Genomic DNA, 139,009 nt, shown 5'->3' with positions numbered 1-139,009 from the left:
CCGAGTGCCAGGGGAAGGGCGCTGCTTCCTGTCACGTCGGTGGTCTGGTTCTGCTCCGAGTCTCAGCATTTACAGCTGGGGCCACACAGACGCAGGAGCGCACATTTACCCCAGCACACTCAGGCAGACGTGTGGGCACACACGACGCACACGCTCACGTGGACGCGCATTGCCACCGCCGCACACAGACTCCCAGCTCGAGGAGGCAGCCCAGGGTGGGCAGGTGCAGGCAGGTGGGCTTAGGGGAGGGGCAAGGGCAGCCCGAGGGCTGCGGGTGAAGGGGATAGGGCACCCGTGGTGGACCCGGGGAGGGTGGGGACGGCGAGCTCTTGGGAGAGGCTCAGAGTGAAGCGGCCAGGCCGGGGTCTGTGTGGGCTTTCCTTGGCGAGCCCCCTGCTTCCCTGAAGACCCAGGCCCTCTTCCAGGAAAGCTCCCGGCTCCCACTTCCCCTTCCCCGGGCCCAGGGCCACTCACTACCCTTCGGCTCTGCTGTCTCGGGGGCAGGGGCCTCCCCTGCAGCCCGTGAAGCGTGGGGTCCTGTCTCCCCTCCCCACTGATCCACTTTCTGTCACCGGAGATCGGGTCTGCCTTTTCCAGAAGTTTGAACGACGAAACCGCGCGCTATGTGCTGGTGCGCTTGGCGTCTGCCTCCCGACGTGCTGTTCCTGTGACTCCTCGTCGCGCGCCTGTTTCTTCCCATGGCCGAGCAGCATTTCGTTTCCTGGGGTGGACACTGCCTTTCCAGGAGGCCTGGGAGCCGTGGACCCCCAGGGAGGAGGGGGCCAAGGCCCGACCGCAGGCACAGGGACGCGTCTGCCTTTGCTCTCCTGTGGTCCAAACTGTGTTGGCCGGGGATATAAACCCAAGGAAAATTTACTGGCTCCCATGGCCCAGGGGTCCAAAAACAGGGCTGGATCCAGAACCTCAAACTGTGTCATCGGAAATCTGTTTTCTCCATATCTCGGCTCCCTTTCCTCTGGGGCTTCATTCCTCTCTCTCCAGGTGGGGGCACAGGTGACCCCTGACAGCTCCTGGCTCATCTATCCAACCAGGGCAGCAAGCAACACCTGAGGGAGAAAGGGGGGGGCAGAGGGGGAGGGAGGGAGGGGGAACCCGCAGAGGCCCCGGCGGCTACTCGTTGGCCAGGCCCGGGTCGCTTGACAGCTGGTCGGTGGGGCAGGGTAGGAGGCCACCCACCAGAATGGCCCAGGCTCTCCAGAGAAAAACCAGGGAGCTGTTAGCGACAGGGGAAGAAGGATGTGGGGGGGCCAGAGCCAGGCTCCTCGCACGTGGAGCCACCCCACCGTGCTGAGGGCCGCGGGCACGGGAGGGCTGGCCGATGGCCAGGGGTCGCTTCCGCAGCTCAGCCGTCCCGGTGCAGTGGTGGGTGGCTGTCGAGCTGCTTTACTGTGCTTTGGCCTTACTTTATTTCTAAAAATAAGTAAAAGTAGAAACATTAGAATGCGGACGTCAACAAGAAGAAGCACATATTTGGTAAACTTAACATAACTGAGACCAGGATGGACAATATCAGGGCCGTCGAGGGGCTCGTTTTTGTAGATTTTAGTACGCTTTCCAGGCCTGCATTGTGTCCACAGTGAGAGAGACCCACAGAAGGACACAGACTGGCCCCTGGGGGGCGTACCTCCCACGAGGGGGTCAAGCGTCTGAAGACACGGGGCGCTTTCCCGGCGGTGAGTGGCAGTGCGGGGCCCTGACAGGCACCCGGGGTGGGGTGGCTTGTCTCCGGCTTGTGGGTGAGGTCCGTCAGTAAGTTCACTGGGAGACGGTGGGGTCGTGTGCTCCCAGTCAAGATCGGAGTGAAAAGCAAATGACAAACAACAGATCACAAGGCGTTTCCCACCCATACAAACCTGGACCGTATTTCTCAGCTCACCCGCCAGAAATGGGCTTTCTCGGGGGAGCAGGGCCAGACCCTACGGAAACTTCTAGATGGAGGCTTTCTGCGTCTTCCAGCACCAACCGGGGGACACAATGACTGATGGGATCACTTGCACCTGTTAAATGAAAGCCCAGCATCGCTGCAGAGACACCGATGATGACGTGTATGAGTCTGCTCGCCCCTCGCTTTGGCTAAGTGCCCCCGTCTACATGAAAATATCCGATCAATAGCCACACACTTGCTCTTCCCGAATGAGCCGAAGGGCAGCTTCCCCGATCTGCTTCTCGCTGGCTGGGCCGTTTTCTTCTCCTGACCTGCCACCCTGCTGGTGTTGGGGGCTGGCTCGGGCATCTCTCCGGAGGGCCCCAGGGGCTGGGCTGAAGAGGGGGGTGTTCCGTGTCCCCCAGAACTTGGAAAATGCCTGGAGAGCAGGTCTGGGGGGCTCTGAACACTTTCTGAGGGTGTCTGGGGTTGCCCCTGCCTTTGGACCAGGTTTTCCGGAGGTTTTAGAGTATCACCATTGCCAGGGTAATTGTTCCAACCTGGTGTGCCCCCTTCCACTCCCCCTTCCTCTTACGGCTGCAGAGGGGCATGGGGGGCGGGCAGAAGCCCACGTTCCCCCAGCCAGCTGGTTGCTCAGGAGCAAGGGAGCAAGACGGGGGGCCGAAGCTCTGGTTGAAGACCTGCCGAGGGTGGGGCTGGATGCTTCAGCCCATCAGGGAGGGGAGGGGGTCTCTGGCCAGCACAGAGGGGAAGGGGGCCCAGTGGGGACTCCAGGTCCAGCCCTCTCCTTGCTGGGCACACCAAAGACACGAAGGTGGACTGAAGTCGTTGGCAGTTGTGGCAGGGCTGGCGGGCAGGCCAGCTGAGGAAAACCAGGGCCGTGAACATCTGACCTTTGTCACAAAACTGAAGGGCACTAGGTCCCTGGCTCAGGTTTGTCAGAGGAGCTTCTCTGTTCAGGCAGCAGAGGCCAGCATCCCCTCCGAGAGTTAATTCCTGGAACCAGTAATGAGGGAAATTGCCCCAAGGAGCGGGTTCCTCCTGTCCTTGTTACTTTGTCGTGAATCAGACAAATTGGAGCCTGAGAGCTGGGTTGAGCTCGTGTGGGGCAGGGCTGCCACCCACCACCCGCCTTGCCCACCCTGGTAGCTGCAAGCTGGACCCCTGGCCATGTGGCCGCTATCCCGAGGGAGATGAGAGCCAGGGAGGGAGATGGGAGCCAGCAGAGCAGGGGCGGGGCCGAGCCCGCTGGGAGATCAGGAGAGGCCTCTTAGGTGAACCTAAATGCAGAGTTGGCCCTGCACTGGAGGACAGCGCCGGGAGCCCACGGGCCAAAGCCCCGAGGGAGGCCATGTGCTGCCCTGAAGCCTCCTGGGCTTGCGTGCGGAAGCCTCAGCAAATTCCTGGTCTGGGACCTTGGGGAAGGTCCCCAAGCCTGTCCTCATCTGTAAGCCGGGGCTGTCCTGCATTCCTCCTTACGGTGAGGGTGAGGGACCAAAGACACAGTGCCCGGCGTTCACAGCCCACGAGGGGCACACCTCCACCCCCAGCCCTGCTCTGTCTCATGCAGTCTGACAAGCAGGGAATCTGGGGGCACAGAGAATTGGGAAGCCCCCTGGGATGCAGGATGTGCTCCCTTGAACATCCAAATTCCCCTGGACCCTAAGTCTTTCACTAAGGGGAAGGCGCCGTGGTCTCCACGCCAGCCTTGCTCCTGCCCCTCCTTCCAGGTCAGCAGAGTCCCCCCTCCGAGAGGCCCTCCCCCAAACCTTCAGCCATCCTGGTGGGTCTCTCCCCATCCACAGCAGTGACCTCGGCCACTCTCAGTGAACGACATGTCAGCTCTTGATGGCACAGTTTCCAATCAGTTCTGTCATAATATTAACACAATAATAAAAATAGCATCTGCACATCATGTGCCTCATCAACCCCAAACAGAAAGTCCTCCGCCCCCACCAGGAGTTCCCTGCTTGGGAAGAGATGGCTCAGGGGACTGGATGGGGCACGGAGGAAGGCTCGGGGACACGAACTTCCAGGACAGGCCAGTGGTTCATGGAGGGACCCTGGGTAGTAATTTGCCTTCTGAACCTGAGCGACACCTGCCCAAGAAGGCCAGCCGGGTCAGGCCAGAGGATGTGGGCACAGCGCTTCACTAAACAGTAGAAAAATGCCACGTTGTCAGAGCCTTTTCAGGACCTGCCTGCGGACAGCTCCTGCCGCAGTCCTCACCGCCGGCCCCCAGGCGAGCCCTGTGCTGGGCGGGCAGGGGAGCTGCGGACGCCCGTGGGCGCACGTGGGCTTGCAGGAACCCGGCACCCAGTCCCCTCCCCTCCGTGTGTCCCTGAGCCCCAGGCATTGATTCTCTGTCCAGAGGAGGACAGGCCCAGCTCTATCACACGAACCCTCGAGCTGGAAGACGAGCGCCGTTAATCAGACTCTCAGCAAGTTAATTAAAATGCTTGCTTGGTTCTGGGCACAACTTGGAATGAGGGTGCTAACACAGAGACTCACGGTATTTGGGGATGCCCTGGCCTGAAAACAGGCCTGACAGGCTTCTACTACGCCCTCCACAGATGCAGCGCCGATGCGTGAATTATTCAGGCGGGACTGTATTAATTGTATTGATGTATTAATAATTAATAACGACATGCTAATAACTGCGGCCGTGGCCAGTCCGCGTTGCTCGCTCACGCCCTCCCCGTGATGCCCGCCCTGGGAGGAAGAGCGTACAGCCCCAAGGCGCTGGAGCCTGGCTGAAGGGCAGCAGAGAGCAGTGGGTGCGTCCCCTGACAGTGCCCCCCCCTCCCCCGCTGCAGGCAGGTGCCGGAATAGCGGCGCCAAATGGCATGGTGATGCAGGCCCACCTCCAGGTGTTCCCGGGGGGGAGCCCAAGGACACAGCCAGGCGAGTCCCTGAGCTGACCGTTTGCACAGGTGTCCCCGACAGTTGGCTGCGAGCTCCCTGCTGCTGCGTCAGGCCTGTGGGGGTGGGGTGCGTGAGCTCCGGGCCCACGCGACTCCGCTTTGCCATCTGCAGAATGGATACAGCAGTTGGATCACCTTGCGGAGGGTTCAGACCGGGCAGGAGTGCAGCACCTGTCAAAGGCAGGCGCTTGGACTCGCTTTATCATCCCCCTGAGGGCTTTGCCTAATTTCCTTCCTTGGGAAGCCCGGCAGTAAATTCTAGAAACTGCTATGTTCCCTAGCGTCATGCCCCTCCCGGCCCCAAAAGGGGGCGAGAGGGGTGGGGCATAGGCTTGTTTTAAAAACAAGGTCTGGGGGGCTGGTGTTTGGAGAACACTGTGGAGGCCGGTGCCCGAGCCCTCCCGACACTGTGTTCTCAGTCCCTCTTCATGGCGACACGTCCACCCAGACCACTGTTATTAGCCCCATTTTACAGGGCTGGAAGGGAGACTGGCGAGTTCAGTGCCTTGTCCAAGGTCACAGCCACGGACAGGCCAGACTGGGCTTCAAATACAGGCAGAAGTTTCCAGAACCAGAGACCGTAACCACTAGGTGTCCATCGTCCCGTCCGACAGTTGGAGAGGCTGGCACCCTGGGCCCGCCAGATGGCCCCTTCCGCTGCACGGGCCTGCAGCCCCTCCCCCTCTTTCTCTCTGCCTCTCTCTCTCTCTCTCTTTTCTCTCTGCCCCCTGTAATGATGGCTCCAGGATGATTATCTGGAGGGGGCCCCGAGCATATGAAGCATGTCCCCGATGAGGGCCTCCCAAGCACACGTGGGGACCCTTGGCAGCCTCATACCTGCCCGCACAGGCTCGTGTCCTTGGCCTTTGGGGGCTGGCTCCTCTGGGGCGGCGTGACTCAGAGTGGAGCTGTCATAAAGAACAAAGGCTGTGGAACATGCTTTTATGCCCTTTTGGCAACTTACCCCCGAATGAGCCTCTCACTCCTGAGCAAGGCATCCCCTCGGCCTCTCGGCAAAGATCCCGGAGGGGCCCAGCGAGCCTTTGTCCCTTGGTGCTTCCTGGGGGAGGGGCAGGGTCATCAAGGACACCGGGAGGTGGGAGGATGTAGGATGGGGCTCATGTGTGCACGATGAGTTCTCCCTGGAGGCTGGCTCTCATCCCAGCCAGGAAATGGGGGTTTGCTCTGCCAGGCCCACACCGGGGCAGGGCTCGTGTCCAGAGTGGTGCAGGGAAGGGTCGCTGGGCACTGTCGGCCCCCCCAGTGCCGGCTGTGCCCCCGCGTGGCGTCCTTGAGCCTTGAGCCTCGTGGGTGCCTCGGGGACGCAGGCTGGGCTGACGCAGCCCTTCTTGGGTGGCATCTCCCCACGGGGCTCAGCAACCACGCAGGGAACTAGGACTGTGCAGGTGGGGTTTGCGGTGGGACGGGGAGGGGGGCCATTGGGGTCCTGGGTGGGCCATGGGTTTGAGGGCAGGAGGCCTTCCAGGAGAAGCCAAGGTGCAGAGGCGGTGTGACACGTGGGACCTGTTGGGCGACTGTGGCCAAGTGACCATATGTCCCGACATCAGTGTCCCGGGCCAGCCGAGCATCCTCATGGCTGCCCGAGGGTCAGAGGGAAGACCTTGCTCAGCATCTGGTGGGGAGAGCTGGGCAGGTGGGCAGGAGAGCCCAACCCCTTGGTGGCCCCTGGACCCAGAGGGCTGTGGGTGCCACTAGGGTGCAGCCCCCTTCCCAGGCCTGGCCTCCTTCTCTGTGCGAAGATGCTGTTCCTGCCTGAACTGCCCTCGAGGAGGAAAATCCTGTAGCGGGAGGCCCTGCAGGCCTGCATGGCGATGGTGCAGCCGCAATAAGACCTCGGCAGCAGCTGCAAAGATTGCAGGGGGTCTGTGGGCACCGAGCCCCAAAGCCGGGGAACCTGTGGTGCAGAGAGGCTGTGCGGTCCCATCAGGGGATTCACTCTAAAGCAAGTTTGACCAAGGAGCTGCTCCTAAGGCTTTGGAGAAACTGCTGGGCAGACGACTTGGGGGAGGGGCAAGGGGCGGGCGGGAGGGGTGATTGGCACTTTTCTCACAGTCTGGATGTTCAACTAGCTGCAACGGCTGCTTTTATTTAAAAATGAGCCTTGAAAAATTTTAGAACACGAAATTCAGGCGAGGAGGGAGATGCAGACCCCAGGTCCCGAGAAACCAGGTTTGAGCGCCCCCCAGCCCCCAGCATCCTTCCTTTGCGAAGCCCCCGGCGGGGCGGAGGAGTCCCAGAACCTCCACGCTCACCCCAGGAGGACTTCACAAGGGCACTGTAGGTCTCGCACTTAACTTCTATTAGCTCCGCGTGTCAGGGCTGTTTAGAAAGAAAACATTAGTACTTCCCCCAGGGTTTGCAGCCCAGCGCAGGTGTGATATATGAGTGTTCTGTGATTCAGACCTACAGACCCAGGCTGCCCGTAAAATATCTGTCCAGGAATCTGGGCGTGCGCGCAGGTCGGGGGGGCAGACAACCCCCCCTGCTCCAGAGGTGCGTGCCAGTCGCTGCCTCTCTGGGCTGAGAGGAAAGATGGGCAAACAGTAAAACCGCTGAAACCGATGCCGGTAAATGGTAGCCACTCCCCACCCCTCCCCAGTGGGGCCACAGCTGGGCTGGACGCACCCGCTCGCATCTCTGGCTGAAGGGCCGCCTACCCCCCGTGCACCCACAGAAGGAGGGGGCCTTGGAGGGGAGCCATCAGTCTTCGCTCTTGCGGCCTCAGCTGCTTGGACGGCCCACCCACGTCGCAGAGGGTCACCCACTTTCCTTGAAGTCGGCTGGTTTAAGTGTCGATCACATCTGAAAATGCCTTCATGCAACATCTGAACTGGTGTTTGACCAAAGAACTGGGCCCCGAGGCCCAGCCAATCAACGCATAAAATCACCTTTGCCTTCCCCAGGGTGATGGGGGGCGGTCTTCTGAACCCCACTGCCAAGAGGAGCGGAAGTCCAGTGTTCCTGGGAATTAGGTCAGATCTTCCGCCTATTTTCCCAAGGAGTCCAGTGATCCAGTGGCACGAGTCACAGACGGGTTTGTGGCTCTCTGGTCCAAGGGAATCTGCAGGCCTGGGTACTGCCGAGCTCTGCGTTCATCCACACCTTAATGTACCCAGGAAATACCTGAGGAGGTTCTGTGCTAGGCATCGCAGAGTCCAGTGAGGGGCAGGGCACGTGGGGTGTGGGGCTCATGGCAGGTACTCATTACCTGCTTTGGGTGAGTGGTCAGGGAGGACTTCCAGGAGGAAGGGATGTGTAAAATGAGACCCAGATGACGGGTAGGAGTTCTGAGCAGGTGAATTCTCCCCGGTTGTCCCCACACCTGCTGGCTACCTCAGATTTGAGGTGCCCTCTGAGCCCGGGGACAGGTATGTACAACATGTTCTGAGAACCAGCAACACGCCCCTGCAGGTCTTGGCCACACCAACTAGAGGGCTTGCTCTGCAATGACAGTGGACTCGCCCCGCCTTCCCCGGCCTCACGTGGACACTCACAGCAGAGCTGAACACACGATGTGTGGGCGGAACCCCCCTCAGACCCAACTTGCAGTGTGAGGCCCACCTGCGCCACGGGTCAGGTGTGACATGGCCGCACAAACACACACCACACACCCTGAAACACACATGCCGTTCACACATGTCCCCTGTAGGTGATGGGTCGCCACACAGACAAGGTGGTGGCTGGCGTCTAGTGCAGTGCACATGTGACCACGGCCAGCGGGGATCTGGAATGTTGCCAGCCCAAGGTGGCAGCAGGTGGCTCTGCACGGAGCTGTGTCTCCCGCTGGCCACGCTCCTCAGCGCAGCTCAGCTGGACTCTCCGAGGCAGAGTGGGTCGGGAGGCTAGGGCCTGTGTGACCTGGGCAAGCTGCTGCCTCTGTCTGGGCCTCGGTTTCCTCATCTGTAAAGTACGATGACAGAGAACCAGCACATTGGAGGGGGCGGCACTCAGGTCCAGACCCGGGTGGAGAGATGCCCGAGGCTGGAGGTGCCTCAGGTCCCCCCCTACCCTGAGGCTGCCACCCAAGCAGGACCTGGCATTACATGTGGCTCATCTTTGCCACCAACACTTACTGGGTTGCCTGGGGCTCTACCATGTGGCTCTGGAAACACAAACAGGGATGATGCATCACTGCCGCTCCGGGATTTCACAGATGTGTGAACTACGTGTTCCTGAGGCCGAGTGTGGAAATCTAATTTGGTGGCTTCACGCTATTTAAACGCTATTTAAAGCCACTCTGAGAGCATGTCTGATCAGTCCCTCCATGAGCTGCGAGCCACCAGGAAGCATGGGTTCTGGGACAGGGGTTGACAGCCGTCAGCAGAAAGAAGGGTTTCCTGGACGAGTTCATTGGGGGAGCCCCTGGCACCAAGGTCACAGAGCCCCCCCTGCTGGCCTGTGGGCCACCTCTGGGAAGCAGTGTGCTGAGGCTCTGGCCACACAGCTCGTGGAACATCCATGGGACCAAGGGTCCTGGGTACCCACTGTGGGAAGAGCGGCTTCCAGTAGACTTCACCCCGGGACCGTGAGGCTGGGCCCCCGCTGGCACTGTTGAAGCTGAAGGGCAGACGTGGGGACCCTCTGTCAAGAAAAACTCGGTGTGACACATTCCCCAGGGTTGCCACAAGTGGGGAGCGCTGGTGTCTTCGTCTGGGCCCCTGACGCAGGCCCTGGACAAAGGTTTGGGGCACACAGTTTGTATGAAGGTGATGCCAGCAAATGCCGCGAGGAGCCGGGAGGAGAGACCAGGAGGGGAGGAAAGGCAGTGAGGGGGAGCTGGTGAGACGTGACCGCCGAGGACTCTGTGATGCGGTCCCGAGTGGGGGACCCCCGAGTGGGGGATGCTGAGTGTCTACCACCAACTCCCACCCCTTTTGGTTGGGGTCTCTCTCTCCTGGAGGCTCTCCACCTGCCCCGCACGCCATCCACTCAGGCCAGAGATGTTCCAGGGTGGGTGGGAGAGGCCGGAACTGTCCAAGGTGGCCTCGAGAATGTCCATGGCCCCCCACCTCCCGTTGTGAGGCTCGCTTTCAGCACCGAGGAGAGTGGCCTCTGGGCCTGGGCTGGTCCCACCGGGATCCGTGTTCTCCTGGAAGCTGACGCCAGGCAGGCAGCAGGCTCAGCTCACGTCAAAGGCAGGGCTTTATGTCCCCGCCGGCCGAGGCAGGAAGCGCTGCAGCTGCTGAGGGTAACATCTTCTCAAGCAGCGATTCACATGGGGGCGAGATTACTCTTTCATTTGGGGCATGAATAACCAACTTCCTACTAATCTGCCAGCGCTTTTATTATCAATATTATATGAGTTTCAGTTGTATAACACTATAATTCGACATCTGTATACACTACAGAGTGGTCACCACCACAAGTCCAGCTGTAGCCCACCCCCAAACCCCTCCCCTCTGGTAGCTACTAATCTGTTCTCTGTATCTATGAGTTTGTTTTTGTTTCATTTTGTTTGTTGTTTGTTTTGTATTTTTAGTTACCATATGTGAGTGAAATCATATGATATTTGTCTTTCTCTGCCTTATTTCACTTAGCATAATACCTTCAAGGTCCATCCATGTTGTCACAAATGGCAGGATTTCATTCTTTTTTTATGGCTGAGTAGTATTCCATGGTGTATATACCACATCTTCTTTATCCATTCATCCACTGATGGACCCTTAGATTGTTTCCATGTCTTGGGATTTCTTTATCTATCCATCCATCCATCCATCCATCCATCCATCTATATATCTCCTTGCTTATTGGGGGCAGGACAGGGCTGGCACAGGCCTGGAGATTCATGGGGCCCTTCTCAGCAGAGCTGGTGCGAAAGGTTTACAGGGGCCTACATGTTCGGGGGGGGGGTTCTGGATAAACCAGCAGGAAATGGCAGTGATAAGCCCCGAAACCAAATCTGGGGAAGCTAAGGCTGACCAGGCCAGCGGCACGCAGGGCCCGAGCTCCAAATCCTGCTCGGCCAGGTCTTTTGCACGTGTGTGCATGTGTGCAAGTGCCCACACGTGTACACAGGGGAGTCAGAGGGCAATGAAAGCTGCGCTGAGTGCAAAGTGTTGCACATGTGACACATGCAGGAACCTTTTCATACACATGCACACGTGCACACACAGGCACAGCCCACAGCGTGCCCTGTCCATGGCCCTGGGAAGCACTTTTTGAGAAAACAAGGCAAACCATGCGCAGTCCCAGCCTGGGGAGTCTTGGAGCCTGTTTCCATCCCGAGTCCTTGCCTGGCTGGCGGTGGAGGGTGGAGGTCAGCTCGGTCACTGGCTGGAGCCTGTTTGCAGCTCTGGGCCTGGCACAGTGAATGTGGTCCCCGCAGGCAGCAGCGGGAGGGCTTGGGCCAGCGTGGGGCCGGCCTGGCTGCGGCAGCCTGCGCTGCGGGTCCATTAACAGCGTGGGCGGAGGCTCCAAGCTGCAGCCAGAGATGACTTAAGAGAGCGCCAGAGGGAAGGGACGTGGTCCAGGAGAGTGCCCCCGGCCCCCCTCACCGGCCTCGTCCTGCCAGGGCCAGCCCTGTGCCGAGTGAATAATTCAGCAGGCCGGCTGAGACAGGCGGGCAGGGCGGCTCCTGGCAGCCAGTGAAGGGCAGGCAGGACGAGGGTTGGGGGGGCGCATGTGCTCCGTGGGTTCCGTGTCATCCGCACGCCCCTGGAGAGAGCGAGCGGTGACTATTTCAGAGCTGGGGAAGCTGAGGCCTGGAGGGCTCCCTGCCCAGCCCCTGGGCTGGCTCCCCGGCACAGCAGGCCCGCTCCCGCCAAGCTGAGCGAAGCCTCCGCTGCAGAGGTGACCTCAGGGCCCCAGGGCCTCCAGGAGCGGAACATACCTCCCGGGAGGAGCAGCAGGGCTTCCCGGCCGGGAGACCATGGCTGCTTCCCTGTGCCCCGGCCCAGCTCCTCCGGCCGGGAGACCATGGCTGCTTCCTTGTGCCCCGGCCCAGCTCCTCCGGCCGGGAGACCATGGCTGCTTCCCTGTGCCCCGGCCCAGCTCCTCCGGCCGGGAGACCATGGCTGCTTCCTTGTGCCCCGGCCCAGCTGCTCCGGCCGGGAGACCATGGCTGCTTCCTTGTGCCCCGGCCCAGCTCCTCCGGCCGGGAGACCATGGCTGCTTCCTTGTGCCCCGGCCCAGCTCCTCCGGCCGGGAGACCATGGCTGCTTCCCTGTGCCCCGGCCCAGCTGCTCCGGCCGGGAGACCATGGCTGCTTCCCTGTGCCCCGGCCCAGCTGCTCCGGCCGGGAGACCATGGCTGCTTCCCTGTGCCCCGGCCCAGCTCCTCCGGCCGGGAGACCATGGCTGCTTCCCTGTGCCCCGGCCCAGCTCCTCCGGCCGGGAGACCATGGCTGCTTCCTTGTGCCCCGGCCCAGCTCCTCCGGCCGGGAGACCATGGCTGCTTCCCTGTGCCCCGGCCCAGCTCCTCCGGCCGGGAGACCATGGCTGCTTCCTTGTGCCCCGGCCCAGCTGCTCCGGCCGGGAGACCATGGCTGCTTCCTTGTGCCCCGGCCCAGCTGCTCCGGCCGGGAGACCATGGCTGCTTCCCTGTGCCCCGGCCCAGCTCCTCCGGCCGGGAGACCATGGCTGCTTCCCTGTGCCCCGGCCCAGCTGCTCCGGCCGGGAGACCATGGCTGCTTCCTTGTGCCCCGGCCCAGCTGCTCCGGCCGGGAGACCATGGCTGCTTCCTTGTGCCCCGGCCCAGCTGCTCCGGCCGGGAGACCATGGCTGCTTCCCTGTGCCCCGGCCCAGCTCCTCCGGCCGGGAGACCATGGCTGCTTCCTTGTGCCCCGGCCCAGCTGCTCCGGCCGGGAGACCATGGCTGCTTCCCTGTGCCCCGGCCCAGCTGCTCCGGCCGGGAGACCATGGCTGCTTCCCTGTGCCCCGGCCCAGCTCCTCCGGCCGGGAGACCATGGCTGCTTCCTTGTGCCCCGGCCCAGCTGCTCCGGCCGGGAGACCATGGCTGCTTCCTTGTGCCCCGGCCCAGCTGCTCCGGCCGGGAGACCATGGCTGCTTCCCTGTGCCCCGGCCCAGCTCCTCCGGCCGGGAGACCATGGCTGCTTCCCTGTGCCCCGGCCCAGCTGCTCCGGCCGGGAGACCATGGCTGCTTCCTTGTGCCCCGGCCCAGCTGCTCCGGCCGGGAGACCATGGCTGCTTCCCTGTGCCCCGGCCCAGCTCCTCCGGCCGGGAGACCATGGCTGCTTCCCTGTGCCCCGGCCCAGCTGCTCCGGCCGGGAGACCATGGCTGCTTCCCTGTGCCCCGGCCCAGCTCCTCCGGCCGGGAGACCATGGCTGCTTCCCTGTGCCCCGGCCCAGCTCCTCCGGCCGGGAGACCATGGCTGCTTCCTTGTGCCCCGGCCCAGCTCCTCCGGCCGGGAGACCATGGCTGCTTCCCTGTGCCCCGGCCCAGCTCCTCCGGCCGGGAGACCATGGCTGCTTCCTTGTGCCCCGGCCCAGCTGCTCCGGCCGGGAGACCATGGCTGCTTCCCTGTGCCCCGGCCCAGCTCCTCCGGCCGGGAGACCATGGCTGCTTCCCTGTGCCCCGGCCCAGCTGCTCCGGCCGGGAGACCATGGCTGCTTCCTTGTGCCCCGGCCCAGCTGCTCCGGCCGGGAGACCATGGCTGCTTCCTTGTGCCCCGGCCCAGCTGCTCCGGCCGGGAGACCATGGCTGCTTCCCTGTGCCCCGGCCCAGCTCCTCCGGCCGGGAGACCATGGCTGCTTCCTTGTGCCCCGGCCCAGCTGCTCCGGCCGGGAGACCATGGCTGCTTCCCTGTGCCCCGGCCCAGCTGCTCCGGCCGGGAGACCATGGCTGCTTCCCTGTGCCCCGGCCCAGCTCCTCCGGCCGGGAGACCATGGCTGCTTCCTTGTGCCCCGGCCCAGCTGCTCCGGCCGGGAGACCATGGCTGCTTCCTTGTGCCCCGGCCCAGCTGCTCCGGCCGGGAGACCATGGCTGCTTCCCTGTGCCCCGGCCCAGCTCCTCCGGCCGGGAGACCATGGCTGCTTCCCTGTGCCCCGGCCCAGCTGCTCCGGCCGGGAGACCATGGCTGCTTCCTTGTGCCCCGGCCCAGCTGCTCCGGCCGGGAGACCATGGCTGCTTCCTTGTGCCCCGGCCCAGCTGCTCCGGCCGGGAGACCATGGCTGCTTCCCTGTGCCCCGGCCCAGCTCCTCCGGCCGGGAGACCATGGCTGCTTCCTTGTGCCCCGGCCCAGCTGCTCCGGCCGGGAGACCATGGCTGCTTCCCTGTGCCCCGGCCCAGCTGCTCCGGCCGGGAGACCATGGCTGCTTCCCTGTGCCCCGGCCCAGCTGCTCCGGCCGGGAGACCATGGCTGCTTCCTTGTGCCCCGGCCCAGCTGCTCCGGCCGGGAGACCATGGCTGCTTCCTTGTGCCCCGGCCCAGCTGCTCCGGCCGGGAGACCATGGCTGCTTCCCTGTGCCCCGGCCCAGCTCCTCCGGCCGGGAGACCATGGCTGCTTCCTTGTGCCCCGGCCCAGCTGCTCCGGCCGGGAGACCATGGCTGCTTCCTTGTGCCCCGGCCCAGCTGCTCCGGCCGGGAGACCATGGCTGCTTCCCTGTGCCCCGGCCCAGCTCCTCCGGCCGGGAGACCATGGCTGCTTCCTTGTGCCCCGGCCCAGCTCCTCCGGCCGGGAGACCATGGCTGCTTCCCTGTGCCCCGGCCCAGCTGCTCCGGCCGGGAGACCATGGCTGCTTCCTTGTGCCCCGGCCCAGCTCCTCCGGCCGGGAGACCATGGCTGCTTCCTTGTGCCCCGGCCCAGCTCCTCCGGCCGGGAGACCATGGCTGCTTCCTTGTGCCCCGGCCCAGCTGCTCCGGCCGGGAGACCATGGCTGCTTCCTTGTGCCCCGGCCCAGCTCCTCCGGCCGGGAGACCATGGCTGCTTCCTTGTGCCCCGGCCCAGCTCCTCCGGCCGGGAGACCATGGCTGCTTCCTTGTGCCCCGGCCCCAGCTCCTCCGGCCGGGAGACCATGGCTGCTTCCTTGTGCCCCGGCCCAGCTGCTCCGGCCGGGAGACCATGGCTGCTTCCCTGTGCCCCGGCCCAGCTCCTCCGGCCGGGAGACCATGGCTGCTTCCTTGTGCCCCGGCCCAGCTGCTCCGGCCGGGAGACCATGGCTGCTTCCTTGTGCCCCGGCCCAGCTCCTCCGGCCGGGAGACCATGGCTGCTTCCTTGTGCCCCGGCCCAGCTCCTCCGGCCGGGAGACCATGGCTGCTTCCTTGTGCCCCGGCCCAGCTGCTCCGGCCGGGAGACCATGGCTGCTTCCTTGTGCCCCGGCCCAGCTCCTCCGGCCGGGAGACCATGGCTGCTTCCTTGTGCCCCGGCCCAGCTCCTCTGACCGGCCCCTGGCTTAGCCAGGGCGTCCTGAGCCCCCGACATCTGGAGACCACCCAGCCACTCGCCGGGACCAGGCAAGCAGCGATTTCTGCTGTGGCCCCGCAGACGGATCGGCGGGGCTGGGAGGGCTGCCTCCTGGGGTCTGCCCTGGGGTTCCTCAGGCGTCCCAGGTGGGGGCATCGCCTCCCCTGCTCCAGCCCCCTTTCCCGGGGAGGGCCTGCCCAGCCTGGCAGCTGCCTGGAATCTCTCTGGGCTGGGCACGGACCCCACGGCCGCAGCCTCCCTCCAGGACCTGCCTGTGGTGCGGACGGAGCATGGAAGAGCACCCACGTGAGCACGTCCCAAGACAGGACGAGGCCGTGGTCCCCCCGAGGTGGGTTCAAGCCCCACTCCTCTGCTCACTGCTGTGTGTCTCCATTTCTTCATCCACACGATGGGCAGCACTGATCCAGGAAACCTCTGACCCAGACAGAGGAGGTCGCTGCCCCCAGGGGCTCACATTCTAGCGGGAGGTATCGGGGGGCAGTGCCTGGAAAAGAGCAGCTGAGACAGCGTCAGGTTTTTATAGGAGATAGGCAGGTGGGGGCACGGAAGGCCAAGAAGGACCCCTCCTGGAAGAAGTGTCTGATTCACGCCTGAGCCGCCGCGCAGCCTTGTGGGAGAGCATTGCAGGCAGCAGGTGCAATGGCCCTGAGGCAGACGGGCCGGGGGGCGGTCCGCGCCCAGAGGGGAGACCCATGTGGCTGGATCGCAGGCAGAGAGGGCCTGCGGCAGGTCTTCGGGGGCGTTGTGGACCCCAGTAGGGAGCAGGTTTTGTTCTGAATGAGGTGGGGGCAGAGACGGCGGGATCTAATCCGTAGTTTCACAAGGTCTCTTTGGCTGCTGTGGGGAGGGAGATGGAGGGGTGGAGCCTGCGGGCAGAGGGAAACTTGAGCTTATTGTGAAGGAGGAACCACAAAGCACAGAAGGGATGGGACGAGGGGGCTAAACTGGTGGCGGGGCCTTGGGACGGCCTGGACCTGACGGGGCAGCAGGATGGTGCTGCCTGCACGCCGGGCCTGAGGCTCTCGCTGGACTCCACGTGGACAGGCAGGCCTTCGAGGGCTAAGACAGCTCAGGGGAAACGTACGGGACATGGGCGTGAATCTGGGGGCGTCAATGTCCGGGTGACCTTGAAGCCCTGGGACAGGCTGAGGTCATGAGGGGTGTGGACAGCGGGGAGAGGAGGCCTGAGCCCTGCGGCCCGGGGAAGCAGAGAGAAGAGGAGGAGCCTGGATGGGGGGAGTGGGAGGGGAAGTTGGAGGACAGTGTGTGTGGTCAGGGCGGGCACACAGTAAGTGCTCAATAAATGCAAAGTCAGCAAGTTATTGGCACGAAGTTCCCTGGTCAAGAGACAGTGGGACTTAGCTGTCTGAGTCCAGATGGACAGTGTTGGCTGTTGGGGGTGGTGCCGTCGCCGTGGCAGGGCGCCCACGTGGTTCCCACAGAGGGAAACCGAGGCTCAGGGTTACACAAGCTGCGGAGTGTGAGGGCTGCACCAGGACCCACGCGGGCCGTCGCGCACCGCCCGTGTGCTCTCCCGTCGAGGCCAGGGGAAGGGCCTCCCGTGGACCTCCGTCCCGGGCCACGCTCACTGTGACTGCAGGGCAGGTGTTCAAGTCCATCATCCAGGTGAGGTGACTGAGGCTCCCACAGGCAGGAGGGCACCAGCCAGGTGGAGGCCCAACGCATAGTAGGACAAAACCCCCGCCCCACGGGCTCCTAACACCCGAATCGGTGGAGATGAGCCCCCTGGAGTCACCTCCATAGGGCAATGAGAGTGACCCTCCAGCAGCCGGGAGGGGAGACGGCACCAGGCCAGGTGGTCAGCCTGGGACAGAGGCCGGCTGCGTCTGCCCGGGAGCACCGCTCCCCATGAGCCCCCGTGTGGCCTGTGGGGGGAAGGGCTGGCTGTGGGAGTGCTCAGCCCAGGTCAGCTTGGAGCCTCTGGGGCCTCTGGCCATGTCGGTCCGGCTGCAGGTCAGGCCCGGTGCTGGTCAGGCCGGGTGCTGGTCAGGCCCGGGTGCAGGTCAGGCCCATGTGCTGGTCAGGCCTGGGTGCTGGTCAGGCCTGGGGGCAGGTCAGGCCTTGGTGAAGGTCAGGCCTGGGTGCTGCTCAGGCCTTGGTGAAGGTCAGGCCTGGGTGCTGGAGTGTGTGCTGGACCTCACCTGGACAGCCTGAGGGCAGGCTGGGCCACATGAACATCAATACTGCCTTAGCCAGCTAGCCTGCCTCAACAAAATACCACAGCCTGGGTGGTTTGAACACTAGAAACTCATTTTCTCACAGGTCTGGAGGCTGCAAGTCTGAGATCAGTGTGCCGGCACAATCTGGTTTTGGTGAGGGCTCTCCTTTGTGCCAGCAGTCAGCAGCCTTCTTGCTATGTCCTCACGGGGCCTATCCTCGGTGTGCATGCAGATAGAGTGGCTCTGCTCATGGGGCCACTAATCCTACCATGAGGGCCACATCTTCATGACCTAACCTAACCCTAATTACCTCCCAAAGCCCCCTCTCCAAATACCATCACATTGGAGATAAGGCTTCAACACATGGGTTTCAGGGGAATTTTAGGGGCACCCAAAGGCTCAGTCCATAATGTGCAAAAGTCCTCAACAGATCCTAGGAAATGGAATCCAGCAAAAATAACGAGTCTGTCTTAACTAAGTGTAGTCGTCTCTGAATGCACGGCTGGCTCAATACTCGATATTCCAGGTACGACACCTGGGCAGTGCCATTAACTCAGGGAGGTCGTGAGGACTCCATGGGCAGCCACCCCAGCTGTCCTGCATCTGGCAGGGGGGGCTGAGTGTGGCCAGCAGCCGGTCGGGTGGGGTGTGGTGTCAGCACGTTGATGCAACATCTTCTTTTCCTGCGTCAAAGTCGACCAACATCCTTGGACTTGGACAGCAGCTGCCCATCCTCCCGCCTCGGCCGTGGGGAAAGGGGAGCAGGGCTGGACTCCGAGTCTGAGCTGGGAGCTGGGGGCCACCCGGCCACACATGGAGTTAGGAGCAGAGGGGCTGGAGCCCACACTGGCCCCTGCCCACCATTCTCCGAGCCACTCAAGCTGCCTGGGACCCAAAGCCCTTGTCAGACCCAAGTTTCTTGCCCCACACCCCAGCTCTGGGGGTGAATAATTGATGGCAGAGCCGATGAGCTCAGAGCTGGTTGGGGGGGGGCAGTCTGGCTGGACTGCGGTGACTCAGTAAGGAGGAGGAGACGGGAAGAGACGCATCTCACGCACACCGGCCCAGGGGTAACGGGCAGGAAGGGGGACGTGAGACATATGGGCCGTGACAGCTTAATGGCCTTTGGTTAGAGCAGTCCCTGAATGTGCTAGCTTGGGGAGGCTCTGAGCTGAGACCACTCCATTGGCCGGGCTGGGAGGGGGTGGCGGCACCTCCTGCTGCAGGACCTGCTGACCTCGGGGCGGCGGCGGGAGGGTGGGGAAAAGGCTGCATCTTGGGGACCCGCACCACCCGGCCACACCTAGATGGGGACGCATCTGGGCCGGACCCGGGCCCACCCAGCCTGTTCACCGTGATGCCTGCCTCCCCTGGGGGCCCTCCCGGGGCCCTGAACACGGCTCCAACTTCTGCCCCTGGCGGCCAGCAGAGACCAGTGCAGGCTGGGTCACCTTTTATGGCAAGACTCTGGAGTGGAATGGCGTCATTTCCACCATGGTTACAAGGACACCGGATTCCAGAAGAGGGGACAGAGACCCCCACCCCTCCACGGAAGGGTGTCAGAGTAACGCTGGAGAAGAGCCTGGGGCTGGGAGAGACCTGTCTTTGGAAAAGTCCATCCGCCACTTGAATGGCTGCCAGCAAGGCCCAGAGCTACGTGCAGCCACCCACAGGCCCTGCCGCCAGACCCCGCGGACTGTCTTGCTCTGCCAGGCAGCCCTCCTTCCTTGGAGCCCTGGGTACAGCGGGAGTTGCTTCTCTGATTACTGTGACTCCTGGGGGGAGGGGTGCACCCCACACACACCTAAACACTCCCAGGGCTCGCCCAGGACAGGACTCAGGTCAGGGCCTCGCTGCTCAGAACCTGGGGGAGGAAGCACACCCACTCCCGGCCGCCCGCCCAGCCGTGCTCCCAGGTGAGAGGCCCAGCCCCCAGCCTCCTTGCCTGTCTGGAGCCACTGGAACCACACTGGTGGCCTGGCGCCCACCAGCCTGCTGTGCTCAACCCTCTGTGAGCGTGGGGCCCCTCCCCTGCCCTTCACCACCCAGCTGGGCTCCACCGGCCACAGACGTCTCGTCCCAGCCCAGCCCGGTGATCCACTGGCCTCCCTTGGGATGTCTGCTTTTCTGTTGCATCGGTGACGGGGGGTGGGGGGTGTGATGACAGGTGGGGGTCTCAGCCTGGCTGGGGTCTGAGGACGTGGGCCCTACAGCCCCTCCAAGGAGACTGTGCCCACTCCCCTCGAGCTGTGCGGGGCAGCAGGGGAGCGGCCGGGTGGGAGGGGGAGAGGCTGAGCGGGAGGGGCCCTGAGTGGGAAGATGGGGCCACCTGGACCAGCCCTAAGCCCCAGACCTCTGGCAGCTACGGTTGAGCCCCACCTAGGGCCCCTTTGGGGCCCGATGCCACCTTCCCCTGACCCTGCAGCACTCCTGCGGCCCTCAGCAATGGCCGGCCATTCTCTGCCAGGGCCGGCCAACGCGCAGGGACAGTGGGAGGAGGGGTGCCCTGCAAGCCCATCCTCATGGGGCCGAGGGACAGCTCACAGCAGCTTCAGGACCCAGCAGGCCTGCAGGTGGCCCCTCGTTGGTGGCCACTCTTCCAGGTGAATGAGCCACTGGTGGAGACAGTCTGGCTGTTGGGAATCATGTGAACTGTTATTTGTCATTAACTCTTTTTTTTTAATAGATTTTTTTTTTTTTTTGGCTGCATTGGGTCTTCCTTGCTGCGCGCGGGCTTTCCCTAGTTGCGGAGAGCGGGGGCTACTCTTCATTGCGGTGCATGGGCTTCTCATTGCGGTGGCTTCTCTTGTTGCAGAGCGCGGGCTCTAGGCACGCGGGCTTCAGTAGTTGTGGCTCGCAGCCTCAGTAGTTGTGGTGCATGGGCTTAGTTGCTCCACAGCATGTGGGATCTTCCCAGACCAGGGCTCGAACCCGTGTCCCCTGCACTGGCAGGCAGGTTCTTAACCACTGCGCCACCAGGGAAGTCCTGTCATTAACTCTTATCTGATGTCACTCTATGACCTGATGAATAGTTGAGCTGGGCGGCCCCAGAATGTTTAAACTTTTTCGCACTTGGGAATTGCAGGGAAGCACGCATCTCCGGAATGTTCTCCCTCACACCTGTCCGGGCAACTTTATAAAATCCAAATTGCTACTCCCGCCTTTTGGCCACCATCTCATTAATAACGAATAGAGCACTTACGGACGACACCTTCCTCTAAATGCAACGACTAACCTACTTGGCTTTCATGCAAGTGGGTGGCATCATCTGAAATTCCAAAAGGAGAGAAAGACACTGCTGGTCAGAGAGGGGGGAAAGCGGGGAGGGCCAGGGGCTGAGGAAGTCCCTGCCGTCAAGAAAAATCCCTTGCTGGAGAACAAAGGGTAAAAATAGCAGCCCAGCTAAATGGACCACACTCCTGGCGAGCGATGCCGGCTCTTCCGGCCCCCAGCTCTCCGAGGACCCGCAGGTTGACCCTGAGCCGGGAAGTGCTGGGCTGGGGGCCAGTGAAGCACTCAGCGCTGAGAGCGGCCCAGTTTTAACTGGTGTTATTCATTAGCTGTTTTACTCAGCTGGCTGGCAGGGCCCCAGCACGGCCCCAGCTGCCTCCACGGCTGGAGGGATGCGGGACTCCGGGCGAACGTCCCCCGGGGCCAGGCAGGGTGCACCCCCCAACCACAGCACCCTCCTCCCGACGCTCTGGGGGCGTGTCCCGGAAGCCCGTACCCCCAGAGCTCACCACCCGTCCCCAGGCCCTGCCCAAGGAAGCTGGCTGCCAGCTCTCACTTTCTGTGGCTGACTGAGGCCCTGGCCTGGGGAACCCCTCGACTGCATGCCTGTCACGAGCAGATTCTCCGAGCGGTGGCCCAGCCAGAATCCCAGCTCATTTCAGCTCAATACTCACCCGCTGAGGAGTACGAGGGCCCGCTATGCGTCCGCTGTGGGCGCGCTCATTTTAGGTAATTTGGTTTCCTCTCTAAATAGCATTCAAGGGGACTAGCAAACTCACCCCCCAACCAAGTTCCCGACGGATTAAAGGGCCTCGTATGCAGCACGCTCCCAAACGATGCTCGCCCGGACTGCAGCTAAGCCCTTCCTGTGCTCAACACCACTCAGGCCTAAAAAGGAATGCAATAATGCCATTTGCAGCAACGTGGATGTGACTAGAGGCGATCACGCTAAGTGAAGTACGTCAGAAAGAGAAAGACAAATACCATATGATACCACTCATATGTGGAATCTAAAATACGGCACAAATGAACCTATCTATGAAACGGAAACAGAATCATGGACACAGAGAACAGACTGGTGGTTGCCAGGGGGAGCGGGGAGGGGGAGGGATGGAGTGGAAGGTTGGCGCCAGCAGATGTGAGCTTTTATATAGAGAATGGATAAACAACAAGGTCCCACTGTAGAGCACAGGGAACTGTATTCAATATCCTGTGATAAACCATCATGGAAAAGAGTATTTAAAAAAATGAGGGCTTCCCTGGTGGCGCAGTGGTTGAGAATCCGCCTGCCAATGCAGGGGACACGGGTTCGAGCCCTGGTCTGGGAAGATCCCACATGCCGCGGAGCGGCTGGGCCCGTGAGCCACAATTACTGAGCCTGCGCGTCTGGAGCCTGTGCTCCCCAACAAGAGAGGCCGCGATAGTGAGAGGCCCGCGCGCCTCGATGAAGAGTGGCCCCCGCTTGCCACAACTAGAGAAAGCCCTCGCACAGCAACGAAGACCCAACACAGCCAAAAATAAATAAGTAAATAAATAAATAAATAAATTTATTAAAAAAAAAAAAGAGAAGCTATGTATATGTATAATTGAATCATTTTGCTGTACAGCAGTAATTAATACAACACTGTAAATCAACTATACTTCAATTAAAAAAATTATATATATAATATATATAATTATATATATATATATACACACACACACACACACAGGGCCTACCTTCAAACCGAGGCAACAATGCCCACATTTTAAAATCCACTCTGCTTTATTGTCTGTTGCCTGGAAATTATTGCAGGGGTGCAAACACTGCATCTCACACTCTGTGATGATCTATGATGGGCCAATAAAATGTCTCGTAAACCTAAAAACGACGCTCCCCTGACCCCCTGCTCTGTGGCCACTTACAGCAGAGTTCTGCAGCTCCGAGGCCACAAGGAGATGGGGTCGGTTGGGACTTCCTTCCCCGCTGCAGAGGACATTTGCAGGAGGACCCCGTTCTTGAGGTGGGGGGACCTGGTTTCTCCTGGGGGATCCATCCCTGCCCCATCCCAGCCCACGTGTCCCAGATCTGGCTGGCTGGCCATGGTCCAGGGCTGGCCTGTGACCTTGGTGATGTCAAGGAGACTCAGTTCTACGAGGAGTGATGAGGGGAGCAGCCTCTGTCTTTTCTGGGGGCTGCTTCCATTTTGGCAAGATGGGCCTGCAAGGGCAGAGCAGTGTGGGTAGGGTGGATCTCGTGTTCATGAATGTGCAGTGGGGCCCGAGAATCACTGATTTAAGGCCCTGTTGGCCATGATAAAGGTGAAATGTTTGAATCAGGTGCTGTGCAGAGAACAGTCTGGGAGGAAAAGGGTGAAGTCGGGGTCCCCCCACCGTTGGCCAGGCTGGGGCGGCAGGGACAGGGAGAGTGGGAGAAGACACCGAGGGCCGAGGGGCTCCCCGCAGTGGCGGGTGACCCCCACCCCCCAAAGCCATGTCCCGGCTGGTGGCCGCCCTGTCAGGGGACCCAGAGGAGCGCGTGGAGTGGGGAGGAGAGGGAAGAGGTCACTGGAAACGTCCAGGGGGCCCCTGGAACACCGGGGGAAGGGCCCTGCCCCCCACCACCTGGGCCAGGTGACACTGGGAGCCCCCTGCAGGCATGCGGGAGCTGGGCCAGCGTGCACACCCCAGTTGGGCGTGTCCCCGAGCCCCCAACTAAAATTCGCGCATTTTAGTTGCGAATGGCAGGATGGGTGGTGATTAACTGGGAAGGAGGAGCACGGCCCAGTGCAGGGAGTCGGTGTGGTAAGAGGCTGAAGGGAAGCTGGGCCAGGCCACTGGGAGGGGTTTGGTCTGTTTCTAACGCAATAGAGAACCACTAATGGGCTTTTAAACTGGGGCGACGGGGAGGGGGGCGTGATATGATTCAGCAGCTTGTGTCTTTCAAAGATCACTGCTCTTGTGACTGGATTGGAGGGGGCAGGGTGAGGGATGATGGGGTGGCGGGGGGATGTGTTATGTGTCAGGTGACAGAAGATGACGGTTTGTACGGGGCAGGGGGCGGGGGGAGGAGAGACGCCCACAGACACCAAGGACACTCGGGGCGAAGTCAGAGGGATGAGTCCCAGCCATGCTCAGCCAAGGCCCTTCCCACATCGGTCAGCTGTCACCGTGTAACCAGCATCCCTTGGCAGGTGCGCCAGGCATGTCCCCCTCACGCCGGGGTCTGTGGGTTGGTTGGGGGTGGGCTGACCCAGCTGGGTCGCGGCTGTGGAACCACAAGCTCTACCCACTGTGTTTCTTGTTCTTCTGGAAGCAGCAGGCTGCCAGGGCCAGTCCCTCCCACGGAGACACCGAAGCAGAGCACAGCCCACCCGCCGACGCGCAGAGCAAGCCTTTGCTGGTCGTACACAGGGTCCCTACGGGGTGTGGGGTCCCAGGACTGCCCCTGGGAACAAGGGCCTCTGGCCCGGACAGCGCTCCCGTCCCTGGTCATCTCAGAGGACTCAAGGGGCAGTGACCAGCAACCTTCATCGCAGGTCAGAGGAAAAGCTTCACAAAGGGGGAGGTACTGGCATCAAGTCATTTTACGGGGCAATGTTCACTCGGCGCGTAAACTGTTTTAAAAGGCCACTCCCCCGGGGTATGTCCGATGCAAACCTGGGTCAAATGAACAAAGAAATGCGGGGCGGGGGGGCCACCCTCCCAGGCTGTTCACATGGAGGAGCAGGAAGGCTGAGCGGCGTCCAGCCCAGAGGCCTCAGCTCTCCCCCCGAGGGGTCAGCAAAGGACCAGGAGGTTTGGGAGCAGCGCGTCCGCCTTCTGCATCCCCCGTCTGGCCAGGCAGCAGCGGTACAGTCATCGGTCGCGAGGATGCTAAACATAAAAGGATTGCTTTCCGGGAAAACTGCTGACGTGCAGGACTCTGGCAAAGAGAGAGCTTGAGGCAGTCAGGCCTCCCGGATCCGCATGACCCGTAATCAATTTTCAATCCTTGGAACAAAAGTAGTCTTGATTTATGAAGTTCCACAAGTCGGTTCTTTTCTGCATCGTCCGGCGTTAGAAGCAGGGACGCCCTCCCAGGCAGCCCCATCGGGCGCGGGGGTTGGGGGGGGCCTCAGACAGGCACATCCATGACCCTCCCGGGCTCCCTTGCACGCTGACTCCAAACACAGCGGAAGCAACCCAAGCGCTCATGTCTCCCGCGGGAACCCGGCCACACCCATGCTGGCCGTATCTGGAGGACCCTGTTTCTGTGCTTTTGTGGCGTTCATGGGCTCTCCTCTCTGAGACCTTGTGTGTGCTCGCTGGGGTCAGCAGTGGCTCTGAAACTGACCCTGACTTCAGGGGGGTGGTCACTGCCCAGTAGATGGAAGATGACCGATTAAGGGAAAACAATTCTCTCCAAGTCCACTGACCTGGGAAAACTTTGTATTCAGAGGGGTTGATGAAGATCTATAGGCAATATCAGCTTCTACCCATTTAAAAACTATATAATCATATTCCATCTGCAATCTCCGGTCACTAATGCAAGATCCTCAGCTAATTTTTAAGTAAAGCATCTGAAGCATAGTTTAGAAGCTTTACGTCATCACATACCCCAGCCCACCAGACAGATAAAAGAGTGGGCATATAGATGAATCATTTTATTATTCTGAGATGGTGAGGCCCTTCCAAACACCACAACGGAAAAGAGTGATATATTTGACTACAGGAAAATTTAAAATGTCTGTATGGTTAAAGATACCATAAACCAAAATTAAAAGCAAATGGCAAACCAGGAGTAAGCGTTTCAATCCATGTTACAGACAAATGGTTAATAATGTTCTGAAAAAGCAGTACGTTTCTGAAGGACAAGCACATGCACAGAAAATGGGCAAAAGACCTGAACAGGCATCTCACAAACTGCTCTGATCAGCTCATGGCAAATACTTGACTTCGCCTGAATCAAAGAAATGCAATGAAAGCACTGATGATAGTCTATTTGTCTTCTGTCAAACTGGCAAATAATGGTTTAAATTTTAAAGCTGATACTGGCCAAAGAACAGAGGAAGGCCATCCTCATGCCCTGCCAGTAGAAGTATAAACTGGCATGTTGTTTTTGGAGGGTGCAGAGATGGACTAAAATCCCAGTAAAATTCGTGGAACTATGTCCTAAGGAAATAAGTTCCTGCCTGAAGATTCGCAGGCAAGAATAGTCATTACACATAATCCCCAAAGCTGGAAACAATCTACATAAGTTAGATAAATTACGGTAGAACAGGATGTAGCCCCCGAGAAAGCTGTAGAAGAATATTTATGGGCACAGAATGTTATCCATTATATACTGCTAAGTGGAGTAAAGAGGGTTACAAAAAACGGCAGGCATCACGTGTGTGCTATTTTATAAGAAAGGAGTGAGTAAATAAATAGATGGTCAAGGGCATGTGGATACTGGTCATCGCTCTCACGTGACCACGGGACGTTCATAAACTTTCTTGCTACAAATCAGAAGAAATTACAAGACAAGTGGATTAGTTTCCTAGCTACCCTGCTGACTAATCATCTTTCTGTTCCCAATGATTTTGTTCTAGAAATCACTTCCAATTGAGTTATTTGGAATCATAATGCCAAGAGGCACGCACTTGCCCAAGACCGGCAAACACAGACAAGGAAGACGGGCACCCTCAGGTCAGCCGGATCCAGCAAGTCAATTACTGTAATAACAGAGGGGGAAGCAGCAGGCGGCCGGGGCAGGCCTACTGTCATAATATTTTCCTTGCAATTAAAACTGAATTTCTAAAAGGTAACGTGAGTGGTGGAGAGGAAAACGAGCGCCTGCCTTTCAGAGGTGAATAAAGGCCGTGTGAGCTGTGGGGACCGGTGCCGCCGGATCTGCATTCCAGCTCCCCACTCACCCGCAGGGGGATCTGGGCAAGCCACCTCACCTCAGGGTTTATCCTGACCCGAGACGCTGCGGAACGATCGCGTCTGCCCCACAGAGGGGTTGTCACAGGGTTAGAATCCTCTTTGGAAGTATTTGAGAAATACGTGTGGCGACTGTCAACCTTGGTATGTTACTGTATTTAAGCACGACACAACTCCTTTCCAGGGAATTTTGCATGGATAAGGCTTGTGAAAAGCCAGTTAAGGGCTTCCCTCGTGGCTCAGGGGTTGAGAATCCGCCTGCCAATGCAGGGGACACGGGTTCAAGCCCCGGCCCAGGAAGATCCCACGTGCCGCGGAACAGCTGAGCCCGTGCGCCACAACTGCTGAGCCCCCGTGCCACAACTACTGAAGCCCGTGTGCCGCAACTATTGAGCCCACGCACTGCAACTACTGAAGCCCACGTGCTTTAGGGCCCAAGTACTGCAACTACTGAGCCCACATGCTGCAACTACTGAAGCCCGCATGCCTAGAGCCCGTGCTCCCCAACAAGAGAAGCCACCGCAATGAGAAGCCCGCGCACTGCGACGAAAAGTAGCCCCCTCTTGCTGCAACTAGGGAAAGCCCACGCGCAGCAACAAAGACCCAATGCAGCCAAAAATAAATAAATAAAATAAATAAATTTATTTTAAAAAAATCCAGTTAAGGCACATGCATACCCTGGACCCATCAGCTCTGCACAGGTCTCCCCAGGCACTGGCTATGATGTGCAGGCAGCGCCATTCATAACAGCCCCAAACTGGAGACAGCCTAGTGTCCATGAGCCATTTAATGGATAAATTGTTGTGTGTTTGTACAATGGCACACAATAAAGCAGTGCAAAGAAACAGTCTGCCACTGTATGTGACAACCAGGATGAATCTTATGAATATAATGTCACATGAAAGAAGCTATACACACACATGTACTGAACGATTCCACTTAAGGTAAAAGACAGGAAAGCTGGAAAACAGGACGGCAGTTCCTCAAAAAAGTAAGCATAGAATTACTGTCTGATGGGACTTCCCTGGTGGCGCAGTGGTTAGGACTCCGAGCTCCCAGTGCAGGGGGCCCAGGTTCGATCCCTGGTCAGGGAACTAGATCCCACATGCATGCCGCAACTAAGAGTTCACATGCCGCAACTGAGTTCACATTCCACAACTGGGGAGCCGGCGAGCTGCAACTAAGGAGCTGGCGCAACCAACCAACCAAACAAACAAACAAATAAATAAACAAAAAAGAATTACCATCTTATCCAGCAACTCTGCTTCTGGGTATTTACCTGAAGGAATGAAAGCAGGGTCTTGAAAAGATATTTGCACACCCATCTTCGTAACAGCATTATTCACAATCACCAAAAGACAGAAACAACCCGGATGTCCATTGGTGGACGAATGGACAAACAAAATGTGGTCCATGCAATGGAATATTATTCAGCCTTAAAAAGGAAGGGAATTCTGACACCAGCTTCAACATGGATGAACCTTGAGGGCATGATGCTAAGTGAAATAAGCCACTTATAGGAGGTCCCCAGAGGAGTCGAATCCACAGACAGAAAGTACAATGATGGGTGCCAGGGGCTGGGGCAAGGGGGATGGAGGGGTTAGTGTTTAGCGTGTAGTCAGTCTCCGTCCCAGCAACGCAGAGGCCGGGCTGACTGGCTCCACAGCGCCAGAGGGCATTTCTCCTTTTCTCCAGGCCGGAAGGAAGGAAAGGAATCTCTGCTTTGCACCCAGCACCCTGACGTCTGATCCAGCACAGGGATTTGGGAGACCGGCCCCTGCCCTCCCCAAAGAGCAGCCCCCAAGTGCAGAAAGCCAAGCTCCGCCTCCATCTCTGCTGTGTGGCCGGGAGACCAGCGCAGAGGAGAGAACATTCAGGAATCCTTCAGGGAGGGAGGCAGAGAAGTGGGGGGAGGGAGGAACAGTCCTGACAGTCGCATCCTTGGAGGCCCCAGAGGAGAGGAGAAAGAGTGTCGAGCGGAAAAAACATTTAAAGAAATAGTGGCTGAAAACTCCCCCAATTTGGTGAAAGACATAACTTTGCAGATTCAAGAAGTTCAGTGGACCCCAACCAGGATCAATTCAAACAACACCACGCCCAGACACATCATAATCAAACTGCCAAAAACCAAAGGTGACGAAAACTCTGGGAAGCAGCCGTGGAGAGGCGGAGAGGAGGGAGGGAGGGCAGAGCTGAGGGAGGGAGGGCAGAGCTGAAGGAGGGATGGCAGAGCCCCCAGGGATGCCAGGCCCAGGGCTGACACCAAGGCATGCAGCTACCGTGCTGGCTGGGCAGCTCCCTCGGTGGGATGCTTTGTGATGCAGACCCAGACAGCAGGGAAGCCCGCTGGAGGGAAAAGGGAGGCTTCTACCAGGGCTGCCCCTTCTGGGCTGTCTCACCTGGAAGAATCAGAAAATGGGATTGCATGGGTTACAGACAAAGGGGAGACCAGTCTGGGGATGTGAAGGACACCATAGCCGTAGGTCAAGGTTGAGAAGCAGAACCCCAGAGCTGGGCCTAAGGGTTAGAGGGACCTGCAGGACAGACGGAGTTGGAGGTGAGGATAGTCCAGCCCCTGGTCGTGGACCCAAGGCATCCTGAGGATGCCGTCCCCCAGGCTGGAAGGGGCTCAGGACCTGAGCCCTGGAGCCTACAGGGCCTGGTTCAAAGCCAGCTCCCTCTGCCACTAGCTGGTGGTGGGCTCTGGACCAAATTTCTTACCTGGGAGACTCAGTTATCCCATCTATAAAGTGGGGATAAGACAGTCTGTGTTCCATAGGCTTGATGTGAAAGGCCATGCTCAGTGCCTGGCCCGTGGCTCCCACGTATGGCTGTTACTGTTATTTTCCATGGTCCTGCCCAACCCCTAGACAGGCAGGACTCTGGGTGGGGTGGCCTCCCTCCTGGCCAGCTGGTAAAAGTGTGGAGGTTTTGTTTTCCTGAATCTACTCTCTGTGGATTCAAATCTCAGGGAAAATGCCAAGGAGAAGCTGCTCGCAAAAGAAGAGTTGAAAGTGGACTCCATTCAAGCAGAGCCCGCTGGGTTCTCATCACCTGGGCAGACAGAACAAAGAGGCAGAGGCCAAAGGACCGGCAGACACCCTCCCCCCCATTGCCCAGCTGAGGACCAGACACAAGCACTTCCTGCAGGTGAATCCCCACCTGTGCACGGTGCACCCTCCCCTCACCCGTGCACAGGGCCTTCCTCGACAAACCCCACCTCCAGAGAGCCCCCTGCGCATTGCGTCTGATGGCAGCCAGGTGTGAGCACCAGGTGAGGCCTCTGGAAGAGGTGGAGTCCCCTAGGTCCCCCTCACCCACCTTCCTGTCACCCTCCTTCTCCTGTTTGGGGGAATGTCGAGCCCAGGCCTGCCCTGGAGGAGCCGTGGCCTTGATGATTCAAGACGAGGCTCAGATCAGTTCACTCAGTATCTGAGTCCAGAGGACCCGGTCAAGGATGCCCCCTCCTGAGAGGATCCGAGTGGACACCGGAGGCCCTGCAGGTGCCGGGCAGACGTGGGAACGGGAGAACGAAGCCTCCTGGGGGATTTTGTAGCTTCCTTTCCTGCTGCAGCAAAGGCAGGGACTGCTGGGCATGGAAGAGCCATGCCTGCTGGACACACAGCCACGGGCGGGAATCCGGCTCAGGCGCCAGTGCTCCCAAGGTCACCCAGCAAGGTCACCTTCCTAGGTGATGCCGATTCACTCCCCTCCTGGGACAGCAGTCCCAGGTTCTCGCTCAGCAGGACCAGCGGCCGCCCCTCCCCTCCAGCCCACAGACACCAGCAAAGACACCCCCTGTCCTGTGGCTGCCGCAGCCGGGGAGGCCGGGGCGGGACCGGGGGGGCCTGGGCGGTCTTTCTCACCTGGCTCCGAGGCCTGGGGCGGCCGGTGTGCTCTGAGCCGTGAGTGCGGAGAAGCCGGCTGCCATCCCTCACGTTCACCTGTTCCTTCCTCACAGAGCCCCTTCCTCCAAGGGCAGGCTTCCTGCGTGGCTGTACCCCTCTCAGGGCCAGGAAGGAGGGGAGGAGGGGGTGGTGACAAGACATGCCCGGCTGGCCTGCCTGTGTTCTCGGTGGCTCCAGGGTCCCCCGACGGCAGCCGGCTGACTTATCACCTTCCTGCACCATCGGCCTTCTCAGACCCGCGTCCCAGGGAGGCGCTGCCTGAGGGACAAGATCGAAACACGAAGGAAGGACACAGGTAGGAAACACAGGTGCGGGGGGCCAGCTGGGCGGCGTCCAGCTCTCTGCGGCCTCGTAAGCAGCTACCGTCCAGGCCCACTGGGCTTTCATCACGCCTGCCACCCCAGGGAGGCACCAGGAGAAGCGGGTGTCAGAGCGCCTTCCTTCTTATCTGCCTCCTGGCACCGCCACTCACCCTCAGTGGCCGTGGGAAAGGCCGACGGGCACCTCCCGGCTTTTGCAAGGCAGGTGACCTCGAGGGGGACACAGGACAGCGGGCTGAGCATCCCGGGGAAAAAGCCACGGCCACCCCGGCAGACCCAGGCCAGGAGGACGGACGTCCCGCAGTGGGTGTGGCCCCGCCCTCACCACGGCCCAGCTCTAGGGGGGGTCCCGCGGCCCCAGCCCGCTCGCCGCCGAGCTCCTCTGCTTCTTGCCTCAGCCTGGCTTTGCCACCAGCCCTGGCGGGGACACTGAGAAAACAGGGCCTGGGCTACGCAGACTCCCTGCTGGAGCCTGATGGGTCAGGCCACCACTCCCCCCTCCCCATCCGACCCCCACCCCCCTCACGGCCAGGGCTGCCAGACCCTTCCCCCGACCTGGGGTCCAGCCTGGAGCCACCCGGGAGCCCGAGGGGTTGGTGGCCCCCTTCCCGGTCCGGGCGCAGGTCAGCTCCCCACTGACACCTCCCCCAGGCCCGCCCAGAGAACTTGTGGTCCTGCGGGAGACTGGAGAGTTTCCCACAGAAAGAGTTCCGACTTGTCAACGTCTCCACTGCGGCTGCCGATTGCAAGTGACCTCCACTTCCTGAGCATGGGGGTGGGGGTGCAGGGGAGCAGGCGCTGAGCAATTCTGGGACCGCAGAGCCCCAGGAAGTGGCCTTGATGGGAGGGTGACGAGACCGCAGCCCAGGAGCAGCTAGCAACCAGCAAAGCCCAGCCCCTCCCTGGAAACGCCCCATGCGAGGTCTGCCACCTTGCAGGGGAACCACCTGTCACCCAGATTTGCCCTCCTGACAACCCCCCCCAGGGACCTGCCTCCCCTGACACGCAGGGGCTGGGGGCTGGGACGCCCCTCGGGCCCCAGGAGCCTCTGTGTGATCCAGCTGTGTGGCTCTCAGAAGAGGAAGCTTCCAGCCTGGACCACCCTCCCGGGAGTCCAGTGCTGAGCCCTGTTTCTGGATGGAGACCAACCTCTCCCCTGGGCCCCAGCCAGTGAGCTGGGCCACCCTCCGCAAAGGAGGGGTCAGTGGGGCGTCCACTCTGCCCACTGTGCTGGGGACTGTGGCCCAGACTGGCCCTCTGGCGGCAGAAACCACAGGCTTCACATCCCTGTGTGGCCGGCACTGTGCCCTCTGCACTGTGTCTCTGCACCACACAGACACACATAGACACAGACACACACACACAGAGACACAGGCACACACGGAGGCACGCACACACACACAGACACACATTCCCGCCACCCTGCAGAGATGCTCACAGCCCCCAGCTGCCCTTTCAAAGTTGCCACTAGGTGGTGCATTAAACTTTCAGGTTTTGTTTTTTAAACTTTTGTGCATCTAGACCATCACAGTTCAATAAAAATATAATAGAGCCATATATGTAATTTTCCAGGAAACAGGTAAAATTAATTTTAATAATATCTTTTAATTTAACCCTAAATAGCCCCCAAATTATCATTTCAACATATAATCAACATAAGGAATTTTTTTTTTTCCACACACACTGTATTTTATTTTTACAGGAGATAAATAGACTGACACCAAGCATTGTACATGGATGACCACAACAAAAGCAACAATGATTGCAATTACCAAACATGAAACACACTCATACTATGTCATAATATTGACATTCAGTCCAGTAATCCTCCACTGTAACAGCTCCAACATAAGGAATTATTAATGAGATATTTTACTTTCCCTTTTTTCTGGTGAGTCTTCAAAATCCCGTGTATGTTTTATGTTTACAGTACATCTAAATTCAGAACCTAAATCTTTATCAGAAATCGTTGCTTATACTTAAATTTCATAAAATTTATGGTCAGAAAAGGACACTCATTTACTTAAGTTGTTTCAAACATAAAAGTTTTCAGAAACTGCATGGGTATCAGTTTAAATTTTTAAATTTAACTTAAAATCAGAATAAAGTGCTCCGTGGCTGCTGCGTGTGTTTCAGAGACCGTGTCTCCAGCCCCCACCTTCAGGCAGCCCACCTGGGTTAGCAGCCGTGAGATGATGTTATCGGTGTTCTGAGGGACGAACAAGGTGGCACGGTAGCAGACGCATCCCCTGCCAGCACAGCACCGACAGCAGAAAAACCACAGGGACCAGGCACTAGAAGGGTGACCCTGGGGGGCCAGCCCCACCCTGGCAGAAGGGACACCAGCCGAGACCCCAGAGTGAGAAGGACGGCCAGGCTGAGGGCTTGAAAGCCCCTGGGAGCGGGCACAAAGAGGGAGGAAGGACAGCAAGGTGACCAGTGGAGGGAGGGTGCCTCTTGGCCCCAACAGCACCCGCGTCCTAACCCCCGAATCTGCGAATATGTTACCTTACCTGGCAAAGGGGTATGAACCGTGAGATGGAAGATGAGCCTGGTGGTCTGGGTGGCCCACTGGTCTCCAGCGTCCCAAGAGGAGGGAGGCCGGAGGGTCAGAGCCAGAGGAGACGCAGCGATAGAAGCAGAGGTTGGGGTGATGCGAGGAAAGGGCCACGAGCCACGGGCCGTGGCGCCTCTGAGGGCTGGAACGGGAGAGAAAGCCTCCAGGAGCTCCATCCCGTGGACACTGCACCCGGGGGACCCGGGACTCTGGCCCCAGAGCTGCAAGGTGCTGTCTGCGTGCCGCTCCCAGTCCGGCTCGGTGATCTGTCACAGCAGCCGAGACTCACCACCTCCCAGGGAGGAGCTGGGTGCTGGGAGCCGTGGACGCTTTAGGCAGGAAAGGGACAGTCTAATCTGTGCTCTGAAATATGGGCTCGTGATGGGATGGCCACCCCAGGGCCAGCCCGATCGATGCTCACACCGCTCTGCGCAGCTTGAGGCCTTGTCTCCGGAGCTCCTACAGCCCTGCTGGCTCCCCCACTGCACAGACGGACAGACTGAGGCCCACGATGCCTCCTGTGCGCCGGCCTCGTGGGCACAGGATCGCGGAGGAACCCGGAAGGGTTGATGTCGTCATGCAGGCATATCATGTGCCTAGGGTTAGGGTCGGCTGCTCAGGTTTGCCCTTGTTTCCATCCGTCAAGTTTTATGTGGCCCCAGACAGACCCGAACGGAGCTGTGTGTAACTTCCCAGTGGCTTCTCCCCTGGAGCGTTTAGGAACCTTCCCTGGGACTGACGGGGTTTACCTGTGTGTGCTGGTGTGACACCCACACAGGGGGGACAGGTGCCCCAACCAGGGACAGAGGGAGATCAGAGGGGGTCACGTTCCCTCCTCGATCAGAGAGGAGGGAGAGGGGTGACACAAATATTCAGATCAGTGGCATCTACAGACCTGAACGGCATCACCTGTGCAGGTTGGGGAGCTCAGTGGGCTCTAGACCTGCCCCCCACCCCAGGACTTCCAGCCTTAAGTAGGCTGGTTGGCAATTATGTTTTCTGCTCTAATGATTTAGCTGGTACTTAACCCACTTTCCATATTTACCTGACTTCTAGGTGCTTTGAAAAGGAGTTTGCCTAGGGAGGGTGGGGGAGGGCCTGGACTCCTGTGCACATAGGAATCATTTCAGGCAGTCGCTGGGGTTTGCCATGATTTCCAGAAGGAGTCCATGTGTCTGAACTCACAACTTAGGGTTTGCACCTGTTCCAAACGGCTGAGCCGCTTCTCTGACACAAACTGGCTTGTGTCCATGAGGACAGTCTGGGACACAGCTTTCCTGCTGCCAGAGGATCAGGAAAGTGGTTCTAATAAAGGTTGCCAGGAGCCAGTGTCTCTCCTCGCGGTCTGAGACCAGTCGGGAAATTTCTCTCTCAAACTGCCCCAGGGCAGAAACCTCCCTAGCTTCCTGGCCTGGTAATTTTCCAGAGCTGAAACTTTCCTCTCAAGGGGCAGGAAGGACATTCAGCCACTGACAGCTCAACCAGAAACATTTCTGACCGACCAGAAGTCACAACCGCCCGGAGCGGGAGCGGGACGTGACTCAGCAGGGCAAGGGGCGGGGCAGGGTGGGGGGCGGAGGCAGCCTGGGGACCGCCGTGCCGGCGGGATGGTCTGGCCGACCCCCGCTTTTCAAATCACATGCATCTCTGGCCTCACGTGAGCAGCCTTGACGGGTACAGATCGGTCCAGGGGAGGAGCTTCAGGACTGGGCCGAAGGTGGGAGAGAGGCCACAGAAGTACCTGGCTCCTGTTCCCGTTTGGTGGGAGCACCTGGGGGAGAAGGGAGGGTCCATGGACTCAGGTTCTTCCCCCTCACCGTGCAGATGGCAGGGCCGTGTGCCTGAGCTCTGCCAGCTCCCCAGAGATGACCCCTGGATCAGACCCAAACAGAAAAGAAGTCAAGTGTCAGGCCACGCCTCTGTCCAGAAGTCCTTCTCTGGCCTCAGGGCACGTGGCAGGAGGTCACCTCCCCGCACGGGGGGTGGAGGCCCCCGTGGAAAGTGAGGTTCAGGTGGGAGCCCTCAGGACTCAGCAGGTGTGAGGCTCACCTGCCCCTCCTCCCCTGACAACCTGGGTCCCTGCACTGGCCCCTCTGGGGCCACCTGGGACAGAGCCCCTGGACCTTGGGCCTGCTCGTTATGGCAGCAGAACAGGGTCTGTTGACTGATGCACCTCTGAACCGGGCTCAGCCCCAGAAGTGCCGCTAACAGAGCCCCCTCTACTAAGCAACTTCTGCAATTCTGTACTTGGATATCTTTAAGGGAAGTTATTTATTATTATCTAAATATGTCACTATCAAAAAAGGGGGGGAGAAAAAAAAAAGGGAAATGCCCGTCCAAACCACACTTCTGCCAGTTTCTCCAGAAAGACCAGATAAAGCCGGAACTTGCATGAAGGGACAGAGCGAGGCCTTCATCCAGACTGAGGAAGCGGGCATCACATCCTCTTGCTTCCAGAGGGGCCACATTGTCTCCACCCTCGAGTGTCTGCCAGGGACAAGTGGGGATGGCACAGACTGTGTCCCCACGTCCCCACGTCCCCGAGTCCCTGTTGGCCACTGAAAGTTACGGGTTGGTCTGAACAGAATCCCATGGAGTCCACACAGGTTGCTGGAGCCCTGGCACGTGCTTCCGGAATCACCTGTGTGGAGACCCCCCGCCTTTGCTTTCCTCCCCAGAAATGAGGGCAAAGAAAACTTAAATGCAAATCCCCATTTTATGAGTTTGGTTTTCATTATAAACCGTCTCTCCACTTCCAGGCAACTGCCTGTGAAGTAGAACAGAAGCCGAGAAAACGCTGTAAGGGTTGGAACCCGCAGCCCCACGCAGCAGGCAGAGCGGGGCATCATCAGGGTGGCCACTGAGAGCCTCGTCTGTGGCAGCAACTGGGCCCCGAGAGCACTTTCCTTGACTGTCACCCTCATAAGAAGTCCGCTCCGCTGCCAAGCGCAGTGAAATTCCCACTATTTTCCACCCTTTGGTTTGTAACTTAATGTTGCTCCGAATAAGACAGAACAAAGCAGCACACGGAAAAGCCCTCCCTGTGGCCGCCTTCCTGCCCCCGCGGCGCCAGGACGACAGCTGCCAGGATTGATTTCCTTGTTGGGCCTATCCTGCCAAGGGTGTGGTCGGCCCGGGAAAGCAGTGCCAAGGGCGGGAAGGGTGCAGCCGTGGGCGATCCAGGCAGGAGACCCCAGAAATCAGAAGGCAGACAGGTGGGTCTCCGTGAAATGGGAGCAACCACAGGCCCCAGCGCGAACTCACCTGCAGGAGGTGGGCGGAGCTTTGCGGGCAGGACCCTTGCTGCCCCCAGGCCTGGTCCCCATGCCCCACGCCCCCAGGGCTTTGCACAATGAAGCAGCTGAGCCCAGTTTGGGATGTGCCGGGGTGGGGGTGCTGCTCAGGCCTGAGTCCAGGGCAAGGGGCCCAGGGAGAGGAGCCCAGGGGAGGATGGGGTGACAGGTGACTCTGTGAGCAGCAGGCCGCCCTCCTCCCTGCAGCCTGGCCTTTGCTGTGTGCCCTCCCCTCCTTGCTCCAGATAACTCGGGGCTCACCGAGACCTCAGACCGGGGAGCAGGGATCTCCGGGTAGAAGGACACCTGGAGAGAGGTCAGCAGCCTTCACTTGGGCTTCTTGGGTGCTGCTGGCAGCTATCAGGGTCACGGGGGAGGCGCTGATGCCCCCTCCTCCTCTCCACGCCCCTCTCCTCTGTTGGTGGCTCCTTCCCACGCTCCTCCCTGCCAACCTCCACCCCGGGGGCCCCAAGCCCCACATAAGTACCACCTAATTTCCGCAGATGAAGTCCCATTTCTTGCATCCAGGCCTGACTGTCCCTAAAACCCAGAGCAGTGTGTCCAGCTGCTGACCCTGGGTGTCCAACAGGCATCTCTGAGCGGCTGAATTCAGAAACTTTGGTCCAGATCTGCTCTTTCCACCTCCACATCTCATGGTTGACTCTCTCCCTTACCCGTCACATCTGCTCCAAGAGCTAGTCCTGGGCTCTACCTCCAATACCTCTCTCGAATCTGCTGCCTTCTCGTCACCCCTCCTGCCCCCTCGCCTCTTGCCTGACCTCCTTGTGTTCCTTCTGGTCCCCTGCACCCACTAGTCTGACTCCATACCGTGACATCCCCCAAGGACACACTTAGAATCATGTCACAAAGCAGTGAAAACATCTCAATGGCTCACCATCATTCTCCAGATAAAGTCCAAGCTCTTTACCGTATGCTGGGGGGAGAGCTGGCATAGGAGGACCTCCATACATCACTGTCATCACCACCACCATCACCACCATCATCACCATCATCACCATCACCATCATCACCATCACCATCATCATCACCATCACCATCATCACCATCATCATCACCATCATCATCACCATCACCACCATCATCACCATCACCATCACCATCATCACCATCACCATCATCATCACCACCATCATCACCATCACCATCACAATCATCACCATCTTCATCATCACCATCATCATCACCATCATCACCATCACCACCATCACCATCATCATCACCATCACCATCATCATCACCATCACCATCACCATCATCACCATCACCACCATCATCACCATCACCATCACCATCATCACCATCACCATCACCATCATCACCATCTTCATCATCACCACCATCATCACCACCATTGTCATCACCATAGTTTGCCTACAAAGCAAGGGAGAATCTCCCTAGAAGTGGAACCCAGGAGGCAAGGACACCCCCAGACAGTGCTTCTGTCACCGTGAGCGAGGCCTGGACAGAAGGAAATTAACACCTCCCAGGCCATGTAGAGACATAATTAATGAAGGTGATGAGGAAAATATTTATTAAACACTCGGGGTTTTTCCACTTCCCTGACCTGAGGCAACCGGCTATGAGTCACTTGTCACTCGCAGCTGAGTTAAGCAGGCTGGGCAGCCCCCACCTCGCTCAGCCAAGTGTGGAGCCTGCCATCTGGAACCCCACCCAGCACAACTGCCCCACATGGGCTCCTGAAGCCTGAATTCTATTCCATTGTGCGGATAGGCACATTTTGTTTATCCTTCACCCATCAATGGGCACTTAGTTCGCTTCCATCTCTTAGCAGTTGTGAATAATGCTGCTTTGAACATGGGTGTGCAAACATCTTTTCAAGTCCCTGCTTTCAGTTCTCTTGGGGATAATATACCCAGACGTAGAATTGCAGGATCATACGGTAATTCTGTTTTTAGGGGGTTTTTTTTGCAGAATTGCCAGACTGTTTTCCACAGCGGCTGCACCATTTTACATTCCCACCAGCAATGCATGCAGGCGGACTTTTTGAAAAGCCCCCAGCGGCTAGAGGATGGGGTGGGCGTGCTCTTGAGAAATGCTGACATAAATTCCCTGGAAATTGAGGTCCTAGCTACCCCTGGCCTCCCCCAGTGGGGAGGGGCTTGGCCAGGGAGGGGTGGGTCCTCCTCGGGGCTGGGTCCTCAGTGGGGCCAGGCACCCCCAGCCCAGCGCATGGGGAGCAGCCGGGAGAAGGGACCATCCCCATGAACGGCTGAGCCCAGGAGGGTGTCCAGCCCGGGCCCAGCACACCTGGGGGCAGGCGGCCAGCCTTTCTGGTCTTTGACCCTGAAAGCTGCAGCTCCCAGCCCATCAGCTTGATCTTCTCCCCAAAACCATTCTCTGGGTTACTTGGTCTGGGCTGCCAGGCTGCCGGGACAGCCCCCTCTCCTGGGAGTTGCACCGCCACCCACCCAAAAGCAGTAAGGGTCCCCCACAGGGGGTAGAGTGGGCTGGGGGCACCTTCTCTGCAGGTTCCAGGCCTGGGATTCTGGAAGGGGATTTAAAGGAGCACCAGTGGAGCCTGGATCGCAGCCGGAGAGACAGCAGAACGCGTACTGGCTGTAGGAGATGCAGCGGCCAGAACAGGAACAAGGTAGGGGTGGGAAAGGGGGAAGCAAAGGGGCAAGATCACACCTGGGGCAGAGCCTAGTGATGTGCTGGACGGTGACACCGCTGGGCAAGGGAGGGAGGAGGGAGGAGGGGGAGAGGAGCTGCAGGTTTGAGGACCAAGGGCTCGAAGGTGGGAGCCCAGCCCCCTCCCTCGGTGGGTGGTGTGTGGACCGGGGACCATGCTGGGAGATGCCCAGCAGCCCGCAGCTGGACCGGCTCAGGGGGAGGTGCGTGAGTGGGAGGTGCTGAGTGGTAACTGCTGGATGCAGGAGACCACCCAGGAAGCCGGTGCTGCGGTGGGGAAATAGCCCTGGCCTCGAGAATGTGGTGTCCTGGGCCCGGCTCTCCACCAAGGTCCCTTCTCTCGCTGCTTCCCGTGCGCTGGGCTGGGGGTGCCTGGAGCCCACTGAGGACCCAGCCCTGCACCCCCAGTGGACCAGGTTAGGGGTGTCTAGGAAGTCAGCACCCCCGCCCACACCCCCCAGGGTGGACAGTGGGTGCCCTCCCCCACCTTTTGCTAAAACAGGTGCCAGGTCGCAGGGGTGCAGCTCCCGGGTACCTCGCTCTGAGGCATCAGCGCAGCACGGATGTCCTCCAGTAGCAAGGACCTTGCTCTCCCATCACGCACCCTGTGCTCCCCTGCCGACGGGCACTGGGCTGTCTGCACGAGCTTGGCGGGGTTACGTGCAGTCTGTGTTTTAGCAGCTCTGCCGGGTCATTCCCCCCAAAGTGGAGGCAGGTAACCACAACCACCTCTCTGGAGTCCTCTCTGGAGTCACCTGTGCCAGCTCCTCAGGGACCTCAGAGACGTCCCTGAGACGAGGAACAAAGCAAAACACAGAGCACAAGTGGCCCCCATGGCGGCCAAGCAGGGAGAAGGGCCCCAGCCCCGTGTCCACGCCAGGGCGTGGCCATCAGCACGAGGACGGGACCACACTGGTGACAGGGATGGAGCAGTGGGGAAATGTGGACACAGTGTTAGGAGAGGGTGTCTCTCAAGCTGTGTGATGCGAAAGTGGCCGTCACCAGCCAGGACTGGAGAGAACGTGGACACAGGAACGCAGCCGCTGTGTGTGCGCGGAACCATGAGCGAATTGTTCTCCTTTAAAAATATCCTTTAACATTGTTATAATGTCGATCTTGCAATAAATAAGATGCCTGGGACAAACAGGAGGCAGAGAGAGAGACAAATAAGAGGGATAGAGACAGAGAGACACACAGAGAGCCAAGGGGAGAAAAAAGCCTGGTGGGGGCGGAAGATCAGCAGGGCCGGGGAGGGAGCAAATGGAAGTGGCCTGATGAGGGGTGTGGGACATCCTGGCCCAGGGGTCTGGGGTCTCTGGGGAGTCTTGGCAGTTGGACACTGGGGAGGGCAGGGCTGGGACAATGCACGGGGTGCAGACAGCGGGCAGAGGAGAGGCTGGTCGATATTCTTGATGAAATGCAGGGGCCTGTCTGCACTGGTGGCCAGCACAGCCCCTGAGCTGGAATCCCGGATGCAAGCGCTGCACAAAGGCACACAGATCTGGCCAGGGGACCCATGGGGACAGCGGCAAGCAGAGGTGATGGGCCAGGTACAGAATGGGGAACAAGAAAGGCGAACAAAGCCTGGGTGTGGGCAGAGGGGACTCGGGCTCTCTCTTGAGCAGATTCACTGAGCCAGTCGGGGTCCGAGGAGGGGGGTCCTGGGCCATGACCACGTCTGGGGGACCACTGAAGAGACCCCATGTGGACACCTCCCAGGACCACAGGCCTCCGCAAGGAGAAGTGGGAGGACACCTGGTGGGGACACGGGTTTGGGGCACATCGACAGAGGAAAGAAGCTGGCCTGAGCCACAGCAGCGCCAGCTCTGAGGCCAAGGGCACAGAGAGGCAGTGACAAAGGACACCAGGCTTGTGAGGCCTTGGAGGGCGGGGGGATGAATTCCCAGGAGGTGCCGCTGGAGGGGGGCCTCCGGGGGAAACTACCTGAGTGGTTTGGGGGATGGCGGCTGATGGGCGGGGCCTGTCGGGGGCTTCGGGGCTGGATGGAGCCGAGGGCAGCAGGGGCAGCATGGGGGTGGGGTCTGCACAGGAGGAGGACGTGGGGACCCGGCCACGGTCACCAAGGTGCCCAGGTTCAGAGGTGACCTCAGGGGGGCTGCTGGCCCAGCCAGGGGCGTCTAGAAGGGTCTGTGGGAAGCATTTCCGGGGGAATGAGAGGTGTGGCTGCAGAGGGCATCCGACAGGCCTGGCCCCAGCCCGGGCGAGGGAGGAGCCATGGGGCGGGGAAGACGGGCGGGACGCAGGGGTGCCTGTGCAGGCCTCACAGAGCCCCAGAGGCGCCTGGCGGGGCCTGCACACACGGGCACCCTCGGGCCCCGCAGAGCCACGAACCACCCCACTTCCTGCGGTGATCAAGTCATCTGGGATCCGGAAATTGAGCCGGCTCTTCAAATCCCCTCTGGGTCTGCGTGTTCCTGGGGTTTAATAGAACATTCAGGCCTCTCAGTGAGCCAGAAAATCGCATTTCTACCCTGGAATGAGAAAATGAGAATTCTCCCAAGTGGGAAAGGGCCCAGTTCCTCTGCAGGGCGCTGGCCACGGGCCACACAATCATGGAGAGTTTTGGAAAGATTTCCTCACCACTAAGTGGGTTTAGATGTCGTTCACCCTCGCTGAGAACTCACTTGAACCCGCCTCGCCCACTGACTGGCCTGTTCAGGTCAGAGCAAGCTGGTACAAGCTGGACGGGGTCCGGGTGGCCGCCGGGCTTCCCGGGCCCCAAAGACAGCAGACACCTCCCCGGAAGGAATCTCGGGGACCAGGAGGCACCCCTCTTTTATGCCCCTGGGCGCCCTCTCCTGACGCCCCCGGTAGCCCTTCCAGTGGCCTTGGCCAGGCCCCGGGGGCTTGGAGAGGGCCAGTCGGGGACCCACACACCCTCAGGCAAAGCCCCAGAGCCTCAGCTGGTCCCCAGGAGGGTCAGCCCGGCCCGAGGATCTTCTCCTGGCCGCAGGCCTGACCAGTCCCATCTCTCATCCAGACGCAGCGGCTCTGTCTCCTTGCAAACCCCGGGCCCTCCGAGGAGTCAGACCCCGCCCGCCCGGGGCTGGCAGCGCCCCTGCCTGCGTCCACAGCGCCCGCCTGGCTCTCCCAGCTCCGCTTGCAGCCTTGCCACCCCCGCTGGCCTGGAGCCACACTTGGCCCTCCTTTCCAGCTGCCCCAGAGCCATGTCAACACCAGCAGCAAGGCCACAACACACGCACTTGTCAGGACCTGGGTGGCAGCGCCCCCAGAGGTGGCGTCTCCCTCCCAGCAAACTCCCAGCCCCCCACCCCACCCCGGGAACTGCCCCAGGGCAGCAGCAGCTACAGCCTTGTCGTTGCAGCCCCTGGAGCTCAGCTTCTCAGATGGGAATTTGTCTCTCATTTTCCAGGGAGGGGCTCTCAGGCCTGGGCACCTGTCAGCCGGATGGGGCAGGGCCGACCAGGATATCTGGCCGTGGCTGCCCCTCTGGAGGTCAAAAAGGTCCTGGGTGGGGGAGGAAGGTGGGTCAAGGGCTCACGCCACTCCGCCCTGGCTCGGCCAGTCCTGGTGACTCAGTGAGTGTGGTCGGCAGGAAGCGGCCATCCCAGGTCATAGTTCTGGGACCCTGATAAAGCCATCCTGAGCAGAGGGGACACTGGGGGCCTCTTTACAGAACCACAGAGCCCAGCAATACATTGGCTTCCAGGAGTGAAGAAGAGGGAAGAGAGGACAAGTGGTTCTGGAGGACTTCCTGGAGGAGGCGGGGTAGAGATTTGCATAGTCAACAAAGGAGGAAGCTTTCAAGAACACTGTAAGTGCCAAGGCACGGGGGTGGGGGACGACCTGCAGGGTGCCGTGGCGAGAGGAAGGTCCTGGCTGGAGTGGACACGGCAGGTGGAGCACTGGGAGGGTGAGGGTTAGGGTCAGGGTCAGGGTTAGGGTTAGGGTTAGGGTTAGGGTTAGGGTTAGGGTTAGGGTCAGGGTTAGGGGGGGCGGTGGGGCAGGCCGGGCAGAGAGCCAGGAGCCAGGCAGGGGGGTGTGAGCTCCAGCACCAGGCCAGTGGGGGACACGGGACAAGGCCACTGAACGAGGGAAGGACGGGGCAGGAGGGGCACAGGGGAATCCGGAGGCCGAGAGCAGGACAGTCCACCCCGGCTCCACTGGAGAAGCAGAGGCCCCTGCCTCTCGGCGGCCTGGGTCTGTCCCTCCCTTCCACGGTCTGATGCTCTTTTCTGCTGGTTGTCATGAGTAGCAGGGCATTTGCTCCTGGGGAGGTAGCAGCTTGGGGGTGAAGATGCCAAGGGCGGGGTCTCAGTAGCACGGTTTGCTGAGATTCCCACCCAAATAAAACATGAAGAAAGGCCCAAGCAGCGCTGCAAATAGTTGTTGATAATTTGAAGGTCTGCGTTTATTGTCTTTAACACAAAAACAACCTCGATGCAATATAATCTTCCTAGTCACAAGGCAATTATAGGATTGATGAGTAACATCATGCATTACAGGCGGGAGGCTTGGTGGGTGTCTCTCTGCCATGATGGACCCCGCGATGCATACATAGCTGTGTTTGAAGCTAATGCAGCGACTCACCTGAAGTGGGGTCCTTCCGGAATGTGAAGTCTCCACCAGGTGGACCTTCTGACCCCACCTCCACCCTCATACTGGCAGGGCGGGCACTGGGAAGGCCTGGGCAGTTCCCATGCCCTCCGCCTGGCAAAGACACTTGCCTCTTTACGGAAGTGGATGCAGAAAGACCGCACAAGTGGGTCCACAATGAAATTCAAATGATTTTTATAGGGAAATGCTAGGCAGCCAAGGCCCTGGGTCTGGACAGTGTTGGGCTCTGCGGGCGCCGGGGGGCCTGGCACATCTCTTCCCGCAGTTTCGGCAACGCGTGTGCCGTGGTGCCCCCAGCACGGAGGGGGGCTTCTCCCCACTCTGCTGTCTGCCTTTCCTGGAACTTAGGGTGCCCCGGGTGTCCTTAGGGCTCAGGGCTCTAAGGGGGGCAGGGAAGTCCAGACTCCATCTTTTTCTACTCAAAACCTAATCTCTAACTCCAGGCTCTCTGAGCAATTTCCAGCTGGTGGCTTCTAAAGAGAACATGACACCGCCCGCATCTGCCTGCCCAGACGCTGAGTTATCACCGGCGGAATAAGCCAGATCCAAGTAAGCGCTTGTGAATGAGGGTCTCTGTTCTCCTGGGCCCAAAGCTCCCATCACCGCCGCCAGAAGGGCAGCCCGGGCTGGGACGGTAAACACGTGTTACTCCATGTGATTTATCTGTGAATCTGTAACCCCAGGGAGAGCCTCCCCCGTCCACCAGCGCTTTGGGAGAATGCCCGGGACCTGTGCAGGGGAATCAGATTCCCCAGCAGCTGCCTTCAAAGGCCGCAGATACTCTAAAAAAGACAAAGATGGAATTGAAACCCCCGAGAGTCACCTTGCTGGGGAGACACAAAGAGTGAGGAACAGTGGGGAGGTTCGTGGCCCTGAGTCAGCCCTTCACAATTTGCCTGGACCAGCCAGCAGGCGTTTGCACCGAGCTGGACAGTGTCCCGGCCCAGCGAGGCCGACATCTCAGTTCACATCAGAGGTTAGCAAAGCAGTGCGGTTGGAACACGGAGATCCTGCCATGACGGTGGCAGCTTGAGTGGAGGGCCTGCGTGCCCCCAACACGGCACTGAGCACTGTGAGAGGGGCGGGAAGCTGACAAAGTGACCCAGGGAAAGGTCAGCAGGCAGCCATGCAGAGGCCAGAGACATCTGCTCTGCTCCAAAGGGGCTCTCCCCGCCTAGGGTGGAATTACAACCCTGAGGACAGAAAACGGTTTGACCGTCCCTAGATTCTTGCTGCCAAAGACCCTCCCAGTGGCCCATGCCCTCCTCTCACTTGACAAGCTTAATCCCCCATGAAGCCCTGCCTTCCAGGAAGTTTGGACGTTTCTGGGCTGAGTCTCTTCCTGGGACCACTCTGACCTCAGGATTCTCTTCTTTGGTAAGCCAGCTGTCAGCCCACACCTGGACCGCACTGAATAATCATCCTCACCTGGCCATAGCGTCTAACAGGTCACAACAGCTCACACAGCCACTGTCTGTAACCAAGCCTGATCTCCTTAACCTTCAGCAAAATCCTCTTTCTCATGCGAAACAGTGAAATCAGCCTACTTTGTTGCAACATGTTTTCATCATTTCTGAGATGTAGTGTCAATTGTCATTAGGTGGAAATGGACATCTTGGGAAGTCAAAAAAGGAAGAACATTGGCAGTTTCAAATGATACAACTGATACATATGCAAAATTCACCAAAATAGAAGTGAACATAGGATTTTAAGTGTTCTTCAAATAAAGCACGCTAGCTAAGCTATGTTGTTTTCGGATACCATGTCTGATGGTCCCTTTTCCAGGCCAGACCACCAGACCGCGGTGTCAAGTCTCGTGTGGCAGCGGGGGAGCTTCCTGTTTCCAACGACATGGAGAATGTTTCTGTCTCTCTCTCTTCACTTCTCGTCTGATCTCAGGAGGAGACACACTTTCCCCAAAGTGAGATGTCCACAGAGCCAGCTGAAGTCCGTGGAGAGCGGGGGTGTGTCCGCACCAGCTCCTCCATTTCAGTTCTTGGCGGGAGGGGCGCCAAACACTATGCCAGGCGACAACGATTGACCATAAAAATGTGAAGCACCTGTTCTGAGCCCCCTCGAGCTGCTGGGACAGGCAGCAGAGGGGAGCCAGAGGGACCTGGGTTCGTGCTTTCCTTCCCTTTTAATGACTTCCTCTGCAGACAAAGCCCCACCGGGATAGAACTTACCGAGTTCAGAATGTTCCAGGACACTTTATCAGGCTGCCCTTGTTCTCAAAGGCTGCTGCGCTCTGCGGGTGACCTCTTGGGCCTCCTCCCACGCCTCCTAGCTCCTCCAAGGCGAGGAGAGAGTCTCCCGACCCCACAGTGCTGGTGGCCAGGGTCTGAGCTAGATCTTGGACCCCTTGACATCCGGGGCTGCCCCCGTGGCAGGCTGCACAGCACGTGGTCCCAGGGCGCACAGGTGTTCCCGGGGCCCCTCAAGGTGCCTGAGCTCACGGTTACCCTTGAGCACCAGAGATCTGCGCTTTGCATTAATACACCTGAAATGTTTGTTCCCGATTTACCTTTCAAATTGTGCCTGTAGCCGAGTCCTGTGGGAGGATCCCTGGTGCAGACACGGTCCAACAAGACAAGGCTCCTTGGGGGCCTCAGGGCCGGTGTTTCCCCCCAGGGCGGATGAGGGCCTCTGTGGCCTGTGGGCAACGGAGGCAATGCCCCAAAGGGAGCTGGCTCCTTCCACCCTCTCGTTCCTCTGTGCCAGTCACATCCAAGAAAACGTCTTCTTAGTGACAGCCCATCTCCAGCACCTGTCTGACACTCGCCAGTGTCCCTTTACAAACAAGGAAAGAGCAGGTCTAAGGCTCAGGGGCCCTTCGCAGGCAGCAGTATTTGGCTAAAATCAAATACCACTTTCTCTTTTACCTATTTTTTATGGTAACCTCTCTATGGTAATGACACAGATTTACCTTTTAAAAACTAAACTCACTCTTTTAGTAACATACATACATTGTTCAGAGGAAAAAAAAGTGTAAATAATGGTTTCAAGGAATAAAATCCAAAATGAAGTTTGGAAACACCAAGTCTGATCCTGCTTCTGACATCTGAAATGCTTTCACAGCATCACCATCAGAAGATCGGCTAGTTCTGCTCACACACCTCCCGTGACGGGGAGCTCACTACCTACAAAAGGCATCTCCATTCGGCTCTCCTGGGAAATGCTGCTGCCAGCAGTTTCCACACTGAGCCCAGGTCTGCAGGGCAGCTCAATTCCCTGTCCTCATGGGGAGATCTTCATGGAGCGGGCACCCGTCCACTCCCAGCAGCCTCCTCTGCCAGGCAGAACGGCCGACTCCCCAGCAGTTCCTCATCCTCTTGGAAGGAACTTCTCCAACCAGGAACAACAGTCGCTGGTTTTTCACTCTTAAAGGGTAGTGCCAGGAGCGGAGACCAGTCTTCTAGGAGTAACTGGACCTCGCCCCAGCTTCCAGGAGTGGAGGCATGGAGGCGGCCGGGAGCCCTGCAGACATCACCAGGGACTCCCAGGACCAGATGTGAGTGGGCAAAAGCCCAGCACTGAAGGAAGAGCATTTCACAAATAACTGTGTGAACGGGACATTCTCCCATAAGCCCCAGCACCTCCTTCTCTGGCTCTGACTCCCCACCCCCGCACAGGAAGAGGCCAGCCTCTTGCATCTCCTTTGTGGTTCCATGGGCTTTACCAGGCTAAGGTCACACTGGTCATTACTCCCTTACCCAACTTATCTCAGGATTCAAATACACAAACACACACACACACACACACACACGGTTGACTTTTGTAGGCTTCTTTTTAAAATAAATTGATTTTAAGGAAAATAAAAAGGAAAAATTGTGGAATGTTATTGTGATCAGCTATTAATATGTCACTTGGCAACTCTTATGAGCCCTTACATGGGCCAACCTCTGGCCCTGTTTTATTTCATTCAATGTTTTCAACAGCCCTTTAAGGAAGCTCCATCATCACTCCTCTTTCACAGATGAGGAAACTGAGGCTCAGAGGAATTAAGCACTGTGTTCAAGGTCACACAGCAGGAATATTGGGAGGATTCAAACAGGCCCCCCTGTTGAGGGCAGTGTGTCTGGTGCCTCCCCCTCTCCTGACATCAGCGCTGACGTCAAAAGAGGATCGTTTTACTGAAAAGGCAACAGACGGAAAACAGTGGATTCCCCAGGGGAAGGTGCTGGCCTCACCATGCGCCCAGGGCACGTCCCCAAACCCGCATTCCCAACCCCCACGGGCGCCGGGGCCCACCAGAGGGGCTGCTCCCAGGTGGGCGTCCCAGCCCGGACCTGGGTCCAGACCACTCCTGCGCCTCTGCCCCGGCCCCCACCTGGCCACAGGTGGCCTTGCCGAAGGGGTAGTGCGGGAAACTCCCTCCCTCCCACGTCCTCTCCCAAGGTCTCGGCCCTACACGCCCTGCTTCAATTCCGAGTCAGTTCGAAACTGAGTAGTCGCGCGGCCTGGGGAGCACACTTCACCGCTCGGCTCTCGGTTTCCCAGCCTGTAGCTCGGAGATCGGGGTTTCTTGGGGTTGGGAGGGATTAGTCAGCGAAGGCGCGCGCCGGCGCCCGTGCGGCGGCGACCTGGGGGATGCAGGGGCGTCCCAGCCCCCGCCCCTCCTCCCTTCGCCCCGTCGGGTCTCGCGCCCCCTCCTCCCTGCTCCAGCCCCGGGCCCCGCCCCTCGCCAGCTCCCTCCCCAGCTCCCTCCCCAGCCGCGCACTCAGGCCTCAGTCACCTCTCGGTGGGCGGGCCCGGGGGCGCGGCGGTGGGGGTGGGGGCGGCCCCAGCCCGCTCAGCACAGCCATTGGCCGGAGTAGGTGAGGCCGGGCAGCCTCCTCCCCGCGGCGGGGCGGGCCCGGGAGGGGATGAATGAAGCCGGAGCGGCAGCCAGAGCTTGGTTCGCAGCGCGGCGGCTGGGCCCTCTGGACGGTGAGTGCTCGCGGCAGCGTGGGCCGCGGAGGGTCAGGGCACCTTCGTGGGCGCGCCGCCCAGGTGCGCCGGGCCCAGACCTGCTGATGTCAGGAGCGCGGCAGGTGCCCTCAGACGTTGGGCGGGGACCAGGGGATCGGGGAGGCCGCGCGGGGCGGGACTCGGGGCGCCGGCAGTGCGCCCCAAGGCCCTCCGCGGCCGGGAGGGCGGGACCGAGCGCGGACCCGCACCCCACAGCCCGCCTGCCGCCAGGGAATCGGCTGCACAATGCGCCCCCTCTAGCTGCCGGCTCCCCAGGCGGGGAGCTTCCGAGGAGGCTGGCCGAGGGGGAGGGGATGAATGGTGGTTGGGGTCAGGCGGGGATGGAGGGAGAGGCCAGGGCTAGTGGCCGGGGCAGGTGGCCGGGCGCGCACGCGGGCGCAGGCCACGAGAGTCGCACCAGGGACAGATGAGCCTCCCGGAGCTGCAGGCTTGCGGCGGGGCCCCCACCTGCGGCGGATGCCGCTGCCGCTGAGTCAAGGAGGAAATCGTCTTGAACAGAAGTTTCTCGCAGGCGGCAGGGCTTTGTTCGCGCCAGCCGCGCTGCAGACACCTCGGGGTGGGGAGCGCGGGCGGAGCCGGCCCCGCGGGCCGAGCTACTGGGTGGGCGCGAGGGACTGGTCCCAGCCTGGGCGATACGGGCCACGCCCCTGTCCCCGCCCCGCTACGCGAGGTCCCCGCGTCCGGCGCAGAGCCGGCACTGGAAGACCGGGCGCCCCTGGGTGCAGGCCGAGGCTGAGGGAGGATGGAAACGAGGGGCCCACCCTCCGCACCCAGTGGGCACGCTTGGCTCCGGACGGGAAAACCTAGGCAGATGCTGAGATTTCCAACCCGGAGGAGCAAGCCTGGGCGGTGTGGAATCCGGTGGGGAGAAGCCCATCAGGCAGTGGGGTCCAGGCCCCATCCCCCATGTGGGTGCCTGGAGGCTCCTGCTGCCAAGGTCAGACTTGGTGATGGGGCCTGTTTCTGTCTGGAGCCGCTAGGAGCTGCAGTAGTTTTCCACAGTGAAGGAACCAGCTTCCTAGTGGCCGCTTTCCGCGGTGCTTTGGGGAACTTGGGTTTCCTCTGTCTAATCAGAAACTGGCTCCAGGGAGCTGGTGGGGCGGTGAACCGTGAACATGGTGGTGCTGTGAGGTTTTCTCTGTGCAGCCTGGGGCAGATGGACTTCAGAGGAGAGAAAGCACTTGGTTTTAGCCGGGTTGGAGGGTGAATCTAACACCGGCAAGTAATCATAATGACCACAGGCGTCTTTATTGGTCACTTAGAATGTGCGGGCCCTGTGCTGAGTGCTTTGAGCATCATCTCATTGAATCCTTACCACCACCCACGAGGGAGCTACTATCGCTCCCATTCCACAGATGAGTAAACCGAGGCACTTGTCCAAAGTCACACAGGCAGAACGTGGTGGAGAGGTTTGAATCACATTTGTGTGATTCCAGACGTTTTACAGCTCTGTTCCTGGGGGAGAAGGAAGCCCAGGAGGGCCAGGCCTGACACAGAGCAGGGTGTCTTTTGCTGCCCACCAAAAGATGGGCGGCACCTAAGGGGACAAGAGCATTTGGCCAGGATAGTCCAGGCCTGTGGGATGCAGGGAGGATGCCTCTGGGCCTCCACAGCCCAGCTTTCCCACGTGCTGCTGGAGGGAGGGAAGGGAGAGGCCTCTTGGTTGGACCCCCGCACCCCTGACTGCCCTGAATCAGGACCCGTCCTGCTGGGCAGGGCTGGTAGATATTGCCTGGAAATTCTTCACGGGGCTGCTTCCCTCCCGGGTGGCTATGACCTAATCCATGGTTCCTTGGGTGTAGCCCCTGCAGCAGGTGCTGGGCAGATCCCAACCACGCCCTTCCCCGCAGCCGTGGTGAGGTGGCTAGGAGCCTGGAGGTCAGGATGAGGGCCGTGTGAACGAGGATGAGGGCCGTGTGAATGAGGCAGGAGGAGGGCTGCGTGAATGAGGTCTTGGGGCTGGCATCTGGTCCTGTTTGAGTGCCCGATTCCGAGCACCTCGACTTGGAGAGCCAGCAGGTAGTGGGACAGAGCCTGGTACTCTCGGTCTGGATGGAGCTGTGCCGGTGCAGAGGGCCCGGCAGGGGACCCGGAGGACTCGCCCTGGCCACACTCCCGCTTCCTCCGTTGTCTCCTCCAACTGGGGAGTGGACAGAGACCACGCCAATATTCCCTCCCGAGCCTCCCGTCCTCGGGCGTGGCAAAGAGCCCACTGCCCGCTTATGGGGGGACATATGCAATAATCCTCAGGACTCTTGGCCGCTTTTGTTCCTGGACATTCAGCTGCTGTGTGGCCTCGGTGTGGTCGTGGTGGCCATGGGCGTCCACATCAGGGCAGGACCCCCGTCTTCACCACGGCAGGTAATCGGACAGGCCTGCCGGGATCCTGCCCCAGCAGCGGGAGGGGGGCCTCAGCTCAGGCCTCAGGTGACCAGGGCTCTCAGTCACTCGGTGGAGCCAGGCCTTGCCGCGGGGGAGGGGGACCAGCCTGAGTGCCGCCCGCGGGGCCCGGGCTGTGTCTCCTGCGGCTGCTCGTGGGGACTCTTCCTGTCGCTGCCCCGGCTCAGCCTTCAGCCCGCTGTCCTCAGACATCCCTGTTGCCCTTGGCCACGGCGCAGCCCCCTTCCCGCAGCATTACCCAGAATTAGCCTCTTGGACCACATTTCCAGGGGTGGGGAGGTGCATTCACAAACCACATGTCCCTTACGAGAGCTGCTCACTCACCGTGCGGCCGGTGCGGCCACTGAGGTCCAAGCACCAGGCCGGCTGGGTCCACTTATCTGGGTTCAGAATCGTGGGCTCCCGGGCTGGGGGTTTGCAGCAGGCCCTCTCCGCCCACGCTGCTGGGCACCACACAAGCACCCTCACCACGGGGGCCGCCTTTCCTCCGTGGCTTTTTTATCCAGCAAGCCTTGGGAGTACCGGAGGCATTGCCCCTCCACCCAAAACACAGAAGGCTCAGGATCGCTGGGCTGAGGGCAACGCCCCCTTCCCACCCCAGCTTGCTCGGGGCCCTGCCTCTCGGCAGATGCCGTGGGCCTGGTACTTGGACCCAAGGGCCTAAGAGGCCACCTGAGAGTGGCAGAGTCCAGCCTGTGCCAGGGCAGGCCCCTCACGTGGACGGAAACTGCCCCGGCACCCCCAAACCCGTGAGGGCCTCTGCAGGTCTGCTCACCCCACGCTCCCACACGCCGGGCTCGGGCTGTGGAGGCAGGGTGGAAGTAGGGACACCCACGCTGAGACAGCAGGACACTCCCTGAGGGACGGGTCTTTCCAGGTCTCCCTCAGACAGTCCTTCATTGTGGCCTCCATGCAAAGCAGCCAGCTTCCTGCCAATTCACCTATATGTGGCCATCGGGTATGCAAATTAGGGTGCGCCAGCCCTGCGGTGGCCGCCCAGGTCCTGCCACCCGGTGCTTGCTCCGTAAATAGCTTTGAGTCTCATCTTCAGGAATTGAAGGCCCCCTCCACTCACCCACTCGGAGGACGAGAGAGCAGGTTGGGTTTGGGAGGCGAGGGGAGAGAGCGGCCTGCAGGGTCCCAGGGGTTGTGGGGTACTGAAGGTGCAGGGATGGGAGGCAGGGAGGCAGGAGCACGGCCGAGGGGGCCGTGTGACTGTGGCTGGCGGCCTCGGGGCGGTCAGGTCGAGGCATCTGCTGGCTGGAGCGCGAGGCAGAGGAGAAATGAAGCCTGTGGCTCTTCCCTGGCTGCCAAGCTCCCAGCGTGGCCAGGACAGAGCCCGGGAGCACCCCTGGCGTGGGGACGGGCCCCACCTGGCTCACCCTCAGCCTCAGGCCCCCCTGGGGCATTTGCTCCAGCTGCAGCCAGACTGTCCCGCGGGAACCCAGGCCGAGGAGGCCCAGGGGCCCAGGGGCTACCACCTGAGGCTTAACATGTTACTCTGGGTAATCCTGCGCCCTTCCCACCCGCTACGCTTTGCGGACAGCCTTCAACTGGGAGAGAAGTAAATGGCTGCATCAGACCCGAGGAAAGAAGCAGGCAGAGCCAAGCATGTGAATGTGAAAACCATCTCAGTCCTTGACTGACGCCAGGATCTCAGTTCTCACGGATGGAGCTACGGCGAGCCACCCAAGTGGGGGCCACTGACCTCCTACAGTACAGCTGTCGGGGGGGCTCATGAGGCTGCGAGGAGGAGGGAGAGGCAAAGTGGGGGAGGGCGCCTGGAGTTCCTCGGCACGGACACCTCTGGGCTCAGCTGATGGGCCAGGCCAGCTTGGGAGTCGGAAGAAACCTGTGGTTTCCTGCTAAGATCGCCGTGCACACACACAAAAGTACGCTCACACGTGTGCACACGCGTACACACCCTCACTCGCCCAGCTGAAGCCCCAGGTGCAGAGCTGCTGGCCTGAGGCCCCAGGGTACACATTATCCTCCCTGCCAGTCAGCCTGCCTCATCCCGCAGGCTCTGACTCCCCCCAGGGGACAGGGAAGGAAGGCCTCTGGCAGTGGGGCATACTCCCACGGTCCCCTCCACCTGCAGCTGACCTGCTGCCGCCTGGCCAGGGACAGGCCGGGAGGGTGGGACAAGATTCCCCCTTGAGAGGGGGCTCCCTGGGGAGAGCTGCGCGCCTCCTGCGTAGCCGAGGAGGAGAGCCTCTTCCCTGTACAAGGAGGGGATTCTCCAAGGCCAGGAGAGCTGTCAAAGGCTTCATCAGAGCTGTTCCCGGCCTCAGACGTCTTTCCGTGAGAATGAAGGCAGCAGAACAGCAGGGAGGGCCTGCCTGAGGGTTGAGCGGGTGCTCCAGGGCCGCCAGCCCCCTGCTGCCCCAGTTTGGGGGTCACATGGCTGGAGCACCCCGGAGACTTTGTCCTAGGGCAGCGGTCCAGCACAGGGCCGGGGGGAGGGCGCCCGGCTCGGGGGTGAAAGTTACATCCCTAACGTGGGTGCGCCCGTGGTGGGGGATTTCACGGGTCTGCCGTGCGCAGGAGGGGCTCAGCTGAGCCAGGCCCATGGGGCGGGTGTCGATGTGACGGTGGCAGCGTCCTGTCAGATGCCCGGCCCTGCAGCCCGGCTGCCGGGCCTTTGTCGGCTCCAAGCTGTGTGTGACTTGCTGCCACCGGCTCTCGGCAGCTTGTGCTGTTTGGATTTGCAGCTGGGACAGTTTGCTGCTGGCTCGGGACAGCCTTGGGTGTGGCGGCCGTGAGCTCCTGTGGACAGGACGGTGTCCCGCGGTCCCCAAACCCGCCGCCCAGCACAGGCCTCGCACAAGCAGGTGTCGGCACAGGACCACCTGCTGCATGAGTCAGGGGTCTCCGGAGAAACCCAGCCAATAGCAGATAGGTCGCTATAAAAAGAGACTAACTATAGGAACTCAGCCCACGTGACTTTGTAAGATACGTGGTCGGCAAGCTGCAGACCCAGCAGAGATGAAGTCGTGGTTGGCGTCTGAAAGCCAGCAGCCTCAAGACCCAGAAAGGGCCATGATGTTTCCGTGTGAGTGAAGGCAGGGAAAAGCCGTGTCCCAGTTCAAAGGCAGCCCTGCAGGGCAATTCAGGGAAGGGTCAGCCTTTCCGTTCTATTCAGTCCTTCAACTGATTGGATGAGGCCCACAGGCTCTAAATATACCGATTCAAATGCTAATTGAGGGCTTCCCTGGTGGCGCAGTGGTTAAGAATCCGCCTGCCAAAGCAGGGGACACTGGTTCGAGCCCTGGTCCGGGAAGATCCCACATGCCGCGGAGCAACTAAGCCCGTGCGCCACAACTACTGAGCCTGCGCTCTAGAGCCCGTGAGCCACAACTACTGAGCCCACGTGCCACAACTACTGAAGCCCGCGCGCTTAGAGCCTGTGCTCCGCAACGAGAGAAGCCACCGCGATGAGAAGCCCGCGCACCACAATGAAGAGTAGCCCCCGCTCGCCGCAACTAGGGAAAGTCCACATGCAGCAACGAAGACCCAACGCAGACAAAAATAAATAAATAAAATAAATTTTTTTTAAAAATGCTAATTGATTCCAGAAATGCCCTCACAGCTGCACCTGGAATGTTTACCCAATGTCTGGGCACCCTGGGACCCACCAAACTGACAGGTAGAATCTACAATCATTCTGTTCTTGGCTCTGAGGCATGGGCTCCGCGGAGGGGAGGGAGGAGAGGCCGGCATTTAGATGGCGTCGGGGTCTCTCAGGTGAGGATACCTGTGCACTGGACCTGGGATGCTGGTGGGAGCTGGCCCGTCCTTCCTGTGGTGCAGTCTCCACCCAGCTTGGCTGCAGTCACCAGGGCCCCGCTCAACCATCAGCCAAGCCTGAGAATTCAGGTCCCGGAAGAGGCGCCACACCTTGGATCAGGCCTCAGCAGCAGGTGGGAAGCAGATACACTTTTTTGCTAAAGCGATTTCCAAGCGGAGAGAAGCCGTAGGCCACGTGCACACACTCACAGTGCCCAGAAGAGGAATCGGTGGGGAGGCCTGACTTCCTCCCCAAGCCCAGCTGTGGTGTCCACTCCTTGGGGGAGCCAGCTGGCCTCTAAGTGGTGCTGCCACTGGACTCTGCAGCCCCTGTCACCCTCTCACCAGCTTGACCACAGGGACCTGAGACAGAGAAACAAAAGGCAATGGCCTCGGGGCCACCAGCCTGGCCTTAATGGGGGTTGGCCACCTGCAGGGAGTCACCAGCCATGAAGTCACCTTCTCCTGGCTGAGCCCCGCGGGGGGTCAACTCTGGCCATCTCAGAAGCATGTCCAGGAAAGAAATCACCCTGAGTGGCCTGGGTCGCACCCCCAGGCCCCGGCAGTGTTGTCGTGAGGGCGCTGATGAGCGGGAGACCGAGACAGAGCAGCTGGCCGTGCCCACACAGTCCACAGCTGAGTCTGCGTCCTGGGCTCAGCCACGGTGGCTGAGATGCCCTCGTGCTGGAGCTGGCGGCTCCTGCAGGCCCGTTTATGCAGCAGACCTTTGCCGTGAGATTCAGTCCTCAAGCTGCACACACAGCAAAGTGTCCTTTAAGTCTGGGGCAGGCGTCAACATGACCGTCTGTGTCCATTTCTGGAGCTGTCTCCTGACACTGTGCACGCCCAGCACGCGTTGCCCGGACACAGCCGCGTGAGATCTGGGTACAAACTCAGGAATCTCCCCCTGAAGACCCGAGAACGTGGGACCGTCCTCGTGGCTGTGAGATTCCAGGTGTCACACAGCCCCGGACCCAGGATCCGGCGCTGCCTGCCGACGGAGGGGACATTCCAGACATGCTGGCTCCACGTCGCAGGTGTTTCTGTCCGCCTTCCCCGCCCCCACACCTTACACCTCAGCGCCTGCGTCATGGGAGGGCCCGGCCTCCTTTCTGATCAAGACGCTGCTGATAAGGGTGAACGCCTTCCGACCGGAACACAGCAGGGGGAGCAGAGTCTGGGCTTAGTCAGAGATTGGGTAGATGCTGTCATCGCGCTGCCTCGAAGGGGGCGGGGGGGGCCTGCGGTCTGCACTCAGGCTGCTGTGTCCTGGCCATCACAGCCGCTCTTGATGGACGCCGGGAGGAGACCCCGGGGCTGCCCACCCGAGTGGCGCCGTTTACTTCTCATCCCGTGCGGGTGGTGACCACTGCCGGTCGCCTGGCTGATGTCTAAAATGGGATTTTCAGTCTGTGAATAAACAAGCAAGCGATGTGCATGATTGCAGGTTGACTTTATGTATTTATGTCAGAGATCAGAGCTCTTAGCTCAGGGAAACTTTACGCTGACGTGGAGCTGTCTGGGCCACACATCACTGGCATTGGAGTCTTGTTAAGGGCTTTATTTTCAAATAGGAAGGGCTCTATTTCTTCATGACCGTTCCTAGTCGCAATAGCTCTGCGATCTGGCCGCCTCCTAAGCCCTGCCGGGGGCCCGATCCTTCCCGTTCCGGCCCCTGCATTCCTCCTCGCGGGGCATCGGCGGGACGGTTGAACAAGCTCAGAGCTGGGGGGAGGCGGTTCTGCAGGTCCCTCCTAGGAAGGCCCACCCACCAATAATAATTCCCCGGCCCGGTACTGACCGTCCATCCCCACAGGCCGCCGGACCGACCTCTCAGAGCAGCCACTGCCCCTCGGCCCTCTTGGACGCCTTCCCTTCGGGTCCCTCCCAGCTGGGAAGGGGTCCAGGGCCCTGCTGGTTATGTGCGTGCGTTCACGTGTTTCCATGTGGAAGGTGTGTGCACAGATGGGTGTGTGTGTGTGCACATTGTGGAGGAATGCACCCCCACAGCACGAACACGCGGCCGCCTCTGGGCAAGGCCGAGCTTTTTCCGCGTTTCTGCTTCGGGAGCCCGTCTGAGCCGCGGGGCTGGTGGGAAGCAGCGCTGTGCCGTCTTGGGGCTCACGCTTGTCACCGTCTATGCTGTTCCACGGCGGCCCAAGTGCCTACAGTACCTGCTCTGGGAGCAGGTGCGTGGCTTTCTGTCCCTCCAGGAGGCTTGGCGATCCTTCACGCGGCAGGAACTTTGCTCCTTCGTGGGCACCCTCCTAGCCCGCGTGACCGAGCCTGGCGTGCCAGGGTGCGCGGAGGAGGTGGTGGCTCTATAGGTACAGCCCTGGGCGTGGTCGCGGGCCCTGGGGAGTGACTTCTGCCCACACTCGGCCTCAAGATCTGGCTGCTGATCACCTGGCAGTGCCAGTTTCCAGAGCAAAGAGTTGGCCCCGTGTGTCAATGCCACACAGTTGGTCGTGGTTCTTTGAATAAGACGTTGGCGAGGACAGCCAACGCGCTCGTGGGCTCTGAACCCGGGCCACGTGGTCTCGTCCTAACTGGCCCTGGTTGGCTGTGTGGCCTTGGGGAAACTGCTGACTCCTCTGGGCCCGCTTCCCTTTCCTGTAAGATGGGCTGCGCGTGGAGCTCAGACTCCGCCAGGAAGTGGGATGCTGCAGTGTCTTACGGCATTTGCGCCCACGGCCTGGCCCCAGGGAAGGCCGGAGAGGAGGCGGGGGTGAGGCTACAATTAGCTAAGACGGCGCGGCTGAGGAGCAGGCAGAGGTCTGGCAGAAAGACCTGGCGCCCCAGCCTCAACGCACAGAGTGCGAGGGGATCGGGAGAGGCGGTGCTCCCAGACCCACCAACGCAAAACTGCCTCCCAGACCCGGGTGTGGTCCCACCACGGCCCACTCCCCTCACCCTGGACTGCTTCCCAGTTTGCAAGGTTAACGCAAGATAAAGCCAATCTTCTGTTTAAAAACAGTCCTAACCTGGCGGTCCAGTGGTTAGGACTCTGAGCTCCCTTGCAGGGGGCACAGGTTCGATCCTTGGTCGGGAACTAAGATCCTGCATGCCGCGTGGCGCGGCCGAAAAACAAAAAAACAAGACAAAACAAAACAAGCAAACAAACGAAAACCAGCCCTCAGAAGCCAAAAACCTGCCGTCGCAAGGGCTGAAGGCTCTGTCTGTGGCCAGGATGGCTGAAAAGTCCTCTTTGCTCTCTGCCAGCAGGGCCCATGCCAGGCGCAGCTCCCCCAGAGGCACTCCCGATGTTCCCGCCCCGCCCCGCCGCCCAGGAGACTCGGTGGTACCGCCCTCTGCGCTCACCGCTGGGCTCACGTCCTGTTCTGAGTGTCTGTGAGACTCCACCTCCCTCCAGGCCTGCGGTCTCCTGAAAGCCGGGCCTCCTCGGGGGCTGCGTGAGTGTCCTGTAACGAAGGACCACAAACTGGGGGCTTAAAAGAACAGAACTCTATTCCCCGCCCAGTTCTGGAGGCCAAGAGTCTGAAGTCAGGGTGGGGGCAGGGCTGCCTTCCCTCTGGAGGCTCCGGGGGAGGGTCCTTCCCGCCCCTTCCAGCTTCCCCCAGCCGTCCTTGGTTTGTGGCCTCATCACTGTAGTTTCTGCTTCCGCCATCGCGTGGCTTCTCTAATAAGGACACTGTCGCTGGATTTGGGGCCTCCCCAAGCCAGGAGGACCTCATCTCAAATCACCGATCACATCTGCAAAGACACTTTTTCCAAATAAGGTCATGCTCAGGGTCGGGAGGATGTATCTTTTCGGGCCGGGGGTGGGGAACCACCATCCTGCCCCTCCGCGTCCCCAGCTCAGGGCCCAGCAGAGTGGGGCTCTGTGACTAGCTGCCTGAAGGACTCGGTCCACCAAGTCTAATCTGAGACACGTCTGGGGGCAGCGTCAGCCCTCTGGGCAGCGGCCTCTCCCGACATCACTGACACCCGTGCACAGCGGGGTGTCTGAGGCCGCCTCGGGGCCCTGAGTGGCCGACAGCGGGTTCTCCCTGTGTGCCTGTCTGGGTCCAGAGTCCTTCCTTTAAAGGACAGTAGTCGTAGTGGACCAGGTCCCCCCCCCGCCGTGATCTCATTTTACCTGTCACCTCCTTAGAGGCCACCCCCCTCCAAATCACTCACATTTCAGGGAACTAGGGCTTAGGGTTCCAGCGTATCTTCTTTTGGGGACACGGTTCAGCCCGTAGCGAGAGGTAACCCGATGGTAGTGTGTTGACTTCGGCAGAAGACCCTCGCACAGGGGCCCAGGGGCTGTGGGTACAACCAAGATCAGGTGTTTCCTATCACAGCGACTGTACCTGTGCTGACCGGTTTACTTCTGTTGGGAAAATCAGCATTTTTCCTCTTAAGATGCAGAGTGGTTGTCGCCACCTGGGGGGTCCAGAAGGATCTGTTTACCTGGCAATAGGTCCCGCCTTTTCTCAAAGCTTGGGGGTGTTGGGGGTGTGTGGGAGCCCTGGGAGCCTCGAGATGCAGCCATTTCTCAGGCCCGACTGAGCTCCTTTTGGTCCGTGGGGTGGGAGTCAAAGTGAGGGCCCAGAGAGGGCAACGGGAACAGGCAGGGCTGGGAGTTTGCAGAAAGACGGAGTGCTGGCACAGTGGCCCTTGAACCTGTCTGCGGGGCTGCGACCTGCAGCGGTTTCAGCATCTCGAGAGACCAGCCACGGGCGAGGCCCAGTGCCAGCCGACCCTCCCACCCGGTGCCATCCCGGGGGCCCGGGTGGGCCTGCCTGTACCCCCTTCCTCATTTCCCACACTCTCCACACGCTGGGCTGAGTTGGATTTCCCTTTCATGCTAAAGAGCACAAGGCCGGCCGGGTGTGAGCTCAGGGAAGAATGGAGGCTGGGCTTGGAGTTGAGGGCGGGAGCGGTCAGCTGCCCCTGGCGGAGCGCACAGCTCAGGCTGGCGAGCCAAGGCCGTGGGGAAGGTGCGGGTCGGGGTGGTCCAGGGGCTCACATGGCGTCTGACTCAGTCCTGCTGTGTCTCAGCTCCACTCTCAGCTCTGTGGCCTCATTCAGGCCGGGGGCTGCCCTGAGGGTGCGGGTCTGGATTCGGGGAGGGGGCTGGTCAGAAAGGCTGCCCTCACCAGGCTGGGTAGCGAACAGGCAGAGCCGTCGGTGCCCCCGGGGACAGGCCGGGGGAAGGTTCTCCTGGAGATGGATTCTTCCCGCAGATCGGACCGCTGCTGGAATTCCGCACCCACTCCCGCTGCCGTCGCTGTCACGCCCTCGGAGATGCCGCAGCACTCGATGGGGGACAAGCACTTCGTCTCGATGCCGCAGCTGGTCTTCCCCGGCCCCCCGTTGGCCACCAACAGCGAGTGTGACTGCACGCCCCCCAGCAGGCGGGCGTCCCCGGGCTCGCCCCTGAGCCAGCCGCTGTGCCAGCCGCGGCCCGAGAAGCGCGGGCCCCGGGCGACCCAGGAGGTGCGCTACGTGGCCACGGGGCGGCCGGACCAGGCCTGCGGCTGGCGGGCCTTCGCGCCCACGTGCCTGCAGGCCTTCAACACGCCCCAGGGCTTCCTGCTGTTCCTGTGCGCGGCCTCCTTCCTGCAGGGCATGACGGTGAACGGCTTCATCAACACTGTCATCACATCCATCGAGCGGCGCTACGACCTGCACAGCTACCAGAGTGGCCTCATCGCCAGCTCTTACGACGTGGCCGCCTGCCTCTGCCTCACCTTCGTTAGCTACTTCGGAGGCCACGGCCACAAGCCTCGCTGGCTGGGCTGGGGCGTGCTGGTCATGGGCGCCGGCTCGCTGGTCTTCTCACTGCCCCACTTCACCGCTGGCCCCTACGAGGCGCAGGTGGACGAGGCCGTTGGAACATGCCGGGCCAACCGCAGCGCGACCTGTGGGGGCCGCGCCTCTGGCCTGTCCAGCTACCAGCTGGTCTTCATGCTGGGCCAGTTCCTGCACGGCATGGGCGCCACCCCGCTCTACACGCTGGGCGTCACCTACTTGGACGAGAATGTCAAGTCCAGCTACTCGCCTGTCTACATCGGTGAGTGGGGCGGGTGTGACGGTGGTGACGCCAGCCGGCCGTCTGCTCAGAGCCCTGCCCCGTCCAAGCCCCCTACATGCATGTCCCTGTTGGCCACACGTGGCTCCAAATGGCCCCAGGTGCTTCTAGGAGAGGTGGCAGGTCAGCACGGGCCTGCGTCTCACCTGACACCTCAGGTGATGGAGGTGGTGCTCGCCAGCCTCAGCCCGATCCCTGGCACGTCCCACAGGGTCTGGAGCGCGCGGACCCTCATGGTCCAGTGGTTAGGACTCTGCGCTTCCACTGCAGCGGGCCCAGGTTTGATCCCTGGTCGGGGAACTAAGATCCCGCGAGACGGGCTCGGATGATGGCAGGGCTGCAGAACTGGATGCTGCCACGCCGCCCTTGGGGGTTGGGCTCGAGCCTTGAGCTGCCCCCGAGACCCTCTCGTTTATCTGGGGTGAGATTTCCGTGTTCCCAGCCTCAGGCCAGCCGCTTCTCCGAGTCCCTCCTGCGAGGTCAGCTCTCCCAGGGAAGGGGTCGGGGTCCGTGGAGAGCCCACGGCCGACGCCCCGGCCCAGCCAGATTTGCTCGCTGCTCTCCTTCATTACGTCCGCCTTGGGCTCTGCTCATCCGAGTCACGTAGCGGTTGCCATTCCGGGGACGGGGGGCATTTGGGACCCGGGTGAGCCTGCAGCGCTGCATGGGTGCCGCCCTCATCCTGCAAAATGAGTCTTAGGATCTTTGCTTTTTCGAGGGGGAAAGAGTCCAAATGGTGTCTATAGGGGCTTTGAGGGAAATATTTTAAAAACACCTTGAAAGGTTGACACCAGCCGATACCAGACACAGTGGAGACTGTGCAACGGAACCCCCAGTTTAAAGGAATTCATGCCTGGGGGTAGGGGTGGAGGTGCAGAAATGTAAGGGGGCTTGTCTTAGGTGGGCCGGAGGGGTGGCGCAGAGGGCGCAGCAGGTCACTGACGGCTCTGCTTCCCTTCCAGCCGTCTTCTACACCGCGGCCATCCTCGGCCCCGCAGCCGGCTACCTGGTCGGAGGTGCCCTGCTGAATATTTACACCGAAATAGGCCACCGGTGAGTGACCTGGGCCCACAGAGAAGACGCCCACTCTTGGTGCAGGAGGATGGTGGCCCAGGTTGGGGAGGTCCAGGCCGACCTTGCTCTGGTGGACCTGGGAGTCTGGGCAGCTTGGAGAGTGTGGCCTGAGGGAGGGGACAGCATGGATGGACGGCCTCCCGAAGCTGGAAGGGACCAGGCCGCAATTGCTCCAATGCCCTTTGCGGAACCAAGAGGGGATTTCCTGCCGCCACCGGGAGGTTCTTTTTTTGGGGGGGAGTGGTCTACACCAAACAATTCTCCAGTGCTCTCCAGACACCAGCTGGGTGTCTCCAGTTCACCTCAATCTGACACTGACTTCCCGGAGTCAGCTCAGACCCCACAGGTGAGCGAGAGCACCCACCCTTCAGACGCCAGCCGCAGTGGTGGCTCCCGGTTACCCACGCTTCTGTCCAACTTGGCTGCAAATCGGAGGGTCCCAGGACCCCTCCTTCTAGAAATTTGCTAGAATGGCTCACAGAACTCAGGAAAGCACAGCACTGGCTCAGTCACCAGATTATTCCCCAGAATACAACTCGGGGGCAGCCGGCTGGCCTCTGCCAGCCCCTTGTCTCCTGTCCACCTGGCTGCCCAGCCCAGCGTTCTTTCCCACGTACCTTTGAATTTAAAGGTGCACTTGTGTGCAGGCGGGGGTCGCAGGCAAGCCCCCTGAGCTTCACGAGGCCAGGGCACCAGCCACCCACCCTCTGCCCTCCCCCTCCTGGGTCCCCAGCCCCTGTGGCCTCGTCGGGAGGCAGGCCTCGCAGGCCCCAGAGGAAGGGGTGGACCTGGGCAGGGTCCCCTGGTGCATGCCCCCCCCCCGTCCGTCCCGATGCCCTCCGTCCACCGCTGGTCCCAGACCGGGGGTGGTGGGGCATCAGGGCGGGGACCTCAAGCAGAGCCTTTGGTCACCTCTCACTGACCAGCAAGCAGGAGGTCGCCCAGCGTGTGTGCCCTAGATGCTGTGAGCACAACGCTGACCCCACGTGCCTCTTCCCGCAGGACGGAGCTGACCACTGAGAGCCCGCTGTGGGTCGGCGCCTGGTGGGTGGGCTTCCTGGGCACTGGAGCTGCCGCCTTCCTCATCGCCGTGCCCATCCTCGGCTACCCGCGGCAGCTGCCAGGTGGGTGCTTCCCACAGAAGGACACCCCATGCCCTGCTCCTCCTCCCCGCCAGGAGCGATGGGGCCGGGATCGTCATCCTGTGGGCGGGTACTGCCGTCCGGCAGGGCGGCCCGGCCTGTGTGCTGCCTCCACCCCTGCGGCCTCTGCCCGCTGGGGGACCACGGAAGAGGCTTGTTTCAACGGGGGATGGGCACCCCTTTCAATACCTTCCGTCTCCCTCTGGTCCCAGGTTGGGCCCATGGGCTCTCTCCCACCTCCCCATCCCTGCCACCCGTCACCATGGTGCATCCGTACGAGATGTCTGTCTGGGTGCCCTCGTCCACCGGCTGGTCCCACACCCAGGAGGAGGGGCATTGGGGCCTTTGGTCTCTGCCCCTCACAGATGTTCACATCCTTCCAGGCTCCCAGCGCTACGTGGTCATGAGAGCATCTGAAACACACCAGTTAAAGAACAGCAGCCACAGGGTGACCAGCAACCCTGACTTCGGGAAAACCATCAGAGACCTGCCTCTGTAAGGACCTTGGGGGGCCTCGCGTCTGTGTCTGTGTGTCCTGAAGACCCTTTAGGGTCCTACACATGCTGAGTCTTGACCCTAAGCTAGGAGAGTCCTGTGACCCCTCCAGGGCCACATGGGGAGCCCACAGCCCCTAAACCTCCTTCTGACCCAACAGTCTTCAGGGCTTGGCTCCAAAACTTGGGCTAAGAGATTAAGGAGCAGCGGACAGAGCCTCCTGGCTTGGAGGCACCAAGGGCCGGTTCCGACGGAAGGGCCGGGGCCTCAGCCTCATGGTGCCCAACCCCAATTCCCGGGCCTGCGGGGACCCAGGGACACGCACACAGGGACCCGTCTGCGCTCCCGCACGGCAGGCTCTGGGGGCTGTGCCTGACGCCTCATGGTCACGGAGTGAATCCCTGACCCTCGGCGAGTTGCCCCACAGCGAGCTTGTCCACGGTCCCCAGGGAAGCAACTGACCGCCCCCCCCCAAGATCATTCCCCAGGAGTCACCCCTCCACCCCGTTCTCTGACCATTTCATGGGGAGTCACCTGCACGTGCCCACAGGGCTCCAAGGAGGGGACCATCCAGCTCCCCGTCCTCTGCCCTGCGGCCGCCACTCTTCTCGGGCAGCGACCTCTTGTTTATCTTGTACTTGACCTGGTCTTACTTTGCTGTCTTCACACGCTGTTGGGACAAACAGAGCCTGTGCTGCCGGGGCCTCAGAGGGACAGCGTGGGGCTGGGGCTCCTGGCCGGCCAGTGCCCCTCATCAGGGCATTCCACGGGGGGCTCTCCTGGGCAGGGGGAGGCAGCCCTCGGATGGTCACCTGCCCGAGTCCTCGGCCTCACTGAGCGCCCACCTGCCCCGCAGCTTCCTGAGCCCACGAATGTCCACGTGGCAGGTGGAGGCTGTTAGTGGCGGGAATGAGCCCCCGCCGTCTGTCTTCAACACGGGGAGGGTGACGTGGGGTCAGGGAACCCCCCCGGCTACCTGTTGCCTGCTTAGACCCCCCCAGAAGAGCCGCCCACCCAGGAGGCTGCCACCAAGGCTGGTAGAGCGGGCCCAGGGCCACACTGGCCGGGGAGGCGGGATCATCCAGGCAAGGGCAGGCTCGCCCCATCCAGCCGGGGCAGGGCCACCTGCGCCCTCTGAGCTGCACTGGCACCGAGGGCGTCAACAGCTTGGTCCCCAGTGGACCCGGGGACAAAGCCCGAGATAAGGAGGTTTATGCCCAGGCTTGGTTCCCCAAACCGGTTGCTGATAGTAAAATAAATACCGGAACATGAGCCCTCTGTCAAGGTCGTGACTAGTTCTCTGAGCAAATTCAACATGGGAGTTTCAGCCAAGAAACCTGCAGGCTGAGATTAAGAAATAAGGAAGTTCACATATTTCTGGGGAGAGTCACCTGCCCCTGAGCCCAGGCGAGCATCTCCGAAGCCTGGGCAAGTCTGGGCAGGACCGGGAAGGGACTGGCCACACCCTGGGCTTCCCCCCCAACACACACACACACACACACACACACACACACTCTGGTCCCAGAGAGCCCCACCAGGGTGGCATTTCCTCCGCATCTTGTTTCCTTCATGGATGTGGGACTTGGGCTGTTGACCAGAAAGAAACCTTTTCAGTCCTTGAGTTTGAAAGTCAGTTTCGAAGGATTTGGGTCCCTGTTGGAAGCAGGATGGGGAAGGAGGCCGCTCTGCGGTTACCCTGAGAAGCCGCAGGGGCCCGGGGTTGGGGGCGACTTCATTAGCATCAGTTCCCTCCCAGGGCACAAAGGCTAACTGTGGCCACCCTGCATGCTCCTACTTGGCAGAATCCAATTTACTGTTGGCCTGTGTCCTCAAAACGAAGAACACTGGAGCGTCAAGGTGTCTGTGCTGCTTTGACACGCGTAGGGAGGCGTCGGCATTGACGGCTGGGCCGGGTGGGCGTCTCCCTCCTGGTGGAAGATGACCCGTAGGGTCGGTGGGAGCTGGTTCTCTGGGTGGGAGGCCTTAGCTGCAGACACGGAGAATGTGAGCAAAGGCAGCCGTTGTCGGAGCCACTGTGATAGGTGTCGGACCATAGTCGTTTGTCACCAGGCTTTGCCTGCTCATGGGTGCCCGAGATGGACCCAGGGCTCCAGGGGAAACTGTCCCCAGCCCACATCACTCACGAGTCCTGGACCTGCCATCCGGTGGCTGAGAGGGGCCGGACCCGGGAAAGGCAGGCGGGGTGTAGAGCCGTGTGCACTGCCTTCGAGGGGGAACTCTCAGGCCAGGTCCAAGGGCCATTTCTCAGGCCCCTGGCATCACTACACCGGCCACTGCCCCCCAGGTGCACACCAAGAGAAGTCGGAGAGCCAGCCAAGCCCACGCAGGGTCTCCTTGGAGGGGCCTCTCGGTCCAAACCCTCAGGGATTTCTGTCCCTCCTTTTCACCAGCTGGCCCCGTTCCCCTCTCCTGGGGGCCACCCAGTCCTGGACTTGGTGACAGCCGCCTCCCCCCCAGCCTCCCGCTCCTGGCTCAGGCCCCTCTGCTGGTCCCCCCGGCTGCCCCTGGGGCAGATTTAACAGTGTCACGGTCACTCAGGGTCTCTTTCCCCACTGCAGCCGACCTCTGTGACAGCGGCTTTCACAACAAGCCACAGGCTCCGGATCCTGGTGCCAGCTCTCCCCCTGCCCCAGCCCAGCCCCACACCCACTCTTGGTTTCTCTGGAGTAAATTGGGGTGCTCCGGCCCTCCCACACCTCACTCCACCCCCCTCTCAGAACCAGGCTCTTTGTGCTCGGTTGGGAAGGGCCAGGGCTCTGGCCCACTCTGACCCTCTGTCTCTTCTCTCTGGTCTCCATTCCCCTCCCACATCCAGCTCCATCTGGCTCCTCCTGAAGAACCCCACGTTCATCCTGCTCTGCCTGGCCGGGGCCACAGAGGCCACGCTCATCGCTGGCATGTCCACGTTTGGCCCCAAGTTCCTCGAGTCCCAGTTCAGCCTCAGTGCCTCAGAAGCTGCCACCTTGTTTGGTGAGAACGCCCCCTGAATCTTGTGGTGGTGGGGGTCCTCCGTTTTTTCACTGGTTCTCAGAGACTGAGGGGCCTTTGAGAGTCTCTTCTAGAAAACCCCAGGCAGCAAGTGCTCCCCACACGGGGCGCACGTCCTGGGCGTGTGGTCCCCGCAGGCAGGGACCCTGGAGCAGGTGTCTGGGCTTTTACACAACAGCTCTAATCACACTTACACAGGCTGCCGCCACGATGGGCAGGACAGTCCTTCCTGAGGGCAGTTTGGGAAGTGCTGAACACAGCCTGCTGACCCGTTCTCTCTGCCGCCCCCCTTGCCACCCAGAGCCTGGGCCTTTGCGTCGTCCCTGGCTTGTGGCGGAGAGGGTTTGGGTGGCAGATCCCACCGCGCTCCCTCGGGCCTGGCGGTCCCCGTGAGCCAGGCGGTGGGTGTCCCCGGGTCTCCCTGAGGCTGGAGCCCTGGGCCTGCCTGACAGGAGGCGTCTGTGGCCAGAGTGAAGGTCCTTCTCAGACCCCTCCTTCTGGCCCTGTCCACAGGTAGCGCTGGGCTCGGGGGGGCAGCCACAGCCTCACCGAGAACCTGCCAGGCAGGAGGTGTGTGGGGGTCGATCCTGGCCGGGCGCCTCCACTGAGGGAGGACGGTGTCAGACTGGGGGTCCCCAGTGACTAGTGCCCCAGACTCCCCTCCTTGCTGGCCTCTTGGCTGTGACCCCACCTGCCAGAGCCCCACCCCCGCCAGCTGCTTCCCTGCCCCACAGCGGCCGACACCCCTCCTGGGACAGCCGTGTCCTCTGGGTCCCCCTCCTCCGCCCCCAGAGCCAGCCTCCATCTGGGGAGATGGGCTCACTGCACCCAGGGTCTTTGAGGTCTCCTCCACCCTTGGAGAGCCCCCCCTCCCATCGGCACCCCATCCCAGGGCGGGCCTGGAAGCCACGTGCCGATGAAGCCCAACTTCCTACCAAATGGCGGCCACCAGCTTCTCCAAACACCCCCTTGTGGTCAGACTCCGCAGAGGCCGTGTGGGCCAGGGGAGCGCGATTGTCCTTGGGTCTCCCCAGTGGGAGGGGCAGGGCCCAGGGACCTCTCCTCTTCCCTCTCCTGCTCTGCCCCTGCACCCCTGGGCCTCTGAGCAGCTGGCCGGGTGGCCTCCCCAGGCTCCGAGGCCCCCCTGTGAGCACCAGTCAGGGTCCTCACATTGAGTGCCGAGCCCGGTGCTGCCACGCAGATGGGGGCCGATGGCTGTGGGCCTCTGTCTCCCACCTCTAAAGCGGGGATGAGGCCCAGGGGGTTGCTGGCCCCACGCCCCACGGCTCCGGGGACGGCACCGAGCCCCTGCCTCTCCACAGGGTACCTGGTGGTGCCGGCAGGTGGCGGAGGCACGTTCCTGGGCGGCGTCTTTGTGAACAAGTGCAAGCTCCGCGGCTTGGGCGCCATCAAGTGCTGCCAGCTCTGCGGCCTGGTCAGCATGCTGGCCTTCTTCGTCTTCTTCACGCACTGCCCCAACGTGCCCATGGCGGGCGTGACCGCCAGCTACAACGGGAGGTAAGGGCCAGCTGGCACCTGGGCGAGGGGAGACCTCTGCACACCTGTTGGGGGCACCAGTGGTCCCTGGGGAGGAGGGGGGGTCGGGCACTGGGGATGGGGTGAGGTCACTGGAGACGGTCATAACAGTAAGGATGGTGTCCTCAGCGGGGACCAACGGCCAGTCACTCACACGCGGCACCTGAGCCCCAGTCCTCTGTCTGTAAGACGGGACAGTCCCGGCCCCATCTCCTCTCTGCGTGTTGTCTTGGAAAGCGGCCCAGCCTCGGCTCCCGTGCGTCACTGCGTTGGGGACGTGAGGGGAACAGCCCGCTGGGGGTGATTTGGGACTATCTGAAGTAGACGCAGGCTAGCGATTGCTGGCCGGGAATTCCCCGCAGAGATGACAGTGTGAGCGCCGTGGGCAAGGATGCCATCGGCAAGGATGCCATCGTACCATTGTCGGAACAGCCGGGTCGGAAACAACCAAACTAGCCAAGAGTTGGTGCGGAGGGCTTAGTACCGTGGAAGAGGGAGGAGTCTAGTCCTCGGGCGCCTCCAAGGTAGTGTCGAGCGGAAACAGGAAGGAGCAGAACGGTGTGTACAGCGCGCTCCGTCTGAGCGCAAAGGAGCGTGTGTGTCTGTGAGGGTGCGGACAAATGATCTGTGGGACGTCCGCCCGCCTGCGCTGCAGAGCAGGGACCGGGGCCGTGGGACGCTTCGTACCTGGCACTCAAGCAGTCTTTGCGTGTCGAGTCCTGTGGACGCACTGCCTACCCGAAACCAAGCCAGGTAGGCAGTGCGCTGCGCAGGGGTGGTTTGCTTCGCTCTGAGCACATCCAGCGATTCTAGGAGCCAAGGCGATGCAGGAAGCCCCAGTCCTCGGTGGAGCAAACCCAGCGAGTTTGGAGACCTGCAGACGTGCGCCCTCAGGGACCAGACCCCACGCTGGCCTGCACCCCACCATCGCTCTCTCCCCCCTGCAGCCTCCTGCCCGAAGGCCACCTGGGGCTGACAGCTGCCTGCAACGCCGCCTGCGGCTGCCAGCCGGAGCACTACAGCCCCGTGTGTGGCCCCGACGGCCTCATGTACTACTCGCCCTGCCACGCGGGGTGCCCGGAGGCGGCCTCGCCTGGCCCCGGTGGCCAGCAGGTGAGTGTGGGTGGCTGCCGCCCAGGCGGTCGGTGGCGCCCGGACGCTGGGGGGCCCCCGGCCCTTCCTCCTGTAATCAGCGCTCTTGTTGCGCTCCCCAGGTGTACCGAGACTGTAGCTGTGTCCCTCAGAATTTTTCCTCTGGTTTTGGCCATGCTACCGCAGGGAAATGCACTTCAACTTGTCAAAGAAAGCCCCTCCTTCTGGTTTTCATATTCGTTGTAATTATCTTTACCTTCCTCAGCAGCATTCCTGCACTAACGGCAACTTTACGGTAAGCCCGGGCCTGGGTTCACTCTGGCCCAGAACCTTTCCCTTTGCAGCCAAGGCGGAGCTCTGCAGACCCCTGCGGGGTACATGCCGGGCCCCCGGAAAGCTGTGGCAGGAGAGAGCTAACTGCCTCTGTGAGGTGCTTGCCACCTGGGGATGCGGCCCGGGGCTCGGCCAGGACTCGGCCGCTGGCGTGGGGTGTGACTTGGCCACGCTTCCCGGGCGTTGATAGGCTGGTTTTCCATTGCAGGTGTGTCTGTGACTGGCAGCGATCCTTCGCACTAGGGATCCAGTGGATCGTGGTTAGAACTCTAGGTACTGTGCTGTGTGAGGAAGCCATGCAAAGCTGTGGTGTGCATTCACCGCACAAGGGCACGTGCCAGGCTGGTGTGCATCCCAGCACGAGGCTGTGCCCACCTCGGGGAAGGGCTCCATTCCTTAACAGTCCGCTAGAGGGACCCATGGCCATGTTTTTGCCCAGAGGCCCCCATTTCCTCATTAACACACAGGCTCCGCCAGAGTCAAAGACCGTGGGGAATCTCCCGGCATGGAGGCAAGCCCCCAGAGAAAGGAACATTAAGTCCCCTTTGCACCCGCTGTGAACACCAGTGGCCGAAGTCACGTTCCTTAGAGCCCGCCTGGTCTGGGTCTGTGGACGACCCCCTGGGGGTGTCCGGGTACTCAGTGTGCCTCTCTCCGCAGGGGGCATCCCGGGCCCCATCGCCTTCGGCTGGGTGATCGACAAGGCATGCCTGCTCTGGCAGAACCAGTGCGGCCAGCAGGGCTCCTGCTTCGTGTACGAGAACTCGGCCATGAGCCAGTACCTGCTTATCGCAGGGCTGGCGTACAAGGTGAGCAGGGTGGCCTCGCCCCCAGGTGCGCTGGCGGGGGGAGGGAGTCCCAGAGTCTACTCCAAAGGACCAAGAGTCTTTTCCAACTAGCTCGGGCGTCCGGGCATGCCACTGGGATCTTCCAACAGCTTAAACCCCCACTGGGCATCATCCTGCAGCCCGGTTTCCAGAAGTGGGATCCTTCCCCATTTCGAGCTGTTGTTGTTGGGGACTGTGATGATGTGATGCCAGTGGTGGGAACGGTGGGACAGCAGGCCCAGGTCACAGGGGCTCACTCTCCAGGCCCCCTGCCCTCCAGGGCCCTCACCATCCCAGCTTGATGGTTTGCCCCTGGGCTCTGGTCAGCTAAGGCTTTGGAGAAATCAAAACTGCTCCCCCTGCAAGAGCCCGGGCAGGCCTGCTTGCTCTGGGCCGGGTCGCCTGGCTGGGTCCACAAGCAGCGCTTCTCCTTCTCCATCCTTAGTGGGTCTTGAGTTACGTCCTGCTTCTTAGCTAGACCCTCTGCTTTCAAGCTGTTAATGGAAACTTCCTGCTGTATCTCTTGGCATATGCTCCGTGGGGAGAAGCATAGTATTTATATTTTGAGTTTCCCCCCATTGGAGGAAAAGGCACACAGCTTCCCAAATAAAATGAAATCCTAGGGCTGGTATATAAGAATGTCTTGGATTTGTTCTTTGGGTGGAGGGTGGACTCGGGAATGTCCCACTGGCAGAGCCTTTTCGGGAGGGGCCTCAGAGACAGAGGATTCTCAGCGACCCTTGGGTTTATCTCCCCGAAGATTAGCTTAAAAATAGCCAAGTGTGAGAAGGGATTTGCGCGGCTCTGGACAAACGGGTCAGTTCAAATAGACGCGCCCCGCGCAGAGAGCCGGCCCTTGCTTTTCTTTTTCCCTGTGTTGTAGGGTCCCTCGGCCAGAGCAGCAGGCTGGACCCCGGGACGGCTGTCTGCCCAGATAGTCCCCCCGCGGCCTCGGCACAGGGGTAGGATTGGCTCCCAGAGTCAGTGCTAATTTTAGCGGGGGTGGGGGCAGCCGGGTGCACCCCCTAAGTGCTATCCCGCTCGCTCACGGGGTCACAGAGTGGAAACAGCCTCTCGCTCCTGTGGCTTCAGACCCATCGGCCTGGGCGGTGCTCCAGGAAACCCAGGGTTCACACACGGAACGCACACAGCCGTGTACAGAGGCCAGCATGCGTGCCCACACTGTCATCTTCCAAGCTGGGCGTGATTCCCAGGGGGCTCAAGGTGGTGGCTGCGGTGGAGTGACCGCCGAAGCTGACCACCTCTGACTTAGGTTCTGGGGTGGCCATGACAAAAGACCCCACACCAGGTGGCTCAAACAAATTCATTTTTTCTCGTTCTGGAAGCCAGACGTCCAAAATCAAGGTGTCTGCAGTGCCCGTCCCCCCTGGGGGCTCTGAGGGGGACTCTGTCCTGTGCCCCTCCCTGCTCCTGGCGGCTCCTCCATCCTTGGGGCTCCTGGGCTTGTAGACTCTTTACCCCGTCTCTGCCTCTGTCATCACGGGGCTGCCCCCTGTGTGTCACCGTGTTAAACCTTCCTCCCCTTTCGCTGTTTGGACACCCGTCACTGGATCTGGAGTCCACCCTAACCCAGAGTGATCTCAAGATCCCTAACTTAATTACATCTACAAAGACCCTATTTCCAAATCAAGGTCCCATTCACAGGTTCCGGGGGTCAGGACTTGGACACATCTTTAGGGGGGACCCTGTTCAGCCCACGACAAGCACCTCCACTTCATCCAGTGCCTCTGTATTTAAGTCAAATCATACTTTTCATTCCCCCCTAACAATATTGGGGTCCAGGCTAGGGACTGGCTATGCAGAACGGATGGACCCTCTGGCCAGAGCAGGGTTGGCTCCCCAGGACCTTGTGAGAAACCCGGGGCTGGGCGGGGGGCTCAGAGTGGGAGCACCCAGGGCCTCTGGGCGGGTGGCTCATGAGAGGTCCAGCGGCTCCCTTCTCCCCAGGTCCTGGGCTTCATCTTCTTCACCACTGCCTGCTTCCTGTACAAGCCCCTGTCGGGGTCTTCGGACGGCCTGGAGGCTTCTCTGCCCAGCCAGTCTTCAGCCTCCGACAACCCCATGGACCTTCAGGAAGCCCCCTCAGCCCTCCAGATCCAGAGCAACATCTGACAGCCCACCCGCCTGCCCAGGGGCACGGGCCTGCCACGGCACGTCCCAGGAATACTATCTAATTTCTCCCCGGAAGGGGTGACCCCTCCCCGATTGATACCCAGCACTGAGGACCCTGCAAAAATCTGCCACTGGGTCTGTGGGGACTGAGCCTCAAAGGCACCGAGGAGAAAGAATGCAAGACGTCCGAATGGATGCCCCTGCCCCAGCCCCCCAGACCTCGACAGAGGGAGTGGGGTGACCAGCTCTTGGCTCGGAAGGAGTGGCCCATTTCCCGGCCGGATGCAGGGCTGCCTCCCTCTGGTCCGCTCACACTCTGGCCCTCTCCCACGGACTTAGCCAAATAGCATCCCCTGGGGCCTCAGGATCCCTCGGAAACACGAACAGCAGTGCTTCTAAAGCAACCTGTGTGATTCCTACGTAACTCCGTCAGTAGTTACGAAAAGTGCGAAACCACCTGTGGACTTCGGGGAGACACTTCCGGCATCCCTTCATCTCTCATTTGAACGGCGGATGTTTGGAGCGGTGGCCGCCCGGCGGTTTACTCTTCTCTCTGGAGACGTTAAGGCCGGTGATGCTGGCGCTGTTGGAGCTGCTCCACGGAAGGGACAAAGCACCCGCCCCCGCGGGCGAGCTGGCACTGGCGGTGCTTCTGCGCGGGTCCACACCATCCTGCGCGCGGCCTGGCCCTGACTTCCTGTGTTTCTCCTGATGCAGAGGAGGCCGGTGGGCTGCCGTCCCTGGGGCACATCCACGTGGACCCCTCTCCTGCGTGTGTTCTAAACCTGCTGTCACCTCCTGTCTTTGGGGCCCCACAGCCCTGCAGCAGGACGGCAGCAACTTGCATAAGGACACTTATTTATAGAATTTGTTTTTTACCTGATGGTGTGCTAAGCACTTGTGAATTCTACCCGGAGGGCGTCGGGACTGGCGTGGAACGTTTATTGTTGGTGTCCTCAGTTAAAACTGTGGGTATGTAAATATATTTTAATATTTAAAGCATATGTTCCTGCCCCGTGTGTTTTATTTCTACAAATCTGCAAAGTTCGGCAGTTTTGCAAATCCTCCAAGTGGGCTTTTGTGAGTTTGTTTCTCCGTGGGCTGCCCGGGATGAGCACTCGCTTGGCTGGGTTCCCCCGGTGGGCGACCCCCCACCCCTCGAAATGACCCCTCCGCAGTTGTGACCCAAGAGTCTCCTCCCTTCAGGGCCCAGCGCCCAGGTTGGCGGGGGTGGGGGGCTGGGTCCTCAGCCAGTGTCCCACTTCCCGCCACTGTCATGGAGTGCTGGGACTCGGTCAGGGTGGCCAGCGCTGCGGTCAGCATGCATGTGCGGGAACATGTGTATGCACGCAGGTGAGACCCGGCACAGGGTTACTCTTTCCCTAAATGTCCAAATGTGACAGAGCCGTGACCAGGCTGGGCCGTGACCCTGTCTGCTTCATCTCCTGAGGGCTGGAGGATAGCGATTGCGGTTCTTGGAAGAAGCAGAAGAGAAGGAATCTGGCTCGTGGCTGCTATCAGAAGGTGGCTCCCCCGTTCTGGGGCCTCATCGCACAGGGCGCGTCAGGCACCTCTGCCTCCCACTCTGGGAGGGTCTGTGAAGTCCCCGGAGTCCAGGGGTGTGGACGGAATGGGCTGCTTAATTGGATCTGGGTGGGGGTCCCCCAGCACCAGCTCTGGCTGTGAGCTCCGAGCCGGCCCCCAGCCCCGCGCCTCCCAGATGGGTACCAGGGAGCCTAGAGGATCCGCAGTTGTGGCCGCAGGCACCGGGGGCAGCACAGACGCGTCCTGGGCACAGGAATCCAGGCCCACCGGCCCACCTGCCCACGTGGACCCCAGTCCCTTCCCCAGCCAGCGTCCCCTGCCCCGCAAATGCAGGCCGAAACAAAATGGGGGTCTCTCCCTTCCACTCCCCTGGGAGATGTTTCTGAGACGTGAGCTGGACACCAATCCTTCCTCAAATCCTGACCCTCTATTTGCTGGGAACTGGGCAGGGCCTGGGTTTAAGCAAGGAACAAACAGGCTCGCGGCCTTACAGACGACACCCGAGCATTAACTGAGCATCTGCCCCACGCACTTGCCCCGCACCAGGCCCGAGAGCCCCACCAGCCAGGCCTGGGATGCACCCCCTCGTGGGGCGGGACCCCAGGCACTGGGCAGAGCCAATGCTTCTGGATTCCTTTACTCCTGTCTTTGCCCTGGAAGGGGTGTGTCTGTGGCGTGTGCACCCACTGAGCTGGGTGGGAACTTACTAAAAATGACATTTAAGAAAAAACAGCTTTAGTGAAATATAAATGACGTGCGTGTAATTCACCCATTTGAGGTGAACAGCTTAGTGGGCAGGTTGGGATGTTTCAAAGAGCACACAAAACAGCCCCCCCTTGTTGACAGCGCACATCAATGTTTAAGTGACACAAACAAGCAGAATTTGAAATGAAAGGCAGAGAAACCCCCAAGAATCGGAATCAGATATTAAAGCATCAGAACATCAAACACGCCCAGGGAGCTCTGGGCTCTCACTCGAGTCCCGTAGTAATTAAGCATCACATGTCAGGCTGGTGGGCTGGGGAGCAGGGATGAGGGGGGAGATGCAGCCTGGGGGATGGGCAGGGGAGGGAGATGCAGCCTGGGGGATGGGCGGGGTGGGAGATGCAACCTGGGGGATGGGCGGGGGGGGGGGAGATGCAGCCTGGGGGATGGGCGGGGAGGGGAAGATGCAGCCTGGGGGATGGGTGGGGGGGAGGGGCACAGGCAGACAGGGAGCCAGGCCCTTGGAGCGGCAGAGTCTCTGGGAACAAAGATTCGGCTCTCCGCGGGGACCTCTCTGAAGGGGAGACCACTGCCCGAGACAGAAGCCCAGCTGGGAGGCTTTCCAAGCCCACCTCCTCCTGTGGGCCAGGGCCAGGAGGAGGAAGTGAACATCGAGGAGGAACAGGCGGATTTTCAGGGTGGAAGGAGGATCCACATCTCCAGCGCCTCCACCTGGAGCGAAAACCAGTAGCCAGAGGATCCTTTTACAACAAAGGCAGGCCACACACTCCCTCCAAGACGGGGGCGCTGAGGTCCAGGCCCCACCCTCCGGCCACACCCGACTCCTGGTCCTCGTCAGACAGGCTCCTTGCAGCTCCACACACGCGCCAGGCCCGTTGCTGCCCCAGCACCTTTGCACGGGCAGCTCCACCTTCCCAGACATCCCCACGGCTCCCCCTCAGTCTTGGATCAAACGTCTCCTTCGCCATGAGGCCCAACCTGATGGCCTCGGGGAAATGGCAGCCCACACCCCGCGCTGGCACCCCTGCTCCCCGACCATAACTGTTTCCAAGGTGCCCGACACCTTCTAACCACGGTGTCATCAGTATCTGTGCCGTCTGTTGCCGGGATGTGAGTGTCCTAAAGACTGGGATCTCGTTTGCTCCCCTGCAGCAGTGCCTGCATACAGCCGGGGCTCAGCAGTGTTCGTAGGACAATGAGTGGGACCCAGGAGGCAGTGGCTATCGCTGCCCGATGGCCAGGACTCTGGAGAAGCAGCTGCAGGGGGACAGGCCGGCATTGGTGGCTCTCCCAATGGGGCGGCGGCACCGCACACCCCACCGGCCGGCCAGCTGGCCTGAGTCCCGCCCGTGCAGGAGGTAGATGTGGCAGCTCCCCAGGAGGGATACGGCACAAATATCAGATGCCAGTTCCTGAAATGCCACCAGAGGAAGAAGCAAGACTCCTTGAAAAGGTGGAAATCACCCGATGTCCTTCCACAGGGAACTGTGGGGGAGTCATCGCTACAACAGTTGAACCTACAAGGTACAGGTGTGAATTGACCCAGAAATTAGCCCAGATACAAGTGAGCAAATTGCAGGTTGGGGTGCGTTCTCATCCTGGGGTCGAGCACCAGGAGAACCAGAAATACCCGGATGCAGCCCCTCCCCCTCCCCCTCCCCCTCCCCCTCCCCCTCCCCCTCCCCCTCCCCCTCCCCCAGAGATGCCTCCACCGGAGCAGCCAGGTTAGGCCTGGGGGCGCCTGGGGGGCCATGTTCTCACAGGTTGTGGCCATGTTGCCGGAGCCCCCAGGCAAGGAGACCTTTCACAGGACACCTCCCCTGGGGGTGGGGTGGGGTCTTCTGAGACCCAGGTCCCAGCCCATCCTTCCCATAATTCCCCACCTCCAATTTGGGGAGGACCCCCCCTCAGGGGGCTGGTGGGATGCTACATGGGTTTGCAGGGCTCTGGGGCATCTGCTGAAACCTGGGGCCTCACCCCGTCGAATGACAGTGTGCGGGCACACACGTGGACGTGTGCAAGCGTGACCATGTACACACAGACACTCGCTCACTTCTAAAGTGCTGTCCCATGAAGTGAGTTCCAAACCTGGTCCTGGAGTTGGGTTTGAACCCGGGCTCTGGCACGTACAAGTGGTTTGACCTTGGGAGAGCTATGGCGAACCCCTGCCTCAGTGTTCTCAGCTGTAAGTGGGGCCCATACGGGGACCCACCTCATAAGGCGAGGTGAGGATGGATCAATTCTGTGCAGAGCCCCGAGGACGTTCCTGGACACAGTGTGCTCGACTGCCATCATCCTGGTCAGTCCAGGACCCTTTGTGTCCCTTGTGGACTGAGGCTGGGGGCCGGTGGTGCCTGAAGGACCAGTCGTGCTGGGGGGCACTTTGAGGCACTTCCTCCCCATGCCAGCTCCTGGGGGCACAAAGATGAGCTGGAGAGCAATTGCTCTGAATGATAGTTTGCACTTAGATTTATTTTAATCGGCAGCACATTAGCCGGGCACATGCAATAACTGTTTGATGACTGTTATATGTATAATCCATTTTATTCTCAGCTGGCTGCCACGGTAATTACATTCTGCGGTGTTTAATTCAGAACTCGATCATTTATTCCAAGTCACGTTGGGTTGGGCCATAGGCTCGAGGGAGGTGCCGCTGGAGGAGCCCGGCCTCCACCCTGGCCATGCAGGGAAGAGGCGAGGCCTCCAATGTCCCCCTGGCTCTCGTGGAGGCTCCCAGTGGGCGGCTTGACTCTGGGCCAGGACGGGGCCGGCAGAGAGTGGTGATGATGAAGTCAACAATTTCCTACTTAATTGAGTAACTGCATGTGACGTGTGCACACCTCACCCCGCCCTCCACACCCGCAAGGCGGGGCTGGCCGCTCAGCATGAGTTTAACAGGCCTGGGCGGACCTGTGGGGTTCAGTTCTGTTGGTCCTGGGAGTTTGACTTGACCTTTCCGTGCCTCGGTTTCCCCACATCCGAAACGGGGATGAGACCACGGTATCAATTTCACCGGGGCCCACGAGGACTCGAGTTCCCAGATTATAGTAAATGCAGTAAAAGTGTTTTTTAAATAATTACAATAATCATCGTCCTTGTTGCTCAGGCAGGGACACTGAGGCAGGGAGAGCCGACCAGCCCGGGTTCTCCCGAGAAACAGAGCCCAGAGGGTGCGTATAAACGCACGAATATGAAGGTGTTCCGAGGAGCTGGCTCTCGGCCACAGAGGCCGCGAAGTCCCACGTCCGCCGTCTGCAGGCTGGAGGCCAGAGCCCGTGGTCGAGTTCAGTCTGAGTCGAAGGCCTGAGGAGCGGGGGAGCTGACGGTGTGAGTCCCAGTCACACGACGTGGGCGCCCCGTGGCCAGTCGGGTTGACACAGGACATAACTCATCACACACACACCCGCCAGGACTCGCTGCCTGTTCCAGGAACTCAGGTATCCCCAGGACGTCTGTCCACTGTGCCGGCCTTTCTCGGGCTTTGGGACCCCACCTCCACCAGAACCGTGTGGGAACCTGCTTTTAAAGGCAGAAAGCACTGCCCGCACACGCGCTGGTTTAGAATCGCTGGGGAGGGTCTTTGCCCCCAGCATTTAAAGAGCACCGCAGGTGGGGGGGGGGCCGTCATCAAGTTCAGGCCACCGGCGTTTGCTCTGTCCACCCCCCAGCCCCGCCCACACAACCCCGGAGCATGCAGGCAATCCCGGAGGCCGTATTGTCAGCACCCCAGGGAGTCACTCACTTCCCCGAGAGCAGTGCCGAGCCCTCCACGATTAATCACGGCTACCCAGGCCATCACCATGCCTGGAGTCCCTGATTAGGAGCCTAATTAGTCCCACAGCCTCCGTTTCTCGCCCCAAAGGCCCCATCGTGGGTCTGGTTTGCACCTAATGACTGCGTCTTCACGGCAGGCACCACAAGAACGGCAATTTTCTCGAGTATTTATCTCCCACCTTCACCAGGAAAGCTCTGAGGGCAGCATGCATAAGCCACCTGCAGCCCTGCAGCACCGGCCAGGACAGGGCTAGCAGGGGGTCAGAGCACGGAACACGAGGTCAGGTTTCGGGTGACCACCCTCCTGTCTTAGCAAGGATGGGATGGTTGGAGGAGGGAGGAGCTGCTGAGGGATGAGGAGGGAGGGGAGGAGGGAGGGGAAGGGGGCGTGGGGGCTGGGGGAGGGGTGGGAACAGGGGTGCCGTGCAGGTGGTGGGGGCCTCCCCAGCCTGGTTCCCCAGGGATGGTCCACGGGGGCCACTTTGTACGCAGCCCCTTCTACTCTCTGTCTGCGTGGCAGGGCAGGAAGTCTTGCTTTGTCTTAAGGAGGAGTGAACTCGGGAAGCTGCCAGACCCATCGTGGGCCTTACGCATCGCTCGCCTCCAGCGGCAGCTTCACCAAGGCCACGGGGAAAGTCCCATCCACACGCCGACGCCCGGCATTTCTCTGGAGAGTGAACTGCCTGCTTGCCTTCTCCTTGGGAAGGAAATGCACTGGTTTCCGATGCCCAGAGACAGAGGAGCAAGATGCAGACAATGACCATGGAGGAAGCTGGGGCTCTCGTCCCGGGAAAGCCCAGGTGCGATCGCTTACACTGAAGGCTTTACAACGAACTTGCGGATAAGCCTGCCGCGTTCTATGGAAGTAACAGAGCTCAAGCTTCCTCCAGGAAAGCCCCGCCCCCCGTCCCCCTCCCCCTCTTCCCCTTCCCTCCTCCACGTTGCGGTGGTGGGACCAGTCAATGCAGCAGCTGGGCCTTCTCTTCCCGGCCACCTTTGATTTCTGATGACAGAACCTGCCCAGAGCGAGAGCTACTGAATTCAGACCAGAGCTGCGTGGGGGTGGGCTGCCCCAGGGGCCATGTTCCCGGAGCGGCCTTCCCCGCCGAGCTGTTTCTTGGGAAAGGCGCTGAGTGTCTCAGTAGGAATCTGGCCCCGCGAGGAGCCTCCCAGGCTCAGGTGACAGGTGACATCCAAACAGCTCGTCACCAGGACGCGTCATCTCCAAGCACTGGCTTAACGAGCCTTCTCCCCCTGCAGCGGACACCGCCCTCTGGTTACCGAGGACCACTGTGGACTCGTCTAACAACCAGGTTGTGACTGAACGTCGTGAAGCTGCAGAATGAAGAAAACTGCCGTCTCTGCGGGCGGAGGTGGGGGCGTGGCGCCTGATCCGCCAGCCTCGGGGAGGGGACAGAGCGCGGCCTGAAAGCCAAGCCCCACTCCTGAGCCCCGCAGCTCAGACCCCGCACACGTCCCCTCAGCTGCCGTCACACCGCAGTCAGATCTTTGTTGTTTTCTCTTTAAAAAAAAAAATCTACTATGGTATGACATAAAGGAAAAGAGGGTACATGAAACCTTAGCAGTCATTTGCCCTTTAGTCTGAATTAGCATCAGCTACTTCCCCAAGGGCAGATTTGGATGATGCAGGAGGAGGCGAGACGGAGGCAGGGCACACAGAGCTCCAGAGAAAAGGCAGATGGAGAGGGTGCCACCTGCAAGAAAAGTCCCCCAAACAGGACCTCGGGACCTCTGAAGAAAAATGTCTTCATTTCACATCCTAATTTGGGCCGGGCGTGGCTCAGCCTCACGATGCTCCAGAGGTTATAGAGACGGCTAAAGGCCAGACAGCCACACGGGACAGTGTGCCTTAGCGCACTTGGCTCCGCGTCTGTAGTATAAACGCTTCCACTCGTTTCCCAGCGAGAGGAACGGGAATGGCGGCAAGATACCTCAATGGACTAACTCTGAGATTTATTCTCAGCCTACTGATTTCCAGCTCAGAGACTTTGCAAGCAGAGACTTGCGACTCAATACACACATTTTTATTTAATCCAGACTTGGTTTTGTTAACTTTGTTGTGAAACTGCCAAACGTACAGAAATGGAGAGAGAATGGTGTGGTCATCCCCCGCTTCCACCATCCGGGCTCACAGACAATCCGGTTTCATCCACTGTCAACCTGGCGTCTCCACTAAATTATTATTATTTTAACATGATTTGACAAAGTCAAAGACCCCTCATCCATCCATCAAAGGGTGAAGAATGGAGTGAAATGTTGGCATCAGGGTAATTTCCCTGATGGCTCTTATTTTAAAGGCAAAGGAGGGACTTCCCTGATGACGCAGTGGTTAAGAATCCGCCTGCCAATGCAGGGGACACGGGTTCAAGCCCTGGTCCGGGAAGATCCCACATGCCATGGAGCAACTAAGCCCATGTGCCACAACTACTGAGCCTACACGCCACAACTACTGAAGCCCGCGCGCCTAGAGCCCGTGCTCCACAACGAGAGAAGCCACCGCAATGAAGAGTAGCCTCCGCCTGCCGCAACTAGAGAAAGCCCACATGCAGCAACGAAGACCCAACGCAGCCAAATATAAATAAATAAATAAATACAATTTTTTTTAAAAAGGCAAAGGAGATGTGCAGAGAAGCCGACGGCCCCCTCCCGGCCCCCCTAAACCTGGATGACAAAGCCGGGAACCCACTGCCGACAAGGCGGGAAGGAAGCGGACTCCAGCTGCTTGGGAACGTTCAGACTAGGAAGATGCCAGGTGGAGCTTCTGGAATATTTTGGAAGAAGTATCGCTAGGGCCCTAGAACTATGTTTTCTCAAAAACTTGTTTTTTGTATGTAGCTGACTGTGTAGGCAAATCAGTCTGAGATAGCGACATGCTCTCACAAAGCTAATCATTAGCTGTCATGGGAAGGAGCAAATTATCTTCACTCGGCTCCCATCAGACCGAAGCATCCCAGGAACTAATGTCTTCATTACCCAGCCTTGAAATTTACAGAGGAGACGGGAATCTATTCATGCGTGGCACCGTCATCATTCTCCAACTGATTACAGAAAAATGAGAGCTTGGGCTTTCTCTCAATGCTTTGCCGCCCTTTCTCCATCCTCACACATGAAGGATTCGGCAGTCAAGTGGATCTGGAACCAGCGAGTGATGTCTGAAGGGCCCGTGGAGGGCTCGGCGTGTCCATTTTTGCTCAAGCACCCACAGTGATGACGCTCGAGTGCAGGAGATGGAAACGCAAGTCAAACCAGCTTGAGAAAAAGCGCGGGTGGGCAGGGCAAGCTTCAGGTACGGCAGGATCAAGGGTTAGAGCAATGTCATCAGGGCTCTGGGCCTCTTTCCATCCCCAGCTCTGCTGGAACCAGCCTAGCAACGAGTGACAGGGGCCTGCCCTTCCCAACAAGCGGGAAGGATTCTGGGCATCCACCTAGTGTCCCTGGGGCGTTGGGAATGGGGACTCTGATTACCAGGCGTGGGGAGGAGAGGACCAGCCCCCACATAAGGCCATGCAGGGTGGGCTCTCAGGAACAGAGACCCCTGGGGCCCAGCAGGGGGGCCAGCCTGGGGCGGGGGGCACTGTGGGTCTGGACAAGCAAAACCAACAGATGTCCCCTCCTGAGTCAGCGCCAGCTGTCACCAGCAAAGCAGTGCTGTTTGGCCTGTTGGGAGACTAACAAAGGAGCAACAGATTTCCCGTCCAGAGGACGAGCCTCTTCAACCAAAATGGCATTTGAAAAAAAGATTATAGAAACCAGACTCTGAGATTCAAGGGCTGGGATGGTTGCCGACTGCAAGATTATTCACTTGGCGGCTTCCAGCAGCCTCGGCCCTTTGTAAAAGAAAAATAGAATAACATGTCATCTCTCTTAGCCATCAAAACCATGATATACGGACGGGTGTGTGTTTAATATACGATCTACGTCTGTGCGTGTGTGTGTGTGTGTGTGTGTGTGTGTGTAGGGGGAGGGGAGGGAGGGAGCAGATTCAAGGAGACGGTGCATGTAAAGAACAATGCAGGCAGCAGATCCCAGCTCCGATGACGGCCACGAGGCAGCGTATGTGCACAGGCGAGCACGCGTGTATTTATGGACCCGACAGAGGGTGTGATTTCAGCAGGTTGCGTTGGTTCTGCATGCATAATCTGATTATATTTTAATTGCTCATTTACACTAGAACACATTTCCCTCAAACATGTTAATGCTCTTTTTTCCCCCAATGATGATATTTTTAAAAACCAGATTGCAGAGCGGTACTGCCCCGCTGAAAGAGATTTCCGAGGGGAGAACAAGCAGCCCTCCGTGCGCGGGCATTGCGCTCCCCCAGAATTACACACGTGGGGGACAGACTGTGTGTCTGCAGAGCCTTCAGCCCTGCCCCAGGAAAGGGCTCTCCCAGGACTGGGCCCCAGAGAAGGTCCGCCCTCGCCCTCGCTGGCTGGGTCGTGCCCCGAGTGCCCACAGGGACGCCCGCGAGCAGAGTGACGGTGTATCACTGCTGCCCCCGGAGAAGGGGGGTTCGTGCACACCCTGCGTTCACGCACCGAGAGATTGCAGCCCCCCAGGCTGTGGTTCTTGGTTACGGCAGCCCTGGACCCTGACGGGGCCCAAAGAGGGACTCCTCAGCCACCCACGATCAGCAGGTCTGGAGGAAGCCCCTCTGAGCCCCCTGGGCCGGGTGCTGGCCAGCTCTGCCCACCACACCCCTCCGCTGGTGGGTGTATCTGGGAAGTGTCTGCATTTCGGTCTATCTCAGCCCAGGGGCCCTTCAAGTCTTCCACCTCTTCCGAGGTTTGATTCACTTCAACAAAACAGCATCACCCTCGCCATCCTACTGTCACCCCAACGTCCAGGGTGCGCCTCGCCGCCCTGAGCAAGGCTGCCTGGCAGTCTCTGAGGGGCCGCTGTCTAAGCTCCAGTTCCAGAAGCAGACCCCGTGCAAGCGGGGCACCCCGATCCCACAGGGAGCCCGGAGTGTCTTTTACAGCTCAGAGCGTATCCTGTCTCAAGGGCCACGGCACCAGTGGGTCATGGGATGAAATCTGCCCCGGGGAGTGAAAACCCGAGACACTTCCGGCTGGTGCTCTGGGCTTGGGGCACCTCCAGGGACAGAACTTTGAAGGTCTCAGCCGAAATTCTAAAGTTCTGGCCCTGGTCCCCGAACCGTGAGTTTGTAATGAGACCTGGCAAAGGGGTCTTTGCAGATGTGGTTATGGTAGAGAGCTCATCCTGGATTATGGGTGGGCCTGGTCCTGTCCTGGGTCCTTGAGAGCTGAGAACTTGCCCGGACGCAGAGGGATGGAAGCACGAGAGGTTTGCAAAGTGCTGCGCTGGCTCAGCGTGGAGGCCTCAGGGGCCGGGCAGCGCCGCTGAGAGCCAGCAGGACGGGACCTCCATCTGACAGCCACAAGGACCAGGGTGAGCCAAAGCGATTCTCCCCAGAGCCCCCGTCGAGGGCCCAGCAGGTGACGCCTTGGCCAGCCCACTGCACTCCTGACCCAAGAGCCGAGGCAGAACAGCTAGCCGCCAGAGGCCACGGTGTGTGGTCCCTGCAAGGAGCCCTCACCACAGCTGCCCCTGCCCAGCCTCTGCTGCTGGATCAGATCCGCCTGAGAGGAGACCGGGCCCTGTCCCCTCCACCCCAGACCTCCAGGCCTCCTCATCCCATAGGTGAATAAATGATGGAGGCATCTGGTGCCTCCACAGATGACCCTCTCAGGTCACTTTGGGGCAAGTGGCCAAGACCGAAGTGTAACCAGCTGGAGGGCACAAAGGGCTCATTGTTCCAAAACGCCTGCAGGAACAGCCGGGGCTGGTCCAGGGCCTCAGACCACGTCCTCGGGAGCTGCAGGCTCCACTTCACTCCAGAAATGGTGTGAGGGAGGCTGGGTTCCCAGGGAGGCAGGAGTCCAGCACCAGTCAGTGGCACTGGCATCTCTCCCGTAGCTTCTGTCTTCGGTTCCCGCCACCGTGAGCACTGGGCCAGGCAGTGGAAGCCAGAGGAGGACCCAGGCCTGACAGGAGGGGCGCCCCCTCTCCGCACACCTGCTGGCCAGAACTTATTCCCATGACACACCCACCTGCAGGGGGAAGGGGAGAAGGGATGCTTGGCCCCGCCCCGCCTCGTCATCCCTCACGAGAGTCCCCAACTTGCCATGGGGACTGCACCCCGGAATCCACAGGCCGCCAGGCCTGCTGCAGGCGCCTCTGCGGGACCCCCTCCTCCCTCCAGGGCTCCCGTGGAGCAGGGGCCGCCCCCCGCAAGTGGGTCACCTGCTCTCAGCCCTTACGGCACATGCTCGTTTCCGAGGGTGCCCCTTGAATGGGCCATCGAAGCTCCACGGCAGGAATGACTAAGGGTTCATGGCTCAGGTTTTATTTCGGAGCTCATATGAAGTCATTAGGAAATGGGAGACATGTTTTTCTATTTAAATATTTCTAGGCAACTAGAACTCCTGATTATAGACAAAGGGCACAGGCTTCGGATCTCTGGAGGATGAGCTGGAACCGTCAGGAGTCGTGTTTATGCAAATGCCACCCCCCCTCCAGGAGAAGAGAATGTCAAAGGCAGAGGAAAGGGATGCTGACACACAGCTGCCCCTCCCGCCTCAACCAGAGGGAAAGCCCCCAGAGGAAGGCCAGGGGCACAAGGGTGTGCGGCGGGGTCCCAGCAGCTGCCAGGAGGCTCGTATTAGCTGAATGTGACTCTTTCAGCTTAAGTCTCAAGTGCGTTCACAAGCACCTCTGGGAAATTTAACCAGAAATTGGTAAATTTATAAGAGGCATAAACTCTCAGCTTCCCCAGGTGAGAGCTGACAAAATACTGCTTTTCTTTGAAAATTGAACAGATGGAATTGTTTGTCCTTCTGCATTGGATGTGCTGTCGTCTTTTGCCCAAGAGCAAATCTCAAAAAGAAAATGCCTTTCCTGGGCCAGTAATTAGGGACCCTCCTTGCAGCCTGACCTAGGTGTGGAGAGGGAGGGGAATGAGGGGGGAAGGTGGTGGCCTCACGTGGGGGGGATTATTCCATCAGTTTCAAACCTGGTCCCCAGAAGTCAGGGTGCAACTTCAAAGAAAATTCTAAAAAGTATCCTTTGTGTTGATCAGCCTGAAATGAATGCCACGGCAAAGCCTTCCCAACAGTAATTTTTAGGAAACTGGGCTGCATCAAACCATGTTTTGGAGATCGGATTTTCTCTTTTTCCTTAGAAGATGATCTAACATGCCCTGTTTCCTCCAAAATATCATTTTTCCCGACAGGTCTCTCTGCTGAAGTCTTCAGTGCCCCAGGCGGAGTCCACGGTTGCCAGGCCCCACCAAGCCCTTCTCCGCTGGGAGTATCAGTGGCTGGCGCGCTTACAAGTGGTTCTGCTCCATAAATCTGGAAAAGTGCACGGCGAAATGGTTTAGATTACTTAGGAGAAGGGGCCGTGCTTTGGCGGGGCGGCGGGGGGGGGGGGGGTGAAATGACAATTGTGACAGTGAGGTCCCCATGGCCTGACTTCTGCCCCCCCCCCGGCCATCTCCCTGCCTGCTTCAGAGGGTGGAGCCCCAGAGGGACCAGCCCTGACCTGCAGCCTGGAACACAGCCTTCCTCATGCAACCTCCACCCTGCTGAAACAGGAGGGAAGGGGGCAGGGCACAACCTTTAAAAGAATGACATAGCCCGAGGACATGACATAAACTAGTTAGAACCAAATAGGTCCAAGATGATGGAGGAGTCCACTTCCACTAGACCTTAAGCCTCAGCATACGCTCTTTGTAACACATCAGCTAAATGACACACCTACAGGCGCCTTGACAGTTCCAAGGCTGACCATAAGGGTCAAAAAGTAGGCGGTGGCCCAATTCCCTGAAATCTCTGCCCCTTCCCCAAATTAGCTGGAATATTCCTCCCCCTCATTAGCCTATGAAATTACCCACCCCTATAAAAACTGACAACCCCTTACCCTGGTGCCTTTCTCGCCTTCTGAGATGGCCCGCACTCTGTCTGTGGGGTGTGTTTCTCTCTAAATAAATCCACTTCTTACCCATCACTTTGTCTCTCACTGAATTCCTTCTGCGATGAGACATCAAGAACCTGAGCTTCACTAAGTCCTGAAACCAGGTGTGTGATCTCAGTTAAAAGACCGTGGGGGATAGGCAGGGTGGGAGGGAGGGAGATGCAAGAGGGAGGAGATATGGGGGTATATGTATATGTATAGCTGATTCACTTTGTTATAAAGCAGAAACTAACACACCGTTGTAAAGCAATTATACTCCAATAAAGATGTTAAAAAAAAAAAAGACGGTGGGTTTTGGCTGGGTTCAAGTTCCCATCTGAGGTACACGGTTTCACTGCCACTCACGGGAAGGAAACCCCACGCCCGCACTCGCTGGGGGGGGGTCCCAGGAGCTGAGCCCCTCCTCTTCCCTGTCCAGCCTCTCCAGCTCCGGACGGGGTGAGCCCACGGGTGATAAAGCCGGAGTCTATAGAGCGGTGACCTCCACGTGGTGTGTAGCTACGCACCCGTCACCTGGTGCTCGTAGCAACCTAGTGACCGGGGGTCCACTGAGGCTTGGTCAGTTTATTTACCAAGGTCAGGGCAGCTGGACCCAGGACTCCAAGCCACCTCCTAGGCAGCCCGACACCCAGGCAGCAGGATGCACTCCCCGCAGCCACGCCCTCCTCCTCTTCTGGCTCTTCCTTTTACCACAGCTCGCTTTTCCAGAAAGCTGGCCAAGGGCCAAGGCGCGAGCGGGGAGCGAGAGGGACGAGGATGTGAGAACGGAGGCCGGCGCCCAGGCTGGAAGGATGTCCATGGCCCCCCCCACCAACACCGCCCGCTAACACTTTCACACGTGTTGCTCTATTTTAAAAATCCTCCTTGGAATGCTGTGCATTCTGACATGTGCAATCCCATGCCGTGGGTGGGAAATCAACAGCTAAACTCTACAAATTACACATATTACATATCCTTAGTGTCTCTAAATAAACGTACACTACTCCCCACCCACCTGTAGCCTCATAGGAAATCTAGCAATAATATTAATAACAATAAAATGTTTGTTTTGCCACTAAGTCACTGAGTTTGGGGTCCTTTGTTATGCAGCAGGAGGTAAACAGATAACTGATACAGGTATTGCTGCGAACTTATTTTTTTTTAATTTAGGAAGAAGCCTTCTTGTTAACAAGAGTTGCCCAACGGTGGCGTGGGGACCAGAGGAAAGAGAGGGACAGTGCCTTAAGGACACACTTCTGAGGGGGAGGGGCCCCTTCACACTGGGACTCCAAGGACTAAATTCTCGTAGCCAGGAAAGCAAAGCCCTCATCTCGCTGTCCATTGTCTTATCGCTTCCACTAGTTCAGCAAAAGTCCACTGAGTACCCACTGTATACAGGAGCCTCGCAGGGGCTTGGGAGAAGTTAGCAAGCCAAACAAACCAGGACCCCCGCCATGGCAGTGGCCATCCAGGCATCTTTCCTCCGGTGTCCCAGACTTGATCTTCGCTCCAGGGCCCAGGTGATCACCCAGCTCAGCAGCCAGGACCCCACCCTGCCTACATCATGCCGGGAACCCAGGAATCTGGAGCCACTCAGGTGCCTGCTGCCCCCTCAGGTGACATGCCTACTTCTCCAAGAAACGCAGACCCCTCATTTACGGATCTTAGCCCTTGCCGACACGGACAGGCCAGCTCCTCGTCGACACGCAGCGTTTGGAGTGGCAGGGGCAGGGCAGCAGGGCCCCAGGCTCTCCCGCGCAGTGCTCAGGGGGTCAAGGGTGTGATCCGGTCACCGAAGGACACAGCGGACTAGCCCCGCCCTCCCCGAGCACCCCACCGAAGATTTCTCTAAAGGGTCTCAGCTGTTCAAGAAGCACTCGTGCCTGGGGAAATCGCAAGAGAAAGGGAAAACAGCTTGGAGTCGGAAGGTTCCGGCTGCCAGGCCGTCCGGGCTCCCCGGTTCACAGAAGGATTCAAAGTGGCCGGGGACCCCAGACAAGGGCCTGCCGCCCACACGGTACAGCAAAGCCTTCCAGGTGACATTTCCTGTGTGGTTTCAAGCAAATGCCTTGTCATAATATTTGTGCTACGTTGCCTTTTATGATTTTTTAAGCTCCTAGGCTGGCTGGAAAAGAAATCTTTGAAAAGAAGGTCAGCTTAGCGGAAAGGTCAGGGGTGTGAAAACCAAACAGTGAGCTTAAGCAGCCCAGCCAGAGCGCGTTTCCATTGGGGACATCCTGAGCGGCGACAGCTACCGCCTGGCAAAGGGACAGGTCCCAGGGGCCACGGGCTGCTGCCTTCCCCTTGGGGGGCTCCCGAGAGAGGCGACGGATGGCACCGTCCATGGTGAGACCCCGGCATTCCCCTGGGTGCAGGGATGAGCCTCCATGGGCCCGACACAGTCTGGCACATCACTCCGGTGACAAGGACACTCAGCTCCCAATCCCAGGACCTGCTCACTGAACTGGTGGCCTGTCTTCCAGAGAGCAAACCTGGGCTAATTTGATGGATTGAAAGCAACCTTTGTTGCCCTGGGCACGTCACTCTCACCCTCTGAAGTCCCCACACGATCCGCACAAGAGCATTCACTCCACAGGTGTGCACTGAGTGCCTGCCGTTTGCAGGGCTGACGGCATCCGGAACAGCTGGGCCCCCAGGATCATGCATTCACCTGTATGCCCATTTCACAGACAACTAAATCGAGGCACAGAGAAGCTAAAACACTTGCCCAAATATTGAGTAGCAGGTTGAAACCACTTCTGTCGCCTCAGAGCTCACTGTGCTGGCCTCCAGCAAAGGGACGTTTGTGTTTCCTGTGGAGGCTACATTTTTAAGCACGGATTTTATGTGCTAAGACTCCGTGGTGATAACATCAGGGTTCAGTGGAGCAGGCAAGCCCAGAGCCAGTTGGGAACAGAAAAGTAAGTACTGAGCCTGAACTTCTCCCTTGGCTGTGCCTGGGGTCTGGGCAGGGCTCCTTGGCCTCGCCCCCTTTCCTCAGCACCTCTATCCCTCCACCCACTGCAGTTTCTGATTCCCAGCCCAGCAGGTGCAGCCAGCCAGGTCCACGGCTGGGCCCTGAGCGTGACATCTGATGACCACGTCTAGGTGGTGATGACAGTCCTGGACCGTACCACCTGCACCCACAGTGGCACAAGGCCACCCACAGGGTGCCAGGCGCAGGAGCCCAGCCTGCTCGGGGACCAGTGCTGCTTTGTTCTCTGCTTTCTGCTCCCCTCATTCAGCTCCCCCCCTCCGCCCCACCCCCGCCACTTAGTTGTGCCCAGAGCTCCCCTGGGCACCCAGCTTCTGGCACCCCGTGGGCACCCAGGAAGGAGGGGCAGCCCAGCCATCCCAGCAGGAAGCCTCCTCCTTGGGACTCCCACCCCCTCACCTCCTCTCCCCCACCGAGAGAGGTGGAGGCGACCCGGGGGGCAGTTCCCTTGGGGAGGCGGGGCATAAGAAGCTGGGAAGACCTGGGGCAGGAGGGCGAGCTGCCTGAGGAAGGTGCCTGGAAAGAGCCAATACTCCCTGCGCACCCCGCTGGAATCCCAGTTCCCTGGGGCGCTCCCCCCAGCCCGGATGGCCCCTGCGAGGGGCGCGGGGGCGACCAGCCAGCCCTGCCCCCTTGCGGGGCGGAGACAGTGGCTGGGGCCGCCTCCTCTCCCCTCCAGCGCCCCCCACGGCTGGGCGCGCCAGTCGCCGCCGGCTCAGGGGAGGCGCGGAGCCCGGGAGGGTGCTGGCGCGGCTGGAGGTGCGCGGAGTGGGGTGCGCGGGGAGCGCGAGCGAGGAGAGAGCGCTCCGGACAGCCAGGCGTGCGCTCCGCTCGGCGCCACAGGCTCGCCCCGCGCAGCCCGAGCCCCAGCCAACCAGGCGCTCTCCGCTGGAGCCGGCGCTGCCGCCCCGGGGCCCGAGGAACCGTGGGGTCTGGTATTCGGAGGAAGCCGGGAAAGCGCGCAGCCCCCGGTGAGTGCAAGCCCCGGGCGCTCTAGGCTGGCACGGACCGGGTCGGCGCTTCCCGGCTGGACGGCGCGCCCCCTCTGCCTTTCACGCCCACCCCTCGGGCTCCCTCTACTCTGTCCCTGCCTGAGACGCGCCCACTCTCGCCCCGGCTTCCAGCCGCGGACCCCGGGGAGCGCGGCACCCCGCCGCCCCGCGCGCGGAACATGGACCTCAACAGCTCGGCGCCCGGCCCCCGGGTCTCCCAGGCTGGCGACCCCTTCTTGCTACCACCGTCGGGGCTGGAGGCGGCGCTCCTGGCCCTGGGCTTGGGCAACGGCTCGGGCAACCTGTCAGAGCCCGTCCCAGCGGTGCCCAGCAGCGACCTGGACGTGAACACGGACATTTACTCCAAGGTGCTGGTGACCATCGTGTACGTGGCGCTCTTTGTGGTGGGCACGGTGGGCAACTCTGTGACGGCGCTCACGCTGGCGCGCAAGAAGTCCCTGCAGAACCTGCAGAGCACCGTGCACTACCACCTGGGCAGCCTGGCACTGTCTGACCTGCTCATCCTGCTGCTGGCCATGCCCGTGGAGCTGCACAGCTTCATCTGGGTGCACCACCCCTGGGCCTTCGGCGACGCCGTGTGCCGCGGCTACTACTTCCTGCGCGACGCCTGCACCTATGCCACGGCCCTCAACGTGGCCAGCCTGAGTGTGGAACGCTACCTGGCCATCTGCCACCCCTTCAAGGCCAAGACCCTCATGTCCCGCAGCCGCACCAAGAAGTTCATCAGCACTATCTGGCTGGCCTCTGGCCTGCTGGCCGTGCCCATGCTCTTCACCATGGGCCAGCAGAACCGCAGCGCCGACGGCCAGCACCCCGGTGGCCTGGTGTGCACGCCCATCGTGGGCACCGCCAAGGTCAAGGTCGTCATCCAGGTGAGCAGCCTCTTCAGGGGAGCAGGAGTCAGAGGGCACCAGGCCATGGTCTCCCCTGGGGGCAAGGGTCCAAGGCACACCCTCAGGGAAGCCTCAGCGCGTCTCTTTCCCTCACCCCAACAGTAATTTCTGGTCTGTGTACCCTCTGGGTACGGGAAGTTGGAGAAATGTCCCAAAGGAAATTTACTCCTGGGAAGCTGGGAAGGGGTGGGGGGGTGGGGCAGGAGGGGTGGGGCTTGAGAGCAGCCTGACCCCCACTTCTTCCCACCTTTCGCTCCAGGACTGCCAGGTCTCAGCCCCCCTTATCTCATCCCCTCCTTCCATCAAAGGGGGCTGGAACCCTAGATCAGTGACCTCTCTAGGGGAGGGGCGTCCGTGGATGGGCCTCAGCTGTCTCCAGATTCCCTGAGATGCAAGGTAAACTTGTGTGTGCTGGTGCCGGCCTCTTTCTGGAGAGAGTCCCTTCCATCAGCTTCTCAAAAGGCCCTGTGGTCCGTCTCCTCTGTAGCAGAACCGCCCCCGCCCGGACTGCTCCCCCTGTGCCTCCTGGCCTGATGCTGTCTTGGGCCAGTTCCTTAATTTAGCCTCAGTTTTCCCATCTGTGAAATGGGGCAATCACAGCCCCCAACTCTGAAGGTAGAAATTCAAGGGAGAAGGTGTGGGAAGTGCTTGTTTGGCTCCTGGCGTGTAGAAGCTCTCGGAAGCACTCTTACTGGTGGTGGTGGTGTCGACGCTGTTTCTACTGGAAAATCCTAAGGTACTGGGCGTGGTGGCAGGCGGGGGGCCCATGTAAGGTGGATAACACTGGAGCCGGGTGACCAATGGTCCTCTGAGGGTCTGGGCGAAGTGTGTGGGAACCCAGGGGGCAGCCCTCCCCGGGGAATTGGCTTGGACGAGGCGGCCTGGCCAGGAAGGGGGATTCCAGCCCTGGGGAGAGGCTTCTCAGGCAGGGACATTCCAGGCAGGGCCCTGAAGTGGGAGGAGGGCGTCCATGGGAGCAAGTCCTGGCAGAGACACCGCTTCCAGCGGCATCGTGGCCTGAGAATGTGGGTAGCCATGAAGGGGCGGGGGCGTCCTCCATCTCAGGGTGGGATGGGAAAGGAGGACCTGGGCTGAGCGGGGGTTGGGGGGGGGGCTCTGGGCTGTCCAGTCTGGCTGTCGTTTCACGCCTGAGCCATCTGCAGCTTCCCAGCAGAATTGATGCTGTTGCCTCTGAGTGTGACGGGTGTGCCAGGGTAGGGGAGCTGGCGTGCTGGGGGGCAGGAGGTGCCGTCTGCATGTCCATCCCTGGACTGCGGCTGACCCTCCACAGGCCAGCACCGAGGTGGACCCGGCGGGCAGAATTAAGCTTCAGGCCCCCCCTCGCCTGTGCTGAAAACGCGTGGCTCTGGGTGTCCCTGCGTGGAGTGGCCCCGGCAGCCGCGTGTGGCGGGGAGATGAGTCAGAGGCGGCTGCCTCTCTACGGATGCCTCTCCTGTGCCGGAAACAGTGGCAAGCAGGGCGTGTGCAGTGAACAGAGTGGGAATGACCTTCCGGCTTCCTTTGAGGTCTCGATGGGCTGTGCCCAGGGTGGGGGGGTTGGGGGACAGCAGCCATGACACCTGCCTATGAAGGTTGGACGTGTCAGGCTCAGGTCAGCAGCTCGGGGTCAGCAGTGCTCACTGCCCGCCAAGGGGATGCTCCCCTCAGACCCCTGCCCGCTCTGACCCCTGTGGCTCAGCCAGGAGCAGCCGGGGTTTGGATCATCCAGAAAAAACAACAACAGCAGAGGGAGCACGACCTCCCCCTTAAAGCCTCCTCCCTCCCTCTTGGTCATGGAACCAGACGCCTCAGTGACATGGCATCGCCTCCCAAAGGGCCACTCCCAGGAATCCCTTCGCTCGGAGGCTGTGATGCTGATGTGGCCCGGGGCGTGTCCTGCTCATTCGTCCGCTGGGCGGGCGTCTGTTGAGCACGCGCTGCGGAAGGACCCGCTCTCGCGCCCGCAGCTGTGGCGCTGCCGAGAGTTTACTCAATACTTGCTGGCTGCCTGGCGCCCTCGGAGATCAGAGTTTCCATTTGTTTTTAAAGGCCTTGGCCATGTGCTTGGGAGAGACCGCCGGGCCGGCTGCAGAGGGTGCCCTTCCCTCTGACGCTGACCGCTCCCGCGAGGCTCCTTGGACTTCTGCATGCGGGCTGCTTCCTGTGCCTGAAAGAACATTCCTCACGGGGGAGCTCGGCCCTGCCTTGCTCCCCACCGCGTCCCTTCTGCACCGCCATCCACCATCCCAGGAGAGGTTTCCCCAGGGGATTTTACGTTCCCCACGCGGGCTTCTGGGCCACCTGGCAGATCTGGGCCAACGTCCACAGTTTTTAAACCGTGACATCTGTCCAAAGAGGGGCTGGGTGCCTGCCTCCGTGCGTCTGCCTCTCATGGACCACGTTTGGACGTGTGGCGATGTTGGCCAATCAGAATGACCCTTCTTTCCAAAACGGGGGCTCCTCCCAGCCCAAGTGTCTCCCACAAGGCCTGCCAGCCCTCCACACCTGTGAGATTCCGTCCTGGACACTTGCAAACAGAAGTCGTGTTTAGAAACAAGGAGGTTTAGTGATTAGACTTCTGAGCCACTTGGAATTGTCATTGCTGGACGCAGCTGGGCATTTTCTGGGCGTGTAGCCGGGGGCTGGGGGTGGACAGAGGGCGAGAGGAGCTTACAGTGAGGTCAGGGCCTCGCGGACCAGCAAAGGCCCCAGACCCTGGGCCCCAGGTCAACGGGGGAGTCTGGGAGGAGAGGCCGCAGGGCCTGCCGCGTTGCCCGAGGACGGTCCGGCCCCTCCCTGGACCCCAGAGGGAACTGGATTCAATCCTCCTAAACAGACTGCTGGCCCCAGGGCAGCCTTCGGGAGTGGAGGACAGCACGTGCCAGGGGTCGTGGGGTCTCCCTGTTGGGAAGTGCTGTCCCCGCTCACTCAGGCGTCTCCCAGGGCAGGCAGCCGTCCCCACACGGGTGGGCTGACCCTGGTCGTGTCTGGTCCACTGCGTTTCAGGCCTGGCCTCGTGCTCTGACCTCAGCGTTATGAGGTCCTGCCATCACAGGCTCTGTGTCGCAGCTGTGGGTCTGGTGGGGCCCGTGTCCATCCGTCCTGTGAGCGTGTACTGGGCACTGACCGGGCAGGTGGCCGGGAGGGCAGCGAGCCGAGGAGGCCGTAGTGGCAGAGACCTGGGGGCTGAGCGTGTGCTTGACTGTGGTCGCTCACGCCCTCCTGTCCCCGTCACTGGCTGTCTCCAGAGCTCAGTTACTAGAAGGGGATCCTTTCCCTCCAAAGTACAGAGTCATCTGTGCCTCTCGGGGGGCAGGATCTGGGGGGCCACACCTGCAGTGGGTGGGCAAGTGAGCTCAGGGTCCAGACCTCGGGCTACAGCCAGAGACGCCCTAGGAGTAGGGTCACCTCCAGCCCTCGATGCTGATGGGCACCTGCAGGCAGAGCGCCCAGCGCCCCGGTCCAGGACTCATGCTTAATACTGCCCAGTGGAGATTAGTGCCCCGTAGAGATTAGTGCACAGTGGTGGTTAGTGCCCAGTGGTGGCCTTGTGCAGTCACTAGCAAGTGTCCTTGGGGCAGCGTGATCCCCCCCCCGCTGCGTAAATCCAGTCCTCGTGATGCTCAGCGGGGGGTAGATTTCCTCCTCCTGGGAGCACAATGCCCTGCTAGGGCGGACCGACACAGCACCTCTAGGAGGCTCCCAGGTCAGAGCAGCCCCTTTGCACGTGGCCGTGCCCCGGGAAGGGTGAATTAGTGACCACAGGGCATCTGCACCCTTGTTAGAGAGGCCCCCACCCCCACCCAGCGAGGCCGCCCTAAGGCAGCCTCTCCTGGCATCGCAGGCAGGAGCCCGTCAGGCCTGCGTCGGCATGGTTGAGGGCTCTTGGTCATCGCTTCGTTATTGCCGTTTTCCAGGCCCCGCGGCCCTGGCAGCAGCTGCACAGCTGGGGGCCACCCCGGGAGCGCCCGGCCTCATCATCTGCCTTCACATTCAGTGCCACCGGCAACAGTGCTCCTCGCTGGGCTTGGGCCCGGCTGCAGAAGGGGGGCTGGCCCTGGGCGGGGCTCATGCAGGGGGAGCTCGTGTCCGTGGGCACATCGACCCCGGCGATGTCCTGAGCACCAAGGCCATTAAAGTCTGACATGATTCCGCAGAGGCAGAGGCAGCCGAGACCCGTTTCCACAAAGTGGAAGAAAATTGGTTCCAATAAAATCAGGGCATCGATCATTTTCTCTGTTTCTGTCCTGTGCCACCAGCTGTGCCCGGTGACCTCCTCCCCCATCCATCCACCTGTTCGCGCCCCGTTCATTGATCCTCCGTTGCTTCCCCTGTAGCCGACTCGGCCTCAGTGATGCTGACACTCATGGCTGAATTTCGGCGAGTCACAGGGCCCCCCGAGAGTAACGTTATATTGGGGAAACGGGCAGACGCCAGAGTGAGCGCCCCCAAGACCGGGACCATCGTGGGCCTCCTGCTGTATATGCACTGAGGACATGGAACCCCTGCCCAGAAAGCGGACCCTCCACGCACCCCTTTGTCCCCGAAATTGAGGGATGTTCTAAAAGCAGCTGCCCTGTGCTCACAATGTGCCCAGGGCATGAAAGTCCGAGACAGGCCGAGGGGCTGTTCTGTATTAAAGGGGGTCAAAGACACAGCCCCTGAGCGCAAGGCATAGTCTCCCATCAGACCCTGGTCCAGAAAGGATGTTGTTGAGACAGTGGCTGAATGAGGTCCGTGGTTCGCTCGTGATGTTGTACTGATGTGCAACGGGACTTCTCGATTTGGCAATCCTGCTGTGCTTCTGCACGAGGACAGAGTCTGTCCTGAGGCTCCGCGGGCAGTGAGTAGGGCAGGGACCCCTGTGAGCAGCCGTCCCCGGGGACGCCCTCAAGCTTAGGGCCGGCAGCCCGTCCCCCGCGTCTGGAGTCTCAGCTGCAGGAGGACCGGGGCTCTGGCCATGAGCTTTGGTGCCAGCACAGGACGCTCTCCTACGGGCACCAGCAGGAAAGTGAGGCCGGGCCGGGTGGTGCTGGAGCCCTCCGTCCCCTCCAGCAGGGAGAGCCAAACTTCCCGTCGGGTTATCGAGTGTCTGTGTTTCGAGGGGAGAGGAATCGCAAGTCTTTTGCTCTTTTTTTCTGTTATAGTGAAATATACATAACATAAAGTTCTACCGCCCATCTCCAGAACTCTCCCATTGTTCCCCAGGGAGACTGTGTCCCCACTGGACACCAGCTGCCCCTCCCCTCCCAGCCCTGACTGTCCGTCTAGGGTTTGGCTGCTCCAGGCCCTCGTCAGACGGGATTTCAAGCCTTTCTTTGGTCTCTTAAGATGCAGTGGTCAGGAGTGCATGCACCGTGCCGGGGGAACGGAAGCCAGCCTCAAAAGGCCCCCGACTGTACGACTCCAATCACGTGACCTGGGCACAGGCTGGGGGGGGTTGGGGGGGTGGGGTTCGCAGTGGGGGGTGAATGTTGTGTGTCTTGCCCGTGCTGCCGGCGCACGTATCAAAACTCATGGAACTTCGATAGAGGTGTGGTTTCGGTGAATGTACGCCGTGTCTCCATGAGTGAGTCAGAGATGAAAGATCAGAGTCCAAGGCCTCGTCCTGCGAAGGCTGTTTGGGTGCCGGGTCCTCCCCCGGGCGTGGGGTGCCTTTGGGCAGGAAAGAACCAAAGGGTCCTAGGAACGTTCCTGGGGAGCTCGAAGGCCCCAGGCAGCCGCTCGCCCTGCGCCCGCTCTATCACCGCCAGGAAGCGGGCAGGTGCTCGGCACCTGGGGGTGGGGGGGAGCGGTGGTGCCAAGCTGTGGCGGCTGCCTGGTCCCCAAGACCCCTGCTCCGACCCGGCAACGCCCTGGCATCGGACCTGGCCCCTGCCGTCCCCGGTGAAAGCCTGGCCCCGAGAGGAAGGGGAAACTGAGGCCCAGAGAGGGTGGGGGCATCCAAGCCAGGCCCAGCACCGGCCCCATCCTGCTGTTCCCGCAAGGGGCCCAGGTGGAGCCACCCACCTGCTGCGATCTCTGCCCCCTTTGGGGACTTCACACACGTGCACCTGTGGGGGCAGCTTCGTCCCCCGGGGCTGGTGCAGGAGGGGGAGGGGGCCAGGGAGCGGGATGGAGCCAGGCCAGTGCGCCCAAGCCACTCGGAAAGGGGCCCTTTGGGTTTTCTCGCCTATGGCAGCCCAGGACCCGAGGTCAAATCCCAGCTTCTCCACGGGCCAGCTGCAGGGCCTGGGCAAGCGGTGTGACCTTCTGTGGCTCAGCTTCCTCACCTGCCAGCTGGTCCAGGAGCCAAGGAAGGGCTCAGGGGCCCACACACAACAAAACGCAGCGTCAGGAGAGACGGGCCCTCTGATTCGTCGTTTTACGGTAATAAGAGCCGTCTCCTCCCTAGAAAGCTCTGCCTGCCGGAGCTGATCCTGTGGTCCGTGCTCAGTCCCGCTCTGGGGGTCTGCGTGCACGCGTCAGGTCCTGCAGGAAACCCCTGGGCCTGGCATTGTTCCCATACCTGTAGGGTCAGGGCCACCCTCAGCATCCGTCCAGCTCCTCTGAGAAGCATTCACTGCCTGAGGGCCTGAGCCAGGTCTCTGCAGCACCGTGTGCATGAAGAATCCCCTTCTGTCACCTGTGATGACACCCGCCTCCCTCACCCCCTTCCACTCCTACTTGACGAGCATCGTGTGTGAGGCACCACGGGTCCCGCAGGGAGCAAAACTGGCAAAGATTTCTGCCCCATGAAGTCCGCATCCCGGCGGAGAAGACAGACAATTAGCAAAATAAATAAGTACAACCTACAAATGGTAGATAGCAAGGAGGGCAGCAGAGAAAAGGTGAACAGGAGGGGCCTCACAGAGGCAGGTAAGGGCAGGTGTGACAGCATCTGGGGAAGAAGGTTCCAGGAGAGGGAGGAGCAGGTACAGGACCATGGCCGCCGGCACGTGGCTGTGGCGACGTGGCCAAGCAGGTGCGCCCAGGGCAGGACAAGACGGAACAGGTGATCATGTAGAGCACGCAGTGTCCCTTATCCGGGAAAAATGGGCCCCACGGGAGACTCTGAGCAAGGAGCCATGTGACATACATTACAGGGGACCATTCTGTCTGCCTTGTTGAGAACTCAGCGGGGGTCAGGGAGGACGATTAGGAAGTGGCTGCGGAGTTCTGAGTGCGTGATCACCCAGACCAGGCTGGTTGCGGAGAAGGTGGAAAAATGATAAGATACCAGATCCGGGTTTTTCTGTTTTCTTAGGTTTAAGTTTACATCCAGTAAAAATCATTTTCCTTTTGTTTACATCTACGCGTTTTGACAAATACATAGAGCCCTGTAACCCCCACCTCCAAAGATAGAGCCCGGTCCTGTCGCCCATGGAGTCTCTGCACGCCCCCATCCCCTCACCCACTCTGCCCCACCCCTCCAACGGCCTTGGGCCTGCCTCCGACACCAGGTACATGGAACCTCTGAGTCTGGCTTCCTTTGATTATGTAATGCCTTAAGATTCATCCATGTTGTCACCTGTGTCAATAACCTGTTCCTTTTGTACGTAGAGTAGGATTCCATCGTACAGATGTTCCACCATTTGTTCACCCATTCACTGGTCGAAGGACATTTGGGTCGTTTCCAGTTTTGAGCAATTATGAATAAAGTTGCTGCAAATATTCATGTACAGGACAGTGTGTGAACATATGCTTTCATTTCTCTCGAGTTAACACTTAGGAGTCAGATTTCTGGCTCATACAGGAAGTGTATCTAACTTTATAGGAAATTGCCAGACCTTTCCAAAAGTGAATTTGCCATTTTGAATGTCCACCAGCAACGTGGAAAGACAGTTCTCTGCATCCCGGCCAGCACCTGGTATCGTCAGTGTCTGGTTTGGTTTTTTTGTTTTCATTTATCCATTCCAGTAGGAGTGTAGTGGTATCTTGTTGAGGTTTTAATTTGCATTTCCTTAATGACTCATGACATTAAGCGTCTTTTCAGGTGCTTACTTGAAATCTGTATATCTCCTTTGGCAAAGTGTCTGTTCCCGTAGTTTGCCTATTTTTAAAATTGGGTTGTTTTCTTATTGTTGACTTTTGAGAGTTTTTAAAATATATTCTGCATCTAAGTCCTTTGCCAGATATGTGATTTGCAAATATTTTCTCCCCTTCTGTGGCTTATCTTTGTATTTGCTAACATTGCATGTCACAGAGCAAAAAGTAGGAATTTTGACAAAACCCAACTTATCAAAAAATTTAATGGATCATGCTTTTGGTATTGTACCTAATCCAAGGTCACTAAGTTTTTTCCTCTCTTCTCTTCTGGAATCTTTATAGTTCTATGTTTTATACTTAAGTTTATGATCCATTCTGAGTTAATTTTTCTATAGGGTGTGAGATGTAGGTACTTTTTTTGCATATACATATCCATGACCAATACCGCTTGTAAAAAGATGATCTTTTCTCCTTTGGAGTTTTTTTGCACCTTAATTAAAAAATCACCTGACCTCACATGTGGGGTTCTATCCAGACTGTCATCTGTTCCTTTAATCTATGTGTCTGTACTGTCCCCAGCCCCACAGTCTTGACCACTGTAGCTTTATAGGAAGTCTTTCAAGTAGCATGAGTCCTCCAACTTTGTTCTTTTTCAAAATTGTTTTGGCTACTCTAGTTCCTTTGCTCTCTACATAAATTTTAGATCAGATTTTCAGTATCTACAAAAAAGCCTGCAGGGATTTTGATTGGGATTGTGTTAATCTATAGATCAATGTGGGGAGACTTGGCATCCTAACATTGAACCTTCCAATGCGTGATTATACTACATCCCTCCATTTATTTAGGTCTTCTTTGATTTTTTTCAACAGTAGTAGTTTTCAGCACACAGATCCTACACATATTTTGTTACATTTATATCTAAATATTCATGTTTTGGGAATTATTATATATGTACTTAAAATTTTTTTCTATTTCCAATTTTTCATGGCCAGTATATATAAATGTGATTGATTTTTAGTTATTGATGTTGTATCTTACAACCGTGATAGATACACTTATTAATTCTTGAAATTCCTTTGTAGGTTCCCTGGGATTTTCTATGTAGACAGTGATGTTGTCTGTGAATAGAGAAAGTTTTATTTCATCCCTTCCAAATCTTTAATTTCCTTTTCTTGCCTTACTGGCCCAGCTACAACTTCTAGTACAATATTTAATAGGGGTGGAAGAGAAAACTTCCTTGCCTTGTTACTGATCGTAGGGAGAAAGTCTTTAGTCTTTACAATTAAGTATGAGGGTTTTAGTTTAAGTTTTTAGTAGATGTTTTTTATCAGGTGAAGAAAGTTCCCTTCTATGCCTTGTTTGCTAAGAGTTTTTATCATGAATGGATGTTGAATTTTGTCCAATGCTTTTTCTGCATCTATTGGTATGATCATGTGGTTTTTCTTCATTAGTCAGCTAATATGGTGAATGATATTAATTTTTTATTGTGGTAAAATATACATAACATAAAATTTACCATTTTACCATTTTCAAATGCACAGTTCAGTGACATTAAGTACATTTACATTCTTGTGCAATCATCACCATTATCCATCTCCAGAATTTTCTTCATCTTCCCAAACGGAAACCCTTTAAACAACTGCTCCCCATTCACCCATCCTCCAGCCCCTGGAAACTACCACTTTACTTTCCGTCTCGGTGAATTTGAGTATACTAGGTACCTCATTTCGGTGGAAAACATTGATTAATTTAATGTTGAACCAGTCTCACAGTCCTAGGACAAACTCCACTTGGTCATGTATTATCCTTTTTATATGTTGCAGGATTTGATTTGCTAATATTTTATTGAGAATTTTGGGTCTATGTTCATGAGAGATATTGGTCTATAATTTTCTTTTCTTGTAATGTTTTTATCTGGTTTTGGTATCAAGATAATTCTGGCCTCAGGAAATGAGTTGGGAAGTGTTTGCACCTCTTCTGTTTTCTGAAAGAGAGTGAGTGGAATTGGTATTATTTCTTCTTTAAAGGTTTGGTAGACTACTCCAGTGAAACCATCTGCGCCTGAAGTTTTGTGGGAAGGTTTCTAATTCAGTTCCTTTAATAGGGATATTCAGGTTATGCATTTATTCTTGAGTAAGTTTTGGCAACTTGTATCTTTCAAGGAATTGGTCCATTTTAACTAAGTTGGCATAGGGTTGTTTGTAGTATTCATTTATCATCCTTATAATGTCTGTGGGGTCTGTAGTGATATCTCCTTTTTCATTCCTAATATTGGTAATCTGTGTCTTCTCTCTTTTTTCTTTGGTCAGAGTATGGCTAGGAGTTTATCAATATTATTGTTCTTTGTAAAGAACAAGCTTTTGATTTCATTGATTTTTCAAATTGTCTTTCTGCTTTCAATTTCATTTCTGCTCCTATCTGCATTTCCTTTTTCTGCTTGCTTTGGGTTTAATTTGTTCTTATTTTCCTAGATTTCTTAAGGTGGAAGCTTAGATAATTAATTCAAGACCTGGGATTTCTTTCAGATCTTTCATAATATAAACATGTAATGCTAAAAACTTTCTCCTAAATACTGCTTTAGTAGCATCTCAAAATCCTTGAAATGCTGTGTTCTAATTCAGCTCAAAATATTTTCTTATTTCTCTTTAGAAAGAGCTTCCTTTTTAGAAGTGTGTTGTTTAACTTCCAAATGTTTGGCGATTTTCCAGATAACATTTTGTTATTGATTTCTCATTTAATTCCATATGTTCAGAGAACATACTTGCATGATATCAGTTCTTTAACGGTGTTAATGTTTGTATTATGGTCCCAGATCATGGTCTGTGTTGGTGAGTGATACATGCACACTTGCAGAATATGTATTCTGCTATTGTTGGGTATATTATTCCATAAGAGTCAATGTGGTTGATAATGTTGTATTATTTAGTTCTAAAGTTTCCATCGGTTCTTTTTAACATGGTTTCTTTTTCTCTTTTTAGAACTTTTATCTTTTCAATCATTTCAGGAGGGTTGCCTTTACCTCAAGGAGCGTGCTTATGATACCTTCTGTCAAGTCTTTGGTAATTCCATCATCTGAGTCTTCTCGAGGGTGGCATGTATGAATTGTCTTTTCCTTGAGAGTTAACCATATTTTTCTGGTTCTTTCAATGTCAAGTGATTTTGGATCACTTCCCAAACATTTTGAATACCGTTGTGGTATTTTGGGTTATGCTAAAATCCTCTGGAGAAGGTTGATGTTTCTTGTTGATTCTTTTCTTTGAGCCATCAGCCCAGCTAGAACTGAAGTTCTGTCTTACTCTCTGTTGGTGGTGGTTCCAATGTCAGTTCTGTTTTCAGGTCCTTGACTGTGCTATTCAGTTCTTCCCCATACGTGCACCATTCAGGGTGTAGTCTTGGATCTTGGAGGTGGTTTATATCACAGTTCAGATTTCGGAAGCTTTACTCTGGTTCTTTGGGTGTGTTCCATACATGTGCAGGTCAATGGTAACCCCAGGATTGGTGTCAGTTAATACACAGAATTAGGGGATTCCCCTTTTCCAGCTCTCACCTGCTGAGATTTCCTCCCCACACACTCCACTTTCTTAGTCCTCAGGCTGGGAAGCCAGAGTATCCCGTTTAGGTCCTCTACTGACTTTTTGAGGTATACCTCTCTGAATCTGTTCTTGTAACGGTTGCTCTCGGGCTATCAACATGCACCCTTAAGTTATCGAAGTTTGATGAGCGCTCATATTGTGCCCCTTCACACCTGACACTTCTCATGCTCACTCTTCACCTGGAGGTCTGTTTTCATGGACTTCTGTTTCTCTTATTAGTGGGTCACATTGTCCGATTTCTTTGCATACCTAGTAATTTTTGACTTACACTGGACATTGTCGATAACACATTGAAGACTCTGGATTCTGTTATCTTCCTTTGAAGAGTGTTGGCTCTTGCTTTAGCAGGCCGTTCAGTTGCAGACTGATTATCGTGAACTTGTGGAGGCTCGGCTTACGCCTCATTAGTGCAGCTCTGTGGAAAGCCCAGCCCTCCTATCCTGGGAGGATTCAAGTCTGGGCTCAGTCTCCACTGGTGATATTGTCCTTTGCTTTTAGGCTTAGTTAGGGTGGGTCTAGACTTGGCCTTCCTCTAGGGCATGGTCCTTACTACTAAGGTGTGGACTTGCTGGCATCTCAGCAGGATACTCGGTGTGTTAGGGAGGGCACTCCTCTCCCCTCCAGCTCTGCCAGAATGCCAGCCGCCCTCCCATAAGCCTTTCAAGGTTTCAGTCTGTGCACACACCCCAGCCAGCCCAGACCCATAGGAAAGCCCCCCACAGGCTTCCGAGGACCCTACCGTGGGCATGCATGTCCCCCTCTTCAGTGCCTTAATCTGCAGATTGAAGCCCCTCCTGCAGCCCCAAGCTCCGGTTTCCACTTCCTCAGCTGGAATAGCCATGCTCCGCCCAAACCCCAGCTCCTAAAGCCACAACCAGAAAAGTGTCCCCAGGAAGAGAACTGGGTGACAGTGGGGCCCACCTGGTGATTTCCCTGCTCTCAGGGGCCACAGTCGTGCACTGTGGCTTGTCCTGTGTCTGAAAACAATAGCCTGATTAATTGCGTACAATTGTATAGTTTATGACAGGAGAGCTTGTGCAGTACCCCACCTGGAAGTCATCTGTGGATTTTAAACACTGCCTACTTTCAAAAATATCTGAGGCAGCTTATGATAAAAGATCTGGTTCAAAGGGATTATTAAAACAATGTTGCAAAAGAATACATAAAAAGAAACAGTTATCCTAGAAACATAAAGTTGAAGACAGCCACTGCATTTGAGTAAATCTTATACTGAGGCTTATGAAAAAGTGCAACATTATTTGGACTTAAACATTTTTAGCTCCTTGTCTGTTAGAAGGTGGATTTATTGTAAATTTCAATAACTCTCTCTGGACATATTTAAAGGTTAAGAGCATTCTTCAGTGAGTAATTCAAAAAGGATTCTTCTGTTTAAAAAAACACACCACTTCCAACCTCCTGAAGTTCAGAGAATCCTGGGGTTGTTTGGGAATCATCCCTGTTTAGGAATTATTAAGTTGTGACTGCTCACAGCAGGCCGTGGGATACTGTTGTCCAGAGCATAATTTCCCAGTTGTTTGGCAGGACCCCAAACCTCCAGCTCCCGAGGGTCAGGAGGGAGTGAAAGCACATTTGGGTCGTGTCACTTGGGAGCCCCGTCTGCCGAGCCATCCAGGACATGCTGGTCCGGAGCCAAAATCAAAGACTCACTCATTTGTGAACCGGTCCCTTTTGGGCTCTGTGCCCGACAGGATGTGCATGGTCAGAAGCGCTGTCCAGGGTCACTATTTATTGCCCGGGGATGGGGGAGAAGCAGTTACATCTGTGCTGACCTGTCCCCCGGGCTCCTGATTTGGGCTCACCGGCCGCTCCCATTGCTGCCAGCCCCTCCTGGGGACCCTTCAGAAGAAGGCGCACCGGGTGGGGGCACGGATCTCTCCATCCCAGGGACCCTGCTGGACCCGTAGTCCGGAGACCCCCCTCCGGACTGTCTTCAGTGTGGGGAGCCCCGTGACATCACCCCTTTGTTCTCCCCACCCCAGGGATGGGCCTGGGGGAGGCAGGGCCAAGCTGCGGCAGAGCACCCTCCGGTGGTCTCCCAGTGGTCTGCCCGTCTCCCCGGGACAGCTGGTCAGGAGCACAGGCACCAGCGTCCAGGGCAGGAGGCAGGACGGATAACCCCGCGAGCAAGGGGTCAGGCAGCTGAGTCGTGGCGGGTCCTGTGCTGATGCCTGCGGCGATGCCCACGTGGCTTTTGCAGGAGGCAGGAGGGAGAGCGGCCGGCCCGAAGGCCCCTCTGTCCCCACAGGCTGGCACGACGCCTGGGCACCAGATTCCGCCCAGCCCCCAGGCCCATTCTGCTGAGGTGGACCTGAGCCCCACCTGGGGACATCTGCTCTGCCCGGGGCTGCACGGGGTTTGAGGAGGAGGGGGCATGTGAGGGCAGTTGCCGCACGCAGGCCCGGGGCTTGGGGGGCGCCGATCTCATGGGGCCCTGAGGACAGTGGGCTCTTTGCGCGCTCAGAGGCCCAGAAGATGGGCAAAAACACCAGCCGGCCACGGCGAGCTGGCGAACAGACAGCGTATCCCAGCCAAGGGAAGCTTTTCTGGAACAGCAAGGCGCCTCTGAGGCCCCCACCCTGTCAAACTCGCCTGCAGACTCTCGAGGTGGATAATTGCAAGGCACTAAGACAGGGTTAACACCAGTTAAACTTCCTGCAATTCATTTTCCTGACAGCTTGTTTTAAGAGATGCCCGTCTCATGTATTAAAAATACCTACTTCTGTGTCGGATCTGGAGAGCAGCTAGAAGACGCTCAGAAAGCTTCCAGTTAAAGCCACCAGGGGCGGATCTTCATGTTTTGAAAAAGCTCTAACCCCAAACACCTTTTGTGCTTCTGTCTGTCACGGAGATCATGGGAAAGTCCTTGGTCTCGAGAGCTGATTGTCCTGGGGCCACAGCAGCAAAGGACAACAGACCAGGCCTCTCAGAACAATAGAAATCTAATCTGGAGGCCAGATTCCAAAATCAGGTTGTGGGCAGGGCCAGGCTCCCTCCGGGGGCTCCAGGGGAGGGTCCTTCCTGCCTCTTCCAGCTTCTGGTGGCCCAGGCATCCCTGGGCTTGTGACCGCGTCCCTCCCGTCTCTGCCTCCGTCTTCACGTGGCTTCTCCCCTGTGTCTGTGTCTCTCCTCTCTGGCTCCTCCTGAGGACACTTGTCATTGGATTTAGGGCCCCCCCACTCCAGGATGACCTCATCTTGAGATCCTTAATTGCATCCACAGAGACCCTTTTTCCAAACAAGGTCACGTTCACAGGTTCCGGGGGTTAGGACTGGACGTATCTTTTGGGGGCCACCAGTAGCCCCACTAGAGCACACTCCAAGGGCAGGGACAGAATGCGGGGCAGGGACAGCTCTCGCGGACAGAGGGCTGGCCCCTGTGGGCTGCCTGCCCGGGCCATCTCAGCCCCAGGCCCGCGCGGGGCCCCTTGGTAAATGCAGGAGCGGGAGGGGGCTGCAGGCAGACCTCACAGGCCTCCACTGAGCGTGCCCAGGACAGTCCCAGGACAGCCAAGACGGGGGCAGAGGAGATGCCCTCTGGCCTCCCTGCGAGGACACAGCCCTGGTAGGGGTGGGGGCTGGGGGAGGAAGAGGGACGCAGGTCAGACAGGCCGAGAATCGCCTTTCATACATACTCTCTTTTGACCCCCGTGGTGACCCTGTGAGGCTGGGACTATGAACCCGTCTTACCACCCAGACGAAGAGGTGCCGCAGGCAGCATGCCAGCAGCGTCCTCCTGTCGCCTCTCCCAGATCCCTCCACCTCCTCTGTCCCGCCAGGGCCTGGACACACAGAGCCCAGCAGTCCGGATCGCTGGCCCGGCCCCAGCCAGGCAAGGCCCGTGGGAGGCGCAGGAGGAGAAGAGGGAGACGGCAGGTGAGCTTGGGGCCTGTGTTGCCCCGTCTCTTCCCTGCTGTACAGTGGGCGCCGTCTCCCACCGCGGCCGTGGGTTCCGTCACTGGCCCTCGGGCCTGGGGTGGAAAGGGCTTCCCGGGGGAGCCTCAGGATCCTGCGCCAGGCCTGGCCAGTCGTCCTACCTGCCCACCCTTGTCAGGCAGACCCACCTGTTCACACCTTGTCAGGAGTCTCACCTGTTCACACCTTGTCAGGTACCCCTTGGCTGCAGCTCATCACGTTGCCTCCCGAGTGTGCTGGCTGCTCCCTGCCGGGTCCTGTCTGACACTGTGATGAGCCACACTTGAGCTCAGGTGGACTTGATGACCACACGCGAGCCTGCTGTGGTGGGACAGGTGCCTGTGACAGCGGAGGGGATCAACTGGGGAGAACCAGCCACGGCAAGAAGGGTGTGGTGAGGTCTGGGTCTCCAGGGTCCATCCTTTCTGCTCCGAGCTTGAAACCTTTAGCGACCCTATGGGGTCTCTGAGCCTGGGTCAGGGTCTGCGAAGGCATCTCCGAGCGGCCACGTGAAGGCCCAGGGGACGTGTGTGCAGAACAGGCCTGGGCTTCCACCTGGGCCCCAGCACGTGAGATGGCTCTCCTGTTTGGGGCAGCCTGGGCGCAGGCATGGACACTGGGACCCCGTCAGGAGGCTGCACTGGCCCAAGGGTGAGCCGGAAAGGGGGCGGCGGCAGTGAGGCCAGGCTGCGGGCAGTTCCCCGGCGCCCTCCAGCCCAGCGCGTGGGCACCCTCCCAACCCACTGGGCTCCCTGGCCTGGGCACAGGGGGCTCCTGGTGGCTCTGCCTCAAGCCCCCAGATCCCTGCTACATCCCCTGGGGCCCCAGTGGTTCTCAAAAGAGCCAAAAGCTCCCCTCCCTGTCCTGCCCCTGACAGGGATTGAAAGGAGCTGCCAGACAGCGACCCAGGGGCTGGGGTCACCGGCAGCCCCGCGGCAGCCCGATGGGGAGCGTCTGGTTGACATTTATAGCATTTAGAGCTAATTCCAGCCCTTTCTGGGGGACCTCCTGCTGAGTTTTAACGGACTCCTTCCCTGACCTTTTTAACTAACTCGCAAAAGAGATGGGACACCCCTGGGTCGACTCCCTACCACTCTCCCAGAAACTGTGAGCTGGGGTCACGGTGCAGGAACTACAGTCGGAACCCAAGTACCAACGTGCCAGAACTCAGACAGAAACGGATCTCCACGGAGGCTCTGGTCTCCAGGAGCCGACAGCTCAGGCCACAGCTGCCTGGGAACTTCCACTTCTATTGCCAATAAATTAAATTTGTTTTTGTTTCTCCTGCCCTGGAGAAACGACTGCTGTCAGAGCGTGGAGCCCAGGAGGGAGGGCTCTTGATGAAGGAGCCCCCCAGAGGGGCTGGGGCTGCACAGGCCCCTTATGACCCCTTTCTCTGCACTCTGTGCCCCCCCCGGGAGACGGAGCGGGCATCCCTGGCCACCCGCATGCGGGTCCCGGGAGACTCTGACTCTCCCATGCAGTGTGGCCCCTGGAACACGGAAACACTTCACAAATGTCAGGGGCTTTGTCAGTTTACAGACTTGGGGGTCAAGTAGTTCCATCTCCACAAATAATGGGGGCGCCCACAGTGCCAAGCCGGGATGTCTGCTTGTCCCTTGCTACCAAAGGAGGTGACAGATGCTGAATGTTGCTTGTGACCCTCGTGCATCTCTGCCAGCGTTGGGTGTCACACCGTCACCTTCGGGGTTGCTTTGGAAACCAGATGCCGTGCGTGCATCCGACCCTCTGAGTCCAGTCGGGAAACGGGCTCCATTGACGGGGCTGGAGGTTCGGGCGCTGGTATTTGTCAGGCGTGCCTGGCAGGATGGAGAGGGTTTTGGTGTCACCTGTGTTCATTGGTCACAAAGGCTCCAGTGCTCCTGGAGTTGCCGGAGAGACCATCTAGCGCATTGGGAGGCGTTATCTCGTGAAGCCAGGTCAGGTCACATCGAGCCCCCCATGGGAGCTCGTGCAGGCCCCCTCGGCCCAGGGTCAGACGTGGGGCCTCCGTGCACACATGGCCCCACAGACTTGTCACCGTGGGCTCCCTCTCTCTGCAGCTACCTCTGCCCTCTGCCCTCCCAGCACGGCTCCTGAGCCCATGGGCACAGTCCCTGAATCTCCACGTGTCAGGGAGCAGCAAGGGCTGGGAGGGAGTGGGGATCACAGGGAGGTCCCAGCCCGGAGTTTTCCATGAACAGGTGGGTCCAGGTGCCGGAGCGCGGCAAGGCATGAGCAGCTTGCCTCTGCCCCTGAAAATAAGCAAAGCTGTCACCGCCTAGAACCGTGGCTTCCTTCCCTGTGACAGGGCCCATCAAGCAGGCAGGTCTGGAGCCAACTTCTGCACTCCACAAGGCTGCTGGCATTCAGCAGAAGTGGCTCTGGGTGTCCCTGCAGATGGCCGCTGCGCAGTGGCTCTGAGCCCCTGGCTGGTGACAAAGCGACTACAGTAGGCAGCACAGACGGGACAGCTGGACGTGGATTTCCACAAGGACGTGTGTCCAGGGTGGCTGGAGGAAGCACCCCCGGCCGGAAGAGATGGACCCTGGGCCAGTCGTAATCTCTAGCTGAAAGCTTTTACGGCAGATGGCCCCTGGACCCCGGGAATCCAGGCAAACAGCCAGGGCGGGCCTCGGTCTGCAGGAGCTTCCTGGGGACCAGCAGGGACCTGAGGCACTGCCCAGGGCGGGGGGGGCGTGGCTGCCCAAGAAGCTGCCCCGAGTTTCTTCTCAGTGCCTCCGGTCCTTCCCGGGAGTCTCAGGGGAGATGTTGTCTCAGACTGGCCAGTCTGGTTCCTGGGCAAGGGCCGGCAAAGCGGGCCGGGGGACAGAGCATCTGTATCCTGTGCCCTGGGCCCCCCAGTGCTGTGACCGATGCGGGGCCAACCCAGCTCCCAGCTCCTGGCGCTGCTCACCCCTTGTCACAGCAGACAGTGCCAGGCCCGGCACGACCCCAGGAGTGCCCAAAGCCCATGGCTCATGCCCAAAGCCCATGGCCTGGCCAAAACAAGGCCAGTCGGCTCTTTGCACCCCTCCTAGGGCTCCCTATGAGGACAAGGAAGAGTGAGATTGATCTGCGAGCAGTGTCAGGCTTCCTAAAGCAAGGAGGGCTTCCTGGAGGAGGGGCTAAGGGGTTTTCAAGTCTGGGGAAGGGGGTGGTTTGCTGTCCCCCAGGTTCCCCGAGCATCTGAGCTCTGGCCTGGTAGGACGGAGGCTTGGGCTCCTTGACCCTGATGTTCTCACCTCCCCCCACCTGCTCAGCTGGGCCCCGGGTTGCCCCCTCCAGGAAGCCCTCCATCCCTCCACCCCACAACTCCCGTAGCCATCCTCGGGCTCCACTTCCTCCTTGAGGAACATGGGCAGAGCAAGCGAGACAGCTCTGACCCCCTGGCATCTGGCTTGGTCGGCAAGCTGCCAAGTTTCTGGCGGGGGGGCATGGGGGGCAGATGGACAGCTCAACGCAGGAGTGAGCAAAGCTTCCATTCGACCGAAGCTTTGCTCCTGCAAGTTTTTATGTTTGGTTCTAAGAACAGCAGAGGGCTCATTTCTCAACATCCCCTCTGCAAAGCTGTTTCTATTTCAGTGAAAATTGAAGGCATTTGTGGTTTTAATTGCCGACCAGTCCCTGGGCCCGTTTCCACTCTGGCTGGACCAGGGCTCTGCAGAAGATAGTGTGTGCACAGTGGAAGTTTATTTCTATGTGCGCGTCTTGCTCAAAAAGAGAAAGAAAAAAAGGAACATCCGTGAAGGGCGGGCAGGCTGACGGGGAGGCTGGGCTTCTCTGCCAAGCAGGTTGCAAGGCGGTCTCTCTGGGGACAAACACCTGCTCCTCGTTCAAAATAGACGGGCGTCCACCAGGCCCACCTGGACGGGCCAGCAGATGCTCGGGCCGGGCGCTGGCAGCTGCACCGCAACCCCCCTCAGCAGGGCCCTGGGCTCAGGATGGAGATGCCTCTCAGCAGAGAAGGGTCTTGGGTGCATTTTATCCTGAGGGAACCTGGGGTGCCGAGTTGGAGAGGGGCCCCCGAGGCACCTGCTGACCCCGCCCCTCCCGACAACAGTCAGAGAGATACTGTCCTACTGTCTGGCCCTCGTCCATCCACACCTGGGGGCTCTTGGCTGGCAGGTAGTCGATGCTGAGAGTCGACGGTGCCTAGACACACACTCGGCCGCCTTTCCCAGCCTGCAACCCATGGATTCGCCCAGGTCAGCTTCTCTGCTCTGCCTGCAGCCCCCGGGAGGGCCCAGGGAGGGGAGAGCAGCTGTCTGGAGCAGCAGCGTGGCAGGCGAGGGGCTCAGGAGACGTCCAGCCTCAGCCCCTCCCGCTGGCGCCCTGGAGCGGGAGCTGCCCAGCGGGTGTACTGCCTAGAGGTGGGGCTGGGCTGTGCCAGGAGTGACTCAGGTCACACAGGCCTGCAGCAGGGCCAGCACCTGTAGCCAGTCACAGCGCAGGGGGCCTGCGGGACACCGGAAGACCGCCCCGGCCCAGCGGAGGACACGTGCTCTCCACCCGGGGCTTGGGCCTCTGTCCAGGGTCCCTGCCCAGGCACAGCCACGAGCAGCAGAGTTCAGCGGGTCTGTGACACGTGCCAGCGGCCAGGGTGGAGTTCAGGGTGATGAGTCAGGAGACGGGCGGCCATGCGTCCGGCGCGGGTAGGGCGGGGTGCCAATGGCAGTGAGTCGGGGGTGGGGGCAGCTGTGGTGATGTCCTCCGGGGGACCACGCAAGCAGAGCCGTTGGCCCCAGAGGACCAAGCACCCCAGCTTGCCCATCCGCGGACCTCGAGCATCCAGCCCTCTGTGCCCTGGTCCCATGGATGCAAGGACGAGCATGGCACCTGCGTCCCAGGCTGCTGTGAAAATTCCAGGAGCCTCAGCCCTCAGCCCCGGCGAGCACCTGCGAGGCCTCAGACGTCAGCCCTGGGCCTCAGCCAGGCGGTTGAGCTCTCACGCCTCGGTTTCCTCGTCCATAGGGTGGGGACAGAGCCCACCCCGCCCGGGCCTCCGGCCCCCCGGTGCAAGGCAGCGGGACTCACGACGGGGGAGTTTGTGGGGGAGGAGAGGTCTTCTGAACGACAGGGAAGCGTGCCAGAGCCCGAGGACTCACCCGGGACGTCACCCCTGTCACCTCCACCGCTGTGGCTGGGGGTGAGGGCAGCTGACTCCACGCAGGGACAGCCCATGACCCCTCTGTGGGACCAGGTTCAGCCCAGTTTGGCCGTGCATGGGGGAAGGGCGGCCGCAGGAGCTTAGCCCCTGTGGCCCTGAGAAGGGTGACCAATCCCCGTGTGCTCAGGACCGAGGGCTTCCTGGGCTGTGGGACTTCCGTGCTAAAGCCAGGAGTCAGGAGCAGGCAAACCAGGACTGGGCCTCCCCCAGGTGCCGGAGGGAAGTGGCCCCTGGTGCCCACCTGAGAGCTTGTTGAGCAGGGCAGAGGCATGGCCAGGAAGGTTAGGGTTTAGGTCTAGCTGGTTGAGGAACACTGTCCTGGATGGGCCTGAGGCTTGGGTGGCAAATGCTGAGACCCCTTGGACTGGCCCAACATCAGGCCCCCGCCCTTGGGCCGCAGACAAGGGCTCCCAGCGACGCTGCGCCCAGGTGGGAGGGCGCTACCTGCCCAGGCCCCACTGCTCCCCACCCCCAGCGGCCTCTGCAGGGTGCTGTGGCTCCATCAAAGCGCTGCCCTCCTCCCAGGGGCTCAGGGGCCTCTGCTCCCCCAACAGTGGGTATCTTTCCAGGAGGTCCGGGTCCTAAGCTTGGCTGGCCCAGGCAGGCTCCAGGTGGGCACAGGGGGTCAGTCAGTGGGGGTGGCGGCAGGCAGGATGCAGCTGGTGAGGGTGAGGCTCAGGGGATGGGGGACAGAACAGCAGGGCCCTCTTGCTCCCTGGCAGCCAGCTGGAGGATTTGGGGGCCGCCACCTACAAGGGCAGGAGGGGCTGACCTCTCCCACGGCTCTGTCAGAGGCCACTGGTCCCCCTCAGGGGCCCCTGGAGCCACCGGCCCAGACACCTCGGGTCTTGCACCATCTGCCTCGGGGCTAAGGCCTGGAGTCAGGGAAGGAGCCCCCTCAGCCAGGGGGACGTCACAGACGGAGTGTCATCAGAAGGACAGAGTGCGGGGGAGCGGGCGCTAAGGCAGGGTCACCTGTTCACACAGACGCACCTGGCGGCCCCTTGCTAAGTGCTTAATCCTCTAATTTTGTGCCTGTTTTATTTATTTATTTTTTTAAATTATTTATTTATTTATTTATTATAAATTTTTTTTTTTAATAAATTTATTTTTTTATTTTTGGCTGCGCTGGGTCTTCGTTGCTGCACGCAGGCTTTCTTTAGTGGCGGCGAGCGGGGGCTGCTCTTCATTGTGGTGCGCGGGCTTCTCATTGCGGTGGCTTCTCTTGTTGCGGAGCACGGGCTCTAGGCGCACAGGCTTCAGTTGGTGTGGTGCACAGGCTTAGCTGCTCCGTGGCACGTGGGATCTTCCCGGACCAGGGCTCGAACCCGTGTCCCCTGCATTGGCAGGTGGATTCTTAACCACTGTGCCACCAGGGAAGTCCATTCCTATTTTTTTATTGTGGTAAAATTCACATAAAATTTACCACCTTAATCATTTTTCAGAGTTCAGTTCAATGGTACTACGTTTATTCACATTGTTGTGCAACTGTCACCACCATCCATCTCCAGAACTCTTTTCATCTTGCAAAACTGAAACTATACCCATTGAACACTCACTCCCCATTCCCCCCCACCAGCACCTGGCAACCACTGTTGTGCTTTTTGTCTCTGAATTTGACTACACTAGGGACCTCAAACAAGTAGAATCAGAGTATCTGTCCTTTTGTGACTGGCTTATTTCACTGGCTTATTTCACTGAGCATAATGTCTTTGAGGTTCGTTCAGGTGACAGAATATCCTTCCTTTTTAAGGCTAAATACTATTCCATTGTATGGATATGCCACAGTTTGTTTATCCGTTCATTTGTGGATGGATACTTGGTTGCTTCCACCTCTCAGCTATTGTGAATAATGCTGCTGTGCCACATGGGTGTGCAAATATCTCTTTGAGACCCTGCTTTCAATTCTTTGGGGGATATACCCAGAAGTGGAATTGCTGGGTCAATTTTTAAATTTTTTTGAGGAACTGCTAAACTCATTTCCACAGCAGCTGTACCATTTTACTTTCCCATCAACAGTGCACGAGGGTTCCAATTTCTCCACATCCTCACCAACACTTGTTATTTTCTGTTTTTCTTTTTTTAATAGTAGCCATCTCAGTCAATGTAAGATGATATCTCTTTGTGGTTTTGATTTGCCACTTTCCTGATTAGTCATGGTGAGCATCTTTTCAAGGGTTCATTGGCCATTTGTATACCTTCTTTGGAAGGTCTATTCAAATCCTTTGCCCATTTTTAAATTGGGTTCTTTATTTTTTGGTTGTTGAGTTTTAGGAATTCTCTATGTATTCTGGATATTATTCCCTTACCAGACATGAAATAACAAATCCTTTATCAGATATGTGTTTTGAAAATATTTCCTCCCAATCTGTAGCTTGTCATATTCTCTTAACGGTGTCTTTGCAGAGCAGTTTTATTTGTAATAAATACAACTTAGTTTTTTTCTTTCATGGATCATGCCTTTGTTGTTACATCCAAAAACACGTTGCCAAACTCAAGCTCACCTAGATTTTTCTCCTGTGTTATTATCTAGAAATTTTATTGTTTTACATTTTACATTTAGGTCTGTGATCCATTTTGACTTAATTTTTAAGGTTTAAGGCCCATTTTTTAACACATGGTTGTCCAATTGTTCCAGGACCATTTGTTGAAAAGACTGTCCTTTCTCCATTGAATTGATTTGCTCCTTTGTGAAAGTCAGTTGACTATATTTGTGAGGATGTAGTTCTGGGCTCTCTATTCTGTTACCAATGATCTCTTTGTCTGTTCTTTCCCCAGTGCCATGCTGAATTGATGACTTCATAGTAAGTCCTGAAGCTGGGTAGTCAGTCCTCTGACTTTGTTTTTCTCCTTCAATGTTATGTTGGCTGTCCTGGGTCTTTTGCCTCCTCTCCATGTGAACTTCAGAATCAGTTCATCAATATCCACAAAATAACTTGTTGAGATTTTGATTGGGGTTGAGTTGAATCTATAGATGAAGTTGAAGAGAATTGAAATCTTAACAGTATTGAGTCTTCCTATCCATGAACATGGACCCTCTCTCCATTGATTTAGATATTCTTTGATTTTTTCATTAGAGTTTTGTGATTTTCCTTCTATAGATCCTGTACATACTTTGTTAGATTTATACCTAATGTATTTCATTTTTTTTGGTGCTAGCAGCAAGCGGGAGCCAGGCAGGTGGCCTAGATGCACGTCTCCACCCTGCACTTGCTCTCAGGGTGACGGGAACCTCCCTTTGCCTCAGTTTCCCCATCTGGACTGCGGTGCGGACGCAGTGAGCTTTCATCTGTAGGTCACTGAGAGCCGCACCTGGTGGGGAGCCCCTGTGTCAGGATTTGGAAATAAAGGCCACTGGCCTTCTGCTCTTCACACAGGACATTTCCAAACTTCCTTCAACGACTGGCTTTAGCAGTTAGTTTAAACAAGAAGTCTGCCTTGGGCCCAACCCAAACCCACTTTGCTTTGGTTCAAGAGGAATATCTTTGATGTCCGAGTTCCTGGGCCTTTGACCCACTGGGCGCACATGCGTGTTTTTACCCCACAAGCAGGAGGGGGCACAGGGCCCATCACCAGGTGGGTCAGCCGTGGGCCGGCCGGGCCATGCAGCTGCCACAGAAGGCCAGGCGTCTCCCCTGGGGGTGGACCCCAGGCTCCCTCCGACTGTCCAGCTGACACACCGGCTGCTGCAGCTTTCCTTGGGTGCCCGTGGCCACGGGGAACAGAACCCCGGGGCTCCCCGCCCCTTGTCGGGTGATGGATGGGGAGCCAGGTGTGCACGTGTCCCGGGGGGCCCGCAGCTTCGTCCCACTCCCACCGCCCGGCCAAGGTCAAGGGAGCCTGGGTCTAGGCCAGAGCCCCAAGTGGCCACCTTTGGTTTAGGAGAAGTAGGTCAATCAACAGGGCGAGAGTGGCCCTGCTCCTCCCCGTTCCCCGGTGAGCATCTCTCCTCTTGCGGGTTGGGATCACCGTGGGGCGGCCACGGCCTGTGGACCCTCCTGACATCTGGGTGAAAGGGGCCTCTGGCGGCCTTGTCACGTCTCTGCGAGATGCCTGGGATCCCAGGCGGTCTGTGTCCTGAGAGCCACAGAAGGCAGACCCGCATGGGTATCACGCAGTCATGAATATTCATGCAAGCAATTGACTTGCAAATCCCAAGTAATTTACATGTCATAAACAGTGTGTGGATGTCTTTTCGGGATAAGAGCTGTCAGAGAAAATGAATCTTGATTACCAGTCGTAACAGGGAAACAGCCTCTGTGTCTGCATCCACGTCTCTGTCTGCATCCTCGCAAGGCCACCTGGAGACACCTTTGTGCGACCATCCTTCAAAGTCTCAGCTCCAGGGAATGAACATTAGCGAGAATAAGGAGAGAAGGAAACAGTGGGTTCCAGCGTGAGCTGCGGGCTGACATGCTCGCCCACACTCCTCTCTGCGGGCTGTAAGCACTGTCGCAGGGACGGTGGTGTCCCTTGGTCAGGGACACTCAGGGCTCCGTGTGGAGTCAGTCTGTGTCCCTTCCAGTGTTCTGGACTGGGAGAAGGTCTAGAAATCGTGGCTGCAATTGACTGGCTTGGGGCCTCTCACCCAGTGATGCGCTGGGTCAGCTCGGGGAGGGCACGGCGCAGTGGTCCGGCCTTTGAGAGGGAGGGGCCCCCACCCTCTGGTGGCCGCTCTTGACTTGGGTCTCAGGTGATAAGGAAGGTTCTGAGCTAGGTGAGCAGACCTCACATGAGGGGTCCGTGACGAAGGTGTGATTAATGTATGGTCCCCGTCAAGCCCTGTGACAGCCCTGACGTGGTTGCTCCCAGCATCACTAATGATAGTTTTGAGAGCCGACTCTGATCCCCATGGCCACCCTTGGGGCTCGGGGCTCTCCCGACTGTCCCTGTTTATAGATGAGGAGACTGAGGCTCAGGTGGGGAAGCCGCTTGCTCTGCCTCTTATCCTGGGACTCGCCGCCCCTCCCAGCGTCCTGGCCTCAGGGCTTAGTTCCTTGACAAAACTCTGGTTCATTTCTGAGGCTTGGTGGGTGACAGGACAAAAGAAGAGGATGCCTTCCCGGGAGCACGCCCTGTGGCCTCTGCCCCCTGGGAAATCTTGGTGCATCTGGATTCTTTGTGGGGTACAGAGAAGGCCATGATTTATTTCTGGAAGCTATGGCCCCAAACGCAGGCTGCCCTGGGGTCCCTGCTGCTCCTATAGTGTCCTCCATAGGGACTGCTTGCCCACTGTTCCTATAGGGGGGCTTCATTTTTTAGCGCAACTTTGCTCATGGCTCCTTTTAAATGAATGACTCATCCTTGACCTTGTGCAGATGCTGACGCATCCTGTTTTGGGGGTGACCAGGGGGTCCGGGGGCTGCACCTCTGTCTCCCCCGCTGACCAGAGATGGGACCAGGGGAGTGCAGGCGCCATGGGCTGTGGGGTGGATGCCACCTGGAAACCGTTCTGCGTGGCTTCTCGTAAGAACTCCGAGCTGCCCTGTGTGCGGTGCGGTGTGCAGTCTGAATCCCGGGGAGCTTTCGGTGTAAAATACACACCCGTGATTCCAGAGAGCTTGTATGAAGGGAAAATGTACAGGATCTCACTAACGCTTTTTATACTGGTTGCATGTTGAAATAATATTTTGAATATATTGAGTTAAATAAAAATCTATTAATGAAATTATTTTCACCTGTATCTACTTTTTTTAGTGCAGTCCCTAGAAAACTGTAAATCATTTACGGCTGGCACAAACTGCACTATTCTATCGGGCTGTACAGCCGCAGGCACTGCCTCCCGGGAAAGGAAGCTGCCTGTCCGTGCACACAAAGCTCCCGTGTGTGCTTGGGGCCGTTTGCCAGAGCCTCCCCCAAGTTAGGGGCCCCCCATGTGGAGACAGCTCATCCCTTCCTTTGCCAGCTGTTCTGGACTGAATGTTTGTGTCCCGCCAAATTCATGTTTTGAAGCACTACCCCCAAAGTCATGGTATTAAGGGACGGGGCATTTGTGGGGTGATGAGGTCATGAGGGTGCAGCCCCCATGATGAATTAGCGCCCTTATAAGAGGAGGCCAGAGAGCCTCGCCCTCTTTCTGCTACATGAGGACACGGAAGGCAGCCTCACCAGAGACCGTCCACTCCGGCACCTGGTCTCAGCCCTCCAGCCTCCAGAGCTGTGAGAAGTAGATTCTGCCGTTTGTGAGCTGCTCAGTTGAGGGTACTGTGTTAGGGCAGCCCGGGCGGGCAGTCATTCATTTGTTCCTTTACACGGTCAGTGTGTGGGTGACTGGAGGGCACCGGGCTCTGTCCCCAGGCAGTCACAGGGAGGGGTGGCAGCAACTAAGAGACACACATCATCACAAGTGCGCAGGGGAACCGCTCTCCCTCGGCCTCTCCACCCTCCCCGGCTGCGCCACTGCCCACCTGGCCTGCTGGGGGCGTGAGGACGGCCTGCCCCCGCCTGGCGCTCTGAACAGCCCCATTCACAGTCATGCAAATCGCCGTAATTGCAGGTGGGAGGTGGAGCCACAGGAGAGGCTGAAAGCCTGTCTGCTCTGCGCACAGGCGCCCGGTTCAGCTGGATCGCGCTTCTGCATCAAAAACCTAACGTCAGCGGCTTGACACACTCCCAGTCTAACAAATGAACCGATTGTGCCTTTGGGACAAACACGGCGTTAGGAGGGAGACTGAGTTCCTTGCGTGGGTGGGAGAGGACGCAGAGGAAGTGGCCCCGGATGAGATGCCCACTGCAGGGAGCAGCCCCTACGGGGTGGGCAGCCCCCAGCCTCCTCCACGCGGTGGAGGACAGGTTGGTGGCCACGCCCCAGGTGCCACCCTGCCCATCGCTCCCTGAGGTTATGGCAGGTAACCCCCGGGAGAGCCGTCTCCATCCGCTCAGGCCGCTCTGATGGACCAGGCTGGGGGCTTCTAACAACACGTGTGTTTCTCACAGCCCTGGGGCTGGACAACCAGGATCCAGGCGCTGGTACTGACCGTGTCCTCTCCCTGTCCTCACGTTGGGGGGCGAGCAGGGGCCTCCCTGGGCCTCTGACCCCATTACAGGGCTCCACCCTCACGACCTCATCACCTCCAGGAGGCCCCACCTCCTAACACATCACCCTGGGGGGTAGGATTCGACAGGTGAATTTTGTAGGACACACTTTCTGTCCACAGCGGTGCCGCCCCCTCTGTGTAATGTGAGGTAGGAACGAGGGTTAGAAACGTAACACACAAAATAAATACACAGGTGAGGGGGGGCACCAGGGACGTAGTCTGTGAGGCTGTGAGGCTGGGCCTAAAGACCCCACTCAGGGGGCGGGTGGCAAATGGCAAAGCAGTGGCCAGAGAGCCGGGGCTCTGGCCAACCCTTATTTCTGGCTGAGAGCTTTCTTCAAAGGCATCTAGTCTGAACATCAAATTTGGATTCCGGGTTCAAGCACCCTCTTCATTAGAGTCTAATTTTCAGAGCCAGGTAATTATCGTCTAAATCTGCTAATTTTCATCCCTCAACAGAAACCAGTGTGCAGTGATTATAATAAGCCGGGGTGTTGGCCGAGGGGGAGTTTGTTCAGAAACACGTCCCCTCGGTGGTGGCATGGACGGGGGGCGGCAGGGTCTGCTCGGAATCAGGGGTGCAGCAGCTGGACAGCATGGAACCTGATGGCTTCTCAGTGGCGACTTGGAGGGAGCCCAAGGCCTCGAGCTGTCATGAGGCATTTCCCTCGTTGAAGTGACCCCCAGGCTCTGCGTGAGCCAGTGTCACTCAACCATACTCAGGTCCGCTCGCCCATGCGCAGTAAAGCCAATCTCCTGACACCTGGTTGTGATGAAGGAAAATGCAGCATTTATTGTTGGCGCCAAACATGGAGTCCAGGGCAGCTAGCGCTGAAAAAGCCCAAACTCCCCAATGGGTTTCAGGGGAGCATTTTTAAAGGCCCAGTTGGGTCGGGGGCGGGGTGGGGGGAGTCGCAAGGTATGTGATCAGCTCGTGCACAATTAATTCTCTGATTGGCCGACGGTGAGGTAACAGGGTGGGGTCACAGGGGTTCACATTAACAATCCTCAGACTCCAGGAGGCCTGGGGGCTACATGATCATGGTCATCAAGTACTTAACATCTTCCATTTGGTGGGGGTTTTAGCACCTATGAAACAACTCAGGAAGCGTGCATCAGATACTGTGAGTACTTCAGAGAGGAGCTACAGTAGAGGACGTGGGGGAGGGGTCCGTCCCGGGAAGAACCCAGAGGCCCTGCTCGGTTACACCAAGAGCAAAACAGGACCAGACACGGGAGACAAGTGTGCACACACGCAGCCTACACACACGTGCACACATAGACACAGACACACATGCACAGTAAGCGGGACCGAGGTTTGGGGGCTTGAGGGAAGACCACTTAGACACCGTCAAAGCACAAACCCCTTAAAGGAGGCCGGTCACTCGTCTCAAGCTGGGCTCAGCCGCCCAGGGCCCTCTCATGTTTGATTTCACCCTCACTTGAGTTTGATTCAGCAGCCGGCTCTTCTCTTTCAAGCTTTAATTACACGCTGCTGGTTTTTCAAGAAGTCAGACCCACAGGTCAGATTCGCTGATGAGCCTCTCTTCACGAGAAATAAAAGTAAAAGACACTGCCCCCACCCCCACCATGCTCCTTACCCTACTCTGCAGTGTGGCGGGAGGGGTGGGACACCACAGGTGGTGCCCAGTTACCTTTATAAAACCAGTCCCCACCTGGCCAGCTGGCTGCTGGCTACCTGTCCCTAGAACCAGAGTCTATAAAGAGATTAAAAAAAAGTCCCCAAATTCTGGGGTCAGATAGCCCAGTCAGCCACACAAATGACCCCTGCCCACCACTCCCACGACCTCCCCCTGCCTTCACAGGACTTGTTGTCAGTGCTTGGGGCAGGGGGTGGGGGGGGATTGTATTTTATTTAAGCAAGGTTTCCCTCCAAGGAGACAATGCAGTGGTGGGACAGATAAATTAAAAACACAACACTTTGTAAGGCAGTGTCTCAGCTAACCTCTGCTGTGTAACAAAAGAGCCCCAAACTTACTGGCTTAAAACACTAGCTATTTACTTGCTTGTGATCCATTGGATGGCAAGTTGAGCTGGCTCAGCCAGTCTCAGCAGGGGTTACTCACGTGGCTTCGGTTATCTTGTGGCTGCACTGGGCCTGGATGGGTCTGAGACAGCCTCATTCATCTGTCTGGAGGCTGGTGCTGGCTCTCACCTGGGCCTCTGTCCCAGGGTGAGAGGCAAATCAGGGTTTCTTCACATAGTGGCCGCCACATTCTGAGAGAGCCAGCAAGAGAGTGTGAGGCCTGGCTGGGAAGGCACAGGCCAACACAGCCGCTGCATTTCGCTGGTCAGAGCCAGCCCAGTCGAGGGATGGGCCACAGACCCTACATCTCTGTGAGGGGTGGCCAAGTCACATTGCAAGAGGTGGGCATCCAGGGTGGGAGCCACTCTCAGCCGTCCTAAGGGCCATCTGCCACGGGCCACAGGGTAGCAAGTTCATGGCACAGTCTGGTCCAGGAGAGCTTGTGAGGAGCTGCCTCACCATCTGGGATGACTAGGGGAGCCTAGGTGCCACCGCACGGCCCCTGGGGGGTCCTGGTGATTGTGAGGATGCGGGCAGGCACAGTACTGCCCCTGGGCAAGCATGCCACTTGGTGGTGTGGGGGCCGGTGGCGGCCAGTCCAGAGACACCTGGACATACGGGGCTAGAGCCGTGCCTGGGCCTCAGGGGAAAGCAGCCACAGTGATCGGCTGTCTCCCCACCCAAGGGGTGACCTTGAAGTTGTTTCTCCGATCATAGGAGTGCTCAGGCCCGGCGTCGCTGTGGGTTTTACCCTGTAGCTCTGCGTTGGTGAGAATCTGCGGTTAGTCCATGGGGATGACGACAGACTGACCAGAAGAGGCAGGGACCTCACAGCACTGACCGTTACGCAACCGACCACATCAGTGCCCTCAAGTGGCGGGCTTGCCTACCAGCTCAGCCCAGGCCCAGCCCAGTACAGGGACCAGGCCCATACAGGGAGGGAGGCCAAGGCCCGGGAGTGCCTCGAGTGGCCTCCCTGGCCGGGGAGGGGCCGGTGTTAATTGAAGGGGGGAGGGGCACAAGGTTGCCCTGAATGAGCCCCAGTAAGTGCACCTGGAACAGTTTCCAGAGGCTGCAGTTAGCGCCCAGGTCGATGGCGGGAGACATGGGCCAGCAACACCAGGAGCAGAGGACAGGGGACCCCAGCCTGTGGGGACTCGTGCACCCACCTCAAGGGCAAACCGATGCCCCGAGTTCCTGCCCCTCCCCCATGTCTCCCCATGTGTCTGCAGGTTGCAGGTACCCAGGCTTGGCTGGGAAGGCAGCTCCAAGATGCCCCCACGCTGCAGTTTTCCCTGCGATTCTACCGAGGGGGAAAAACCCCAATTCACGAACTCAGTGAGTCATTCTGGGGCAGGAGGGGCCCTGGCAGCTCAGGGCGCCTCCCGGAAGATGGACTTGTTGGAAGACTCGGGAAAGCATCTCTGCTCAGGGCACTTCCATGGGAAAGAGACTCAAATTGTTGGAGGAAAAACGTAAGAAGGAACCTCTGACCTGGGAGGTCAGCAGCAGCAAAGACACCTGCGCAGAAGGAGACGTGCTCTGCCCTGGAGCCTCCTGCACCGCCAAGTGCGCGGCTCCAGGGGCCCTGAGAGGCTGAGGGTGTAGGGGGACCTCCTCTCGGCATCACCCTCGCTGCCCCCATGTCCGCCCACCCCGGGGCCTGCCTCAGCCCCCCAATCCCTCCCAAACTTCCATGTGTCCATCCCCACAGGCACCGCCCTAACACAGATGCATCACCTCCCTCCTGGGCCTGGGCCCCTCCCTGGGCCCTCTGCCCCCAGGCCCTACCCACCCTGCCCGCAGAACTCTCCCGAAATGCAAACGCCGCTGCGCCCGCAGTCCCCTGCTTCGCCCCTGCCCCCTTCATCCCACCCCGTCTTCCATGACCAGGAGGAAATGGCCCACTGTCTGGGATCTGACGCCCCCCGGCCCCCCGGGCTCCCAAGAACTCACGTGCTCCCCTCCTTCTCAGGCCCATGGGTGTCCCTCATCCCTCAGGTCTCCGTATGGAGGTCCCTCCTCCAGAAAATGGCCCCTTCCCCCCCAGGCTGGGTCTCGTGCTCACCTCCATGCCATGTTTGTCCACCTGTCCTCCACGCTCACCTCAGTCTGTGTGCAGGGTGCCTCGCATACAGCAGGTGCTCAATAAGTGCTGTGACGTTTAGACAAGGTGGGCTTGGGTGCACGGTGCATTCAGAGGATGGAGGACGGAGCATGGAGCACAGGCTGGTGGGCCTGCGGTGGAGAGGGGAGGGGGCGGGGAGGCTGCGGGTAAACAGAAGGGAGGGTGCTGGAACATTCCAGAAGAGACGCAGAGCCTGTCCCTGTTCAAGTCCACGGCTCCTGGGCTGGGAGGAAGCCGGCTGCCCGGGGCCTGTCTCCAGGTAATCGCCTGAGTCACAGGAGGCCTGAGCGGCACAGCCTCGTTTCCTGAAATTGCATCACGAGGAGAAGAAGGGCTGATGAGCCTTGAGTGGAACATCAGGAAGGCCTCTTGGCGGTCCCTGCAAGCCGCTGGCCTGGCTCTCAAGAGAGGGAGGCTTCCCTGGGTGCCACTCAGCAGCCCCCCCGGCCCCTCCGCCCCCAGCCCTCAAGCTCAGACCGTCAACAGCGCTCCAGGCGCCCAGGGCCTGGGTCAGGCGGGGGTCCTTCCGCAGGGGTGCGGGGAGGGCAGGAACTGGGCTGGGGGCCAGCCTGGGCTGTCCTCAGTCCCCTGGCCTTCAAGGTGGACCAGCCACCCCCATCTTCATAGGCAGGAGACGGGCCCAGCGTGAGAAGGGGACGTGCCCAGGGGGTGTGGCAAGACCCCAGCCTGGGCTGCTCTAGAAACAGAAGTCACCCCACAGGCCCGCCTCTCACACGCGTGTGGAGAGCAGTGAGTCTCGTGTGCCCGGGGCCGTTCACACGACGCAAAGGCCAAGCCTGTTCGCTGTTACAGAGGGGCCCTGTGCAGCCGTGAAGGAGGACAGCGTAGTGGAACGCCATGTGGTCACGCAGCCACGTGGAGGCCTGTGGTCTCTCGGGGACGGAGGAAGAACGGTCTTTAACAGATACGGTCGTCGGGGGAACGAGCTTTGGAATGGCGCTGGGCAGCTGGCCGGCACCCACCGGCGTTCCCTCTTCCTTTACTGATTGACTTTTGTCCTGGAGAGGAGCACAGCCGGGCCCGCCGGCACTGGTGGGGACCAAATGGGGGTGGGGCACAGGACCCCACCATCATTTCTAAGGCGCCCCTGCTGCTAATCACAGCCATTCGGGGTGGAAGCCCCAGGAGGCCTGGCTGAAGGAGCAAAAGTGTCACTTCCCGGGGCTAAGCCCAGAGCACAAGGTCCCCTCCATGCCCAGGGGCTGGTCAGCTTGGGAAAAAAACTAGAGCCAAACGCTGGTCCAGTGGGGCCTGGGGGGACGTGGGTGGCCGCTCCCAGCCCCCCTCCCTCACACCGGCCGCTCGGCTCCGGGTCCACCGTAATCAGATTCCCCGCAAGCAGGGACGGAGCGCTAATTCTATTGAAAGGAGCCGAGACACTGGGTACAGGGCCAGATGTCCACGGGGAGCACAGTTACCACTCTGTCAGTGGATGGTAATTCAAAATTGGGAAGGAACAGGATATTTGCTGAGCTGCCCACACAATGACATGGCAAGAAAACACTGAAAATCGTGGGATTGGAGATTCAATCCCACAACTGAATCACAGAATTGGAGATTCAGCTGCCAGCGAACACGCAGTAGGGCCGCTTCCCCGCCCACCCCTAGAGGTGGAGGACAGGCCCCGGGCTGAGCCCAGGCTTCGTGCTGCGTCTGCAGCACCACTCCTTCCTAAGCGCTTTCTGAAATGCATGTGACACCAGCTTGGACCCGGTCCCAACAGCACGGCGGTGCCCGGTCCTGCAGGACTCACTCCCAGGCACGGCTGGGGGATTCGCACAGTTCCCCAGAAATCCACTCCCAATGTCCACCAGACCCCAGGGGCTCTTGATTAAGACCAGGGCCCCAAGTTTTCCTGGCATGGAGCAGAGAACGTTCTCCGATGGCTTGACTTCCTTCAAGGGTGCACGCAGAACAGTCGGTGTGGAACCGGCACCGCGTTTACTCCTGAATCAAGGTGGCCCTACGCGGCAGAAAGGCACACACAGAAGGCTTGGCAGCCCCCCACTGGGGCTCGTGTTTGGACCGGGAGCCACCCTGCAAGACAGAATTTGTCACAAGCAAGAAGATGGTCATCGTCGTAGTGTGAGGTGCCGGTGGGGGTGAGAGCTGGGGTGCACCTGCTGTGGGCCGTGGTTTCATGGTAGGTGACCAGGTGACCACTAAGGTGCTTCCCTGCCCACATTCCATGAGACACGGGGGCGGGGCCGGGCCCAGGGTCAGACTTCCACCCCCTGCCCTGCGCCTGTCCTTGTCAAGGATTTTTACAGCCCCGTTGGTTGCTAATTAGCAGATGTCCCACTGATTTGAATGTTCTCACGGGCTTTTTAGCCAACAGATATCTGAAAACACGGCAAACAGGACTTCAGTCTACAGATGGTCTCGATGCAGTTTTGAGCTGGGATGGCATGGCCGGAACGCGACTCACCACCCCAGCTTCCACACCCAGGGTGATTAACGAGCCCCCCACCAACGCACAGCCAAGGCCAGGCCCCCAGCACCTGCCCTGTGTGCTGCTGAGGGCAGGGTCCCATCCTGTCTCTCCTCGAGGACGGCGACCCTGGTACAGGTGGAGGGACAGGCGTAGTGGGAAGGCCATTTCCCTAATCTGATTGAGGGTCTCCCGGCAGCCCGGCTGGTGCCAGCGCTGCAGCACAGCCGGGACCAGACAGGATGCGGCTGCAGGGCGGAGGGGTCCTCTGTGGCTCCAGCACTCCAGGAGGGTAAAGACTCCCACATACAGGGCTGCTGGCTGCACGGGCAGCGGGGACTTGGTGGGGGCCTCTTGCAGAGGTTACAGGCTGCTCGCCTGCCCTTCATCAGCGGACGGGAAGGGTCTGGGGACACGGTGGGGTGTCCCTGTGGATCCCCGCCCGCAGCTGGCTCGGGGCTCCCACTCCCCAGTCCCTCCCCACCCAGGCTTCCCAACCACAGTTCCTCCCAGCCCAGCGCTCCTGCCCACCGGGGCAGCCCCTCCACAGTGATGGGCACTGTCCATGGTCCTGAACCCTAAGGCTCCCTGGGGTGTGAGCATTCTCTCCAAGTCGCTGGTGACTCTGGTCAGTCCTCTCCCAGAAACTCCAAACCTGAAGAGGCGCACGGGGGCCAGCGTGGAGCAGAAGGGAGATCAAAGAAAGGAGAGAGTAATGGACAGAGGTTCAGTCCTCAGAGATCACCGCGGAGTCGTGGCCTTTGGACTAGAAGTTGTTCTCAAATTTTTGCAGTTACCCAAAGTGTCCCCTCTGGGAAGCTGGGGGTGGGGCATGCATCCACCGAAGTGAGGTCCCCCGACACTTGTCCCCGACCAGGGGGTTCTCCGTTCTCCTGCTCTCTGCTCTCTGCGTGTCACAGGCCCCAGGACACGGAAGCGAGCACTGGGCTGTGCGTCAGACTGTGTCTGGGCTTTTTCTTCTATAAAGTGAGAGCACCAATAGCTTCTATGTGCATATTCCACAAGGCGACACATGCAAGTCACTGAACATGCGTCTGGCTTGTGGAAAGCACTCTGTTAAGAGTTAGCTAAAGGGGGGCTTCCCTGGTGGCGCAGTGGTTAAGAATCTGCCTGCCAATGCAGGGGACACGGGTTCGAGCCCTGGTCCGGGAAGATCCCACGTGCCGCGGAGCAGCTAAGCCCGTGAGCCACAAATACTGAGCCTGCCAGCCACAACTACTGAGCCCGTGTGCCACAACTACTGAGCCTGCGCTCTAGAGCCCACGAGCCACAACTACTGAGCCCACGTGCCACAACTACTGAAGCCTGCGCACCTAGAGCCCGTGCTCCGCAACAAGAGAAGCCACTGCAATGAGAAACCTGCAGACTGCAACTAGAGAAAGCCCGTGAGCCCGGAGCCCCCCAGCTCCCTGCCCGTTCCCTGAGTCGGCCTGGGTCAGCCTCTGTTGGGCTTCTCTCCAGGGAGCCATCCTGGGCGTAGAGACAGCTCCTTACTTTACGGAGGCACCAGCTGCTCTCTGCTTGCTCTTTTCACTAAACCGTGACCTTGGCCCTCCCTGTCGGTCATTCTCAGCGTCAACAGCACCCCGTGGTGTGGATGCGCCATAACTTATCAACCAGTCCGAGTGGGTGGGCATTGAAGTTGTTCTGGGTTTTTGCTTTTCGAGCAAGGCTACGCTGAGTGACAGTGACAAACAGGGACTCTGGAGTGACTTGAATCATTGTTCTGCCCTTGGTGGTGGCCGAGAGGGAGGGGGCTTTCAGCATTTGCTGGGTGAGAAGGTTAGGAGGAGGTGGTCCCTAAAGCCTGGGCCTGGCTGGACTGGTCATCTGCTGGGGGTGGCCCCTGCCAGGCCAGCGAGGCCATCTACATTGGAGGGTTTGACAGGAAGCCCCTTCTCTCCGCCTCTCCCCTCAGAAGCTGTTGTACAAGCTGCTGAGTTTTGCAAACACCCTGAGCGATATTTATATTTATTTATTTATTTATTTATTTTTGGCTGCGTTGGGTCTTTGTTGCTGCACTTGGGCTTTTCTCTAGTTGTGGTGAGTGGGGGGTCTACTCTTCGTTGCGGTGCACGGGCTTCTCAGTGCGGTGGCTTCTCTTGTTGCGGAGCACGGGCTCTAGGCATGCGGGCTTCAGCAGCTGTGGCACGTGGGCTCAGTAGTTGTGGCTCGTGGGCTCTAGAGCGCAGGCTCAGTACTTGTGGCACATGTGCTTAGTTGCTCCTCAGCATGTGGGATCTTCCCGGACCAGGGCTCGAACCCGTGTCCCCTGCATTGGCAGGTGGATTCTTAACCACTGTGCCACCAGGGAAGCCCCTGAGCGGTATTTTGCACCTTCCCACTCACCGCAGGCTGGTGTTGAGCCATGAAGCTCGGGAGTCCAGGGGCTGTCTCTTTACCTAAACACAGTGGGATCAATCAGAGAGAAACAGGCCGGTACAAGACAAGCTGTTGCCCCTCAGAGGAAGGGTAGACGGAACGACAGCCCTGAAGGAGGAGGCCGAGGCGTGAGGACCCCCTGACTGCGGGCCTGGCTATGTGCATCCCACTGGCGCCCCGCTGCTGTTTGCAGCAGGTCGGGGGCAGCCCTTCCTCCCAGACAGACCTCTGTCCTGTTCCACTTTCTTTTTATTGCTTAACCATTTCACTCCCTGTCCCTCACAAAATTACAGATGCTGGAGAGCAGAGACGAGGCCCTCCAGGGTGCTCTCCTTTCACCTGTGAGGGCCCGTTCTTAGGCAGGTCTCCCACACAAGGTGGAAGAACAGAACCAATGGCCACAAAAGCAGTTTCCTGCTCAGCAGGCCCCCCACAAAGGTGGGGTCTCTCTTCTGAACAGCAGGCCTGGGGCTGGTTCTCATAGGACAAACGTGATTGGTGGAGAGGTGAACACGCGGCCTGCGTGTGTCCAGTGGGGGCTCACCCGAGCCTTTGGGAATGTGCCCACTGGCCAGGAATGGAGCGGGGTGGGTGTTTCCAGGGAAGCGGACGGAGGTCCTGGGAAGGGGCAGTGGAAGCAGCGGGCCCTGAGCGTCCAGCCCGCAGCCCTGCAGCCCGTCCCCCACCTCCTCCCACTGGTTCAGCCACTGCCTTTACCACACGCCACGTCTGCCTCATCGGGAACTGCCCCTGGCCTCTCTCCTGCTCCCCTGATTTATTCCCGCCAAACTATTCTCATACAATGTGTTTTTAGCGCCCTCCCATAGTGGGTGAGGCCTCCGGTCCCCTACTGACGTGTCATCTTCCTTTCCAGAACTTTCCTGGCTACTCTCAGATTATCTTTTTTTTCCATTTGAATTTTAGAGTCAGGCTGTCTATCCCCAAGTGGTCTGACATTTTATTGGGACAAATGCATAGACAAGGCGCATCCCTCCACGTCCGCATGTCTCTGTCTGGAAGGGCCCTGGTTGCCCCTCCTTCCCCTCTGTCCTTCCTGTGGCTACACTTGCAGTGGTTCCTGGACATCTTGCACAGGGCTTAGCAGACTCCCTTCTCTTTGCTTGTTGCCGGGGGTGGGCTGCTCCCCTGTTCCCAGAAGTTGGGGGTGGAGTGCAGGAAAGGGGTACAGGCTGAGCTCCCATCCGTGCTGTGAGCCTCGGCAAGAGAAGGCAGACCCCGGGAGTCAGGCGTTGCCCTGGTACCCCACAATCCGGGTTCAGTCTCAGTCTCCAGGCTGGAGGGGCAGGGGAGGCCGAGAGAAGACTCACCCCTCCGGAAGCCCACGCCGGCCCGAGCCTCGTCCCCAGGCCTCTCTTGGGGGCGCCTGCAGTGCCGGGGCCCCTCTCCCCACTCCAGAACCTCAGGATCAGGGCCTGGACTTCTCCCAGCTGGGGGATCCGCTGGGGGCCTGGGCCCTGGTCCACCGCTCACGGCCCCCAGAGGTGGCTGCTTTTGCTGTCTGTGCTCATCGAAGTATGGTATTTCAAATGTTTTGACATTTAAAATCTGTGTTGAATACATTTGTTTTGTTTAAATTATGCCCGGCTGTGGTGACTCACAGGAATTGGTTTGTCTCCTGGGCCCAGGCCCAGCATCCCCGTGCACCCCAGCCCAGCCCCCGGCCCAGAGCTGCCCGTCGGCCGCACCAGCCCCTCATCGTCCTGCGGGAGGGCCTCCAGACCCCCACTTGAGCTCAGTGGACGCAGGAGAGAAGGGTGCCCGGGGGAGGCCACTCCCAAGCACCCAGTGGGTGACTAGTGATGGGCGCAGGGCTGGCAAGTGTGGAAAGGCCGCCTGCCGAGGGCCCACGCGGCCCCTGTCCGACATGTTTGTCCTCTAGTTTAGGGGAGTCTTTTTCAAAAGGAGCCAGAGGTGACCTCAGCCACCATCTCCTGGATGCCTAGAGTTCTCCCAAGCGGGACCCGGAGCATCGTGGGGTGGGCAGAACCTGCGGAGGCGTCGGCCAATGCCCTGAAAAGAGGGGCGTGTGAGCTGCCCTGCTCGGGACAGACGCCAGGAGGCGAACCCATCGACGTTCTAGAGCCTCCAGCACCTCTTGGCTTCCTGCTGGCCTCGGCCGCATTCGCAGGACAGAGCTGGACGGTCCTCCCGCTGCTGAGACAGTCCTTGTCTACCATCGAGGAGGCCTCCATGCGGGACCCTCGGCTCTGCTCTCAGGGCTGTGGGCAAATCCGAGTGAGGAGACGGAGGGGGCAGCCCGGAGCCCGGGGCACCCCCGTGCAGACCCCGGGAACCAGGTGGGGCCAGTGCAGGTGTCTCTCCAGGTGCAGCCGTTTGCTCTTGGACTCTGAAGTCCATGTGAGCATTAGGGGCGGCGGCGGTTGGGTGGGGGGGATGGAGAAGAGGCACCGCCCCCTCACCAGGGCTCGCGCGCTCACACTTAGAGGCTCGGGCGTCGGAACATGACGTCAGGACCCGCGTGCTCAAAAGACAGCGCCAAACGCGGTTTTACACCAGAGGCTGTTAGTCCGGGGCCCTGGGAGGTGATGCCGGATTCAGGACCAGCTCGGTGGGAGGCCTGTTCCCCATCGCTGGTCAGGGCCACACGCGTCCACTGGCGGGTTCGCGTCCCTGTCAGGAACGGCGGTGGCAGCTCAGGGGGGCCACAGCCGCTCGGGCTGAGCAGGTGCCCGTGAAGGTGGGTCTCAGCCTGGTGTTGCCGAGGGGCCGGGCTCCAGCTCAAGTCCAGGTCCAGCCACTTCTGAGCTGGTGACTTTGGCAAGCCCCTCGGCACCTGGAGACTCGGTTTCCCCAGAGGCAGAGAAACGTGGAAGGTGGAGGTGCCGACGAGAAGCGCTTTCCAACGCGCTGAGAGGCAGTGGGGCGGGGGGCGGGTCTCCCCTTCGTGTCCTAACGTGAACGGCCCGTGTGCAGGACGAGGGACGCTGGGTGAGCCCTCCTGGAGAGGAGTCAGGAGGGACCGCTTCCTTGTCCAGGCCTGGGGACGCAGAGCCGCGGCCCCTCACCGCAGCCGGGATGCCCCAGGGTTTTCCTCCACACTGTGTACAGGCTGGGGGCTCCCCAAGCTGACGGAGCGTCTGCAAACCTCCCCCGAGCCAGGGGTGTGGGACCGGGCGGAGAGTCGGTCTGGGAATGGACAGACAGAGCACCGCCCACGCTCCAACCCCTAAACCTGGGCCAGTGGGCGGGGCGGGAACCAGGGCGTGTCCCCTGCCCCGGTCTCACGGACCGCCCCTCTCCATCTCTCGCAGATCAACACCTTCATGTCTTTCGTGTTCCCCATGGTGGTCATCTCCGTCCTGAACACCGTCATTGCCAACAAGCTGACCGTGATGGTCCGCCAGGCGGCCGAGCAGGGCCAGGTGTGCACAGTTGGGGACCAGCATAGCTCGTTCAGCATGTCCATCGAGCCCGGCCGGGTCCAGGCCCTGCGCCACGGCGTCCGGGTCTTACGTACGTAACCGCTGGGCCCTGCGAGGGGCGGGCGGCGGGCGGCCACCAGGGGCCAGCAGAGCAGCGAGCTGGGTACCACAAACAGAAGGTTTAGAGACCCGGGGAACGGAGCGCGTCCAGGCCGAGGCTCGCAGTGCCGGCTCCCCCTGGGGTCGGCGCTTCTCTTCACTCCCTCACTCATCCATCCATCCATCCACTGATTCAGCAAGCCTCCTGGCACCAGCTCTAAGTTGGACACTTTGCTCACAAAGCCAGGGCCGCAGAGTTGGGGTCCCCGTGCGTGCTGGGCAGTCGGGTGCCAGCTGGAGAGGCCGGAGGTGCAGTCCCTCTGCACAGATTCTAGTAGGGGATCCTGAAGGCCTGAAGGATCCTGTGGGGTGGACCCTACGTTTCTGTGGGTTGTGAGGGTCCATCCTCCCTCTGTGTGTCCCCGGGCCTGGCCTGGGCCTGAAGGTGCATCATGAGGAGGGGTCCTCAAAACAACCTGCCCCCTCCCTGCTCTCCTGAGGCAGCCCCGGCCCCCCCTGGTCCCCCAGAGCACCTACCCTGTGCTTCCCACCACCCCAGCATCCACCCTCCATCTCTCCCCTGCCCCGGGCTGCCTGCCCCTCACCTTCTGCAGCCACTGGTCTTGGAAAAGGTCCCCGCAGCTCTGTCCAAAAGGAATGTGACGCAGGCCCCACATGGGATGTTAAATGGTCCAGTAACCACTTTTTTAAACAGTCAAAAGAAACAGGTAAAATTCATTTGGATCATTTATTACTCCAGTATTTCCAAAATAGTATCATGTCCGCATCCGTCCGCATCATGTGATTGACGGGAGAGTGACTCGGGTGTGCTCCGCACTTGGGCCTGCTCGGCTCCCCACAGCCGCGGGTCAAGTGACCGACAGGCAGTGTCCAGTGGGCAGGGCCGCAGCATTTGCTTCTGCTGTGTGCGGGCAGGCTTTCTGGAACAGCCCGGTGCCACCAACCCCTGCTGCCAGGAGGCAGCGCCTTCGTTGGGACCTCCCCGGCCCAGGGTCTCCACAAGCCCCCCAGGGTGGGTCTCCTAGGCCCATGGGGTCAGGGCAGCAGCCCTGGAGCGGGGACCCCAAACCCAGGACCTCCCACAGATTCCCGCATGTCCCCAAGAAGATGACGCACATCTCGGGGACCACCCTTCTCTCTGCCCCGGGACAGCACATTTGGCCCTAAGTTTTCGCAAGTGGTTGGGTGCTTTCTTTTTCGTTGTGGTAAAACATACAGAGCATAAAATTTACCATCTTGACCATTTCTAAGTGCACAGTTGAGCAGCAGTGTAGACGCCCATGTTGCTGTGCGGCTATCACCACCAACCCTCCCACCTTGTAAAACTGAAACTCTTCCCATTAAACACCAAGTCCCCACCCCCTCCCCCAGCCCCTGACAACCACTTTCTACTTTCTGTCTCTGTGGATTTGACTCCTCCAGGGACCTCCTTTAGGTGGAATCATACAGTATTTGGGTTTTTTGTGACTGGTTTATTCATATGGTGTAATGTCTTCAAGGTTCATCTATGTTGTAGCCTGTGTCAGAATGTCCTTCCTTTCTAGGGCTGAATAATATTCTGTTGTACGGATGGACCACATTTTGTTTATCCGTCATCCATTGATTTCAGCTACTCTGAATAGTGGTGCTGCTATGAGCTACTGGTATCTGTTTGAGCTCCTGCTTCCAATTCTTTGGGGGCATATACCCAGGAGTAGAATTTTAATTTATTGAATTAAAAAATATTTTTAAACAGCCAAACTGTTTTCTAAAGTGGCTGCACCATTTTACATTCCCACCAACAGTGTACAAATGTTCCAGTTTCTCCATATCCTCCCCCAAATTACTCTTTTCTGTTGTTTTTCTTTTATAGTAGCTATCCTATTGGGTATGAGGTGGTATCCTATTGTAGTTTTGATGTGCATTTCCCTAGTGATCAGTGATGTTAAGCATCTTTTCATGTACTTATTGGCCATTTGTATCTCTTCTTCGGAGAAATGTCTATTCAAGTCCTCTGCATGCTTTTGTATTGGGTTGTTTGATTTTTGTTGTTGAGTTTTCTATATACCCAGGATATTAATCCCTTAACAGATATGTGATGCAAATATGTTCTCCCATTCTGTAGGTTGCCTTTTCACTCTGTCAATTGTGACCTTTAATACACAGTTATTTATTTTTATATAGTCCAAATTATTTATTTTTTCCTTTGTTGTCTTTTCAAATTCAATGTTGTGAAATTTTTGTCCTATATTTTCTTCTAAGAATTTTATACCTTAGCTTTTATGTTTAGATCTTTGATCCATTTTGAGTTAATTTTTGCAGATGTTGTGAGGTAAGGGGACAGCTTCATTCTTTTGCATGTGGGGATCCAGTTTTCCCAGAACATTTGTTGAAAAAACAGCCCTTTTCCCTTTGATCTTGGTGCCCTGTAGAAAGTCATTTGACCATATATGGGAGGGCTTATTTCTGGGTCCTCTGTTCTAGTCCATGGGTCTATACATCTGTCCTCATGCCGATACCACTCTGTTTGGATGACTGTAGCTTTGTGGTAGGTTTTGAAGTCAGGAAGGGTGAGTCCTCCAGCTTTGGTCTTCTTTCTCGAGATTGTCTTGGCTGTCCAGCATCCCTTGAGATTCCCAATGAATTCTTCTATTTCTGCAAAAAATGTCATCAGGATTTCCACAGAAATTCCACTGAATCTCTAGATCACTTTGGGCAGCACTGTCATCTTAACACTATTAGCTGTTTCAGTCCACGAACACAGGACATCTCCCTCCACCCCCCTGAGGCCCGTATCCCTCCATGTCTCAGGTGCCGTGGTCATTGCCTTCGTGGTCTGCTGGCTGCCCTACCATGTGCGACGCCTCATGTTCTGCTACATTTCGGACGAGCAGTGGACCCCGTGAGTACGGGAGGCTGGGGCCGAGAGGGTGAGGCTTGGGCTGGGGGCATGCTCCCCAAAACAGTTGGGTGTAGGGGTTGGGGGCACTGAGAGGGGCAGCTCAGGGCGGGCGGGGGGGGTCAGCGTCCCCCAAAAGGCCCTCAGGTGTGGCTGTGATAGGGCAGGGAAGGCAGAGGCCATAGAGGGACAGACACCCTGGAAGCCGCTTCATAAAAGGAAAGCAAGTCCTAAGACAGTCAGTACAAGACAGTTTTGGGGGCGTCTGGAGAGCGACAGGAAGGGCTGGCGCTGCCGGCTGTGGGAGGAGCGATGGTGACCGTCGGGGCCCCCAGACCACCCCCAGCCTGGAGGAGTTGCCAGGAGGACCCCTGGGACTCCGAGAGCATCACACCCGCACTGTGACGTATGGACGCCGGCCTGGCCAGCTGGCCTCCCTGTGAAGGTAGCCTCAGCCCCGCTGCGTGAGCTCCTCTGCATAGCAGGGCTGCCAGGTCCCAGGGTTGTGGGCTCTTCCAAGTGACGGGGAGCCACTAGGGAGGGCAAATCTAGAAAGGATAAGGAGAAGGTACAGGGTGTGGAACACAACCCAAAGTAAAGGGTTTCTGAAACTCAGGGCTGCCTGGTGGTGAAGTGAGCTGCCAGATGAGGGAGTGAGATCCCTGTGCACGGAGGCAAGCAAGTCGAGGTGAGGTGCACAGCTGTCTGGGAGGTGCGGAGGGGGTTCCTGGCCTGGCTGTTCCATTGAGGCCAGGCCCCAGCCACGTCCTGCGGCCCTGGCGGGGGCTGGGATTCTGCACAAGGAAGGGCAGGCCACCTGGGCTGCAGGGAGAGGTGGAGACTGCGGCCAAGGGGGACTGCACAGCTGGCCTCGGGAGGGCGGCCGCAGCTCAGCTTGGCAGTTCAGCTGACCAGTGCCAGGCGGGAGTGTGCTCAGAACTTCCAACCTCTCAAGAGAAACCAGAGCCCTGGAATTTATTATGAAATATCTCCACTTCAAAAGATGTCCAAATAGTCTGTAATGACTGTCCCAGGCCCCCGCGTCAGCCACGGGCTGCCCCGTGCGGCCTGTGTCTGGCCCGCCAGCCTGAGCGTCCTCTCCCACCCCAGGTTCCTGTATGACTTCTACCACTACTTCTACATGCTGACCAACGCCCTCTTCTACGTCAGCTCCACCATCAACCCCATCCTGTACAACCTCGTCTCCGCCAACTTCCGCCAGACCTTCCTGGCCACGCTGGCCTGCCTCTGTCCCCTGTGGGGCCACAGGAGGGGGAGGCCGGCCTTCTCGAGGAAGGCCAGCAGCGTGTCCGGCAGCCACACCTTCTCCAGCAATGTCACCCGGGAGACGCTGTACTAGGCCCGGGCGGGGCCAGGCGGGGGGCCAGGAGGGGTCATGGAGGGGCTGCCACTGGGCCTCCACCCCTGTCCACCCAGCGCCTGGGAGCTGGACGGGGGTCGGCCCTGGGCCCGCTCCGTGGCATCCGAGGCCCAGGACCCAGCACCCACACCCAGAGGCTCCATTTCTTTTTGGCTTCTCCTCTCTCACCCTCCCCACCGCCCTCCTCCTCTTTGAAAGCCAGAAAGAGAGACTGATCCTCTCCCAGATCCAAAAAGGGCCTTTAATGAGGAGAAATTAGTGTTGGGTGAAAGGTGGTCTTTTTTGTTCTCAGACTAATCGATGTTGAGGGAGAAAGAAATGAAGGGAGTAGGTTGGGGCCAGAGGGTGGTGACCCCGAGAGCTGGCGCTGGGAGGACCCTGGCTGGCAGGACCACCGCTGTCCTGGCACCGCTGAGAGGGCCTCCGGGCAGCTCAGGACCGGGTCAGCCCCTTGTGCAGCAGGCATCCGACCCACCACCTTTCTAAGGGCGAATCCCAGGAAGCTTTGATGTCACAAGAGGTCAATGAACGGATCAGCCTGGCATCGCCCAGCCTTGGCACCCCCCCCCCCCGCCTGTCCTCCCCAGGCCAAGGTGGCAAAGCTCTGCAGGGACACCACAGGGCAGCTCAGCCTCGCAGTTCTCCATCCTGGCTCTGCGGACACGAGGCCAGGTCAGTGGGGTCCCAGGATAGGGATGTCCTCACACGCTCTCACTCCCGCTGTCCAGCTGAGCTCCTACAGCCCAGCTCCGAGCTGCTTCAGGGTGGACACCCCAAGGCAGAGGGGAGTCGGCCAGGTCTCCGAAAGAGGGCAGCCCTGGGGTCTGGGCCACAGGTGAGGAGGAGGAGCCGTGGGTACAGGCAGCCCACTGGCCGGCAGCCAGGCGGAGGCCCAGACTTGTTTGTCACGGCCAGCAGGCAGGCCTGGCCCCAGCTCGGGCGCCCAGAAAGGCAGGCGCCTCCTTGGACTCTGAGATCCGGTCTCCAGACAGGATGGCCCGGCCCCAGGAAGGTGCCCTGAGCCAGGGGAAGGCGGGTCCCAGGGGAGCTGCCCTGGACCAGCCGGGACCATGAGTGGCCAGGGGCCCAGAAGTGAAGCACAGGCCTTTTAAAGCAGGTCCTCCCTGGGCCTGGGAGCACATCTGCCCAGAAGGGAGACAATCATACAGACAGACAGACAGACAGGCAGACCGCCTGCCTGGGCGGCACTGACTCAGGATCAGGAGACCTGCTCCTGGTCTGGAGTTAGCCGGGGTCTCCGAGGTCTCCCCATCCTCACAAACGACGAGTTGGATACTACGATATCCACGACCACTTCAGATCTGGGCTCTGCTATGAATCGGGGTATTATATACTTGAGCCCTACAAAATCCTCCCCCAAGCTGTTCACCAAGAACAGGCCTGGGGGCAGGCCCACAGCTAGTCCCCAGGCCAGGCAGCCCTCCCGTGACCCAGTGGCCACCGGTGCAGGGGACGAGGCCAGCCCGGAGCTCCCACACGGGCATCTGCTCTGGACAGGGGGCACGGGAGTCCAGCAGATGGGCCCGAGGTCAGCACAGCCCCCAGCCCTGCTCAGCGAGTGGGCATCAGAGTTCAGCAAAGACTGAGTCTGGGCTCAGGCGTCGGCTTCAGGACGAGGACCTGGACTCTTTGTGACACGTCCTCAGACCCTCCCTGGCCTCCCTGGGCCCCAGACACACCACGATTCCCCCGAGCCCCGGGTTCCCCATCTGAGAAGTGGGCGTGGTCATCCCACCCCCTCGGCCAGGGCTGGATGTGATGGCCCTGGAGGACCCAGCCCAGAGCGGACAGAAGGGAAGGTCCCCTGAGGTGGGGGCAGAGTGGACGCGGGATGAGATGCCCACCGCCCAGACCCTGCTGGGGGCAGACAGGCAGGGTCTGCCACTGAGCCCGAGTCCACTTTACTGTCTGCCCACTTCACGTTGGTGGGGCCCCGTGTCCATGCCCTGCCAGACACCCCTCCTGACCGCCCCAGCTCCCGGCCCGTCACCGTGGGACCCCAGAGGCCAGCTCTGTGTGCCACGTGTGTCTGCTCTCAGAGCCAAGTGCCCGCGTGGCTGGGCACAGTGATGGTGAAACCCTGTGGTGTGCGGTGACCCCCACCACCCCACACGTCCTGCAGTGACAGGGACATCCTCCGACTCCCTCGATAAAGGAATAAAGGAGGCTGTGGACGCGTGACGCACTCCCACGCGGAAGGGCCGGCGGGCCCGCCTGCAGCCGCTGGCTCGCTCGCTCATTCATGAGAAGGTCACTGACGCGGCAGATGGCCCCCGACTGGGCCCTTTTACTGAAAACACATGCGCTTGGTCTCTGAGAGCCCGGAGTCGGGAGACCTGGGTCCACAGTGGCTGTGTGGCGACACCCTGCCCCTCAGTGTCCTGATCTGTGGCCGGGGCACAGGTGAGGCCCAACGAAGCGCAGCGTGGGGTCCTGTGACTGTTTGCCCCTGGTCTCCACGGCCCTTCCGACCAGCCCGGGGAACCGAGGGGACAAAGCAGCCCCTCCCTGGGGGCCGGCAGGTGGGGAGCCAGGACAGGGAGGGGCACTCAGCCTGCCTTCAGACACAGCCGCTCTGTCTGGAGCCTCCCGGCAGCAGGGGGACCTTCTGCAGTGGGGTGTCCCCGTCCTCCCCTTTCCTCTTCCCCTGCTCTGCCTTCATCTCCCCGCAGCAGGATCCCCGGAGGCCCCCAGCCTGGGGGACGAGAAGGAAAGCATCTTTGCAGATTGCAGGCCCTCTGGCCTCCCCCTTGAGTCTCCTCGGCAGTCTTCCCCACGCTCCCCTTCATTCATTCATTCACCTGCCAGGTG

General features: G+C 59.0%; 2 protein-coding genes and 1 long non-coding RNA gene across 11 annotated transcripts; all 3 read left to right on the top strand.

Moving 5' to 3' along the window:
* Nucleotides 1-42,992: 42,992 nt before the first annotated feature.
* Nucleotides 42,993-45,171, top strand: LOC133104303 (uncharacterized). Of its 2 annotated transcripts, none has more exons than XR_009703521.1 (3): nucleotides 42,993-43,076; nucleotides 44,323-44,428; nucleotides 45,105-45,171. It is a non-coding gene; the product is annotated as an uncharacterized LOC133104303 (long non-coding RNA). The 2 variants fall into 2 exon arrangements; XR_009703520.1 differs by lacking the exon at nucleotides 45,105-45,171 and adding an exon at nucleotides 44,563-44,762.
* Nucleotides 45,172-48,701: 3,530 nt separating this feature from the next.
* Nucleotides 48,702-73,724, top strand: SLCO4A1 (solute carrier organic anion transporter family member 4A1). Of its 8 annotated transcripts, none has more exons than XM_061209958.1 (14): nucleotides 48,702-48,808; nucleotides 58,265-58,452; nucleotides 60,232-61,061; nucleotides 62,042-62,132; nucleotides 63,156-63,277; nucleotides 63,679-63,790; nucleotides 66,627-66,781; nucleotides 68,122-68,317; nucleotides 69,283-69,448; nucleotides 69,550-69,722; nucleotides 69,969-70,033; nucleotides 70,421-70,569; nucleotides 71,471-71,549; nucleotides 72,556-73,724. In XM_061209958.1, the coding sequence occupies exons 3-14, from the start codon at nucleotides 60,293-60,295 to the stop codon at nucleotides 72,780-72,782; spliced, it is 2,304 nt and encodes a 767-aa protein (XP_061065941.1). In that variant the 5' UTR covers nucleotides 48,702-48,808; nucleotides 58,265-58,452; nucleotides 60,232-60,292; the 3' UTR covers nucleotides 72,783-73,724. The 8 variants fall into 8 exon arrangements, with proteins under 8 accessions (XP_061065941.1, XP_061065940.1, XP_061065946.1 ...); XM_061209963.1 differs by lacking the exon at nucleotides 58,265-58,452 and adding an exon at nucleotides 51,101-51,211 and having other exon boundaries at nucleotides 48,775-48,808; XM_061209957.1 differs by lacking the exon at nucleotides 58,265-58,452.
* A 17,205-nt stretch (nucleotides 73,725-90,929) lies between these two features.
* Nucleotides 90,930-136,156, top strand: NTSR1 (neurotensin receptor 1). The gene is made up of 4 exons (XM_061209711.1): nucleotides 90,930-91,643; nucleotides 131,688-131,889; nucleotides 134,709-134,799; nucleotides 135,907-136,156. Exons 1-4 carry the CDS (start codon nucleotides 90,930-90,932, stop codon nucleotides 136,154-136,156), a joined length of 1,257 nt encoding a protein of 418 aa, XP_061065694.1.
* Nucleotides 136,157-139,009: the final 2,853 nt, after the last annotated feature.

The sequence above is a fragment of the Eubalaena glacialis genome, chromosome 13, assembly GCF_028564815.1.
Source record: "Eubalaena glacialis isolate mEubGla1 chromosome 13, mEubGla1.1.hap2.+ XY, whole genome shotgun sequence".
Classification (NCBI taxonomy): Eukaryota; Metazoa; Chordata; class Mammalia; order Artiodactyla; family Balaenidae; genus Eubalaena; species Eubalaena glacialis.
Note: the sequence above shows the minus strand (reverse complement) of the source record. Positions and strands in the feature narration are given on the sequence as shown.

Coding starts and splice junctions, on each gene's coding strand:
- SLCO4A1 (XM_061209957.1), top strand. CDS start 60,293: ATGCCGCAGCACTCGATGGGGGACAAGCACTTCGTCTCGATGCCGCAG. Junction 61,062..62,041: donor CTACTCGCCTGTCTACATCG/GTGAGTGGGGCG, acceptor CTTCCCTTCCAG/CCGTCTTCTACACCGCGGCC. Junction 69,449..69,549: donor CTGGCCCCGGTGGCCAGCAG/GTGAGTGTGGGT, acceptor TGCGCTCCCCAG/GTGTACCGAGACTGTAGCTG.
- NTSR1 (XM_061209711.1), top strand. CDS start 90,930: ATGGACCTCAACAGCTCGGCGCCCGGCCCCCGGGTCTCCCAGGCTGGC. Junction 131,890..134,708: donor CCACGGCGTCCGGGTCTTAC/GTACGTAACCGC, acceptor TCCATGTCTCAG/GTGCCGTGGTCATTGCCTTC. Junction 134,800..135,906: donor TCGGACGAGCAGTGGACCCC/GTGAGTACGGGA, acceptor CTCCCACCCCAG/GTTCCTGTATGACTTCTACC.